We start from the raw sequence: 144,179 nt of genomic DNA on the forward strand, positions 1-144,179 counted from the left end.
CCTGCCCTCTGCTCTACTCTACTCTATCTGCCTCCCTTGCTGCGACTTAATTTCAAAAGTTGTTATTCCACTCAGCGCAGCTGGTCTTTAAGCAGTCGAAAGCACTTATAGTCACGGTCCCCAGGATCTATCTTAAAGCCTGTTGCTCACTTCTATCAATTAAAACGATTTACCCTGCGGGCACAGTTAGTGAATGTTTGAGATATGTATACATATATATATGCATATAATGCCTATTGCCTAGGAAATTAATTTTGCTGTTTGCAATCAAAGAGTTTAACTAGAATATTTAAGCTTAAATTTAGGTTGACGTTTGATTAAACTTTGGCATAAGTTAAGATAGAATTTAAGCACATTTAATATCCATTTACTAATTATGCCTGCCTCACTTCACTTCCTCTCCTTGCCCACATGCAATTGCTTTCAGTGATTAATTCCCTTCGCAGTTGGCCTATTAGACTTAATTCTAATCAAATATAGATTCTCTTTACACCAGCTTCGTCTGTGTTTTCTTAGCTGTGACTATAAAAACGAAAGTGACGCCAACTGAAAGTAATTGCTTTCTCAATTTCCTTCTCTTTCTCGTGCTCTGCCATGCACTCAGTAAGCCCTAATGCAATCTATGGCTGTGGCGCCGAGCATCAATCACACAGCTGCAATGCTATATTACACCTTTAGCAACCTTTCATATATATATATCTATCTCTCTCTATATATATACTCTATACTCTATTTATATCTGCTCCAGTCGTCGCTTCATCTTTTGCTCTCTCGCATCAGTCACTCAAAATGAAAAGCCATCACAGCCAATTTTCGAATCAAGCAATTGCGCTTTTCAGTAAAATATATAACGTGACACTATGTAACCGTCAGCATAGAGCTCTAGCTCCAGCTCCAGCTTCAGCTCCAGCTCCAGCTCCATTTTCTCCTCTCCACCTCCTGCTCTACGGCTATGCTATGCGCTCACAGTCGACTAACCATGGCCATCAGGGCCACCCTCAGCTCATCCGCTGGGCTAAGGTCAAATGACAGTTGTAGTTGCTGTCGCTACGCCAGGTGTAAATTATAACGCGCATTGTGGAGCTGCCAGTTGCCGGACGGGCCGAGCGTGTCCGCCCACCGCCCACAGTTCAGTTGTTTATGTTGCTCCTGGCCAGGTAAAAAGCCATCCCGTTGTCACAAAAAATGACACTTAGCGTGCCGTGATGCTGATTTATGGCTCAAGCAATGAGAATTTATTGACTTGGCGGCGGGGTCAACCACAACATCCGGCTTATAACCAATGCCAGCCAATCTCCAACCTCCCACCTGCAACCTTCCACTCTCACCCCCATCACCCTTGGCCATATTCCATATTCTTAATGGCCAGCCGGCGGCCGATCAGCCGCTTTAACTGTTTGCATTGCCTTAAATTGATTTAAGCCATAAAACTAAAAATACATTTTTTGAGAGCAAACTTTTCTCAGGCACTGCACGAAATGGCAAATTTTGCTATTTATTTTTATTTATGTGAATACTTCCTTCCGGCCTTGCCGCCTCCTGCTGCTCCTGCTCGACGCATAATGCGCCAACGAAATGATTTGCACTCGCTTTGCCCCCCACTCTGCCGCCCACCTTTCTTTTATTCTTCTACCAGAAACGTGACAAAATTAAACCAATAAGGAAAAGCTGAAATAAACAGGACGAGCATAGCAGGGGCGAAAGATTGAAGTCCAGATGCCCTAACTAAAATATTTGAGAGTTCTCTAATGGTAGGCTAGCTGAAATGTGTTGAGATATATATGTGCTCTATAAGCAAAACTCGAGAAAAGAAGTTTGTTGAGCAAACCCCAAAGAGTTTCAGCTAGCTAATGTGCCCGACTCAGCATAGGTCAGCAGAAAAAAACTGTAGCATAGTTTTGTGCGTGGCGTGGAGCTTACCTTTCGCTTTTCTGCTTGGGGGCTTCGGGGGTTGCAATGGCTCGCACGACAGCCTTCGCCTTGGCACACATTTCATGCCAGCCTCCATTGTTTGCCTCCGCCTCGCTCCAACACGCTCTCCCCCTCTTTATGTGTGTGTGTGCTGTGGAAATTAAATACTTTGCCTGAAATGCTACACCCTGATGCGTGTTGACGAGCCGAAGCTGACAGCGCGAAAGTCGGACGAGCCGTCCGATCAGGCGAACTAACAACTTGTTAGCTCATTGTGCTCGTTGCTTTTCACTTTCCTGCCGTCCGCTTTGAGTAATTAGAGGACAAAATGCAGCTGCAGCAATTTGCAATAAGTCAGCTTATTATTTATTTATACACTTGTATCTATTTGATAAATGTATTATAGCAGAGCTACGACAATGTTCGTTTGTGTGCTGCGACATTTTCAATTTCCGTCTCATAGCCGCAAAACATTTCAGCTGAAAATTGAATGTCACTGTTTGAAAAGTGAACTTGCGCAAAACTGTTGAACTCCAGCCACGCCCCTGTCAGAATGGGGTGCCCCATCATAGCCCAGTTGTTGGCTACATTAAATGCGCTGTGCTAGATTTGCGGTTTTTGTGGGTCGCATATTATTTGTAGCTGCATTTCATGCACAGGGCTAGGGCGGGGGAGGGGGGTGGACAGCTCATAAACCAGCCGGCAAATGGAGCGCGAGAAGGACGAAGGTGAGTGCCTCTAACGGGAACAGCAGCTGCCTGCTGCACCTGCACTTCATTACAAGTATGTGGTATCTCACGTTGCGCGCACTTGAACAGAAATGTTTGCCATTTATTTTAAATATATTTACATAAAATATTTGTCAACATGTAATTTAGGCACTTGCCATACAATTTCCCTCTTTTTTCTAATATATATAATATAGAATATTTATATAAAGTTGAAATTGCTGCACATTTAATGAGGCATAAAATGCGCGAACAAAAGTTGGAAACAATTTTAGTAGACGAAAGCATATTAAAGAGCACATACTAAAATTATATTTAAATGTAGTGAAAATAAGAGGAAATTTCCAAGATCTGATACATTTTATATATTAAGCATATATAAAAGGAATTTTACAAATATTAAATAGCTTAAAATATATTAAATATTGATATACATTTTATATAAATGTAATAAAAAATTTAATTAAAATTGAATAGGATTTCTTTTATTATTATTAAAATCATATTTTGGTAAATGTTGGATTTAATAAAATAAAAATAATTTTAATTAAAAAAAAATAAACTAAATAAAAAAAATTATAAAATTATGATAATTAAAAAAAAAAAATAAAAAAATTAAATTAAAAAAAATAAAATAAAAATTCTTAAAATTTGCAGCTTAATATCTGCCTTAATATAATTACTATCCTAGTACATATCTTACTATTTTATATACACAGCTCTCAGGCACATTTGAAGAGTTAATCTGTAAGAAATTTATGCATATACATATATAGGATCTCATAAACAAAATATGCTACAGATCTGAACATTTTCTCAACCCAAGGCCAGACAAGTCAAGACAAGTCAAGTTAAGTAAAGTTAAGCCGAATTTAAAATTGAAACCCTTTGCCGAATTGGAGTGAAAAGTTTGATAAGAATCTTTAGGCGCACGTGCCTAAATAAACTTTAGCAAATATTTTTTTGTTATTTTTGTCTCTCCCTTTTTCTCGGTATTTTTTGTATTTACACATTAATTTTCACGGAGCAAATGGCAAACAGAAGTTCAACTTCAACTTGTTGCGCAGTTTTGGTGTTATTTTTTTTTATATTCGTTTTTTTTTTTTAGTTTATTTTTCTTTGCAAGAGTAATTAATTGTGTCCCTTTTACGCTTTTGGCTTTGGCATATTATTTTGCCTTGCTTTGCGTTTATTAAAACCACAAATTTTATAAAAGAAATTTTGCGTTGAGGATGGCTGCAGAACAACCAGAAATACCTCCGACACCGCCAGCACCACCAGCACCACCAACACCACCAAGCAGGAGAAATATAAACAACACAAATATAATTAAGTATACGCACTGTTGCCTTTTACGGCTTCCTACAGCTTCAGCGCGTTGCCAGACCAACAGACGAAAGTTTTTAGTTGCTTTCATTACTTCTCTTAATTTCTGTCTCTATGTATATGTTTTTATTTTTATTTTTTTTATGTTATATTATTTCATGTTTTAATTTACGCAGCTCCGTGGCAATCAAGCGTAATTGCAACCAGGTTCAGTCGGCAATTTTGCCGCGGCTGACAAGACGTTCAGGTCTCGACGTTGTGCTTTGCGAATGAGATTTATATTTGTTATAAATATATATGTATATATTTTTATAATAATATTTGAAAAGTATATATGTATGAGCACGAAAGACGTCGTGGACAGGCATGGAAAAATGTTGAATAGCAAACAAAGTTTTTAAAAGCAGACCTGTTGCTACTTAAAATGCTAGTGCATAAGTAGCCCTCACACATACACACACACACACACACGCATAGACACCCAGAGGCACACACAGAGAGCGCTGGAATTATGAAGGACACAAGCAAAAGCTTGTTGACTGCTCAAGTGGCACAGTTCCTTTATGAATTACCCAACATTCTATTTGTATTAGTGCATATCTGTGCATGTCTGTGTGTGTGTGCGTGTGAACGTCTCGGCGACTTGCTCTTAAAAGTCTCCTTTTACACTCTTAAGAGTTCATCAATTAGGCAGTCTGGCTCAAACAAATTGTTATCCAAAAATATAAAATCTAACTAGAATTGCTCAAATTCGCTTCCGTTAGAATTCAGAGTTCTCTTAAAAAGTTCACTGCTTAAGAGAGCACAGGTAAGAGCAATGCGAAAGCTCTAAAAGCTTTCGCTCTTTTGTAAGCACGCACTCGCACGCTTTGCATTCAGCAGAGAGCGCACACTTTGTGTGTGGATGCTAACTGTGTTGATAAGGCCAGCTGGAACAGCTGTTTGGGCGAAAGCTCTACGGTCTACTTTTTAAGCAATTTGTTGGTGCGCCCACCTCCCATATCTCGGCGAACCGGCAAACTTTTGATTGACATATGATGTTAATAATGAGCGGGTTTAAGTTTAAGTAATCCAATCTTCTACGCGGCAACAGAGCGAACTCTGTGTGTAAAGTGAAAACATGCTGGGAATGAAAGCTACTTTGTTGTTGTAGTTTAACATTTTCATTTGTTACTTTCAGATTTTTCACTATAAAAATATTAAGCAGTGAACATTAAATAGATTTATAAGGTGATTGATTGTACATATGAATAAAATATAAATATAAAATCTGTCCAAATAACTTAATAATAATATAAAAATAATTAAAGAGAATAAAATCTGAGTAGAATTCTTTGACTAACTTTGACTATGACTAACTACTCTCAGAAGTACCAGGCGAACAGAATTATGTAGCACAGTTAGAAATGTTATTTAACAGTGAGCAGATGTAATACTGTTGCCGTTTTGTTGTATAACATAGGTAAGATATTGTAATGTAACATGGATATGTTAACGATCCATTATTTAACACAAATATGTTAAGGCACTGTAAGTTAACATAGATGTGGTAATATTCAGTTCGGTAACAGTCATATGTTGCCTGTTGCTCTGGCATTTATGGCCCAAAATTTGAATGGGTATTTTCAAAAACACCAATCTAATATTCCTCATTCGTATGAATCGATTGAATGTTATATAGATTTTAACGTTTCCAGTTTTCAATGAGTGCATACAATATGTAACAAGTTTATCAATTGAATCCCCAGAATTCCATTAATTCATATAAGCCAAAGCTCATTTCGGAAAGCTTAATTAATTTTCAATTCTGTCCTCTCTAAATTTGTTTACTGATAATAATTTTTTAATACCATTTGCATATGCATTAGCAAATTGCCAATTTGATTAGAGATAAGTCCTCTATGACGGTCATTATACATACTGCATGCGAGCCATGCACTTATGCAACTGATATCCCTGGCCAGTTGATGTGGCATTTGCTTATTAGATAATCAGCTTAAAATGCACGTGGCATTAATTACAGCCGCTGAGCGTGCGTGTGTGTGTGTGCATTTCAGTGCATGATACGGCACAGGACGAGCCCTGGAATTGAGCAACAATGAAGCAATTGACAGGGGCCAGATATGGCGACTTGTGGTTGCTTATTAATTGAATAACCAAGGAAGCGCAACTTAGACGTCAACTTGCCAACCAATTAAGCACGACTTTAGATGAGCTTACGCATTCACTAAATCGATATGCATTTGTCAGCAGCAAAGATATTAGAAAGGAGCTTAGCTACACAGCTCATAACAATGAAATCCTTGCGCTTTGATTCTAATATAAATAATCCCCTCTAAGCGAATGGGTTTCGCCTCTAATTAGTTAAATTAATCGGGCTGTAAAAGTAATTTATTAGACAGATTCTCCACGTTATGATACTAATAAAAATAACATGTATGAATGTTCTTGTCGAGATCCCCTGAACCCATCGAGGAAATGAGCTACAAAAAATAAAATTAAATTTATTATGAATTCCCAATCATTAAATACATTATTTATTCTGTTTTTACTTATTTTGATCAATTATTTCATTTTTATTTATTTTTTATATATAAATTTAGTGTTTGTATATGTATGTTTTATATTCTGTATCTCACAGAGTTTTAGAATTCAAAATTCATATCTTAATATTGCTAAAATTCACCAAAATGACAAATTACATTTTTCGCTTGGGTCGGAGCTGGACATAAATATTAATTGAATTAGTCAGTGAGGCAAGTTGAGCGTCCACTTACCGACTAAGTGAGTAGAAGTTTGTCTGCGTTTACTTTGCCAAATTGCACATACATCAAATCTACATACATTTGTCACTCGCATAACAAACATCAAAGAAAATAGTTTCAAGTGTCCCTGCTGAAGTTTCTCGGCTTATTTATACCCTGTCCTGAGGCATAACAAATGAAGCAACTGCTGCTACTACTACTATGAACGGCTGAGTGCCCAGTCCGCTGAGAGCCTCCCCTGAATGTGTGCTGGGTATAGCAACTGCAGCATTCATAAGACAAACAGCTGGCAGGCGACACAACTCAAATACAATCAAACAAAAATCAAAAATTAAGAGCAAAAACAACTCAAGAAATAGCCCGAAAGAGTAAGAGATAAACAAAGTGCCAACACAAGCAACAAGAAACCAGCAAAAAACAAGAAGCAGAGCACAGAAACTTTCTAGCTATCCCCTCTGTTCATTTCCTGCTGTTGTTGTTGTTGCTGTGTGCTCGTTGTTGTTATTGTTGTTGTACAGGTGCTTCAAGTGTCTGTCCCATGGGTAGCTGCAAAGCAATTGCTAAAACTTGTCGCACATTGCTTATGTAGGCCTTCGAGTCAGCGCTCTAGCTGCGCCAGCCCTGCAAACTGAGAGAGCAACTGTGGAGCAGCATTCGCTAGAGACCGAAGAATCAATCGGGGAGCTTAAACATGATTTAAAGTCGATATATGTGTGCATAATACAATATTTATATACCAATATATACGAAAGCAATATGCATTACAGCTATAAAGAACAAGCAGCATGCGGCAGATGAATATCTTCAGCTGCAAATGCATATTTACTTTCATGATACATTCATAGATACTAAAGATAATCATTCAAATGCATATGAAATCTTTTAATATGATACAGTTGCATTGAAAAGCAATTATATGGGTATCTCTAATATACCGAGTATATTTGCTATTTTTAGAGATGCGATAATTTTAAGACCCATTCATATATAATTACAAACTACAAACATTTCAATAGCAAATGTATCTATGAGATACAAAAGTATCTGTAAGCCTTAGGTCAGTCTTTTAAAGAAAGAGTTAACAGCTGCTTCAAGACAGTTAGTTACAAAAGATACACAAAAAACCCAATGATATAATTCAATACTACTGAAAAGTCTTCCAGTTAATACAAAGGCTGTAATGTAAGGTTGTTTCGACTTCTAAGCTTGTAGCTTACAAGGATAACAAGGAACTGCATCCACTGTTTGGCAGATCATCTTTAATTAACAGCAACATCTCAACTCTCGCTAACTTCCAGAGTGCAGGTGAGTCAACAATGAAATAAAATGGCTAATAGAATTGATTGAAATTGTTTGCAGCCAAGTCAAACTTGTCCCCAACAAAACTCGTACAAGTCGAATGCTTCATTTAGAATGCATGCGGCTGCCTGTCGCCTCGAGCACATTTGCAGTTTTAAGGGGGGGAAAAAGGAGCTGTCGTGGCAAGCGCTGCTGTTGCAGTCGGTAAAAAGATCTCGAGTCAAATTCAATGTACAGCCGAAGGCAGGAAAATGCAAAAATTGTATTTTACTTTTGACGCTGTCGCCGCACACATACCCAAAAAACAGTCAAATGCAGCCAAAAAACATGTCAGAACACTGCAGGCGAGTCTAACAGGCTAAGCAATGCACTACCCTCAGTTGAATGAAGGTTATTAATAAATCTCTTAATTGAACTGGATGTAGCAGATTATGAAAAAAGAAATAAATATTCAAACCGTATACAACTTCACCAAAACCAATATACCCCATTCAACTGTGTGTACAGCGCATAAAAATGCAAAGTCGTTCCTTTTTTTGTTCGTCTAATGTAAAATGCGAGGCTCTGGGTAATGTGCAGATTTTGAGCTTTATAAATTGAAATGTCAGAAAAAGTTGAGTGCGCCCAGCGCTTGACTGACAAGCAGGCAGCCAAAGCCAAAGCTAAAGCCAAAGCTAAAGTTAAAGCCAAATCCAAGCTGAAAAGTCAAAGCCACAGACCCAGCCAGATACAGAGCCAGCTCTACTTTGGCCAAGTCAAGTGCAAAAGTTGATGAATCTTGAAAATAAAAAAATTTATATTTATAAATAAATAAAAAATATATAAAAAAAAATAAAAATATGAATTACACTGTAACAAGTCTGAGTTTTGACGGACAGGAATAAAAACATGCATAATAAGCATGGGCAAATGAGACAGCGCTCAAAAGTATGCTATGGATTTTTATAATAACATACAAGAGTTGAAGAATATTAAATTGTACAATAATTTCTAAGAGAAAACGTTTATAAATTGAATTAAATGTGTTGTGAACGTGTAAAATGTAAGTACAAATTCTCCATTTGATAATATATAATAATGATAATAAAAAAATAAATTGCTTAAACTGCTTCATAGTCTAGACAATTAATTGAAGCAATTCCTTCTTTTTTCTTTCTATGTTGTAAGAAATTATTTGCTCAAATCTATAGCGATTTCATTTCATAAGGAAGCCATAGGCCTTAGCGACTTCACTTAGAGTAAGTCTCTTTATATGTAGAGCATATGTCAGTCGTTGACACTCTAGTCTCTAGTAAATTGTTTGTAATTGCAATTGTCCTGGGCATTTGGCTCACCGGCTTAAGTCTTAAATCAAAGTAAGCCGAGGCGAGTTCGCCTAACACACACACACACACAAACACACACACACACACGTACACTGGAATTGCAAATTTGCAAATTTCAAATGTGGTTTTTCTTGTATTCAATTACGTGACTACTGCAGACATGAAATTGCCATGTTTGTGCCATAAACTCGATTTCCATTTCAATTTACTTACTCGTAGATTTTACATTTCATTGCCAGTCAAATAATTCATATAGTTTAGTTGTTATATTTATGGTTGTAGTTGTTGTTGTTGTTGTTGTGCTTGTTGTACCTGCAGCTGTTGCCATCAAATTTGTAGTTTTAATTAAACAAATAAAATGCTCTCAGTGTCTGCTCTGCATTGTGGCTTAAAGCACTCGAAAACAGCGAAAGCACGAACACACACGCACACGCACACACGCACACACGCACACACACACACACATAGACATGTTAGATGGCATGTGGATTGCATGATAATAGAAATTAAGTATACGACCGCGAGCGCTGTCTGGGCCTCCTTTTGTTGAGACATATCAAATGCATCCCTTTTGCTACTCGCTCATGTTCTATTGTCGTTTACTATGCCACTGGCAGGATAACAATTCCGGATTATCTCCAAGTATGCCCTGCAAATGTTTAGCAAAGAGAGAGAATAGGAGAGACACTCGACACAGTTTTATGGTAAAGAATTTTATTCAAAAAAGTTACTCGGCTTAACTTTATACAAATTATAATTTACAATGTAAAAAAATCAATAATCAAGGTAATATATATATATTTGTAATTAGTGCTGCGCTTAAATTAGACATAATAATTATCATAATACATATTTTCTTTTGTATTTTTAAATTAATAACGTAATAATATCTGCCAGAATTGGGTTGAAAAATGTGAATGAAAATTAGCGTAAAATACTTTCGGTTACAATTTTGTTGCGCCTTCGTGGAGATTCGAGAATGATCGATAGTTATCGATTATGAATATTAATAAATGAAGTTTTTCGTTTTTCTCTCTGTTAAATGCTTTACTCTGGCTGCTCAAATTGTTTTTGTGTGAAATTTTTATTTATTTTCTTAAACGTTTATCAAAAAGTTGTTCAAAAGAATCTTTCATTTTGTATAAAAAATCGTTCGTAATAATAAATAATAATATATTTTTGTGGGGCTTTTGCTGTTGCATATTTTTCTTGGCTTAAATTACATTTAGCTTAATTGCGAGACATTTATGTAAATAATTGAGATTTTTCAAATATTTTTTTTTTAGGGTTTTCATTTCATAATTTTTGTTATATATTTTTTCTTATTTGTGTTTTGCCTATGTAAATTTAATTTATAATTTTTTTTTTTTAATTATATGCTTGTTTTAGTTTTATGTTGTAAATTTTATTTAGGTGTGTGTGGGACTGTGTATGGATTTAGCTGTGCGTATCTTTTTTTTTTTTAATTATTATATATTTATGTATGTGGAAAAATGTATTTTTTTTTTTTAGTTTTGTATTATTTTTTTTTTTTTTAACACATTCATTACGTTTTGTCTTGTATTTAGCTTAAAGATTTTTGTTTTATTTTTAGTACACACATTCAATGAAGTTTTTGAAAAACCACACTTAAGATTCATATTCTTTGTTTTAAATTATTATTTTATGTTTATGCATTGGGTTTGTTGTGTTTTTTGTTTTTGTTTTGTATTTTGTTGTAGCTCACAATATCTATATTTATTTTTCTTTTTTTTAATGTTGTTGATTTTTGTGTTGCTGTTGTTGTTGCTCTTGTTGTAGCTGCAGTTGTTACAGCCTCACTGGGCATTTGTAGAGTATTTCTATTTCTTGCCATCGCCCTTCTGCACATAGACTATTTCGGCATATTCTGTTGCATTTTTGGCAGCTGCATCTGCGTTGGTTGTTGTTGTTGTCGCTGTAGTTGCTGGTGTTGCTGCTGCTGCTGCTGTTGTTGTTGTCACTGCAGCTGTCGTCTTCTCCTGGGCGGGCTTTAGTACAAGTTCAGCATAGACGAGTTGTTTGTCTTGCTGTGGACAGTAAAAAATTACAATTTTATTAAAATGCAATGTAGAAAAAAAAGAAAATTCAATTTATAAATTAAACATAATTTTTATACATTTAAATTGATTTATTTTTGCTGGAAGGGCAAATTGTGATACCTTTTTTTATTGCTGCTCTACGTGTTATTATTTGCTTTGCTTTTTTTTACTTAAAAGTCCACACGGGTGAAGTGCTCTGCCAAACTATAGCCTTTATATAGCATACATCGATAGATTGTACAGATTATATAGACAGAGTATTTACACAAGTTACACAATGTTTTTTGCATGCGTTATCAACACGACGAAATTACGAAAAAAAAGCAATCAAAATAATATGGCAAAATGTTGTGTAGCAGCCAAAAAGAGAGAGCAAAAGAGAGAGAGAGAGAGAGCAAATAGCAAAAATTTGTGATTATAGAAAAATCATAAATCGATTTATAATTCATATATATTTGGCCTACAAATATTATGCTAAGCTAAATGGTGTAGAAGCACTCACGCACACGCACACAAGCACGCATAGTAAGAGACAACAGAGATAGAGAGAGAGAGAGAAAGAGAGAGAGACTTTTGTGTGGTGGTCTATTCAAGGACTGTGGTTCAGTTTTTGTATACCTTTGGTTCATTGTCATTGCCATCGATTGTTGTTGCTGCTGCCGCTGCTGCTGTTGTTGTATTGTTGTCGTTGTCATTTGCGCCTGACGCCACTGTCAGCGTCTCACCATTGTTATCCTTGGCATCCTTCTTGCCGGCATCCTTCTCATTGAAGCGCTTTAAAATGGCAACGGCAAAGGCTGGCAGCCGCTTGGCCTTCTTGCCGGCCGGCGCCTCCTGGTCGTTGCCATTGTTGCCCACATCCTCGGATCCAATGCCAGCGCCAGCTCCTGCTCCGGCTCCTGTAGTCGTTGCCGTTGTTGTTGCCGTGGCGGTGGAGGTGGAGGTGGCTTTTATGTCGGCGCTTTCGGTGTCGCTGCTGTTTTTGGTTTCAATTGTGGTTAAGGGTTTGCCGTTTCGTTGTTGTTGTAATTATTATTATTATTATTGTGGTTGTTGTTGTTGTTGTGAGTTTTTTTGGGGGCTACTTATTAAATGTGTCAAAAATAATTGTTTGCCGTGCAGCCGGGACATTAGTAAGATTAACAGACAGTACAGTATATAGTATCGTATAGCATAGCAGAGCGCTGGCTGGCCCCAACAAGCGGTATTAGTCGTGGGTTAGATAGAAGGTGTGTTTGTTTGTGTGCGCTTTGGGTTAGAGAGAGAGAGAGAGTATTCGGGTTTTTCCGTCTGGCTCCTTTGGCATTGGGTTAGTTAGTGGCTTCAGCTTGTGCGGCGGTAACTGTAATTTGCTTGGTGGCAGCCGATTAAACCAAAATCTTTAACTACTCAACAAATTTTTTGGGTTTTTTGTCTTGGATTGCAATTAATTGGTCGCTCAAGGAAAAGTTACGAAAAGAGAATGGATTAAGGAATGCGAACTTTGGTTGTCTGTGGAGCGGCATCTCTTAAATAGTTTCGCATGGGTCTACGGGGGCAGAGCTTGAAACGGACTGGGAATTTTATAGAGTTAGAAATCGAATTTAAAGAAATGCCGGCAATAAATCAACTCAATTTGAAATGAATAAAAAATAGATAATTTATTTATCATTTCTACAAATTCATATATATAATATAAATATAAATGTGATAAATATATATGTGATATTTTTTGTAGCTATTGCATATTTTTTGACAGTATGAATTCCATCTATACTCTTGGTTTCTCAACTGATAAGCAAGTAAAGCTTAATGGATTTTCCTTGTTAGTTAATGAACCTTTACTGCAATCCCAATAAGTCTATATATAGATCTATCCAATCAACTAACTCTTAAAGTTGTCCAGACTGGCAAATCGAAGAACTTAAAGTTCTCTAAATGCTAAAGCTGCTTTATCTTTTAAGCACATGCTACTACCCAAAACTCTGAGTGCTGATAATCTGTCTAGAAAACTTTTTGGCTTCAGCTCTACCATTGACCTCTGCTCGACTCGGTTCGCAATTGACCTTCAATGCTGACGCTACTCAGATGCCAGTTAGCTGATAGCTGCTAGTTGGTCGCATAATTTGTTTGCCACACACACACACACACACACACACACACACACACATTAACGCACAGACGTGCAGCACACGTCAAGTGTATCCATATATATTCTATAAATAATTTTTTGGCTCATTTGAATGTCTGGCAGTCGTCTGGCTGCGTGTTTGCTCAGTTGCAAATAGCTATTAAAAACTATTGATGTGTATGTGTGTCTGTGTGTGTGTGTGGGTAGTTAAACTGCGGCACGTGTTCTCTATGCGACCAATCATATTGGAAATGTGAAGCACGCAGCTTCAACAAATCCAATAATATGCAATTTCCATACGAAAACAAATGTTGTACTGTGGTGCTTAGTTGAAAAAAGTTTGAAAAATATTTGAAAAAAAAATAAATAAAAATAAAAATAAATAGTAAAATAGAAAACGAAAAACATAAAATAAGTAGCATTGGAAATACCCCTGAAACCATGGAACACACGCACACACACGCAGGCATTTATTCAGTTTTTGTTAATTTATTAAAAATATATATTATATATATATATATGTATATAAGTTATAAAATAAAGAACAACCTTATTAAAGAACTCAACTAACTACAACTTAATAAATAATTTCATTTCGTCTGCAGCATTAACTACTTGTTCAACTCTTAGACTTATGTTAAATGTTTTAATTACGAAATTACAAAAATTAATACAATTGCAAGTCAAGGAAAATCTGTTTTGGCTCTTAAGGAAGTGAAAAAATTAAAATATTTATAAAGTACAGTGGGCACAGCGTAAGTTGAACACACTACTTAGCTCTGTTCCATATGAATACTTGAGAAAAGTGAAACAAAATATGAAATCGAATCGATTGCATTTTCGCATTGCGCTTTTCGCCTTTCTCTTGGTTTGCTGCTGCTGCTTGAGTGACATAGCATTTAGCTTTTTGACGCTCACACTTGGCCATGCAACTCTCTTGATTACATACATATTCGAAAAATTCTTAATTTCATGTTTAAATTTCATGCTGGTTTTTGTTTTTGTTTGGTTTTTTGGTGAATATTCTTAACTATGTCAAGATTTCGTTTATGTGTAAGAGTGTGTGTGTGTGTGTGTGTGTGTGAATGAAGCTGTCATGAGTTTCGCTTAGCCTGCCGAGTGGCATAGCTCGCTGCTATGTAACGGCATTGTGAACTAAATAAATTAGAAATTCTAGACTTCAATTTTGTCGCATTTCCTGTACCTAAACACATGTTTACACACAGACACACACACATTTAAATTTCCGTTTCCTGTGGCAGCCTTGGTGTCGTCATCATCGCCGTCGTCGTCGCTGTGGTCGTTGTTGTTGCTGCCTGTGGGTGTTTGTTTGGCTTTGGGGGCGTGGCTGGCGGCGCTGCCTTTGCCACCGCCTGACTGCGTCCTGACAGCAGCTTAGCCTGCTTCTCGAGCAGCTCACGCTGATCCTTGGGCAGCCAGCGTGAGAAACGTGACTCGGGTATGCCCAGCTGATTGCCGCGCTGCAACAGATCCGTGTCCGTGTCGCTGTCCGGCGTCGCTGCCTCCGCTGCCTGACCCATTAGCACATTACGCAGCGGCTTTGTGGTGGGATTATAGACGCTGCTCTCCCGATCCGTGCCATACTCAAACGAATCATCCTCGTCGTGAACGCGTCGCTCCACCGAGAAGCGCTCATGGTTCTGCCCATGCCCATTGCCACGCCCATAGCCAGCGCCATTGCCATTGCCATTCGCCTCGCGCGTTTTACTGGCGCCCAGAAGCGTGATGCCGTTGGGCGTCTCCAGCAGCGCCACATTCTGGCCATGATGCGCTGCATTGCCGGAATCGAGCTGCTTCTCGCTGCAAATGGAGTCCGCGAATGTTTGGTGTGGTTGAGTGGTTGTGTGGTTCAGCGGGTTCAATGTTTTTGTTTTTGGGGCAGAGCAACAAATTTTTGACAGTTTTGAATTTATTTGGACAGTTTAGTTTTTGGTGGATGTTATGTTGTTTGTCCATATGAAAGTACATAAAATAAGTACAATGGGAAATGGTGTTGTTGTTGCTGTTCTTGTTGTATTTGAGATGCATTTGCGAAATGGACAATTTCAGTTGTTGATTTTGTTTGCTTTTGGTTTTTTTTTTTTTTTTTTTTTTTTTTTTGGTTTTTTGTTTGGATATGGCTTGGACAGCGACTTGACGTTTTAGTATATGCATATTAAATTGTTGTTGCTGTTGTTTTTTTGCGGAACGGCACAGTGAATAGTGGTAGAAAGAGAGAGAGAGAGAGAGAGGCAGAGCGAGAGAGAGAGGAAGAGATGGACAGACTGCAACTAGTACGACTAGGGAGCATTTTTTGGTGGACGAGGCGAGGCGAGGCGAGGCGAACGAGCGAGCGAGCAGTGTGTGTGTGTGTGGGTGTGGGTGAATGTCTGCGTGTGTGTGTGTGGCAGCGTGAAATTTGTATAGCAAAGTGATTTTGATTTGATTTCAATTTTGAAAATAGACAAGAGACAGCATCACGCTACGAAAATGAGACTAAACACAACTTTTCTTTTTTTTTTTTTTTTGCAATATATTTTTAGTTTGTTGGGTTTTAGTTGTTGTTGTGTATGCATTTTCCACTGACAATCAAAATAATTGCATTTCACATGTTTGAGTTCGAAAATGTTTCTAAACACACAAAATATTACCGTATTTATTTATTTAGTTTTGTTTAGCTTTAGACTAAATATTTACTTAGGCTATATATAAACATAAATTACGCTTTAAATATCTGGTTCAAGAATTGCCAGTGGAAATAATGAATGTATATTATAATATGTATGTGTGTACATGTGTGTATGTGTGTGTGTGTGTGTGTATGCATGTGCTTATGTTAAACGCTGACTAAATTTTGTATATGAACACTAAGAGCTGGCCTAAAGATAATGATAATAATGATGATAATAATGAAGATGACTAATACTACATATGTAGCTACGCTTGTTAATATAAATTGTTAATATGAAAAAAAAATCAAATGAAATATACAAATTAACTAAAATGAGCTGCTCGAATAGCTATAAGAAGAAGCACATGCAACAAGATTCATGCAGAAAGCTGAATGAAAATTGATCTAAGAACAGTGGATGCAAAGTACAGATACCGTTACAATGGGTTAGTTGGATGGATTGTCCAGTTAAGTAGAGTTAGAGTTGATGACTTTATATAGCAATGACCTGGTCCCGTTGCACATTGAACTTGAATTTTGACAGTTGCTTTGAGGATCTGATTGGGGTACTTACGTTTCGTTTGTGGGCGTCTTAATGGATTTACCTGTGGAAATATATGAGAGAAGAAGAATGTATTAAAATATATATCACATTGATAATTTGGAAATTTTAATTGATAGAAATAGAGTTTATGCTGTGTGAATGGGTCAGAAGGAAAGCCCCGCCATCATCAAAAGCTCTAGAGAGAGAGAGACAGAGAGAGAGAGAAGCCAAATGAAGCCAATTTGTTGATTATTTAAATAAAAACACACTTTATTGTTAACTTTAAAAATAAATGTATATAGATGCTTTGTTTTCGTTCGCTTATACAAATTACTACAAACTGCAAATTATGTGTGAGCAAATAATAATTACTATTATTTATGTTTTATGTTTTGTTTGCTTTTGTTTTAGCCAATTTGTTTAGGATTTACAACTATTTATAATTTATGTACGTCTCTACTAATTATTCAAGCCAGGGTTTATTTATAACATATGTATATATATTTTTGTATTATCTAATAAGTGGAGTAAAAAATTTGTGTATTTGAGAAAAAAAAAAATGCAAAATGCTGGCAGGTCGGAGCTTAAAATAAATTAATTGCTGGCAAAAAATTCATATAAAACAATTGTGAGAAATTATGTTACAAAATACAATTTGTGATTTACATATATGTATGTATATATATTACGATAAAGGTGGACAAATGTGTGTGTAAATATATAGATAAGTATATATATCTATATGCTGAGCGCGGACGGGTTTATCAAAGTTGCGAGATTCCTGATCGATTCGAGATTTGTTAATCTTAACTTAAGAATGAGAGAGCGACACAGATTGTGCCGCAGCTTATCAAAATACTTGGCATTAAGTTGATAAGCTGTTCTTCTTCTTCTATTTGCATTTCCATTTTTGTATATGTTGATTTTGAGTTTAGTTTTTGATTTTGTGCGCCTTTGAGATTTCTGAGCGGAATAGAGAGCGTTGATTTGTTGTTTTGTTTAAGGTTTTCGTTTTGTTTGCTTTGAGCAGAGGCTAAACGCGCACAGCTGACCCAGCGATCTCCCACTGGACTCACACGGACGTGTTTGGTGGCTTGGGTGCATCGACGCCGCTCTGTTGGCCGTTTCCGGCCGCAATTACGGCAGCGGCGGTCGCTGCGGCGCTCTTCTTCAGGTCGGCTTTCTTCTGCGCCTCCAGTTTGTCAGTGACTGGGGGCGTGGCTTCCTCTGACTGCTGCGTGGTGTCGATGTGCTCATCGCCATTGTCTTGGCCATCGAGTTCGTCGTCCTGCTGATCGGGATGGATCTGGGCCTCCGAATCGGGACCGAGATCCGTATTGAGTGTGGCGCCTGCAAGAACAACGAACAACAAGAACTAACATTTAGCGACGGGCGAGCTCTGACGGCTTGACACAACCATTTCAACCAGTTTAGTCGGCTGGAGCCAAAGCTAAAAGAACGTGTGCGGGGTTAGTCCATTTACCAAGTAAAGCAACAAAGTAGCGCAAGAAAAAGTTACAGTAAAAAACAGAGTAGAAAACTAAAGTTAAAAGTGAAACAGAGTAAAGCAGAAACCAGAATCGAATTTTCTTATCGTTTTTTTTTTTATCGATAGAAATTGGAAACACATAGAAATTAAAATTAAGAAAACAAATTAAAATAAAACTAAATTTAGAATGGTTGTAATTAATAATTGTGAAGCGTCTCTTATGTTAGCTCTTCTTGTTGTTGTCATTTGTAGACACTTTCTTAAGGCAGAGTATTTGTGTGTTTGCTAAATTATTTATACAGGTTTTTTTTTTTTTGTGGTTTTTTGTTTTGTTTAACAATTGTTGTTTTTGTTGTTATTTGGTTTTGTTTCTTTTTATATGCTAAATACATTTATATAATGAAGAATAAAATGATATTTAAATTTTGTTTGTGGCTTTTGTTTTGTATTTATTGTCAACATGCTGCGGCTCGAGAGAGATATTTCTTATAAGCTGTGTGTGTGTCTGTGTGTGTGTGTGTTGGCCTCGTGTATAAACAGCATTTTTATAGGTATTTAATGGGGGCTTTGTTCACTTTTTATGGCCTAAGCCGATTGATAATGGGCATTTTGGGCGTCTTTTGTTACTGCAATATTTTTGAGAAAACTTTGAAATGGTTGTAAAAGTAAGCTTTCCTACATTTTTATAAGAGATGCATGCATATATACATACATATATATGTACAGATAAATATACACTAGATTCCCGATAGTTAGAAAAGGCACGGAGATCACTTTTTTCAATTTACACAGAAATTCATGTTATCGATAATTATGGGAAACGAATTTCTTTTAAGGGGATCGAGTTTTTTTCCGATATATCGCAATTTATGAGCAAGTTAAGAATCGTTTGAATTATTTCGCAAATTTTTTCTTACATTTTATATTTATTATTGTTATTATTATTATTTTTATTATTATTTTTTGTTAAATAATAATAATTGATATTCTGTTAATAATACATTTTAATGAAATTAATAATATGTATTTGTTTATTGCTGATGAAAATTTGTTAAAACATAGCTTACAAATTTTTATTTTTACATATGAAAATATATTTATATTTTGCCAAAGGCTGAACCCGGAAAATTTAAAGAGTTTATTAGTTTGACTAGAAAATTGAAAGTTATTTCATTTGCGTAAGTCACATAATATAAAATGTATATAAAATGACCTCCACTGGACTCTAGCTCATCTTCAAATAGCTTCAAGTATTATCTTTAGGGAAGAGAACTCATCTAATGCTCATTCTCAAAATCGATTCTCAGCATCTAATTATATTCTCATAATAATAGCTCATCATCTAATACATCATCTGTATCCACATGCCCATCGACTACGAGCGAGCATTGAACACTCGCTTATACTTTTCTTTCTCTTTTTTACAAATTTCCCACTAGTTGCTTGATTGCTTCTCCGAATTTTGTTTTCTTAGCATTTAATATTAATTATGATTTTTTTTTTGTAAGCACTTTATATACATCTAAAGAGTCTGTGACAATCCCTTAATTTCAGCCGGCAGCATTGGCCAACAAATTTAGAAAGTAAAGCACAGAGCAAGCCGCCCAAAAGTCAAGGGGAAAAGAACCAGAAAATGGAAGAATTTAAATATGAAAAGTATGTTTAATTAGATGAGTTTTTAAGGCTGCCAGCTTGCAGCTCGACGCTAATTAAAATTTAAAAGCCGCACAATGAGTTAAAAGTTAGCAACTGGCTGTGGCGATGGCTGCCACGCCCACGCCCATGCCCATGTCCACGCCCACACACATGTGCTGAATGAGATGAGCGATGGCCAAATGGCTTGGGGCTAGGTTTTGTGGGCCAGAAATGATTGTTAGCATAGCTGATGATGATGGCATGATGTCTACAATGATGCGAGTACATGGATGATGATGATGATGATAGGGGGCTGGGGCAAGGGCAACCGCGCACAAATAATATGTGATGAAAGCCCCAAGAAAAGAGAGAGAGAGAGAGGGGGAGACAGAGAGAGAGGTAGAGGAGCCAACCAGCTCTGGTTACTTACCGCCAAAGCACCATCTGCCGGTGGCGCGCGCAAACAGAATGAGCAGCACAATCAGGACTAGAACAGCAACAGCCACCACGATGCCCACAATGGCAGCCACATCCAAGCTGCTGCTGGGCGGCTTGCTCGACGAACTGATGCGCACATGGTAGTCGGTGGTGCCCAGCTCGTTGCTGGCGCGCAGATTGTACGTTTTGGTCGTGTCCTCCAGCGTGAGGCCGGCAATCGCCAGGGTCACATTGTACTCGTCATTGCCCACATACTGCGGCTCATAGGCCGAGTAGCGTCCCTCGGTGCGGCCCTGCGAGACAATGGTGCCATCGATGTTCCACTCAATAGTTGGCGGCGGGCTGGCACGAATCGTAATATTCACAATGGCGGTGTGCTCCAGGTAGAGTCCATAGACCGATGCCTCTGGCTGATGAACGGGCGCATCTGTGTAACGCAACGGGGGAATATTCAGTTTAATCAATTCGTTGATAGAAATAATCAAAAGTTACAGCTGAGTACTGTCCTCTATAAAGGTAGAGCAGAGGGTGCTTGATAGAGCAGAGGGTGCACGACTAGAAATGTTAGTGTAGAGGCAATACACTTTAAGTGTATCAAAAATGATATTCTATAGTATAGATGTAGTGGGTAGTGTTGTACCGTCTATAAAATATATTGTTGTGTTTATGAAATGATATTCTATAGGGGTGTCGTACCGTTCAGAAACATATAGTAAATCTTATTCTAATCTCTATGAAGATAAAATAGAGGGTATTCTAGCCTGATGGAGTGGACTATTCTACTCTCCAAATTAATATAGTAAAGGACATTGTAGCGTGAAAAAATATATAGTAGATGATATACTAGGTATTCTAGTAAAGGCTATTGTCAACAAAGATATAGTAGATGAAAGATATACTAGGTATTCTAGTAAAGGATATTGTCGCCTATAAAAAATACAGTAGACCTTATTTTACCCTCTAAGTTTATATAGAAAAATGTATTATACAACTACAAAAAAGTTAGAGCATTTAAAAAGATAGAACAGAGATATTCCAACGTCTTGAAAAAAATACTTTCCCAAAAGAAACAACAATTTCCTCTCTATTATCTCTACAATTTGTTTAAAAGACTTGAACATAAATTGATATAAATGGATCAACAGATTATTTGTTCCTCAGATAAGACATTTACTCTCTACCCATAAATATCTACAATTTATGGCATCTATGCTATATACCCTGGCAGCTACTCACATCGCACGTTGATGATGTAGGCGGCCTCCTGGGGCGGTACACTCTCGCGATCGGTTTGATGATGTGAACGGCAGACCAATTTGCGATTGCTGTCATCCGCTGTCAGTGGCCACTGGATGTCCTGCACTGAGGTGGACAGCTCGACATTATCGTGGGTGGGCGTGGCCACAACCTGCAGCGGACTGGTGCGCTTGTTGGCGGGCATGTTGTCGATGTACCAGGAAATGTTGGCAGCCGGACGGCCGTCGCGCACACTGCAACGGGCATGGAATTCGGTGTTCTCCGAGAAGAAGCCATCGCGGTTGGGCTTCGAGATGAGCTCAATAATGGGCTGCTGCGGGCGCACTGCAAAGGGAGTCGAACAAAAAATAGACATGAATGAGCTGTGGAACAGGTGAGGTGAACGGGCTAACAATTGGGAATCAATTAGGCCTGAGTGAAAATTGAGAAACATGAAATTGATATGCGGTTGACTTACATGCCACAACCAGATCTATGGTACCGGATAGCTCCTCGCCCTCGACGCCCAGACTGCACTTGACCTGGCCATTGTTGCTGGCCTTAACTCGCTCAATGCTGACGCCGCACTGGCCGGCATTCAGGCCGGAGCCGTAGTAGGTGAATCCGGGCGTCTTGCTCCAGTTGGGCGACAAATTGAGCACCTTCTGCTCGCCGGGTATCTCGATGCGGCAGTAGTTGATGGCGCGTCCATAGCGGCAGAGCAGCTCGGTGCGATCGCCCTCGTTGAGCAGCGCTGTGTTGGGCTCCACGTTCACCTGGCCAAAGCTGAGCGCATCTGAAAGGCGAAATGGAAAAACAAAAACTCGGTTAAATAAATGGCCATTGTTTAGACTGAGTTGTTGCATAACAAAAGTATCTTGTATCTGTTAACTGGTATTTTGTAGATGTACAAATGCATATATAAAATATAATAATAATATAATAAAATATGTATCTTGTATCTAGGCAAACGACTGGCCATATCTCAGCCACGCTCAGGCACTTGCACGTTTTGCATCTTCAAGATACGCAGAGTATCTTCAGTTACAGCAGCTCGGCGTGACTTTGCGCCTCAAATATGCATGTGGCTGCTGCGGTTGCTGTCTCTGCTCATTAAGTTTCAATTACGCCATCTTTTTTCTTGGCAAACAGTTTTCAAATGCCTTCTCCTCCTCTCTCCCTGTCTCTGTCTCTGTGGAAAACTTAACTGCAATGGCATTTGCAAAAGTTCTCTTCGAGTCATTCCTGTTTTTTAACTTTTTGCTGCTGCTGCCAATTAAGATGTTGAAGCGATTTGCCAACTTACAAATTAAATGATTTAGCAACATGAAAAGTTTTCTTTAAACTGTTTCAGCTGTTCCTGAAAACGCATTCTGCTTAATTACATTTCACTCTGCCCCGTGAGTCCAACTTCCAGCAGAGCATATTACGAATATGGCATTCTGTTTATTCCTTGCTTATAGCTCTTTAAGCTCTTCCATTTGTGGCTGTGGCTTCTGTTTATTCTCGGCCCACTCTCAGCCGCAATGCTCTTTGCTATGCCTATCAATTCCAATTCACTTTCCTCAATTCGTTGCCTTTCAACTAGGTATGCTAAACATTTATCCAACTGTTGCCAACAAATTTGACTTGAAATTTTCATTTCTATTTCTTTTTTTCTCCTCCTCTCTCTCTGCTTTTGATCGATTGATTTGTTGTTTCTGCGCTTTTCCGCATAGACTTGATTTTTCACACTGCCACAATGGATAATGCTCCATCCGCTCATGACACCTCCCCTCTCCCTCTCCCTATCTCTCTCTCTCTCTGCCTGGACATGCCACAATGCCAATCTAACTAATTTTGTAAATGAAAGCCGCAAAATTGCAAAATGTGCCATAAACATGAGTCGGCTGCTGTTGCAGCTGTTTGCCGAGATGGCCACAAGGGGAGCGCCGGGCGGGAATGGGGGGAGTGGCGTGAAGGCCAGCCGTGTGCAGCTGGGCATGCATTGATTTCAATTTCGTTGCGCTTTTTGGCTTTTTGACTGACTCTGTCTGGCTGACGTGCGGGCCTGCCAAGACTTTTGTTTGGTCAGCCGCACACACACACGCTCTCCCAGCAGGCGCAGCACGACAGGAAACAACTGCAACAACAACAACAACAACAATGCTTGTTTTGCATGCCGGCTGCCAATGCATCGGACTCGTCTTTGATATTTGCATTTGTTTGGCTTTAAAGCGGGTCAGCCAGCTGGTTGCCCGTTACTCTGGCTGAAATTTAAAACCCAGTTTGTACTACCCCTCTCCCTCCCACCTCTCCACCCCCCGCACACTGCTGTTCACAATTGAGTTGCGAGTGATTTTTGCTCTCGGTCTCATTCAATAACTCTTTGTTATTTTATTTCACACTCTTGCGCTTGCGGCGCAATGAAACCACTTAGAGTTCTGCACATAAGCCAAATCGCTGAATTTTGTATTCAGTTTAAAGCTAGAATTCGAAGCGTCAGCACTTGTCGACAGCTCCCACGCCCCCAGCCAGCTGTGGTTGGGCGCATTCACACACAGCGACACAGCTATGAAAACAAAGATGATGGCGACAATGGCAAACGGATGCGGAATGGATTGGCTACATAGTCAAACGTCCCAACAAAAAGATTCTATTTGGTTGGGCCCTTTGCTGAGTTGAGTATGAGAAGGGTATGATGATTTTGATGTACATGCTGTGCAACGGACTGAGGGCATATAATTATACATATATAACTTGTATATAACTAAATAAGCTCAACTTGGGGTATTCGCTAGTCGGTCATTTAATTAAAATTCTCTTAGTCATGCACGCTTTGTATACCCTGTAACGCATCGTAATATTTATTTATTTAGTTTCCTCTGTTTTTCGAGCTGACTGCATTTTTCAGTGGAATCTTGTCGTCTCTACCCATGTCCTATACACTCCCCACCCCCCGCTTTCTTCCCTTCTCTGTGTGCCTCTCATGCTCAGTCTCACAATATGTGTGCTTTATTTGATGCCAAGTCTGCAGTTTTCGCCTTGCTCCAGCCAGACCCAGCGGCGGCTGCTGCCGGACAGACAGAGGGACGGACGGACGGAGGGACGGAGGGACGGACCTTGTCCAGTTCAGTGGTCATGGCTCAGTTGGAGCTATGGGCAAAAGTTGCTGTGCCGTTTTGTGTATTTTTTCTTTTGCTCTCATGCTGTTCATGTGTATTTGTGTATGTGTGTGTGTGTGTGTGTGGTTACAAAATCATTTCACTTCACTTTCTTTCTATATAAATTGTACAATATATTTAATTTAAAGCGCAATAAAATCAACTTGCCGACCATTGCCGGGCAATCGCGGCCAAGTGGCACGCCCTGCGGCACGCCCCCGTTTGCATGGCTATTGTTTCCATTTGACTTTGGCCACGTTAGCGTCTTTTATGTGAAACGTGATTTTTCCTTAAATATAACGTTCAAGTATTTGATTTTCCGCCCCGCGGGGCAGTCGCATCAACCAATTTTTTTTTTCATTCCTCCGTTCGAGTTACCAGCGAACAGTGGGGCAAGGCTTGAGCCTTGTGAAAGTTGCTGAAGTGCAGTTTTATTTTCTTATTTATTGCCATCACATGGATAAGATGGATTATATGAGCCGAACTCTAGTTGAAGTATGTATGTATATATTACTAAAAATATATTTTATCTCTGCCCATTCGATACCACTGTTGCCTTGCCCATGTTTTATTCATGCTTCGCGCAGATTACACACATCATTATTATCTTCATTTGCTACACAATTTGGCTTGGCCTGGACCCACTGTGCACGCCTCTCTCTCTCTCTCTCTCTCTCTCTCTCTCTCTGTCTGTTGCACAGGTCAAAAGGAATCAGCCAAATCCAGCGCGCAATGTCTGTCTGCCCGGCTGGGTGGCAGGCCACAAGAAGTCGGCATGCAATTTGGGCATAAAGAAAGGAATCAGCCACACATTGCGGCCATAGAGTCATGTTTGTGTCTGTGGCATAGAAAGACATGAGCGAGCACTCGGGCAAATAATGCTGCATTGTTGTGCTCCTTCGTAATTTTCAATTTATCAACGGTGGCTTATCGATATATTGTTGTTGTTGTTGCTGTTGTGGCTTCCACCTGCAGCGCAATACAATGAGCAACAACAACAGCAGCAAAAAATATATTGATGGAAAAAAACTAATAATTATTGTTGATTTATGGCCAAGGAAAGCGCGATTATATCCTAGTCTAGAGCTGATATGTGATATCTGTGTGTGCGCATCTTAAGCCTGACTCTTGGCCACGAATTAAACGAAAAGCGCAAAAACTCGTTGCCATTTCTTTAGTTTTTTGTTATGCGGGCCAGCATGGCGTGTGTGCAATTTCTTTGGCTATTAATAATGATTGGTTGTTACATCAAATTGCCGGGTCGCGGTCTCTGGCTTTCCTTTTATTTATTAATAGCATTATTTATGGCCTGTATGAATCACGCTTTATGTACAAGGTGTCCAAATTTATTAAATATTACTTTTGATTTATGCGCCGGATAATGAAAAGTGTTAAGCGACAAATTATCAAAGCCAGCCTCAAAAGCTTGCAAAAAGACTTTATATTTCTCCCTCTCTCTCACTCTCTGATAGTGAGCTCGAGTGTGTCGGCCATTTGCCACACGTGCCACACACGGGCAACGGTAAAAGTGAGCCGCACCCAGCCCTGTCTGCAGTCTCTTCCTCTCAATCGAAAACAGGCCTCAAGTTTGGCTTGGCTTTCGAATTTGGTAAGGGCAATCGCTGCACCGCAGCGCCATCTATGATTGGGCACTGCATTTCACTAATCGCCGGCTTGGGCCTCTAAGAAAGTGAAAGACGACGCCAAATTGCCAAATTTCCAGCGGTATTCAGTGTAATTTTCATTTGGCCAGGTGAAAGTTGCCCAGGCACTGAGAGTTTAATCAACCCGTGAAGTGTTTCCTGTTGCGCGTAGCAATCGAAGCGATTGAATGCCAATTAGAACGGGTTGAAATCGACGAAATTGGCAGCACTCAAAGAGGGCAAGAGGAGGAAGTCTGTACAGATACAGATATAGATGCAGATACAGATACAGATACAGATACAGATATAGATGCAGATACAGAAACAGATACAGATACAGATACAGATACAGATACAGATACAGATACAGATACAGATACAGATACAGATACAGATACAGATACAGATACAGATACAGATACAGATACAGATACAGATACAGATACAGATACAGATACAGATACAGATACAGATACAGATACAGATACAGATACAGATACAGATACAGATACAGATACAGATACAGATACAGATACAGATACAGATACAGATACAGATACAGATACAGATACAGATACAGATACAGATACAGATACAGATACAGATACAGATACAGATACAGATACAGATACAGATACAGATACAGATACAGATACAGATACAGATACAGATACAGATACAGATACAGATACAGATACAGATACAGATACAGATACAGATACAGATACAGATACAGATACAGATACAGATACACATACAGATACAGATACAGTTAAATCTATCTACTCTGTCTAAGCTTTCTTTTTCTGTAAATATCTTTAATTTCTACTTTGAGTTTAAATAATTCAATTTCGAGAAACTAAACAATTAACAATTGCAATTATGTAAAAGAGCAGGGGAACAGCTTGTTTAACATTTGCACAAAATCTATTTTAATTGCCTTGTTCGTTAACATCCACGCTGGCTGAACTCTTCTCCAAGTTCTTTCTACATTTTTCTCTTCTCTCTGTCATTTCACTGGCAACAATTGTGTGCCTGTGTGTGTGTGTGTGTGTGTGTGTGTTGGGGTTGGTGTGCAGATACAGCTGGCAGCCACTTGAACAGCTTTCAGTTAATTATTATAAAATATGCCAAAAACACAAAGGCAACCGGGCAAAGTCTCTCAGCCAGAGAATCAGAGACTCTGGAGCTGTTGCTGATGTTGCCCGATGTTGTTGTTGTTGTTGTTGCTGTTGTTGTGGCTGCTGTTATGCAGAGTCAACTTCTTGCACTTGGCACTCAAGTTTTCGATGAGCTTATAAGCGTCTTATTGTAATTACCTGACAATGCAGTCAAGTGGCACTACAACAAGAGTAACAACAATAACAAATGCTATGACAACAACTGGAGCTGACTGCAAGTGGCGAGCTGCTTGCATATTTGAATAGCTGCAGCTGGGCCGCTGGGCAGCGGGGCAGAAGGCCAGCCAAAGTGGCCACAGAATGCCAAATGCTTATTAAAGCCCCAAGAATTATTATCATAATTAATGCAATGCATTGGCCACAGCGAGGGGCAGGGGGCAAGGGAGCCAAGCGCCGGCACCGTATTGAACTGACGGCAGAGACGAGGCTAAACCGCAAAGTTTGCCAGCTTTGTTGAGTACGGATATGGACCTCTTGACTCATTATACATACATACACACAGATGTGCAAATATGTATGTGTAAATATATATTATATATACTATATACATATGTATATGTATATAAAAGCGATTTGCCATTCAAAACTCTGTTTGCCGGACATGTGATAAATTTTGCGGTGCATTTTCCTCATAAATTTTACAGCACAACAACTGCAAAACCGATTTATATATATAATACGAGAGTGAAAGAGAGAGACTGCTCTTGTTGTTGCTGTTGCATGCATTTAAATGTATTTTGCCCAATTACGAATATTTCAAATTAATTGCGCTAGTTTTCTGAGCGAGCATTAATATGCGTCAGCTAAGAGACCATTTGACCAAGAGTCCTCTTTGTTGTTGGTGTTGTTGTTGTAACAGCCGTTGCTGAGCACGAAAGTGAGCATAACTTGAAGCAAATTCGGCTTATTATTTATATTAAACACACACCTACACACACACACACACACTTTTGAAGTAGCCTGCTTGAATTTTCCATTATGAAGTTTTGCATTAAGTATGACTAGGTGCGATTGAAGCTTCATGATAAATATATGCAATAGCCCATTATATTCTATTGGGATTTTGAAAGCGTTCTAATCCTGCCCATTCAACTTGAAGTGAACAAGCCTTACACTGAGCCTAGTTTAGGTCTTGGCAGAATCAAACTCGAGTCTCGCAAACTAGTCAGGCATAAGACTAACATAGATATGAATACGCTCATGCAAATGACTTTAGCTCGGAGCTCTTCACAGTTCTTTGAAGTTGAGTTAAAGCATTTAGGGCTTGAAAGTCTTTAAGCCGATTATTTTTGCAAGCATTTGTAGTGGACTGAAATATGTGTTTAATCTTGATATCATATTCTAGGAACAATTTCAATGTAGTTTAACACAATAATCTGTCATAAATTTCGGGGAATTTTATGTATTCGATATTAGCACGTGTGAACTCGTTTCAAACCCTTTTAGAGCAGTTGCTGTTTGCTTTGGTTCAAAGAAATACGGTTGGCCGTGCTATGCGACAGGCAGCAGAAAATTGTTACCCGGTCCCGAGGGCTCATTCCAACTCATTCCCTCGCCCCGTGCTTCCCCTTTAATTTAATAATTTAATGCATGAAGCTCACGCACACGCAAAATGTGACAGGGCGGATGTGTTCACAGGACAGAAGTCAATGCTGTGCACTAGGATACCCTGTAAGGTGTGTAAGCCAAAGCTGACTTAGCATGCTTCTATGGGGAGTTGAAGTAAGTCGTCAAACCAGACAGTTTTCGGTTCTACAGGGTATTCAGATTGATCAATATATAATAAAATATTTATTTATGCAAGCAGACCTAAAAATAGAACTCGAACAGAGTCGGTCTGGGATTATGTAAAGTTGTGCGCGAAGAGCTTTAAGATTATTTGGAGTATTTGAAAGCAGAAAAGTTGTGCGGAATACAATCAGTTCACGAGGTATGCGACTGAAAGCCAACATGGAGCATAGTTTAGCCAGCACACACACACACACACATACACACTGTGCGAGGCAGTGTGTGGCTTATCGAGGCGTTCATTAACATAATTTTTATACACACGCGCCAGCTTGCCGCACCTTAGGCCAGGTGAGGCAGTCCTGTTGCGCCTTCTGCGCCCTGCTCGCCTTATGCAAAAGAGAGCAGCACAGGCAGCGCTCGGCTTGAATTTTATTCAATTCACATACATACATACTTACTTACATACATATATATGTATTTTTTTGCTCTTTAAATATGGCAGACAGAATGTAAAGAATATGAGCTTGAAATGGTTATACGACGCGCACACAGCCTGACAGTTATTAATGCACCTAAGCAGCGACAACATTAAGAATCGAAAGGAACTTATAGAGAGCAAAGAAGCGCTGCCTACTTTCAGGTCGCTTGGCTGGACGCCAAGTGTCGCCTGCTATTTGCAAAACATTTATCAAACCTGCAGACGCAGAGACAAGCAAACGAAGAAAACAAACCAAACAACGAAAAAAAAAAAAAATAAAAATTGTTAGCCAAATCAGCGCCAAAAGGTAAATAAAGTTAATGGCAATCGCTGCGAGGCGGTCGGGGAGGGGTGGGCTGTGCTGAGACGTGGCCCGTAATAGTCCAGACGTAGTCGCCGTCGCCGATGCTCGTAAAATGTGTCTGGGGCTTAGTTTTAATTGTTTTTGCGGCGCAACGTTGACAGAACTGGAGGAGGTGGAGGAAAAATGTCTAGAGCATTTTTCTGGCCACAAAATAAATTGATCTGCGGTTTCTGGTCTCATAATTTATGTGCCAACGCACTGCACAGCCGAGCACAGAATTTTTTTGTTTGACAAATGGCTGGCGCAGCGTCAAGTCACATTTCGAAAGCGAAACTCAAAACGAATCAAATCAATTAATTATCGCTGCAAGTGCGTATTAACAATCAAATGAGAGCCAAATGCCAACATAAAAAGCAGAAATGAAATACTATACATACATACATATATACAGTATATATATGGTATATTGTGCACAATTTGTATTGGCCATTGCCATTTGTCTGGCCGCAGGTTATTGATCCCAACGGGTGTTGACATGCCCTCGGGGGGGCTGGCCCGGAGCCCAGCCTTAACGAGTGGGTGGCGGGGCGAGGCGTGGGCTCTTCGCTTGATGAGCATACAAATTTTAATATTTAATTAAGTATAATTAATAGAATTACAAATTTAAATTACAACTTTTGAATTTTGATAAGGTGAGCTAAATGAAAATTTACATAAATTTATTTCAAGAGTGATTAAATTTATTTTAATAATTTTTTATGAAAATTCTGTTAAACTATAAAAGTTTCAATGCAAAAGTATTTTATATATTGAGCTGATGTTTGAGCTAACTAAATAGATAGAAGGTTCTGCGAAATTCATTAAAATTTAAGTATGAAGCAACAGACAACAGCTTTAAAATGCATTAAATTTTGAGAGTTAATTAAGTCATGAAAAAGTTTGTAATACCAAAGCTTTGCAGGGCAAAGTTTAACTAAAAACTAGACTATTCTATTCAATATCAAATTCCAGCTGTGGCTCCTAAGGAGAATTTCGTTGCACTTGAAAATTTACTTTAATTATTTTCACACTTTAACTAGCCTTAAGTTGACTCATCACAAATCTTCTTAAATATTTCAACGCTCAAATATTATTAATAAATCAGAATATTTCACTCTTGCTGGCTAATGCCTTTGTGGCAACAAGAAATAGCCAAATTTTATTTACTTATGACATTTTTGACGTCACTTGAGCAGAAAAGTGTTAAACGTAATGCGGCATGCATACAAATTAAAGACAAAATTGTTGGCATATTTCTTTTGTAGCACTTGAGTGTGTGTGTGTGTGTGCAGCAGATGCTTGCGGCATTTTAATTGCATAATTAATATGCACAGATACACATGCATATACATATCCACAGCATATGCATGCTTATATGTATTTACATTTTTTTTTCCTTTGCGCAACCTTTAAACGCTGAGCAAAAAGAAATTTTTTGTTCGCATGTGTCATCGTCGTCAACAACGCAAACTATAAGAAATTTCTTTTTATTATGTTTTTGTCTCTTTATTTCATTCATATTTTGTAATCAAGTTTTTTCTTTGCATAGCGCTGCTTACTCAAGCAATACTAACGGTTGTCATGCCAAAAAGTGTCTTTGAACTCCAGCCCAAAACTTTCCAGTTTGCATTCTACTTTACGCTGATCTGCTGAGCCGATTGTAGAGCAGCTGCTTGGCCCACTGACTCATAGAGAGGCTCAGCCTCGACTTGGAATGAGCCGACACCAAACAATTTTAATTAACTGTACATTAAAGCAACACATACATATGTGCCGCACTTTTGTGTGCACATACATAAATGTATGTATAAAAATATATATATTTTTTATTAATAATTTTCCTTCTCAAGAATTTTGTTGTCGGCAGGAAATTTCGGCCACGGTGCAAATTTCATTATGAATGTCATGCAAATGAAATGCGGAAAATACATACATATAATTATTATATTCCTCTCAAGGGTATTTCAAATATGTCATGCAATGAGTAACGCATAAAAAAAGAGAGGGATAGAGAGACAAAAAGAGAGCGAGAGAGAGATAAGACTTGTTATGCTAGATCAACTTGCTGGCTCAGCAGTTGCTAGATTTACTATACCAAATGCTTTACACTATTATTAAAGAGTTTTATGATTATTTTATATTATAATATTTATGATTATGTATATAAAATAACAGTTCTTGACAACCAGAAAGCCAAGAAAAATTGCTTAAATATTTTCCATTTGCAGTTATCAAAATAAAAACTTTTATTATTTCATCAAAGTAAATGTTTGTTCTTCTTCTTCTCCAGCAGCTTTGTTTCATTTGGTTTAATCAAATAAAAGAATAATATGAAATTTATTTGTTAATATCTACTATGCCTCATATATTTACATGGACATTATATTTTTCAATTTAATTCAACATAAATAAATATTAAATATTTTATTTCTTACAAAATAAATCTCCTAGTCACATTCATTAGGGTATTCAATCTTTGCCTCTTCACAATAATTTTTAACCTCTTTTTTTTATCAAGCTCTGCTCTTTCGTCACGACATCTGACAAAGTGCTAAAGAAGTTGGCCAAGTTTTTGCTGCGTTTTGTGTGTCAGCAGCGAATGTAAAGAAAAACTTGAACTTTGACTCGGATGGCAGCAGGCGGGAAGGGGTGGGGCAGTCAGCTCGACGAACTTCAGCAACAGCATTTCATTTTAATTTATGCAATATTTGTCGCTATTTAAATGCTTTCCAGACTGCAACTAAATAGCTGCAGTTTACGAGACGATTGAATATAGTTAGACAGGTTAACGCGCGTCTGTCCATGGCTCACTTTTTCTTCTATATTTTTGTAACTACCTTATTTTATTTTATTTTTCTTTTTTGTTCACTCGCATGCAAATTGCGCAAAGCAAAGTGGGAAACGTGTTTTGTGTTGTGTTTTTATTTTTCTACCATTCACAGCGCTGATTTGTGGGAAAATGAGCTGACGGCTGCTGCTGCTGCTGCTGCTGCTGCTGGCTCAAGGTTTCATTGCAGTTGCAGTTAGACGGGCTGCCTATTGGACAAGCGCCAAGAGCTCAAGGTGAGCCGCTTCTGGTTAGAGCTTAGTGTGCTTAAAATACGAGTTTGTGTATTTTTTTTTTTTTATTTGTATAGAAAGTCAAGAGGCAAATATATAAAGACTACGATTATATAATTGTGATTAGGTCTACAATCTGAGCGTGGGTGGATGGCCTTGAGCTCAGCTTGACAATTGCGCTGCGACCTCTGCCCTCGGTTCAAGTACGCCAAAAGTGTTTTACTTTCCCAGCGCATAATAATATTAAAGTTTCTGTCATTGCTGCTGTCAAAGCTGATTTGCATAATATTTATACATTTTTAATCAGCTGATAGCGTGATAGCATTTTAAATGGCATTGAAATGAACTTTGCTAGTTGTTGTTATCATTAATAATATTATTATTTTACTGTTGCATTTATTTTACTTTTTACATGCTCGCATAATTAAAGTTTATGTGATTTTTTTGCATTTATTTATTTTTTTTATATTAACTGTCCGCCTTAATAATACGAGTATATCGAAATATATTTAGCAGCTCTATTAAATATTTTGTGACATTAATGCGCATTGAAAATGGCTTGTATATACACTCTATAAATTTATTTATACTATATGCAATTCATTATGCATAATTTGATGAGAGACGATGACATAATCGTCAGTTACATGCGTTTGTTGTTGCACATAAACTGTTAATTGGCAAAAGCCGACAATCATAAAAAAAACCGGTTAAATCTGTTCCTGAAAGCGCATTAACTTGAATATTTCATTTAATGCTAGTTAAATGCGATTGCTGACCCTCAATTTCATTGATTTTCCATCACTCAATTGTAGATGTTTCTCACTCAATCATAAGAAATGAGTTGACATTATTGTGGAGAAAGTAGTTGGGGCTTATGTACATTAAATAAATAGATATATATACGTATATGTGGAAGACAGTTTTCAATGCGAATTTGGGGAGCCAAAATATTTAATGATGCATGATGTGGAACATGATATAAGCAAATATTTTTTATTTTTTTCATTTATTCATTTTTTTATGATATTTCTTTTTATAATTAATTCCTTTTTTTATTTGTTAATAATTTTGAATTTTTTTATATATAAGTTGTATTATAAAAATATTTTTTTTTTTTTAAATTTATCTCTTCAAATATACTTATGGTATATTTATGATATTTATCTTTTTTTTATAATTTTTAATTTTTTTTATATATAATAAAAATTAAAATTGTAAGCATAAGTTGTATTAATTTTATTAAAAATATACACTTGTTAATTTTATATTTATTTCTTCGAGTCTAAAATATTCCAAGAGTTATAAGCGCATTTCCCGCATGCTTCACGCTCCACTTTTCATAATATTAGCGGTATTCCCTGAATTAAAATTTGCATTTTCTGGCTGTCGCAATTCGAGGCGCAATTGATTTACGGAACACATGCGATTAGGCGATTAAAGGCGTTCGCCTCAAGTCAAGTACGGTCAGTGAAGTTTCGCCCAGTGTCATTTATCATAAGTGTGGTGTGTGCCAAGTACTCCCGGGTGTGGACTGTCGTTTGTCACTTCAAATAGGTGGGTGGGCGTGGCAGGCGGTGGCGAGGGCAGAGGCGGCATTGTTTTCGGACCTTTGTTGAAAGTCTAATTAAAAGCGAAAGGTGACCGCACCTTAGCTCCACTCATGCTCTCTCTCTCTCTCTCTCTCTCTTACACTCTCTGTATCTCCCTCTTTAGTTGTCTCTATCTGCAGCTCTCGCTGTGTCTACTTAAATTGAAGGTGGCGACAAATGTGTAGCATGCCACGAGGCGCTTTAGTTGACAGCCGCCTGCAGGTTAAATGCGTCTCACTGCGCCCGTTTAACCTGCACACTGTGCCCCTCTGTGTGTGTGTGTGTGTGTAAGTAGGTGTGTACCTGTGTGCACCTGCGTGTGTGTGTGTGTGTATGCGCGCGTTGGCCACGGGCAAACATAATTGAAGTCATAAATAACGAATTATGTTGCGAAAGTTGAGCTCAGAAACTGTTTGTTTAGTCAACTTTGTGTTTTTTTCTCACTTTTCGTGTTTTTTTTTTTCCTCTGCGCTTCACACTTTTGCATAATTATGTTGTGCTGTGCAAGGAGCCGACGGAAGGGGCGATGGGCGGGACTCACTTCCCGTTCGCTCTACGGACAGGGCTAATTATGGAGTAAGCCCGCACGCTTGGCCGCCTCCTCCTGCAGGCCAGGCAGCTCGGCTACCTTTGGGCCGGCGTCAAGATTTATGATGATGGAATAAGTTTTTTGCTCAGCTCCAAACGGGGGCTGTTGTAGGGGTTGCTAGGGCAGCTCTAATTAAAAGCTTCAATGCCTAAAAGGTGGGGGGGCGTCTGAGGTGGGGCCCTAGTTTTAATAAATGTTGCGATTTGTTGGACAGGCGCGAGATCTTAGTTCTTGTTCTTTTGATGCGGATTGAAAAACAGCTTGTCAAATTGAAAAGTTCTGATGACAGCGCGAGAGAGACAGAAAAGACTGTGAGAGAGGGAGAGACAGAGAGACAATGAGATTTATGGAGATGGAAACGTACTTTTAATTAATGAACGTATCGAATCATTCGCACAGCTCGTTGATAGCCTGTGAAACTGCATTAAATTGCAATTATGTTGTATTTCGTGGTGTTAATGTTATCGTTGTTGTTGTTGTTGTTGCTGACAAGTGAAAACACTTTGCAGTCTGCAAATATACATTCGTCAGTCATTTAATATCGCATCTGCTGCAGCACTTTGTGTCGAGCTACTATTAATGCCGTGTTGTTTCAGTTTTAAGCACGCATATTCAATATACGTACATTTATTTTAATTAAGGTCCCAAATACACTTATAAATGTCAAACACTTTTGTACCTTTGACTCCCCCTCTCCCTCTCTCGCTCTCTCTCTCTCTCTACATATCTCTCTCTCTATACATATTTATGTATATATTTATAATTTCGGTTTTTTTTTTTTTTAAGCCCGCCAGTGCATTATAATACATTATAAAGGCCATGCGACTCAATGGAACGTAAAGCTGTGAGCCGCAGAGGCTGAGAAGAAAAAACAATTATCGGAAAAGGGTTCGACAATTGTTTCAATTGACAATGGCAGCCGAGTTAAAAATCGCTCAACGGCAACGTGAAGAAACCGAAATTCATTAAATTTGGATTGCGGCTGCGTTGAAAATGTGCCAGTCATAAAAATTATGTTTTCATCATTTAAAGTGGACTTTAAACGTGTAGCTCGATTCGAGTGCAATTTATTTACCATTAAGCTTTAGATAAGTAATGCTGTACTTGGATATCTGATGCGCAAGACATAGGAAATTGAAATGGGAGAAAGACACGTTTGGAATATCATTAAATATTCAAGATGCGGTTCAGTGGTGAGAAGAATGAGAGATGAATCAGCGAAAGGGAGAAGAGGCAGAGACGAAGAGAGAGAGACAGAGAGAGAGTGAGAGAGAGAGAGAGAGAGAGAGACAGAGAGAGACGCTGTACGTCACTCATCTAAGAATCCTCTTAGCATTGTCAGACATTTTAACTTTATCCATTGTTAGCTAACTTTTACTTATGTTATCTTTAAAATATCTAACAAACCTCTTAGCCTTGCCAGATGTACCTCACTTTTTTTTACCAACTTCTGCCTGTTCAACTTTGAGTTTTTCTTGCATTTGCATGCACACAACTTTGGCTTCATTTTCATTTAAATCGCAGTTTTTCTCAGCTCAGCTTCCCTCCCCTTCTCACTCTCTCTCTCTCTCTCTCTCTACTTTTCTTCTGCTTTCGGTGACAATCAGCGCCAATTACCCAGCTTATCTCTGGCGCACAAAGCAAATGTCATTTTCGGTGATTCAAGTCAACATCAATATGCAACACACATTGCTGAGGGAAACCAAAAATATTCCCTAACACTGCGATAATTAATTGCAGGACATTTTGCTGGATTTTTGCAAGCGACATTTGCTTTTTGCCAAGAAGTTGTTGTCATGTTTTCGTTGCTTCCGCTTCCGTTACGTCAATCCCCGACTCCCCCTCCTCGCTCTTCTGCTGCCAAAGAGTAGCCAACTTCTGCTGGCAGAAGCCGATGCTGAGAAATATTTTCATTTAGCAAGCGAATGTCGGGCGGAGTTAGGGAAGAGTTTTGGTCTACCTGCCATAGACCCGCAGCCGCTTTACCCCTAGATGGTCTTCCTGCTAACCACGATGATGATGGTGATGGTGATGATGATGATGATGATGGTGCTGTCGGTGATAATTACGAGGGCTGCTCATTTGCGTTGATTTCAAGCGGAAAACGTTTGTCGCAAAATTTCATTTCGATTCGATTGACATTAATTAATGATTGTTTCAATTCACACACACACACACACTGGCACACTCATTGGTTATAGTAAATATGTGTATTGCATTGATTTACGTCGTCAACGATTCCCTGGTTACATTATTATGCTGGCACAGCAACAATTCCTGCAGCTCAGCCAGAACTTTAACAACAGCAGCAGCAGCCCACATGCCAGAGAGTTTCATTTCCCTAACCCAATCCCTGGCTGCCTAGTTGCTAAGTAACGACAATTGTCGTTGGGTGTTAATGATGATGAGCTGTCCTTGTCGATACGGCTCTCTCCAGTTCCCTTTCCCTGCCTCTCTTCCCCGTCCCTCCTGTCCCTCATTCCCTGTCAAGTTGGCTGCCCGCCTTGCGGTTTGCCTGGACTTTGCTCGGGTCCGAGCAGTTTCCAATTCCGCTCGAGCACTGAATTTCACTAATTGTTCAAGACAGTTCGGCCAGAGCTGAAATATTTAATTATGCTTTTCGGATGGCCTTTGGCCACACTTGAATCTCTCCCAGCCCATTGCGAGCAATTCAAACTGTTCGATAATACACTCAGAGAAAATGAGTGGTACTAAAAGTGAAGGCTTAGCTTAAGGCGAATGTCTGGAATGACTGAAAAGTAGTTCTATGTGAACTAAGTATAAATTAAACCATGAAAGCATAATGTTAAAAATGGTTTAAGATCATTTTCTTAATCTTTGGTATGAAGTAATTTGAGAAAAATTAAGTATATTTGAGTTGGACTTAACTTTTATCAAATCTTAATCATTAACCTAGTATTAAATAACCCCAAACCTATTTCCTTTTCCAATATTAATATCAATATCAATTTATTTCTGACTAGAGACCTCAGACCTTTGGCTGACCGCATTAAATATGCATTGAACCTATTAACATTCAGTGAATGAAAACAATCAGCAAAGAGCTCAAACTACAAAATGAAAGCTCTGATCCCATTAAAAATTGAAGCTTCATTTCTGATTTGTCACTACAGGGACATAAGCACCCACACACACACACTCACACTCATTGAATACACGTGTGTGCTTCGATTAGCTAATAAAAATCAGAGCAAATAGCTTGAATTTTTCATGAACTAAGTATCTGTGACTATTGAATATTTCACCCGAACTCCCGTTGATTTGGCACCGTTCGAAGTCCTTCAAGTGCCACAAAAGCACAAAATTCCCGCACTGACGACACTGGAGAAATCAACGCGAAAATTTTTAGCGCTGCAAAGCTTTTAGCTTAAGCATTGAGAGAATATCGCTGCTAAATCCTTGAGGATTTCAGCAGTTGCTGACTTGCATTTTTTATGGTGCGCCAAGGCGCCAAGGCGAAGTGCGGATGAATAGAGCGAGAGAGAGAGCGAGCAATTGTTGTTCGCCTCGGGGTCTTTGCGACTAGTAATAAATGCTAGGTGCACCCTCTGAATATACCCTGTAGATGAGTGTGGGTGGGGCTGACAGGAGAGAGATCTTAAATGGAAACAGATTTCTATGTAATGAAATTCTGGGGTCAAATTTCTATGTGAACTGAAAGAATATTGGGTATATGAAAAAATATATGATACATATCATTTTTCATATATACATATATAAATATCAAGTAAATGCTCATATTAATTAAAAGTCTCCAGAGAATGAAGAAATAACAGAACGAAAGACTTAATATAAAATATTCACACATAAACCTTTTGACTGCTTGGCCCTAGAAGATCATTGAAAATATACAGGGTATTTTAAGTGCATGCTTCACACTTGGCACTTGCCACATAATGGCTGCTAGCTGTTGTCTCCCTTTCCTTTATTCTTGATTATTGTATTTTTTTGATTCTTGCATTTTGTGATTTTCATGAAGTTTCTCGCTCGTCGCTTAATGCGTGAAAATGCAGCGAGCTCAATGAAAAATTTGCATAATTTGATATTAAAAAGCAAAAGTTTTCATTTAACAATTGTAATGCTTTACATTTGATTGGGTTTTCCACGACTGCCAGCTGTGCACACAAGCGAGGGGTGTGGCTCTGCATTAAGAGGGTAGCTCACAGCGCTCACCCTAATTATGTCATTGAGCGGAGTGAGTGTGTGTGTGCGTGCGTGTGTGTGTGTAAAAAGTCAGGGTGCCTGTATGAGCCGGGGCACTCGGGCGAAATTCGACCAGGAATTATGTCATAGAAAGTGGATATAACAAAAGCATCCCAACTGTCAGTCGAGATGTAATTAGGCTTGCTCAATTCGAAATTGAGACATCAAGAGCGTGGCTTAAGGCATGTATATATGTCATACTATATACGTGCAGCTCGACTTTTGCTAGTTGTGTGAGCCAAATGCAAACAGGTGTTGGCCAGCTGTAATGTGAATACAATTTATTTTTCGCCAAGCGGCTACAGTTTCAATTAGTCAACAATGCGGACGCATCTAGCTGCTGCTAGCCCAGGAAGTTGTCAATGGTAACTGGAAACCAAATACTTGGCCTGGTCAGCCGCACTTACATTAGTCTCTCTCTCTCCATCTCTCTCTCTCTCTCTATATACATATATACATAAATAATATATATATCTATTTATGCTGTAAGCCGATCTGCTTCTTGTGAGCAAATGCAAAATTCAAAATTTAATTAATTAATAAGGTCATCGAGCAGTGTTTGGTGTGGCCTGTGGGTGTGTTCCCATGTGTATGTGTATGTGTGTGTGTGTGTGTGTGTGTTTTATGGCTAATACATTTTCTCTACATAATTAGTGGCTAAAACATGAATGAACAAAGGCAATGTTGAATATTTCATGTTTATTATTCGCAAACATTTTGGCTATTAAGTCTCCAAGTCTTTTGTTCAAGCAAATATTATTAATGTTTTAATAATTTAATTGAAACAAATTCAAAATGCATTAATTCCTTGAAGAGATTATAGGATAATAAAAAATGCTGCAATATTGGGAATTTATTTTAGCATATAGGAATTTGTGTTTAATTAGCAATAATAAAGAAAATAAAATCATACAAAGTATGGAATTTTATGGAGGTGCTAAAATAGTTTTAATCAGCATAAATTATTATAAAAATACTGAATAGAAAATAAAATATAAATCATACATGTATAATTAATTAATAAAAGAATGTATTGTTGATATTTATATGTTTATGTTATATTTATATATGTATATATATCCATATCCATATATCATTTGAAAATATCCTTTTTTTTTAGCATTTTTTAGCTAAGCTTCTAAAATATTTATCGCCTTTGAAAAATATTGATTAAATATGCCGACATATTTTATAATTTTTAGACAATTTATAAAATATTTGAATATAATACTATACAAATTGCTATGTTCTCAATTAAAGCCTCGCTATATATACTATAACTTATATTTTTTATTTTTATTTTTATTTTTTTATATGTATATATACTATATATTTTTATATCTTAATATCTATTCACAATTGCATTCTGTAGAACCTAAAAACAAAACTTGACAGGCATATTGCCAGCTCAATTGAATCGCTGATAAGCCCTGCATAAATCTCTCAATATGTGCTCACTCAGTCGATCCCAGCGATTTCCAGGTGACCTCATCCGTTGGCTGAGCTGTCAATTAGCTGCCCCTAGACGCCAGCTGATTGCGATCCATTGAAGCGTTCGCTGCGGACTGCAGTCAAGCAGCCTCGGCTAATCTCGCTCGCTCACTCGCTCACTCACTCAGTCGTTGTCTCTTTCTGGCTGCAGACAATGGCAAATGGCTGCAGTTGCTGCAGAGCAGCAGCTTAAGCCGCATTAGACAAACGCACTGGATGGGTCTTACGCCTTATAGAGCACATGCCCATTGCTACCTAAGTCCAAAAATCGGACCTTATTAGCCGATTGGCAAATACGAGCCAGGGCCAGGCAGCACGATTTCTGTCTGCTTGTGAATGAGACGTGGCCTGGACGTGGCCTGGACGTGGCCTTTGTTGTCCTGTACAGTGAAACATATGTAATGGCGTCTGCATTCTAACGGCTCTTCCTGCTTTTGCATAGATGAATATGTTGTAATAGCTATTGTTATTGTTGTTGCCGTACTTGATTTATTATGAAATCCGTACATGGTTATTAGTTTTTCAAATGCTTTCGGCACAGGCAATAATTTTCCAAAAACCAGCCCTTGCCAAAAAAAAAAAAAATAATGCAGAAAGAAAATAAAGCAAATGAAAGGCAAAGGAAACCCCTGCCGTGAGCTGTGCTCGTCCGCACACGCAACCCGTGGGCAAACAAAGGTTCCGGATGCCAGGACTTCGGCGTCCCTCTCGCTGCCCTCTGCTCGTGTCCCGCTCTTTCATTAAACCCTCGCACTCCTTTTGCCATTTCAGCGCTAAATTTGATTTATATACATTTTATTATATTTGCCCCTTGCCATCCCCTGTGCAAACCAACTCGCTCTGTCTGTCTTTCGCCTTTCAGCCATATTTGCCAATAGCCCCTGGTTGTTGTTGCTGTTGTTGTTGTTATTTCGTGTGGCGCTAATGAATTCAAATGTGTGCGTAATTGAGTTATTAAAATTTCAGTGAACAGCGAACAGAACTCCGAGAGCAACTGCTCAGGAGTCCCAGTGCAGCCGGAGAGGGGATGCCGAGCCGGGCATTGCTCAATTCTTAAGAGGCGTTCAAGCGAATATTTCTGTTAGATTTACAACAACAGTAAAAGATTGAAACGCAAATAAAAAATGAACGGAAAATTATATATATATTTAATTTATGGCCAAGTGCAGTGCAATTTATCTTCGGGCCGAGCAGGCTGCAAGTGCAAATGGGTTGAACGAAAGGGCAAAGTGTACGAAAACGAATGAGAGCGCCGAACGAGTGTAATTCGTACCGCAATGCAGACGGGATTACAGATGCTGAAGCTATAGCATTAGATTGTAGCTATAAAACAATCTGAGAAGTGATTACTTGAAGCAGCGATTCAGAAGAAGAAGAAGCTGAGTAATACTGCTGTTAAATTTAACATGCATGTTAAACTAAAGTGAAAAACTGTTGGACACTTAGACATGTGATATTAGTATATACACCTAGCTAGTCTACTGGATATATGCACCTCGCTAGTCCACTAGATAAGTTTGTAATATAAGGTAAAATTGGTTAAATAGAGGAAAACTTGTTCATCTTTTAACCTTGTATAAAACTTTAAATAGTTTTCAAGAACTAAATGTGTATGTGTTAATAATTATGTATTATCTTATTGATATACAACATTAGACATCGTTTTCGACTTGAATAGACTTTATATTTGATATAAAAAGGAATCAATGATGTTGACTAAAATTCAGCTGTACATACTAATTGATAAGTTCCTTCAGCTACTTCAGATTCAGTTAATAGATCTGCATTAATTAATCATATTTTAGATAAATTGATCATATTTTAGATTTAGCATATAATGAAGTGACTAAACTATTCTACAAAAGCAAGTGTATGTATTTATGGCTTTTATACAGTCCAATCTCGATCATTTGTTTCTCGCAAAATCGAAAAATTCGTTATCGATAATTATCGATAATTTTAATTTCCTTGTAAATCTAAAAAAGAAACTGATCCCCACACCATTTCGAATTATCGGGAGTCAACAGCATAATACTGCACATATATATCTATTATATGCACATAGATCTATTACATGTGAAAGTATTTCACTTCTGTGAGCTAGTATATTTAAGCACAGTCTATGCTCTTTAAGTTCAACCTAGCCAAGCATATTCGGATGAACAAGCTGGGCTTACAAATGTATAAAAATATACATATCTACAGCCAGAACACGAAACAGACATTTCGGCTCTTTACTCTCTCCGTACACCCAAAAATATTAACATTTATGATAAAGCACATGCATAATAGCATTTGGCTGAAAAACAAAGTGTTCATGTTAAATATTTGTTAGCTGGCAGTTTGACATGCATGTTGAAATTACACGCGGCTAAAACTAAGCAAACACGTTCTATTTGCGGGCGCGTGTTATGTTTTGGAATGCTCACACGCACACACAAACACACGCACACACACATACACATGCCTGCCTATGTAGAGTATAATTTGTTTATATTATTTTATAATTAGCATGCTTATGCGAGCCGTGCTTTAATTATGTCAATTAAAATGTGAAAAAATGTGCTGTTTCAATATTTGACTAGTTGATGTCGATGAAATTGTATATAAATATATATTTTTGTTTTCTATGCAACAGCGAATGCTTTAAATTATGAACAACTATCTGTGATTTATGGCGCTTGCCTGCCTGCCCATCAGCAGGGAACTAAATAACTAACGAGAGGAATTGGCCAAATACCCAATATGCAGCAACAAAAATGCATCCATTTACAGGAAATCAACAAACACAAACACACACACCAACGCCCTATGGCAGACCGCCCACTCACACCGCAGGCGAATTTTACAGTCAATAATTCCGCTTAAATACATCGCTTAAATTATGCAGCACTTGGCTGGCCCCAACTGCCGGAGCCCCAAACAGCAAATAACAATAAAACTAACTAACCAAAAAAAAAACAGGAGGAAAATTTCCACGTTCATGCTCCACCCTCGATGCCTGTGAAAATGACTTTTCATTTTTCTTTTTTCCATATTTGCCAAATTTTCAATTTTATATCTATTTCTTTTTTATTTTTACATATATTTTTTTTGCTTTGCTTATGACTCTCGTAGGACTCGAAGCTGAAATGTTTAAAGAGCGCCATGGGAATGCTACAGAGAGTTCTGGGCCAATTGGGGGGACGGAAAAAAAACTACTCTATGTGAAAATTGTGTTGATCTGTGAGTGAGTGGGTCGAGCAAATATTACCCTTGCATTTTTCATATATAATTCGAAGCGGCGCCTTTTTTTATTTTTTTTTTTTGCTTTTTTGTTCGCCCGAGCAAACATTTTGCAATCAAACAAACTGCGAGGGAGTGGGGGGGCTCGGGCTGCAAATCTATATAATAATTTCGCGTGCGCTTGATTTTCACGGCACTTGAAACACTCAAGTGCAGCCAAAGTCGAGGGGTTTCGCAGGCAGACGGCATTTCATGCGCCTCGTATATTAAAACCCATAATTTGGCTTAATAGTTTTTGCAATTACCCGAAGGGTTGTGCGTACAGCGACAACCCTAACCCTTTTTTATATGTTTGCCCGAACGAAGCAGGAAGCGCAGCAATTTGCAAAGCAGCAGCAGCAGCAGGAGCAGCGACAGCCGTGGCAGGAAGTTGGCCGGGCGATGGCTGGAGGATGTGGAAGTGCGGCCTGTTTATGCGTGAAATGCGCCGCCTCGCAGCATTTGTCATGTGTGTGCGGGGTGGGCGAGGGGAGCTCAAGGGGTACTGAAGGGCGTTGTCAATTATGAATTTATTAGAGACTACAATTGTGCCTAGTTATGCACGGGTGTGTGTGTGTGTGTGTGTGTGTGTGAGTTTTAGACTGGGTAATTATGGGTTGAGAATCAGTAACAGCTGGCATCAAATATAGATATCAAAATTTCTGGCAGCTGAGCATAATCCCAGACAAAGAGAAGTTAAGTGAGATAATTGACGGAAGAGATTTTAAATCGTGAATATTAAAAATATTAAATCTTTAATATTTAGGCAGCTTTAATAAAGTTAAGATTAAAATTGTATATTAATTCTGAAGAATCTACAGGATTATCCATATTCGAAGCACGCATCTGGCAACCCTAGATCTTTTGACAGAGACATCAGATCGAACAACCCTGTATTTACTTTGATTTGAGTTACATTTAAAATTTTAAATATATTTATTTTATCCCTAGCCCATACTCCAGGTCCCCAAGAAAATCTCCAACTTTTATATTTACTCTAAATATTCAACTAAAAATCACTTCAGTCCATTTGTTAACTTTATTTCCATTTCTAATGCACTTCAAAAAATTAATCTGCTCACAAAGTTTTGCTAAACGCAAGCACATGCTTGTAAGTATTATTGAAGCTGCGTTACTTGGCAACAAATCGAATTCGCTTTTTTTTCGTTTTTTACATTTTAAATAACCGTAAAGTGGAATTTATCAATATGGATATGTAGCCATGGTTTTATCATTGTCTCTTATTTAATCGCTTTGTCTGCTTGCGCTCTATACGATGTTGAGACAGAGAGAGAGAGAGAGAGAGAGAGAGAGAGAGAGGGAGGGAAATATTTGAAGCTAGTATAAATAACATTTTAGTTATCCACTCAAACTTTACCTACCACTCGAACAGCTTAAATATTTAATTTAAGAGCTGTTGAAATAATTGAATCATTTTCTGTTTCTTGTTCTCTCGCCCTCTCTCTCGCTCTCTCTCGTTCTCTCTCTGAACAGAGCATTGGCTAGTCGCGTTGCACTTTGACTGCACAGCTTTATGCTTTTGCTAACCTTTTCCACAGAATTTGCCAGAGTTCCGTTTCCGTCATTTTCCGCACAAGCTCTGCACACATATTTAGTTTGAACTTTATTCATTTTTTTTTTTATGGTCATAGAATTTGATTTTTATTTTGCTGACTCTCGCTTGTCGCTTGTCTCTCGTCTCTTATCACTGCTCTCTCTCTCTGTGTGTGTGTGTGTGTGTGTGTGTGTGTTGCCTCGTTTTTTTTTGTAAATTGTTTGAAGTGCCTCTCGAATGCGAAACGATTGGGCTCCCCTACCACTAAACCTCTTGCTGCCTTCGCTCTCCCTCTCTCCTCTACTCCCTCTCTCTTTCCCCATCTCCCTCTCCATCTCTACCTCACTCTGTGTGTGTGCCTGCAATTGCCCGTCCATGCTTCAATTTATGTTGATTTTAAGTGGCAAATTGTATTTGCATTTTAACTTTTATGAAGGAGCCAACCACAAGTAGCCCTTTGTGCTTGACTGGCTGAAGTTGAGGCACGACAGGGGGTAAGTGATTTGCTTGTCGTGTCACGAGCCGCTCGCTCACAAACACTAAACAGGAGCCGCAACGGCGGCCACCAAGTCTTTGATGGATTTTTAATTCAATAGAACCTCATTTTCTATACACAAATATACATACATATATACATATATATGTGTAACGTTAATAATTGTTGTCGTCTGTTCTTCACTGTTGAATGCGCGACTAATTGGGGGCGTGGCCAAACACTTGCAATTTAGTGTGCTGTGGCCTCCAGCTATGCGTTATTGTCAATTGAACGAATTGTAAATTACCTGAAAGTAAAAGATAATAAAATTCAATTAGTTCAGTTTGCATAAAAAAGTTTACAAATATTAAAAAATATTTTTTATAGCCATAAAACTTGTTCTAGGCTGTAAATTATGCTGAAGGCTAATTAACATTGTTTAGCTTTTTAGTGCTAAAAACAGGTCGAGAACTTTAAAAACTATATTGTTACAACAATTTATGCAGAGTCAAGTCGAGTTAGCATTCAGTTGACATTAGGTTAATTTGTGTGCCATTATTAACACTAAGTTAGGTTTACTTCAGGCTTAAGCAACTCGGAAACTTTTACAATTTGCTTGCAAATCAGCTATGTAAATTGAGCGCAAGTTAACATAAATAACATTAACATTATGTTAATATAGCTGCTATACCATAAGTGCTATCTCTGATGAGAGCCCTCAGAGAATTCAATTGAAATAAGTTTTCATGTGAACTTATCTCTGGCCAACTCATATAGACACAAGCCCAATTAAAGTACAATTTAGCTTCTTTTTTGGTAGCTAAAAACTAATTGAGAATTAGAAGAAAAAAGTTATTGGCAAATCCGCTTTTGTGTGTGATTTTATTATGAATTTTGTGGCATTTGGCTGGGCAACAAGTTTCTTAAATTTCTCCCATAAATGCAGAGCGCATTTAGCACTGCACAAAAAAGATGATATATGATTCGGAGTTTGCAAGTTATCTCTGACCGAATCACATATCTGCAAAATACCACACAAAGGGAAGAAGAAGAAGATGATGTAGAAGGGAGCAATGAGAAATAAAAGTTTTGCAAGGCATTTTGGTTCAATTCCGTTTGGATTCTGGCTTTTTTGGCTCGCACACAAAATGGCTGCATAGAGACTGATGCAAAGGATTTAGTTTGCCCACAGTTTCACACACACACACGCACACACAGGCACATTAAGTGCTGCATATGTGCGCATGTATGTGTGTGTGTGTGTGTACATTGAGGCTTATTACACTAATTACTGTGGGTCACATTCCATGCAGCCATTCAGCCAGTGAGCCAGTGAGCCAGTGCTTCGTAATATCCCTATCCCTATCCCTCTCGCTCTTCCTCTTGCTCGCCATATCTCTACCCTATCCCTATGCCTGCAAGCGTAAACTTTTTGCGGCCGCTCGCCATGGCCAGCACGAGGGTGCGGCGTTCGGAAGGGACTCTGTTTCGCTTTTTTGGCATGGCTTATTATAGCCGCCAACTGTTGTCTGCATACAGAGATATTTGCGAATGTTGTATGCATGATATGTTATGTACTAGTATATGGGCAATTATGCACTCAGAGAAATTGGCTGGCGATTTAATGCATAAGCTGCTTGTACAAGAATCTTAAGTGATTCGCAAAGCTGATTAAGCCTTAAGCCTAAATATGTAACTGTTAAATAGCAGCTCGCATTTGTGATTTATGAATATTTAATGCACAAGCTTAAATTTAAATAAATTATATTTAATACATAAAGCTATTTTGAAATCTGAAATATTTTTAAATAAGATAAATTTGTACAATTAAATAAAAAATATTTTGATTATTTTTTATTTATTTTTCCAAATATCAATTTAATGATATATAAATATATATAGATATTTTAATTATATTTTTTAAAAATTATGGTGATTTCCTTAGCAGAATCTAGCTAACATTAATTTTAGTTTATTTTTCATTCTCATATAATATTCACAACTGTACTAATTCCTCTACAAACTACTTCCTGATTTCTTCAAATATATACATATATGTATTTGTTGCCATACGGTCTATGGATGTCTGTATATGGTTTATGGGAACTGCCCAGTTGAGTTAGTGAGTTACGGTCCAGAGCCTCTGTTACAGTTGCTGTTGCTGTTGCTGTGGCTGTTATTGCTGCTGCTGTCTCTGTTAATGGCTTTCATGGGAATCGCGTGCAGTAATACGATTTAGCACCGAGCTGAGAGTACAGTTGCTGCTCTCACTCTCTGTGCTGCAGTTGGACTGCGAGTTTGTATGTAAATAATGGCATAAATATAAATAAATATAAATAAAAAAACATTCACTCACTCACACACACTCACTTCAGTGTGTGGATGTGTGTGTGCTGGTGCCAAATTCTGTGCATTTCATTTCATTTTATTGCATTTCACTTTTAGCAGCTCCGCGCGTGTGCGACATTGCATGGCCGCAAATACGCGCCGCAAATTCACACAAACAAACACAAAGTGTTCTCTGCGTGTGTGTGTGTGTGTGTGTGTCAGCAGAGCTAATACCATTGTGGAATTTTTATTGCCCTTCGCCGCTGTCAGCGAGCACAAACTGTGCATCCACCTTACCAGCAAGGCTTCAGTGTGAGCCAGCCAGCATGAAATATTTCATAAAAGAGGCGCAGGACAAATGTATTAAGCAAGAGCTTTAAAGGAGTTGCACTCTTACCCTGTGAGATATATTGAATATATGTATATTCCCTCACCTGGTGGATTTCAGAGGACAACTTTGTGGTAGACTTAAGGCCTTACTTGATCAGCCTTGAGTTGAATTTTATTGAAACTTGGCAGATTTGGCATCAAAATTAATATCTCATAAAAGTTTAAAGTTTTTCAAGCCAAAACAGCTATAAATATTATTTAATTAAATTCAGCTGACAAAAGCCTTCAAATAACATCTATTTTATATATAAATATACACATATATTTTTGTCACATTTTGCATCCCCATCTGCCCATCACAATACTCCCCGCTTCATGCATTACGTATGCCAGGGTATTGCAAGAGTCAAAGGAATTTTTACAATTCTGCAAGCATTGCATAAATCCATTAGTGGGTGTGTGTGTGTGACTGTGAATGCCTGAGTGAGTGACTGTGTGTGCATGTGTGCGTGTCTGTGTGTGTGTTTGAGCATGCAGAAACAACTTTTATCTGTGTATCTGTGTGTGTGTGTTTTGAAGTCGGCTTTCATTACGAATTACGTTATTTGCGCTTTAATGCCAAAAGTAAAACAAAAAGAATGACTCGAAAATATTTCATATGTGCGCCTTTCGTTTTTTACACCTTTGCTGTTGCTGTTGCTGTCGTTGTTGTCGTTGTTGTTGTTGTTGCTGTCAACTATGCACGAGTTTTACCTGCAACGTTTGCGGTTTAACAGCTCCTCACTCACACTCGCACTTAGTTGCGGCTACAAAAACAGCCAAAAACAGCTAACAACAATCAAACTAATGAACTTGCCTCATGCATTTTTCACTGCTCTATCTGTGTGAGTGTGTGTGTGTGTCTGTGTGTGGGCGTGGCATTGAAATATTTAACTACAATTTTCAATAGATTTTCTCACCTGTCACCAACAGCTCACACACACACACACACACACACGCACACTATCTAGATTTATTTTTGCTAGCTCCTCTATGCGCTGCGATTTTGGATATGGAATTTTAAATAGCGATTGAATAGATGTTGACAGCTCCAGAGCGGAGTGCAAAGTGGGCGTGGATGTGCTGTGGCTCTGTGTGCGTGTGGCATGTGCGGCGTCTGTGGCCACAATTGGAATTTTGGATTGAATTTGCGAGTTGATTTTTATAGTCGATCAAACTCTGCATAATGGTTAAATTTAGCTATACATTTAGTAGAAGAGCCCATCGAGATTTCGCTCTAATCCAGCGGAAGGCGGCTCTTAACTAATGGGCGTGCGGCTAGTTTGTATGCAATCTGGCAGTTAGTCTCTATGTGGCCCGGCAATGGCTAGAATTTTATTTAATAGCTAGATGTGGTTGCAGCTATGCCAACAAATTCCATATGACCAAAAAGCAAAGAAAGGAAAACTGAACAATTCTAGCTCACGTTCTAATGGCCGCAGCGCACATAAATTTCCATTTTCTATGCGGCATAAATCAAAAATGGCGATGCAAATGCTACACGCAACGAAATATGCCAAACATTTAGCCGAAAAATGTGTGTGCGGCTTTATTTATTTGATTTTATCCCCGCCGACAAATAAAAAGCGAAGCAACCCTTGGCCCTTATACGAAAAAAAAAAAAAAAACGAAATCAGCAAAAATGGAAGCTGTGAAATTTTCAAAATTTGTGGTGTGCCGTGACAACCCTGACAACATGTTGGGGTTGTCTTCACATGCTGTTGTTGTTAGTGTTGTTGTTAGTGTTTCTTTGCCAGGCGTTTTACTTCTGAGCTTCCTCATGCCCTCTCTCTCACTCTCACTCTCACTCTCTCCCTCTCACTCTCTGGCTTGCTCGCTTTCTCGGTTTGTTGGTTTATTAAATTTGCCAGCTGTAATGCAATTTTCGCGTGCCAAATTGGTTTAGGCTTGCTTTGGCTAGCGCTGCGGCTGCAGGGTTGTTCCACGCAGCATCATCAACAAACAACATCATCATCATCATCGTCGTCATCGTTGGCGTTGTCGTTGCCGTTATGAACATCATTAGCTGCAGCGGCGTCAAAGCCATCAATTTTGTTTATTTTACTTTTTTTTTTTGGATATTATCTGTAGGCTTTGCAGCCATTGGCTGTTTGCCAGCAGTCGCAGTCGATTGCAACCCTAAGCAAATGTTTGCTAAGCCTCGCTCATATGTTGCGCCGGCAGTCTGCATTGGCAGCATGTTGCCGCAACATCTGCGTGCAACATTTGCTAGTTGCATTCGGGCGAGTTTTATGCGCTTCAAACGGGCTGCTTGGCTGTGTGATGAAATGTGAAACGCATGCAAACAGCAGTAGGTTTTATGATTTATAAGCCATATATTATCTGCATATATATATGTATATAGTATTCCTGTGCAGTCTAAGTAGATATGCTTGTATGCACCTGGTTTTTTATGCATTTTAAAACATTTATTATGTATTATTTATCATTTAAGAGCTATCATATGAAGTTTAACTTTCTTTTTGAAACATATTCAGGCATCATTTGCTCTATATAATATTGCTGCCATAGCAAAAAACGAATGATTATAGAGTTATTAGCGGAAAACTCTTAGATGTGATTGCTTTACAGGACTCTTTGGCTACTTTAACTAAACTTATTGCATTTATGTCTCAGAACTTGGTTTAAAAATGTTTTTGCTAAACCTGACACGTTAGCTCGTTCATTACAACTCAACCAAACTCTATCACAAACCCCTCTCCCATCAGTCATGCCTACTAAAACACTTGCCTGGCAGAGTCTAACTTGTTCGGCATATCGAGTATCGCTGCTCCTTTTTTTGTTCGCTGCTTGGGGAATTTAATTCACTTAAAATGCATCTGAGTACATAAATTCACACGTCTTTTAAGCGCAGCATAACAACACAACTCACACACACACACACACGCACTCACCCATGTGCCTTTGCCGCTCTGGAGACACATAAATCGCCAGCTAGCATAAAGTGCTGCTGCTGCTGCTGCTGCTGCTGCTGCTGCTGCTGCTGCTGCTGCTGCTGCTGCTGCTGCTGCTGCTGCTGCTCAGTCTCCACTCTACTTCACTCGCTTACAGCTCCAGTCAACTTTAGTAATTATTCAAATGTTTCGTCGCTCGCCAGCCCTCTCAGCTACCTCCGCAGCCAGGTGCTGGGCGTGGCAGCCGCAGCTGGCAGTTTAGTATGTTAAGTTTTTAGTTGGGCTCTCGCAAATTTAATAATAGCCAAAAAACTTTGTTGTTGTTGTTGTTGTTTTTTATTCTTAACACCAAATTGACTGCACGTGCTGCAGCTGCCCAACTTCCCCCGCGCCCGTAGTCAGCTGTCGCATTCTGTAAGATTTTACCTTGGCTTAGCTACATCTCTTCGGCTGTTGTCAGCTTTCAGTTTTGTTGACAGTTTCCCTGCCTCAGGTTTTTATCGCAATTTGTTGCTGGCATTTTCTTGGCATTTTCTCCAAATTTAATTTTTATTATTTTCACCACCTTCCTCCTCGTTTCTTCTGGCAACTTTGACAAGTCTCTAGTTGCAGTTGGGCTAAGTGAATTAGAGCATCTGGCTAGCAACTAAAAACTTGCAGCTAAATTGTTTTTCGAAATGCCCGCGAGCAATTGCACATTGCACATTGCACACGGAATGTTCTTTGATATTTGCTTAAACTTTGTGGCACATCAATTAGCCAAATGCCGAGCAGAGAAGGGCAAACAACGGCACGCCGCCTCGTGCGGCTGCCTCTGTGTTATTGTTGCTGATTAAATAGAGCTAACTTTAATGTAATTAAATTGTTGTTGCTCTTAATATAAGTTTCCACTGCTTGGGCCACATCTTTCAGGGCTTTGCCAAATTAAACACACGCTGTTTGCACACACACACACACACATACACTTAATGAATGTCTCTTATTTAATTGTCGATTTTCCAGGAACTACAACTAAGTGGCTGCTGTCGAATGGAAAATCCTTGTACTCACATTTACAGTTGTAAATGTGAATGGAAATTGAAACACATTAATAATAAATTAAGCAAAACCAATTTAATTTCTAGCCATGTGGCTTGAGCAATAAATTAAAGAGCACAAAGTAGCAGCATTTAATAAAGATACAATTAATATTTAAGTCTGCGAAAGGCATTTAATAGGCATAGAAGCGAAGCAGAAGCTGACTGGATATGCCAGTCTAATAATTAATTTGATTACTTTTGAGCATTTACTGTCTGTATTTATTTAAAAAAAATATTGATATTTAAATAAAAATGTTATTATTATAATTCTTAAAATAATTATTATAATGTAAATTACTGCAATTATATTTTATATATTTTTTTAGTAAATTAATTTAAAAAAAAAAATTTTATTTAAATTAAAATGTTAATATTAAAATTTTTAAAATAATTATTATCATGTAACTTACTCCAGCTATATTATAAATATTTTTTTTTTTTTTTTTAATAAAATAATTTTTTTTTTTTTTTATTTTATCAGTGTTAGTTCTTATAAAAAATGTCCCAGCTCATCACTCTAATTTAATTTTTTATATTCCAATGCCTATTTAAATACTTTCCTCTCAACTCTTTTATAATTTTCACTGCATTTTCATCATTAGAGCATTTTTATAAGTACTTACAAAAAACATTTTAAAGCATTTTCAATATATTTCATTTTCACTCCAAGTCTCACATTTCGTCTGCATAGAAATCAATCAAATGCCCCAGCTTAATATCGAATTCAATAAATCATACGCCGTAAATTGCTCAAAATGTAATTTAAAACAAATGCAACTTCCATGGCTATATTAAGTACTAATTAGCCGTTTCGATATTGTTAATTAATATGGCCATAATGCAGACAGTTTCGGAAGTGAACTTCATTTTCGTGCATGAACCTGTCAAAACTGAATCAAGGTTCATTTGTAACTCGAGCACGCGCACGTCGACTGAGTGTGGGTGTGCTAAAAGTATCTGTAAGACAGCCAGTCAAGTATCTGTCAGATACAACAAAAATAAAACTCAACAACAACAACAACAACAACATTTTCATATACATACATATATTTTCAAGCATAACTGTTGTGCATAGCAGCACACACGTAATTAAAATTTTACTTAAAATGTTTGCCTGAATTTAATTTAATTTAATTTTACACACACACACACGCACGCACACACGCACGCATGCACGCACGCATGCACGCACATGGAATGCGTAAAGTCATGCGAGACTTAAAGATAAGTCAAAGACAGTCGTAAATGATTATGAACTTCGTCATCTATGCAAATTGAGTGAGTTAAACACACATTTGCATATGAATAGGCCAATAAAACTGTAAAGTAATTTAATTTACAACACACACACATACACACAGTCACCCATAACAATTGTCTAATTGTTTCGCATATTTTGCGGTCAAATTGTAAATTTCCAAATTTCAGCATGCGATTAACATGAATTGCAATTGTTAAATGTGAATTTTAATTAAAATGTTGTTATATTATTATCTGAATCCCGGTATGCAATCAATGATGATGATGAGCCTTCTCCATTCGCAAGCGATAATTATTGCAAATATCAATTTCAAATTGGTCGCCAAAAATACAATACAAATAAACTTCAAATTAAATTGTTATAAACGCGTTCGACTATCACACGGATTAATCACGTTTTTTTCCTTCACGTTTTTCCCCCTTTTTTTTATGTTTTTTTTTTGTATTTTAATATGGACCATTTTCAGGGTTTTACTGTTTGTCATTTTTTAACGGCAATTTTTCCGCCCAGCGCATCGCTACTCAATTCATTTTTTGCTCGCCTTAATGAAAATGTTGAAAAAAATGAAATTTATATATAACTTTTACTGCCTTATAAACGGACCTGGTTATGGTTTTTCTCTCTCTTTTTTTGTGTTCTCTTCCTATCCGAGTTAAAAGCCATTGACTTTATTGCGTGAAAATTTATATATATCCCATATATAACGCACACATACACACATACTATATGCGATTGCACGTATGTATGTATATGTTGTGTAATTCAGTTGCGTAGTTGGTAGTAAATTGTTAAGTGTTCTGAATGCAATTGAAATGAGAAGTCAACAGGAGCAGCAGCAGCAAAGCCTTTGATACCCTATAAGGTTGTTGGTAATGTGTGCATATGTGTATATATATATATGTGTCTGTGTGTTTGTGTATGTGTGCATAATATTCCTTTTAATGTAAGCAAATTTCAAGCAGCTCTTTATGCCTGCATTTGGTTTGCTTTGCAGAAATATTTTTAAATGTGAAATAAACCCATTAAAATATATTGTACATGAGCTTTGGCTAGATATATTATTTGTGAGCATAATATTTGTATGTAAGAGTGTTTGCATAAGTAAAAGCAATTCAAGTATTGAATTGATGTGAGAGGGGTATTTAGTGCATATGGAATATAAACGGGCTTTGGCAGCTCAACTGAAGCAAAGAAAATATTAAATTATTGGAAATATATTCACTTATTATTGTATTAAAGACGAAGGTTAAATTATTAATGTAGACTAACGTAAAAAAATTTATATTTTAATTTTGCTTTAATATTTGTAATAATAATTTTTTCACAGGTAAAAGAATTATAAAAAAAATATATTTTTTGTCATTTAATTTAATAATACATATAATCGTTTAAAAGCTTATCCTCAAAAAATATTGTTTTTTGTGATTTTTGTATATGTAAATTATTTATACAAAAAACAATAATATACAAAACAATAAATTAATTATTAATGTAAATGATACATTAATCGCTTTAAAATTTTTGATAAAATATATATAGTGTTAAATAAGTAAAAATTCATTATACTAATTTTTTTTTTTTTTTTTTTTTTTTTTTTTTTTTTTTTTTTTTGTATATGTAAATGGTTTATATAAAAATTAATAATTTTTCATTCAATATTTTTAATAATTAATTATTTATTTAAAAATGGCAATGGACGTTCTTGAAAATTGAAGATAAAATAAAAATAAAAATATTTAATACTTTTTTTAGTCGGTATTATATATATATATATACATATGTATATAAATATATAAATAATTTGCAGTAAAAAATTCTACAACCAAATATATATACTTATAAAAGCGAACACATTTAAATCCTTGTTTATATTAATTTGAACCACTCATCAATCAAACTAAATAACTAACTAAAATAAACAAGAATTTCTCTCATGTTTCATCTGCTTGTTATTGGTAGGGTATTTGGCGAAAGTTGTGTGCGGCAGCGATTTAAACAATGCCTGTTCCGAGTGAGTGTTTCTGCTGGCTGTAGTCGTACGACTGCATGGTCATTTCATGGATTTCGATGGGGGCTTTGCATGTGTAAGGGGCCAAGTTAACAGCATTTTCGCGTTGTAATTCTTAAAAAACATGGCCGCAAAATTGTATTTAACTTGGCCAGCAGAGGGCGCAGCGTGGCCACGCTTTAAGTTGCCTCTTAAAGATATTGTTGCTGTTGCAGTGCGTGCTGAGGCAGCAGCAACAGCAGCAGCAGCAGCAACTACAGCAACAGCAGCAACAACAGTAAACAGCAAAAGCAATAACAAGACTCAATTTGCATATTGGAGCATTGAACTCCGGCAAATGAGAACTGCGAACTGAGAACTGAGAACTGGGTTGGTAATCGTAATCGCTGTGGTTGAAGTTGAGCTCGTTGACGTGTCGGGGCGGGGTATACACGTTTCAAATGACGTTCGTTTCAATTGAAATGAGTGGCAGGCAGTCAGCCAGGCAGTCAACGGTGAGGGGGAGGGGGGATAGGTGCGGGTCTAGCCATGGCTCATGACTTGGGCCAGTTTGTTTGCCCAGCTGATGGACAAGTGTCATGGACGCGACTCAAAAGGGCTTGGCTATCTCCCTGTCTCCCCCCTGTATCTCTCTCTCTCTCTGACTGACTGACTGACAACTATCCAACTGTCTGCTGACTATGTGACGGCGCTGTTGGTTTCGGGGCGCGTCGCACTAAATTTGATTAATTCAGCTAGCATGCATACATCAAATTTAATAAGAGCTAGAGGGAGAGAGAGACAGAGAGAGAGTTGTACGCATAACAAGTAAACTATGCCACGACCGACTTTCCGCGACGGCTAATGAAAAAGCTCTAGCTGCAGCCAAATCAGATTCAGCAGCAGCAGCAGCAGCAGCTGTAGATGAATTGATTTTAAATCAATATTGACAGATGACATTGGCAGCGCTGTGAATGGACCCGCTGAGAAAATGCGCTGAAGCGCCCAAGCGTAAAAGAGAAGAAGAAACAAATGAGAATGTGGGCAAACAAAGCAAGACATTTGCAACATGTCGCGAATGTGATGCAAATGCTAAACGCAACGTCATAAAAATTGCGAGGGCAGCTGTACTTCCACACTCCCTCTCTCTCTCTCTCTCTCTCTCTCTCACACTCTATCATCCATCTCTCTCTTGCCGCGTCAAGTGCGAAATTAGAGAAGCGACAGTGGAAAGCTAAATTGTCAATAGAAGCATTTTAAAGACAGATGGATCGTTAGATAGTTAGATGGCTGTGAGGCATGGCAATGGAATTAGGGATAGATGAAAGCTGAAATGCTGGCATAGAATGCGCTCGAAATGATTCACTGCGCTGACAACATATCGAATTAAGCTGGGAGCTGCTGCTGCTGCTGCTGCTGCTGCTGCTGCTGCTGCTCCTGCTGCTGCTGCTGCTGCTCCTGCTGCTGCTGCTGCTGCTCCTGCTGCTGCTGCTGCTGCTGCTGCTTCTCCTGTTGACCCAAATAGTGAATAACAACTGACAAGAGAGAGAGACGAAAATATTTTAAATGGAATTTCTCATTTGTTAATGCCTCAAAGGTGATTGATTGCGAGCTTCAACTGCAGCAAGCAATTTTTGTGGTTGACAAATAATAAAAGAAAGAAAATATGAAATACAAACTGCGCCGATTTTCGTATTTCTTATAATTTCTATAAGTTTTCAGGAATACAATAAGTTGAAAAACACTTTAAATATGATATGCTCTTGTGTCAGAAGTCGCTTAAAAAATGTGAGCTGCGTAAGCCCTTGCAGTCGTCTGAAACTATGCGCCCAACGCTCTCGTATCGCTGGCATCTTTGAATTGCCAAATCTAAACTCAACCCTAAGCCCGCTCTGCATCGCGTTCTGTCTTCATTTATCTTCACGTAGTCGCATTTCAGTTATTCAGTTATTCTGGTCACAGAGCCCGCATAAGCATCGAACAATTGGCCGGGCCAGAAGTGTTCGCTTAATGGAAAGGACTTTGTATAGAATGAGAGGGAGAGGGTGATGGAGTGGGAGAGAAAGAAGATGATGGAAAAGGAACAAGAATTGTGAGTTAATAAATGTCAAAAGTGACATTTTGCTGACTACTGGGCGAACGTTAATTGAATGACTTTCTAACCTTATCTGACTGTGAGTCAGCCAACAGGCAACAGCCAAGGGCCATCAGGCATTCGCTTCCAGTATCTTTGGCTGTATATCTTTTTGCGTTTTAATGGGCCTTTCAACTGTCAACAGTGGATTAAAACTAAACCCAATTGCCTGTCTGCCTGTCTGCCTGTCCGTCTGTCCGTCTGTCTGCCTGTCTGACTTTAGGCCCAAATCCTGATCCTGTGTTGTTGTGGCTAGCCGATGGAAGCGCCTCGATAAGACAGCATCATGAATGGCAATTATGTTTAACTCTTGCTAGCACTCTCTTGCCCTCTCTCTCGCTCTCTCTCTCTCTCTCTCTCTCTTTGTCTCTTTGAACTGGGCCAAGGCTGTTGTTGGCCTAAGCATTGGCTTTACAGCAGTTGAGTGTAATTTTGCAATTGCATAATTTCAATGGCTGGCAACTTTCTGTCATTTTCCCAGCACCTGCGGCGCCGACTTGTTTCCAGTTAACAGTTTTCATGGCTTTTCACAGTTTTCCGCATTTGGTTTTCCGAGTTTTCTTTTGTTTTTTTGCGTGTGTGTGTGCGAGTTAAGCAAGCGCACAAAATGCCGTGAGAGTATCTCAGCAATTTGAAAATTGTATCTGACAGATACTTTTGCTTTTGCTTGCAGTTTGCGCTGTGCTGCTGCAATTGCTTTCGGTGTCTTTATGCCCCTCATCCTCCTGCCTGACTTCTGTGGCCATCGTAATGAACTGTTATTGTTATTGTTGCTGGCGTTGCTGCTGCTGCTGCTGTTGCTGTCATCGCTTCCGTGTGACTGCGCCACGCCTTGCCCTCCCACTTGCCCCCTTGCCCACTGCCTGAGGGCCTGTTGTCAGCTGGCATCGCATAATCACAATAGACAGCGCCCGCCAGGCAATCTGCTCGCAAAATCATTTGTGGCACAAACACTTCTGTCGACTGATTGCGCTGCGCTGCGCTGCACTGCTCTGCGTGGCAGTTGTCCAAAAGGCTGCTCAACCGCAATCCTTACAAACGCCCCGCAATCAACAAACGGGGCCAAGTCAAGCGGCGGCAGGATTCTGCTCAATATAAATTGCATTAAATTAACAAGACGCATTGCAGCGCATTTTAAAGCGCATTTCACATTTACAACTGCATTCGATTCCATTTTTTATGCACCCGCCCACCCACACGGGCGCTGCATTTTCACGCTTTTCCCTCTTTTGCTCACTTCTCTGTGAGCTGCACTCAATAAAGATGTGTAAAAAATTTGAACAAATGAATGCAACACGCGGCATACAAATTATCGATGCTGATCTGATGCTGCTGCTGCTGCTGCTGCTGTGGGCGAGACTCTGAAAATAAAACCCTATTATTATATTCCCTTAGTCTATTTTCTTTTTCTCTTTTTATTATTTATTAATTTTTTGTTTTTATTTTATTCTTCAAGCTGGTTTTTGTTGAATATTGGAGAACATTCTAATTATGTTTCATATTTTACTGAGCATTTAAATATCATTTCCGTCGGTCTGCCTCTCCAAATGAATTGCCAGTCATTTCGTCTCTCTAGAGACTTGAAATTCGGCACATATACTCGTGTATACCCTTGCTTTATAAAGTGCCCATAGAGAGCGTGGCGAATTGGAATAAACTATATTTTGTCAATATTTTTGAAGTAGAGACACAAAATTTAAGAATTACATTTTTTTTATGTTATTCTCTCTTAGTTGATATATTGCAAGGGGGCGTGGCAAAGAATAATAAGATAATATGGTAGCAGTATCCTGCAGTCGTTTCCTTTTTTATATTTTTATTTTTTATTTTTTCTTTTCATATTAATCTAATATTCTTTATTTTCAGTTAAAATCTTAAGTTTATTATACTTTCGATAAACTTAATTTATTACAGGGTATCCATATAACAATATTCTTTCTTTGGCCTATTTTCACTTAACAACATGGCACATGTAAAACTGATAACTGACAATAGTAAATTTTTGCAGCCCTGAGCTCATTTGTGTCAAGTCCTTCATATTTCCCATATATGTATATAGATAAATATACATAAATATAAATATAAATATAAATATAAATATAAATATAAATATAAATATAAATATAAATATAAATATAAATATAAATATAAATATAAATATAAATATAAATATAAATATAAATATAAATATAAATATAAATATAAATATAAATATAAATATAAATATAAATATAAATATAAATATAAATATAAATATAAATATAAACACACATATATATCTATGAATTGTCATAAAAAAATGCAACTGCAATTATTTACATTTATTTGCAGCGCTCTATTCGCAATTGGATTCAATTTGTTTGCTATTTATTTGCATGAAACATTTTCGATGTTGTAAATGTATTCTTTTTTTTTTGGCTTTTCAGTTGTTTTTGTTGTTGCCATGGCAACCATTGAATGCTTTCAATTTAATTAACTTTTTCGCTGAATATTTGCCTAAAGGTATTTTTTTTTTTTTTTCGTTACGTTTGGGAAAGTTTGTAAAGATTTTTTTTTTTGTAACGTCAGATATTGGTGCAAGCGTTGCTAAACTTATTAAAGTTTTTAACCTGGTCGCATCGTCAGTTTTTTACCATGACACAATCAATCAAATTAAACCTGATGGATGCTCTTTTTTTGTACCTATTGTTTATAAGGTTTAAAAGCCGAATTAACATTTAAAATACAGTTTGAAAGGGGCTTGACATGCGAACACGATTATAAGTGAAGTCAATTGCTGTTGGACAGTCGGATCGAATGAAAACAGGAAGTTTTTATATGCAAATAACTGTAGATAGTTAGGGCTTGGTCTTAAATCTGTGGTGTATGCTTAAAGCTGTTTTATGTCGTATTGAATAACGAAGGAATGTGATATTTGGCAGAGTTGAATAGATTGGTAAGGATTATAGGACTTTTAATGTAAACGACGCCTAGCTGATGCTTGATAGCATATTATATCTGATATTTAGAATGAAACTTAAGTCAACGGATGTTTCATCTAATTCTACATTAATATACACAATTTATAGTTTGGGTAGAGTCAGGAAAGAAATTTCATCAACTACTGCTACAAGTCCATAATATATTCTCAAATTTAATGATCTGTCCATTACGAGCTTTGAGCTAATAATTCGCAGTCATTACAGGAACCACTTAGCCATCACTCGATGAACTCCCTTTAGAATTGTTAGCCTAACTAGATGCTTAACTGCATATCAAGTCAAACCCTTAAAACCTCTGGCAACAGCGATTAATTTCAAATCCAATTACAGGCGACAGCTGGCCAAAAACCCATTCGGCGAGTCGTAATCCTCCACATGCCAGAATAGTATCTCTCAGATAGATGCATATCAAATGTCGTTCGTCATTTGCATTCGCTACGGTTTTTCCTACCGCTCAAGCGTTGATAATGATGCGACGCTCGTTGTGTATAGACAATTTGGTTGAGCATGTTATTAGAGATCAACTGAAGCGCAGGGCATTCATGCATCAGGCAACTGGGCAATCTGCTGCTCGAGGGCATTAGCATATGTTCAAATGAGCTGACATGCAAGCGAACTGGTTCCGTTTTCGGGCACTTTTGCGCCGATGTTTGTGCAAAGTATTTAGTGCAACAATTGAGCCGGAAATATACGAAAACAATAGAAGAGATAAAATAAAAAAAATAAAAAACAACATGGCTCAGGGAAAAGGGCAAAACTGCTTCAAGCCGAAGCCCGCTCCGCCCGCATTCTTCCCGTACCCTGTGAGAGCATTAATTTTACGGCAGAGCGCACGGCGGTTTGTAAAAACAATAGCGAAATGTGGAAAGAGTTAATGCGGAGGCTGCTCGACTGGCAGTTACCCTATGTTCAACTTGATAACAGTGGAGATAGCTGCTTATCGATAACGATTGTTATCGAACTGATTGATGACAAATCATTTCATTCAACAAGTCAAGGTTTATAGGGAAGATAGAACTGAGAGTAACGATAACAAAAAGTCTTAGAGATACAGTTATAAATGTGGAAAGTATACGAATCCTGAGGTTTACCTGGTATAAATCGATCTAATTTTAGCTTAACTAAGCCTGCTCAAAACCCTTATACCCCAATCACCCTAAGCCGTATTAAATACAGGGTATGATGAGCGAAATGCGAAAACAAAAACTTCAAAAAAACGCAGCGATTCCAATAAATTGTTTACCAAGTTTGAGTCCAGCATTCAGTGGGTAACATAGCGCTAGGGTAGAAAGAGAGAGAGAGCGAGCGAACAAAGTGTGAGGGCAATTAAAATTGGATTCAAATGCGTGTTTGATTTCGGGATGCCGGGCACCCAGGGGTATTGCGAGTCAATTAAAAATGCTTGACAGTTGGGCAACAAGATGTCCTAGCAGCGAATAATTGCCAAAGACACGAAAGGGCTTCAAATGGGGTTTACTGGGCCATCTACTTTTTATTTGGCTGTTGTTGTCCTGGCAAATAAATAAATTGTTGCCGAAAAACTTTGTCTATTCGAAGATGTCCGAGCTTAGGGCCAAGGCCAACGTACGACGAGTAGGGGCACAGCTGGGCACTGACCGTGCCTAAAGTTTGGTACGCTAAGCCACCCATAATTAAAATTTCTTGCCGCATTGTAAGCCTCGGGCAGATTATAGCCCCAACTAGAACAACAACAACAACAACAACAACAGGAGCAACCCGCTCAAGTTTTGTACTGAAAACTCTGGCTCTGGCTCTATACGATTCTGGCTTTATTCTCGCCCAGCCTTGATTGATGGCAAACAAGAGACCAAAACTTTTGAGTAATAGCCAAAGAGAGTTGACGTGCTTTTTTTTTTATCTCTCTTGTTTTATTATTTTTGGTAAATTCAATTGGCAACGCTTTAAGGCCAATGCCAGAGTTCAGTTCAGTTCGCACTAATCGAATTTATTTGGCACAAATTTCAACAAATTTTTGCATGTTTTTTTCGTTCCACTGCAATTTTTGCGAGTTGAATTTCATTTCAATAAAACTCGCATTAATTTCATTTAATTGCTTTAGCTGTTGTTTTTTCATCTGGTTTTTCCACCTGTCACGCATTATTCAGCTGTTCATTTGTCGCTCCCTCGCACTCTCTCTCTCTCTCTCTCTCTCTGTATGTGTTCTCGTCCATTTCAATTAACTCTCAAGGATTATTTTATTATGTCAATCAATTTCCGTAACTAAAAAGGCAGCAATAAACGCAGCCAAGCGTCGAATTCATTTAACTCTCATTCTCTTTTATTTATTTATTTTTTTTTTTTTTTTAGTACATATGTATGTATGTGTTTTAGGTAGGGGCATTCGTTCTTCTAAACGCTTTTGTAATTTTGCCGCTTTGCCTGCAGCTAGAAAGGATTTTAATTAAATTAAAATTGCTATCGATTCTATGATAATTAGTTAGCTATACGAAATGGATAGTGAAAAGTATTTTAAGAGTAATGCATATTTCAACTCATTCCATTTGCATTATTAAATGCAACGAGCAATTCCTTTAGTGCTCTAAAATACTTTAAAACTATTTGCAATTTTTTTCTACATCTGGCAAAGTTTATATTAATTCTTGAAATTCTATGAATTCTCCGCCTGCTATGCTTATGGAATGGCCCAATCGCCCGCATACAGGTGGTCAGCTGTAGGGCTCGCAATACTCTAGTAATTGCCAGTTTATGGCTCACAGATTTTAGCCAACAATTTTTCAGCAGCAAATGCAAAATGCAGGCGGCAATAAAATCAAAACGGCCATGAATCATTGAACACATTGAAAACACTCGGCCAATTATAATAGTTGGTTGGGTAGACGTGGGCGTGGCTACATATGTATATTGATCTATGGGCTGAACGTACGTATGTATGCTAAAAAAGGGAAACAGCAACAAACAATGCTTAGGGCTGCAATAAATGAGTGGGAAAGCCAATTAAAGATAACAAGAGGCAAGCAGCAAAAACTTAAAGTCGAAAAGGCATTAGCATAACCAAACACAGAGAGAGACGCCCACAGCAGCGAGGGTAGCTGCACACACACACATATACACACGCGTATGATTGTGTGTGTTCAGCTGAAAAAAGCCTATGAGTAACCGCCTAACTGGAAATAAATAAAGAACAAACAATTGTTGACTGCAATCAATCAGCAGAGTTAAACGTTTACCCACACTGCGAAGCAGTGCTCACAACATGAACGCAGCCCGCCAGCCAGTTCAAGGCAGGCAGGAAGGAAGTGCTCTGAGCCCCGGACTTAACTTCTGGCTGACTCTGGCAACGCTGGGCACAACTTCAAGACATGAAATGGGCCGAGCAAATGCAGTAAAGCAAAGGGGAGCATAGCGAAGCAACAGGGGCGCACGGGTGGGCGAGGGCGACAAGCGAAAGGCATTTGAAATGAAGTGCATGTTGTGCGGGCATTGTATGAAATGCCATAAGAAGCAGACGTAGCAGAAGCAGAAGCCGAAGAAGAAGTAGAAGAGGTGTGTGTGTGCGCACTAAGCCGACAAGACTGACTGCGCCAAGGCAGAGGCAGAGGCAGAGCCGAAGAAGAGAGTGAGAGAGAGAGAGAGGGCAGAGTGAGCGCGGTTAGCCCAGGGAACGCCTGCAGGAAGCAAGAGTTGTAGCTTGGCATTGAAAAATCATTGCAACGGTAAAGACGAGAGGGAGTAAACGACAGCGAGAGGGAGCGACAGCAGCAGCAGCAGGGCAAACAAAGCGGCAATAAATGCAAAAATGCCAAGTGCATAAATATGATAGAGGGTTTGTTGATGCCAGAGCGGGCGTGCGGAGGGGGGCGTGGTGCAGGCTAGTGCAGGTGGTGAGTGGTGGCAAAAGGCTTTAGAGCTTTAATCGAGCGTAACAAAAAATGTGGCTCAAAGCAATGCAAAGAGCCTCAAGCAGTGCACTGAGCTATAAAAAGGCAATTAATGTCATCTGTGAATAGATTTTTAATAATGTTAATAATTATTAATAAATAATAAGGAAACTATTCGACACTTGCTTATAAATATCTTCAAGACAAATTCACTTTGCTGCCTTAAACTTTTGTCGCGCAGTGTACTCAAAAAGAGGAACAAAACAATAACTGTAAACGTTCATAGTAATTGTGAAAGGAGCATAAATACTGAGAAGCTTAGAAGGCAGCTGCTGTGCGAACGAGACGGCATAGGAGAGAGAGAGCGAGACTGACCTGGGCTTGGGCTGGGCATTCGTTCTTGGAAACTGAATTAACGGCAGAGATAGAGAAGAGAGACAAGAAGAGAGAGATCAAGTGATAATAGATGAGCGCATAATATTTATGCAAGCTACCGTCTACAGCAAGAGCAACAACAACAACAACAGCAACAAAGCTACTGGCAGTGACTATGACAAAAGCAAAACGTAAATGCAAAAGAAAGAAAACACAAATAAGTAAAGAAAGCAATAGAATGGAGTAAAATGAACTATTGTAGAGCTGACTGAGTGAGTGACTAGTTCAGTGGAACCATTGAGGGCCGTTGTTCACATTGTTAAATTATTCTTTTATTTTCGAGTGCTTCATCTGGATGTATGAATAGTATTCGTAGATGCTATGAAAATGAATTTTCGTTTGTTTGTTTGTTTGTTTATTATGCCGTATTCATGGCCAATGCACTTGAATATGCCAGAGAACAAAAAATAAGGAGTTTTGGACTAGATTTCGAGTAGCTGATTGTGGCTTAAGTGGACGAAGGTACATGTAGATACAGGAATGCAGTATATACATACATATATGTACATATGTATGTGTGTTTAGGGAACCCTTTTGCGCCTTTGAGGGCAAATCAACTATTGTATTTGGGCCCCATAAACAGATCGTTAAACGTTCGAGCAAATTGCTGGCACACGCAAACCACGCCCAGAAACCGGTTCAAAGGCAACTGGTTGCCACAATGCCACAGATACATCAAGATGCAAGCGACCACAGCAAAGCAACAGAAGAGACGAAGAAGATGAAGAAGAAGAAGCAGCAGAGCAATATGATGCTGACGATGATGCTAATGCTATGGCAGCAGGCAAGACAAAAGATGAGGTTACTGCTGTTGGCTGTTGCAGCAGCTATTGCGTGCCACGCCCCCTAATGACCCGGCCATAAAAAGCTCATCAACGTCGTGGAGCAGCTGGCGCAACAACAGCCACAACAACAACAGCAACAAAAATTTGATAAAAATTGCTGCAGTCAAGGTAAGGCATTCACTCCCCTCACACACACACACACGCATACCCACACACGCAACAATTTGAGGCAACGATTATTTAAAGTGCACTCAGGCAACAAATGATAATGCAATGACAACAACAATGGCCAACAAGCTGCCCTAAAGCCGAATGGCAACTGTCATGAAGCCAAATTTCATAAGATTGCATAGATATATAGTTTTATTTTTATTTTTTATGCATATAAAAATGGCAACAATGCAAAAAAAAGTGAAAAGAAACTCACACACACACAAACCGTTGTTGTTGCTGTCGGTCGTTGTCTTTTGTCGTTGTCCTGCAAAACGTTTCCGGCAACAGCTTTAACTATAAACGGCGTATACCCTGTAGATAATGTGTGGTTAGAGTATGCACTCATAAATAATTAAAATTTTCTGCATTATTTGAGGAATTATCCAATAATGCTCTGTGTATTTTATAATTACAAAAAAAATAAATAAAAAAAATAAATAAAAAAAAATAAATAAATAAATAAAATAAAAATTATGAAAAGTATAAATTCAGCAAAGATTTTTTTTTACAATATTTAAAAACAAATTTGCTAAAAGCTAACAATTTGACTCTTCTCTGAACTGCCTCAAAAGCTAAAGGCAATGACTATCTCAGCTGCCGCTAGAGGTCGCCATTCAATTGAATGCAGTTTATAGTATTATACAGGGTATCTGCGAGCTGTGCCCAGTGCTCTCTGTAAATTTCACTTCCGTATTTATTCATTTATTTTGCAAGGTTTTTGACAATGCTATCGATAATTGTTCAACAATTTTTTTTTGCTGTTGTCACGCATTTATTTTATTAATTTATTTAATTTCTTGTATAATATTTTTATCGGAGGCAATCAGGCATTTCAGCAGCTGTCACTGTGGCTGTTGGCACGGGCCTAAATCAAATGTTGCATGCGGCATGTGGCCGAAGCTACCCAGCTAATTAAGAGTCATAAATCTGAATAGAAGTCAAGTGCATAGATCAATATTTTATATATAGTGGGAGATAGGGAGGGGGAGAGGTTGAGGCAGCGAGATGAATGGCTCGAAATCAAAGCGCGAAAAATTTCACTCTGGCTATAAAAGGCGCGTCCACGGGCCAAGTTGACCCAGATTTTTGGGGTCAACAGAGGATGAGCTGACAGGCGAGACTTTTACGCTATGGAGCTGCTGTTGGCTTATCGTTATGGTTGAGCGACACGACATGACTCCACAAGCGAGACTCCGAGGGGCAGCTGGCAGCATTTGCATGTTGCATGTTGTATGTTGCATGTTGAGTTTACTTGACTTGACTGCAGCCGCATTGAAAGTCATGGCCCGATTGCATATGGTATCGTTTTTTTTATTTGTTGCTGTTGTTATTTTAATTCGTTTTGTTATGTAGCTTTTCTTTATAATATTATAAACAAAGTGTGTGTGTGTGTGTGTGTGTATGTTAAATTTGAAAGTCTTTCGAAAGGCCATTTAGCACTTGGAGCTGCATTCGTCGCGGGAAATGTGAATGCGCTTTGGTCAGCTGCTTGGGCTTTGGCCACGATTCGTGCCTGTTTTTCATTTTCTTTTCTTCAGTTTTATTAATGTTAAGTTTGGTTTTTTTTTTATGTTTATTATTAATTTATGTGTTCGTTGCTAAAGACATCATTAAAGTGAAAGTCAATTTGTTTCATCTGTCGCTTTTGCTCTTTGTTTTTCCCACACACTTTGCATTTTGCTTCAGCTTCCCGTTGGCAGACAAATTTATAGCTAATCATTTGTCTTCTTGTATATTATTATTATTCTTTTTTACAATTTTTCCTCCTTTTAGGTTTATTTTTCTTGGCGTTGGCGACTTTTATTAATGACTGTAACATTGCTTGCATTAGGTTTGGGGTTAAATTAATATTTTGATTGTGTAATTTGTCAGCTAGCTTTAGGCTTGCTCTTAAGCCAAGATTTGATTTGGTTGAGATGCATGCAACGGAAATTGCTTTGGGTATTGCTTTAAGAAATTTGCAAGATGAAGCAACATTTTATATTAATTTAAGGGAAAAATAGATAGACGGATCAAGCATGCATGTATATTTATAAGTATAAGTTCAGAAAATTATGTTTAAGCTTAATCACTACGAATTATTTGTTAATAATCCAGCATTCTGTTAGCTTTAACAGGCTCAGCTTTGACATGAGCAGAAATTCTGTTAGATCTCAGAGCGCTTTTATTAACAGAAGGCTGTAGATATACTGAGCTGTCATGTTAGTTTCAGTGAGTCTCTCTTAACAGACAGCTTAATGCTTCAATTCAACCTCTACAGAGCTCTGTTATATGTACTTAACATGCCTATGTTAAGCGGCGCTGATTGCAAATATGTGCGTTGCCAGTCAATTTAAAGAACATAATGCAATAATGTTAAGTTTAACGTCTATGTAAAATATTAATGCACTAACATAATCCAGACAAATATAGCTCTGTTAAGCCACTCTGCACCTTACTATCAACAGTAATTAAGTAAAGCCTGTAAATAGTTTGTGCACAAATAAAGTCTTCATATTTTCTATATCCCTTGCATAATATAAAATTATCTTTCAACGTTTGACACCAGTTTAGTATGTACAAACTAATTTGCTGTTCATTAGCAGCCGCAGTGGAAATTCCAGCCATTTCGTGCACAAAGAAAATCAAAATCGATGCCATGAAAAATGTTGGCAACGCTTTTGGTGGGGGCGGCAAAACCAAGCCAAAGTTTAATTACGCTAAAGGACTATTTGGTGTTTTTCGAGCCAGTCGTCGCATCGATGATGGCTCGCTTAATGCCAACAAAGGGTTGCGACAGTGTCAAATGCCCCACAGACCGCAGCCACGCCCACGCCCATGCGCCCACCCGCTAGGCGGGCGCAAATGTTTAGCTGTTGCGTAGTGCTTCCGCTAAACTTGGCTAGAACAAAAGCAGTTAGGGTTTTCCGAGTGCTTTTCATTAAAGCCATGAGCCAAAGCGCGAGACCGCAGAGATGTTAAAATATTTAGCAAATAGTTGCAAAAACACACAGAGAGAGCCAAAAATAAACGAAGCAACACTGGCGACAGTTGAGAGAGTTTTGAGGCCCGCTGAATGGAATCCAATAAACTGCAGTCAGTTGGCCTCTGTATATGTGTGTGTGTGTGTGTGTGTTGGGAAAGTGGCTTCGAGCTGCTTGGCTAAGTGGTCAGGCGGGAATAGAACCAAAGACCGACAGAGCAACAGACCAAGCGAGACCGAGACCAAACAGCAGCGACTGCCAGTTAACTTGGTCAAGTGTAGCGCCGGAATGTGAAAGCTATAACTATAGACCATTGTACATATGTATGTACATACAAAGACTCTGTCTCTCGCTGTGCGTGTGTGTGTGTGTGTTTGTTTGCACAGTCATGACCAGCTATAGCGACCCGCTGACTCTCGAATGGTCGCACGTTTCTGGGCCGCGATTGCAGCTGCAGCACGGCTTGGCTTAATACGGTCAAGTGGAGTGGAGCAATCGAAGGTGTGTCCGTGTCCGTGTCCGTGTGTCTGTGTGTGTGTGTTTTTTTTTCTAATTTCATTTGCAGACACCTGAACTTACAAGGCAGCAGCAATAGCCAGCCCGTATTTAGTTGGCTTTGGCTTACATTGTTCAGGCATTCGTTGGCCCCATTTTAATTGCAAACTGTTTGGCCTGCACTTTGTATGCAGCTCTCGGACTCTGGGCCATTCTCTCAGTGCGCTTCCATTTTGATGCCACATTCAGTTGTGCGCTTCATTCGTAATTCGCTTAGCGCCGCTAGATGGCGCTGCTGCGCCGGCTGCGGCTGCGGCTGCTGCTGCTACCGTTATGGCCCTCTTGACCCAATTGCCGGCAGACAAACGCCCTTCAGGCTCATAAAGTGCCGACCGCTCCAGCTGGCGAATGTCTAATATTTTTAGTTTTATTCACGCTCAACTTTTTTATGTGGGGGATTTGAGTGTGAAGTGTGAAAGTGGAGCTTGAAAATTTGTGCAGCTCACGTTGAATATTTCTATGAGGCTGGGCGCTTGAATACCCTTCGTTCCATTAATTTTAAAAGGTGTTTAGTTACAATGGCTATTTAAGTATTCTATTAAGTATTCCTATAAATAATTCGTGTAAGTCATTAATTTGTTATTCTAATATCTCTCTCTCTCACTCTCTGTCCCTTTCTCTCATTCTCATTCTCATTTTTTTAAGTTACAAGTCTAACGTTTCTTGTCTTTCTTACAGGTCTTTTCTGGAGCTCGAGTTGTTTTTACAAAGCTCTTTTTCTGGAGTTTGCCCCAGTTTAGTCGGAGTTTCTTAGTGCCACACATAATTTTTTATCAAATTTATGTTATCAGATTTATGCTACTTAGATATACGAAATTTACCTGTGCTCTCGAGTTAAAATAATCAAAATGTTCAGATTACATACCTGGAAATAAAAGAAGGTTAAACAAAAATTAGTATATTTTGTATTCAAAGGGATGAATTCATACTTAAATTTGACTATTAATCGAAAACGATAAATATATCGATCTCTAAACTTTGTATCGTTCATTCCCATAACAATTTCAATTATTTTCAATTTATAAAATCACATACATATATATACATATATTTCTTTTTAATATTGCACATAAAAAACTATGAAAATTAAAAATAAAATAATTCCATAATTCCATTGAAAATTTCTCATTTAAAATATTCAATGCATAATTATATTGTCTATTCCCGTCTCCATTATTGCAATTTTTTGCCCCATCAACTGCTGCTCGTCTTCAGCTTTTCACTGTCAATTGAGTTCATTTTGTTTGCCTCATTGTGTCTATTATCTATACTTATGCGACCGACCATAAAGGATGTTCGTTTTTGCCTCATGTCTTATTCATTTCATTGTTCTATCTATGCAAATGCAGTCATCCAGCCAGCGCCCAACTGCGAAAGAAGAAGCCAAGTGAATATGAAAAATGACTAAAGAAAAACCTGTGGAAAGTGACTTTCTTTTTTCTTTTTTTTGAAGTTCTGCAATGCCAAAAGCTTCACATGTCAAAGCAACTTATTTTTCAGTGCAAATTTCACGGGGTTTGGCTTCCCAGAGAATGGCACTGAGGGGTGCGTTTATTTACTTGAATATTATATAGTCTAACGCACATATGCCCCATTAGGTAACTGCACACATGCACACGCACACTCACACACTGTAGACACATAATAAACACGCTTTGTTGTTGTTGTTGTTGTTTGCCATTTTTTGCGCGCGTTTTTTCTGCGTGAATTCGCCAAGTGGGGAGATAAAAAAAAAAAGAAAAAAAAAAAAACAAAAAAGTGCCACAGGTGGTTAATATAGAAACTTTTACACTTAACATCATAGCTGCTTGCCCTCTCTGTTCTATTGTCTCTGCCTCTCTCGCTCTCTCTCTCTCTCTCTATCTTTTGTGTGTATATTATGGTATAATTTACATACATTCTGCATGTTCTGCTCAGGTACATTGAACCTTCAACGATTGCAAACAAACAAAGCGAAAAAAACAAAAAATAGTCCAAAAGCCGCGAGCAAAAAACTAACGCGCTCTGCTGATAAGGTGGGGTACATACATATACATATATACATTATATGGGGGGTGGTTGGGCCTTACAAATAAAGTTCTGGCAGCAGGCATGACAGCAACAACAACGACAACGATAACAGCAACGACAACAACAACTGTTGCTAGTTTCCGGTTTCCTGCAGCGTTGACAAATTCTCTGCTAGCCAGTATTTTGTACAAGCTTTTTATTTGCAATACCCTATACAACAAATTCGGATAGCAGGTGTATAAAATAACAGAGGCTTAACATTTGTAACTGCCCCTGTGTCAATATTTATTCGCATTTCAGTTAACAGCAATATTTGTATCTTTAATATTGCTCAATAACATTTCGTTAACATAGCTCTAACAGTTAATAAGCTCAGTGACTTCGTTATAGGGTATCTCGCTGTCGCTCAACTCTGAGATCTCACACTTTTACAGACTTTGATCGGATTTGAGCTGTGTGTGCTGCAGCCGATGCTTGGTTTGAGTTTTGGTCGTGTTTCTGATTCTGCTTCTGGTTCTGCTTCTGGTTCTGTCGTCTGTCGCCATATTTCGTCATGCATTCGATTTACATGCATATTTTTTCAGTTTGTCTCGCTCTCTATGGCAAATGCAATGTTATGAAGTTTAATAATGCACCGTGACAATTGTGTGCTGCTAGGGTATTGTGCATGTTTACGAGGAAATGCAAAAAAGTAGAAAAAACATGAAACAAAACTGTTAATAAATATGCTATCGGGTTTTGCATTGATGGACTTCAGGAAGCTGTGTGGAATTCGATTTGCAGCTGTGCTTGAAATGTGCAGAAACATTTCAAGTTGATGTCTGGTCAGATAACACTAAATGGGAGTCTGTAACTATATAGTGCGGGCAGTACTAACAGCATTAGCAGAGATTACAGAAAGAGCAGACCTTAGGCGAGATTTTAATAACTGTAGAGATGCCAGTAAACACAAAGATAGCATCAGAGCTTAGGTAGATTAACAGTTGATTAACAGTCCATTTTCGTTACAGCAGTAACAGCAGCTTAACATTAGGAATAACATCAGCAGATTATGTTTCCTTATTATTTATTCTTAAAGGAGTTTAAGCAACTTTTACAGCATTTGTTGGGCCAATTTCATGCAGTTTACCAACACTAAGCTGACAGATTCGAATAAATGCCACTGCCTGAAACTTCAACAAGCACAAACTTGATCTCTTTCATATCCTTCTTTTGTCGCTTTTGCATTTAACCAATTCAGTTTGCCACTCGAGGCGGCTCGAACCGTCTCCAGGGCATACAAATTATTTAGGCAATTTCCATTTGGGTTTTTCACTCTCGCCTGGCACAATGCACAGCTCAATTTGGGCTGCACATATCCTGCCTGCCGCCCGACTTCTAAGTACTTTAAATAATGAAGCTATTTTCGCGCTCAATTCCCATACGCAGGCAATCACTTCAGAGCTCAGACTTTCGACTTTTTGTCCTAAGAGAGACAGAGAGATAGAGAGAGAGAGAGAGAGAGGGGCCACGACATTCCGTTTGGCGAACAATGCCAAAACGGGTTGCAGTTTCATCTTCTTTTTTTCTTTTTTGCTTGCTTTTAGCTCGAGTCGAGGACTTTACTCGAAATCAATAGGAAAATGGAGAGATGTAGCCAAAGGGAGAAAAAATGTAAGGGAACTCCTTTGGCAGTTCGATGCGCGGGCGTTCTATCTGCATCTCTGGCATCTGCAGCTATCTTCATAATCGCCATCATCATCCGTTTGGCATGACCATAACGTGTCCTGAACACGTACCGCGCATCCCCAGCGAACGGATGGAACGGGCTGCAAACGCGTTATCAACATGCTTCGCATTCATAAGATCTCTAAACCGAATCGTTTCACGGTATCTCGGGATATAGCCTCAGCGCTGAGCTACTTAAGACGCGCGACAGAGCCCAGAACCTGGCTACCAGCTGTGCGGAGTGGGACTAGCAGGGCTGGGCACACGGTGCTAGCATCGCTGCAGACACAATAGAGCGAAGGCAATCGCGTGGTCCGTGCTGCATTGTGTCAGCATTCAAGCGGCAACGCCGATGCTGATGCCGATGCCGATGCCGACAACCTGCTCAGGCGAGCAACCAAATATGCTCAGCGTACATACAATACCTGTCTTTTGTGTGTGCCATTCCTGTAGCCACTCCACTCCTTCACACCGTCGTCCACCCCCAGCACCGGGCCACCCCCTTCCGGCCTACCACAATGCCAGCCACTTGCTTTTGGCACGACAAAGTTTTCAATAAACTCCCTGAAGCGTGTGCATTAAGTGCAGCGAAGGAAGTCAACTCAATGTATTGCGAATGTCTCTATGGGTGTGTGCATTGGTGTGTGTGTGTGTGTGTGGGCATGTGAATGTGTGAGTATTTACAGTGGGATTAGAAAAACAAAGTGGAAGAACATATATAATTACATTCCATCTCATCTTTGATATGATTATTTATGATGACACATCGAAATGATTCGATAAATATCGATAATTATGTAATATGAATCGATGACAGAGATATTCCCTTGGTGATAAATTTATTTAATTGAAGAAAATATTCACATTAAACAGACATAAACAAATGTTATGTACATCTAATCGATAAACATGGATATTATCGGAATCGATTAAATAAAAAATGGGTGTGTAATGAAATACCACTCAATAAAATCGAGCCGTGGAAATACAAATTCATTAAATTATCTATCGACAATAAAATTATAATAATGTAAATTCAATAAACACATTTATCGATAGAAAAAATTATAAGAATGTAAAGTCAAAACATGTATTTATCGAATCGAATTATAAGAATGTCAAGTCAATACATGTATTTATCGATAATCGAATTATAATGATGTAAATTCAATAAATATATTTATCGATAACATATTCATTTGAATCGATCACAGCTTGATCCTTAACGCATATATGGAAGTATTGTATATATATTAGTGAAAATTACAACTGAAAAACATAAACAAGCTTGTGAGCAACTCAATAAATATTATATAATCGATAATATATCGATGTATATAGATATTCGGAATTAATCTCTTATTTTTATGATAAAGGATATATATAATTTAATAATCAATTGTGTAGATAATCGATTATGCAAATCTTTGTCTATTTGATATGTATGTGAAAGATGTATCGATCAATCGACTATCAGCATAGTCGATTACATCAATTTATGTAAATTAAATATATAATAAAACATGTATCGTTAGCACATCGCTTATTCATTTGCATTACAAACATAAATTTGAAATTGACAAACATAAATTGAAAAAGAATCCCAATGACAACCATCGTACGTGATTGTAGCTCATCATTGGCCTCATTGTGGCCATGTTGGCGTCTTGTTTGTTTCGTTCCTTACAATTTTATACTTTTATATATATGTATATACTTTTTTTTTTGTGGTTGGTTCTGTGTTTTCCATCGGCAGCGAGCGGACTCCCTGTGCCGCACAGCAATTTGCATGGCTCGAGATTCGAATTCGAAATGGAAAAGTAAATCGTGTAATGCGCCTGCAAGAAATTGCCTAATGCGTCGACGCTCGGTAGCGATCCGAGGGATTGAGTTGAGTGGAACGGGGAACTGGCGCTGGCACTGGGCGTCAGCTCTGTTATAGTTATGCGAAATGGGACTGGCAACCGCAAAAGTGCGCCGCGGGATAATCTAACAATAAGCAATGGCTATGGGGCATATGGGAGCTCCAAGCAGCTATGACCGTGAGCAGGGCCAGGGGCAAAGTGCTAGCTCATAACGAGCTGTACGTGCCACCTGTTGTTGTTGTTGTTGTTGTCGCTGTTGTTGTTGTGGCATGTGCACAACAGCAGGTGGCGTGGCATGCCTGGACGCAGTCTGTGCAACTTGATTGCATTGAGCTTTCGGTAGTTTGTCGCTGCGTGTTGATGCAAAAGTTAGATAAATAAACTTCAAGTATCTGCACAAAGCAAAAATATATAAAAGAAGAGCAAAGCAAAAGCGGGCAAAACTCGAGGGGGTAAGAAAAAGAAAGAAAAAAGAACGCACTGTGGCTTCGTGGGAGCGTGGGAGCGTAATCTCTGGTCCGAGTTGTTATGCGTTGTTGTTCGGCTGCATTTTGCCTTCTTCTGCCTGATTAAATGCACATTTTTGTGCACAGTTTTTAACACGTAGCAAGTCGGCATGGTGGGTGGTGGGTGGTGGCTGGGGGCGGGTTGAGTGCGGGGTTTTGCCCAATGGGCACGAACAAAAGCACGCGCACAACAATGAAGCAAGCGGCCAACCTGGCGGGCCATGGCCGTGGCCATAAAAATAGAGCTGAGCTGAGTCCGAGTGCGATTGCGATTGCGAGTCCAGTCTTGTGTCCTGCGCCTTCATTGTTCTGCCTGCCGCCCCCACACTGTACCATGCTCCCTCCCCCCCTTCTCCCTGCCTCTCTTTCATTGCTCTGTGACCATGTGACGATTGTCAATGTGTAAGCCATAATTTAAGCTTTAAGCCAAATGTCCACGAACAGCAGCAAAATGTAATCGGCCCCTGGGCCACCCTCTCTCTGTCTTTCTCTCTCTCTCTCCCTCTCCCGCTCGCTGGCAAAAAACAGAGCCAAACTGAGACAAAAACTCAATTGCATTGCATAAAATTACAACCTGCCCCAGATATCAGCCGCACATTTCGGACTTCAAACTGGGCGAAAATCCACTCCCAGTTGTTGTTGTCGTTGTCGTTGTCATTCTCGTTGTTGTTGTTGTTTATTGTTTTTAGTTCTTTTTGTGTACATTGTGCATACGTCACGTTGGCTTTGCTTTGCAGTTTTTCTTATTTTTTTTGGCTTTCTTTTGCTTTTGTTTGCTGGCCCGCTTTTTTTTGGGCGTATTGTTTCGTGCTCAGCGACAGCCTCAAGCAAAAATTATACGCATGAGCGCGCCGGAAATGGCAAACTTTACAGCAACAACAACAACAGCGATTGCAAAAACGGAAGCAACTGCAAAGGCAGCCAAATTGAAAGCCACACCAAAAAGTGTTGCCAGGCCGTGTTGCCTTTGGTATGAAAAACAGCGAATAAAAGAGTGAGAGCGAGAGAGAGAGAGAGTGAGAGAGAGAGGGGAAGGGAGGTAGGTAGATAGAGCTCTGCAGGAGTTGCAGCAGGAGCAGCATTTGGCTGACGTGCCAGCGTGGCACAACAAAAGGTAGCCACTTCTCCACCTGTGCCACGCCCAGCCTCGATTTACAGCTGCCGCAGCACCAGCAGCAGCAGCAGCAGCAGCGCCACCTGGCGTGTTGGCTTTGCAATTTGAATTGCATTTTCGTAGCGAGCTTTATGGGCTTCTCATGCCGCTTGGCGCTGCACAGGATGTTCGAATAGACGAAAAGAAAACCAGAAAAAGTAAACAAAAGGAATACAAAATAAAAACGAAAGACAACTACTAAAATCTAGTCAGATTTGAGATAGAGAGTGCAGCAAAAAGCTCGGAAATGGCTAACGATTTTAGGATTTACAATATAAATGCCTAAATGGTTTTTATCACATTCGTAGATAACAAATAGTTGCCAAGGTTTAATGGGAATGGAACATAAATTCTGTTTGTGTGGAAGAGAAGCTTTAAGTATTCCGATTGGCCAAGAGAGGCATAAGCCGAGTCTTTTAAAAGATAAAGTTTAAAATCTAAGAATGTCATTTGAAATTGTGAAATATAATCAATAAATATTTTCGAATTTCTCTGTTAAGATATTCAGAAATATTATGATTTAATATATGAGATAAATCCTCCAATTGCAATATGGAATGGAACTTAATGGAATGAAATTCTGTTTATTCCAGAATGGAAAATGGGAAAAAAGTTTTACCAATTTTTAGAACCGTGGATTGAAGCTCTACGGAGCATTTGATATATTATCGCTGGATATAACGAAGAATCTCTTAAAAATCAGTCTTTGTGACACTTTGGAATGGAACTAAAAAGAATAAAAACTATGGGGAAAAATTACTCAAAATTTCAGGGAAAAGAAAAGAATATTTATAAAATTCAGTCTCCTAGAAACAATGGAATGAAACATATTTTGCATTGCAGTGCAGTATTTTAAAGTAATATTTCGCATTACTTCTCATTGTCGCCTATCAAAAATTCCTTAACAAAGCTTTCGCATACCTTGCCCTTAGAGCATTTCGAATTCGGTGAGCACTACAAGGGCTTAGGCCCTGCGCCAGCTCGGTTAGCTGTTTATGTTTTTGCAGCTTCGATCAAAATTGCAGAGGATTAGACAGCAATAGCAAAACATTCAAAACGTTTTCCATCAAGGTAGATGACCAGGGGGCTGTCGAAGGTAGGCAAGGGGTAGGGGGACGTAGGGGGGCGCTACAACGTGTAATAGGTTAACACAAATAAACAAACAAATGCAAAAGCGAACACCAAACTGTGGTGCGAGTGTATGCATGTGTGTGTGTGTGGGTGTGTGTAGGTGTGGCTGTGCCTGTTCATAGTGCTGTACATTGCCCATTGGCTAGCGGCCAGCCAAAAGCCCTTTCACTTTGATGTGCCAGCCGAGCTCTGGTCACTGCTGCCAAACTGCTGGACGGGATTAGCATGGCTTACAGCTGCACAAATGCAGTTGCAATTGCAGTTAGTTAGTTAGTCAGTTAGCCAAGCAGCCAGCAGCCCTCTCGCCACACTCTGCAGCATGGTTGCGGGCATCATCATAAAAATGAAAAGCAAAGCAACTAAAGGCCATAAAAGTGACTGAGACCAGAAACGACAGCTCCAGCAGGCTTAGCAGACTTCAGATACGAATTCAAATGCTGGCTTATCTATGGCCAGATGTGAAAGCTGAGCTGCGGCTGAGCTCATAAATTAATTGCCAAAGCCAAGCAGCAGTCGCGGCCAATGAATGGCCAATGGCCCCCGAGTCGAGTCGAGTCCGGACGGATCTCGGAGGCTTTTTAAGGCAACTCTTGCAGCAGCTGGCTTAATTGATGTGGGCTTTCCATTTTAGTTGACAGCCGCCAGTTGAATGCACTCGCACAGCAGACGCAATGCGACCCAATAACATGAATGCCACACACTCGCCGCTGGCCACTGGCCATAATAGCGCGACAGCCGCCAGTGGGCGTGGCTGGCTAATTGGAGTGTGTGCGCCGGTTAGTTGCTTGGCAAAGTTTTCATTTTCATTTCGTTGGTTTTTCTCTGCTGCACCTCCAAGGCGCCATTGACAGTAATTAGATTGATTGCCGCAGCGCCATCTAGCGGCTGTCAGCTGCTCGAACATGCAAATTGCAGTTGCCCAGTTTCATTCTGCATATTATCGGAGCGAAAGTAATTTTCGCTTTTTTTTTTTCTTTGTATTATTATATTTTCCAGCGTAGACATTCGCAGCTGCTTCTTCTTCTCTGCGTAATAATAATTTCATATTTAATTTTAATTATTGGCCAAGCCTTTGTGGCTCATGTCAAGGCGCCTCTTGTGAAAGTTTTATAAACTCTCCTCCTCGAACGAGCTGCCAGCCTGACAGCATTGACAGGTTTATAGAGTTGACTTTTTTCTGTTTTAGAGGCAACGTTTAATTAGCTTTTAATAATTGCATTTTGTTATTGTAGTCGTTGTTTGTTTTTTAGTGCTGTTATCCCGAGGTCATTTCGCCTGGCCATGAAATTGTGAGGCACGTTTGTTTTCATTTCTATAAAAATCAATTAATTACCAATAATAATAATGAGCTGCTTTGACACTCGGCTATTCGATAAATATTGTAAATTACAAAACTATTTTTGTTCAATTAAAAATGTTGCTAGCGCGCTTACATTTCGTGAAACGTTTTTTATTGCCTGTTAATGAACATGATGATGTTAATGTTTGTATTCAATTTTAATTGGCTGTTAGTGCGTCTGATAATGTTAATATTTATGTTAAAGTGTTTTCTTACATTATGGTATTTTCTTTTAAATTATATACCAGCTGTGCCTGATTATGCGAGATGTGAGAAAAGCCAAAAGCTTTCATAGAGCTACGATTATTGCCAGTGCTAGGAGTCTTCATTTGTATCTTGCTCCACTGTAAATCAGTTAACATTTATGTTACATGTTATGTTAACTTTTCTGATTTCACAACTTTCTAGGTAAATTTGAGCTGCTCAGCTAATATTGACGTAGCTCCACTTTATTTACAGTTCTTATTTTCTATTAATTAGTCTCTCAGTCTACATCAAGTTTTTATAACTGACATATCTGGAACTGCAACTGACTGTTTAGCTATTTCTTGTCTAAGATCTGTGCTCAAGTCTGCCTAAGATCTCACACTTGCTCAACAACTATAAAATATTCAGTCTCTGTCTCATATACACCCAACACTATCCACACGAAACACTTATTCTATCATATGTAGCTTTCAATATTAATCTATGACTTCCTGGCGCTGTCCGAAATTCCTATCAGTGTTTGTGCCGTAAATTCACAGCGGAAATTGTACGAAATTCATCAATTGCAGGCCAGAGACCGTGCCTTGGCAATTGTGGCCTGAGTTGTGGCCAGTGGGCAGGCGAGTGGGTAGGGGGCGTGGCTTATTAGCCACAACAATCAACTCAAACACCGCAGAAATCAAATGCGAAATCAGATTCGAGGTTTAGTTATGATTTTGACCAGGCCAATACCAATTGGTAGCTCTAATTACAGGCCAACAGCTGTCGGTCAGCTGGTGGCTGCAGGCGTTGCATGCAACAAATTGCCAACACACACACACAGACACAGACAGAGACAAACTCATGAATATGTAGTTGGTCTGTGTATGCATGCATTTATCGTTTGTGCTTAATGTAAAGCACAGCTCGACTAATAAATCGCGCTGATCGGCCGACGCTGGCCGATGACAACGTCAACATGCCAAATCGAGTGTCTGCCGTAGCCCAAACCGGGCCAACGGCTACGGCTGCGGCTGCGGCTCCGGCTCTGTCTTGGGCTTTGGCCTTAGGCTGTCGAGCGACATGCATAAGCAAAGATAGACATCAGGCAAGGCGGGCGCATTAATGACTCACTGAACAGACAGCGTGCCACGAGGAGGAGGAGGCGGTGGAGGAGGAGGAGGTGAGCTAGAGTTAGAGGGGGCGGCTGCCTCACAATTGTTGTGGCTCTGCATTTGTGGCGCAATTTATATGCAGCGATTGCAATTGCAATGCGTGGTGCACAAAATGCATACAAATGTAATTTGTGCACAGCGCTCCGAATGCAAACAGCGGCAAGAGGAGCGAGTGGTCGAGAGAGAGAGAGGGAGAGTGGGGTCTGGGAGTGTGAGAGAATGAGCAAAGGGACGGGGAGTGATGGAGGCGTAGATGTTGGCATTGCTGCGGACAAGGCGCATATGAAATCACTTGCAAACATATAAATGCATACAGAGACATGCACACACATGCACACACATGCACATTACATGGCGGCTCATTTCGGTGAATAATTGAGACAATTACGCATACGCCATGTGAAGCGTGCGGCAGTCGTTGATGAGGAATGAAGACTGCTTAAGCGAGGAAGCGAGACAGAGAGAGAGAGAGAGAGAGAGAGAGAGAGAGAGAGAGAGAGAGAGAGAGTTGAGTGCGCTGAAAACAAAGCGTGCTGCACACTTAAAGCATTAAGATAGACAGATAAACGATCTGAGTGAATGAGAGATAGAGAGAGAGAGTGAGAGAGAAGGAAAGACTTCGAACAGCAGTAGCCCACTGACAATAAGGTAAATGAATTTATGAGCTCGACATAAAGATAAGAGCTGGATAAGAAGTGAAAGAGAGAGTTGTATAACATCTGAAAAGGTATTTATGAGCGCTTAATCTGCATATGAACAGCGTGATATAAAGGTGTTCCCTGAGAAACTGGAACTGCAACTTTTATAAAACAAACACACAAACTTATAAGCCCAATGATCTATGATGCGTGCTGGTATAGGTTATATTCAGTTAAATATTGATGTGCATATATAATGATATGCTAAGGAGTATATTCTTCGTATTTACCACTACTAAAATTAGTACTTCTACTACTACTATTACTACTATCTTTTATCCAAATGCTCAGTCTGCATCTACTACTATATATATTATCTGCTTATATTCCTACTATTATATCAGGTATTTTTACATCTAACTCTACTTCTATCACAATTTCACATTATTTTGATTTTATTTTTATTATTACTACTATTACCACTACCATTTCCAGTATTTCTATTTCTACTTTTACTACTATTATATATTATTTCTACTTTTATTACTACTACTACTTAATTTTTTCCTACTTCTACAGAAGTGTCACTACAATAGATAATACTTCTGTTTCTATTCCAACTATTTCCATTATTTGTATTTCTACGTCATCCACTTCTACTTAATTATTTACTATTATTTACAGCATTTTCATTACAATTTCACATACTTCTTCTTCTATGAATACTACTATTTCCTACTACTATTTTTATTTCTACTTCTATTACTACTACTACTATATCTAACATTTCTATTACTACTACTACTAATACTCAAATTTTTCATCCTACTTCCAGAAATTTCAGTACAATTTTTCATACTACTACTTCTTCTACTGCTATTACATATAATTTAATTTTACCTCTACTGCTACTACTACTTCTTTAACTAAGTATACTAGTTTTGCTTATCATTCCATTTTTCCTGCTACTCTTACTATTCTTGCTACTTATACTACTACTCGTTGTACTTCTCCCACAGCCACAATTACTGTGACTATTATACTACTCTAGCTACCTATTACTTACTACCGTTAACTATAATAATCCTAGCACTAGGCCTACAACTACTTGTCCCATATTTAACTCTCATAGCATTACGAATAATACTTAATCCAATAGCTCAACTAGTTATACGTTTTTATAGCAAATTGGGCTTCTAATTATTTCCTCTACGTATCTGAAGTACCTCTAATCTGATCTCCATAATGCCATGAGTTCATTTCACATCGGCCCATTCAATACTGCGCGATTACTCATAGCATTTACTCGTGTAGCGCCCCCAAGCTGACCCTGCCCAGCTAATGGGCAGCAAAACATATTCAGTGCGTAAGCAATTTGGAGCTTTATGCAGATTAATTTATAGCTGCGGCCAGTCATTGAGGGGTTCAAGTGGCCAGTTCCCCTTTAAGTAGCCTGCGCCTGAACTCTACCAATTGAGCGTTGAAATTGTGTTCACTTTTTATTCGTTTCATTCGAGTGTTTTATTTTTTTTTCGTTTTCTACTCTTTTGTAGTTGAACTCGAGTTGGAGCCAAAATTGGCTGGGGCTGCGGCTTTGTTTTTATTAATTATTATTATTAACTCGATGTGCAATCAGAGTTCCAGCAGAGCCGACAATCCACTTGAATTGAGTTTATGTAGTCATTGCATGTGTTGCATGTGATGGGGTATATTGGTTGGCGTAAGAGAAGATAATATGCATATGCATAATCGTTCGATTAATATCGTAACCTTTTGTGACTCTCATCGCATCGCATATCTACAGTTGCTTAGGGAACAATTCTTTGTGTGTGTAGAGCATCGGCTAGTCTGATACTCCTCGCTGGTTGTTTCTCTTCTTTTTTCACTCTTCTCTACTTCTATATATGCAAAAGAGCAGCAACAACTTAATCATTAAAAACGAGTCTAGAGCAAAGGCATTTTAAGTGACTTAATTGCTGGCAACAGCAAGAACAACAACAACAACAACAGTAGCAGCAGCAAAATTCTACAAACGGGGCCATAGGTTATGCCATTTTGTGTTGGCATGCGGCTAACGTCGCCTCCCACGCGCCCCTCCCTCTGGCTACTCCCTTGAGAGGGCGTAAAATACAAATGGAAACAACTAAAAGAGAAAAAAAAACAAACTGGAAAATGTTGTTAATTACGTTTTCATACACAACAAGAACAACAATAGCTAAAGTTGCAACAGCAATTTGATAACTTACGGCCAGCAAGCAACAGTCGGTGCAAAAAGTGTGCGCACGCTTGCCCAGTTTTAAAAAATGTGCGAAATGTTGAAAATGCACCAAAATAGCTAAACTGAAAAAGAAAGCAAATGCAAAAATTTGCGGCTCATTTGTTGTTGTAACTGTTGCTGCTGTTGTGGACAGCTACAACAACAAGTTGCCATTCATTGTGCATACAACGAGCAGCAAACACGAATGAAACACGCATTGCCATTTAACAGCATTTTTTTTTTGCCGTGTTGCCACTGCCTTTTGTCTTCCGTGTTCACATCTGTATCTGCATCTGTATCTACATCTGTAAATGTATCTGGCTGGCAGGAGTCGGGCAGGGTGAGAGCTGCGTGTGGCTGCTGCAGTTGCCGTTGCACCAAAACACTTGCCCCCGGGCGCCCACAGCTTAACAGCATCGCCGGCGGGGCCATGTCCAATATGTGCCACAAAATTTTGCAACTAATTGCAGTTTATCCTCTGCTACTTTTTTTCGTTTTTCCCCCATTTTTTTGAGCAGTGTAAATGAAACAGATACCCAAAAGGCTGCTAGAATACCAAAATGCTTTACTCAGCTATTTTATGCACTGTGGCATGTTGCTTATTTTTACTTGATGCAGGCTTGGCTCTGCTTTGAGAGATGCAAAGATAATGCGGGTAGTTAGATAGAGCTCAGAATGTAGACAATTTTTTTTTAATTATATGAAAGAAAATGAAACAAAATATATAAAATGCAAAATGTAAAATGAAAGACTAAATGTTCTTAAATTTTACATTTTCTGCCAACATAATGTATTCTTAACATTAACATGCCTAACGACTCGTTTCTGTTAAACATACATTATGTTACATGCTGATGTTGATGGGAACACTTTCAATCAACTATTAACAGACACCTAACAGCTTATGTTAAAGACTAGATAATTGCTGTTTACATTGTGCTTACATTTAATTACAACAGCTTAAAGCACATTTAGCCATTTTCCAGCTAAACTTCTGCTGCTCGTCTAACTTTTATTTAATGCATTTTATTTGAATTTCATTTTTGATGCATCAATTATGATATTTAAAACTTAAACCCAATTTATGCAGAACCCTTGACTTTGGCACCCCAAAAGTTTTCAAAAATAGCACACACACACACACACACACACACACACAGGCACATACCACTCCCCGCACCACACTTTGTGCGCACACAGAAACTTTAGTTTTGTTTGCATTGTTTCTAAAGTTGCCATTTTCAAGCAATTCATTTCTAATTGCTTGTAATTGTCTTCGTCTGCCTCTGCCACAGCGAGCCCCAGTATCCCCATGACCCCGCCCCGTGCTCGGTTTGCTCTCATGCTTCGCTTTCGCAATGCGCAGCAGCTGCGAGACCCAGAGACCTACAAAACTAAACAACAACAGCAACAACAACAAGTTGCGTGTTATAGCAAATTATGTTGCAATTACAAAAGCAACACAAAAGCAAATGCGAACAGCCAGCAAAAATGAGAAAACAAACCAAAAACAGAAAAAAATTGCTATAAATTGCTTTTTTTCTCTCCCTCTCTCTCTTTCTCTCTCTCTTCACATGAGAATCGCGCACATGGCCCAAGTTTCCTGTGCCGCCCCGCCCCCTGTTGGCCAACCTCTCGCACGCTGCCTCCACACTCCAGTTAAATTCTAATTGTTTTGTCGTATTTACAACACAAAATTTAGCCAGCCAAACAAACTAGAGAAATATATGGCATATTAGCTGGAAAAAGCAGCGCTTCACGCTTCGGCTTGATTTGTCAAGTGCGACGAAAGCTGAGCAACAGCAAATTACAGGAAATTGTTTAAAGACTCGCAGCCGAAGAGGCGGACGGTTCCACCTTGAAGACGAGTTTAATAGGTGAGAGCTCAGTCAGCGAGCTCTGAGACATGTGAGACGCCTACACAGCCAAATTCAACGATTGACAAACAATTTAATTCAAGCCAATTTAAAGAGTTTAGCTGCTAGCAATTTCAAATTGTGAGAATAATTGAAAGAAGATAAATAATTTGATGTCGCGCTGCATTGACAGAGCTGGAAATTGCAAATGTCTGCATATTTAGGTTATAGTCATCAGTCAGTGAATCAATCAATCAGGCAAATAACCAATCAACCAATCAGTCTATGAGCCATCATTCAATCGATCAGTCAATCAATCCGTATATAAGTCTTTCAATCAAAGACTTTGACAGTCCCTATTATTGACACATTCACTCTTCCACTGCATCATTCAATCAGCCAGTTAATGAATCACAAGCACATTCCATCAATCAGCTACACAGGCATTCAATCAGTCAGCCAATCGATTCAATCAGTTACGCTTGCAGTCAATCATTTTATTGAAAATTATCCGCTATGCAGCATCCACACAATCAATCGGTCAGTCAATTGGTCAATCAACTCCTCAGTCAGCCAGTATATCAATCAATTTTTCTGGCGTTCAATTCGGTAGGCAGTCAATTCAATAAGTTATCAACTCAGCTAATAATGCTTAGTGAACTAGTCACACAATAAGAAAGTCAGTTACTCCATCAGTCAATCAAGCTGTCTGAGATTCTCGCAATCAGCTACCTACGCAATCAATCACTCACTCAGTCAACTGTCTCTAATCCAGAAGCAACTTAATCGCCCAATTATTGTCGTAATGTTTGTTTGACATTCAGTCTGTCAATCAATCAATCTCCAATCAAATCAAATCAGTTGCATACAGATTCGTTTACCATATGCTACAAATCAGAAATAAATACAGAAACCTAATTATATACATATTTAATTTATGTAAATACATATTGTATGGACGCAGAAGCTTCGCTTAGTTCCATCTATTTATAGCATAATCGATATCTAAATGAACTTTTCGGCCACAAGTTAGGGCAACGCCACACAGTGGGTGAAAGACACATGTGTCTCGAGTCCCAATCAAACTGTCACGTTCCCATTGCCCTTCAGCGACAATTTAAGCCATACAAAAGAGGAATAGGAATACGACAACAATAGAGAGAGAGAGAGAGAGAGAGAGAAGCAGAGTGGAAGAGCGAGTGAGTGGGTGTGTCAACTTTTGGCAGCTGCTAATTGCGACTTGATTAATGCCAATGAAAACTGTAAACTTTTGGTTGGCACTGTTTGAGGAAAAAAAAAATGCTGAATTTAGATGCGGTTTCTGTGCTTTAGAAATATTTCTCAAAGAAACCCATACAGATGCTTTCTGTTTGCGCTCTATCTTCATTTCTTCTCATGCTTGCTCAATTACAAAGAAAGGGGTATATTGGTTTTGTGGCATGAATCTGATCTGTGTATATGCAAGGCAGGTACTGAAAAATTTTGGAATATGGGCGTGGTACAGCTGTGGCTGTACTCTTCCTCTTTATCTCTTATACATTTAGAGACAGGATAATTCAGAGAGCTCTGTGTTTCAGGCTAGTACGGGTATTACGAAGTCAATTCCACCCGATTGTAACTTTTTTTTTTTTTTTTGTATTCATTCTTTTTCATTTGATATTTTTCTGCACATTCCGTGTGTTTTGTTTGGTTTTTTTTTGCTCTTCTTCATAATTAATTCAACTTTTTAGTTACTTTTATGTTTTCCCATAATTATTATGCAGCGCATTTTACCTTTTTGTTTTGCTTTATTATTGTTTTTTGCGCAATTGCTGTTCGTTGTTGCTGTTGCTGTTGTTGTTTCCCAAACAATTAACTTTGTTTTTCCGCCCAAGTTGTTGCTGCATTACCCCTGTCTAGTTTGAACTTTGTATGTTTCATATTATTTTGTTTGGTTTTTTAATATTGTTTCGAATTTTTGAAAAAATATTGAAAGAAAATGTCTTAATTATGAACTCAAGCAAATAAAGCAAATGAACACAATTACGTTTTCTGTTTGGCTTGTCTTTCTCTTTTTTTTTTTGTTGGGAAAGCGTTAATAAAGAACTCGAACTCATTTGACCGGAATTTGTGGTTTGGCTTAACTGTACTTTTTTTTAAGAAGAAAAAAAAACCTGACAAGGCATATTTTTCTCTGCTTCTTCTATTCTTAAGAATCGTTTCTGGGTTGGGCAAAGAATTTGATTAGTCATCTAGCGTGGTATTTCTTTATTGGGCTTCTTTGATTTAGTTTTAAGAATTGGTAATGACTCTGATTGGAGTAATTCGGGCTTAAAATAATTGGTTCAAGTGGATTGTGTATGGTTTTACAAAGAATTGTTAAATTAGTTTGATTCATTTTTAATTTAATATAAAAGTCAATGAAAATATTTATGATATAGAATAATTGATGTGTTATATTATAAAAATTTTATTATCACTTTTAGTTATTTCATAGTACATATAATTCTAAGAAGAAAATATTAGTCTGGAAATATACCTCAAAAAAATTCCATTTATGAAGCCACAGATTTATTCTTTCGACACCTCCATCTATACATAAGATTAGCGCTTTAATATTCGAAAATCAAACTAAGTGCTCTGAAATATTTTGACATAAAAACTAATCCATATATGATAGATTCTCTCTATCAACACTATCAGCTATATCTAATATTCGAGTAGAGAAATTGGTTTTCCGATTCTTGAAAAATTTCATTTTTTTTAAGAGTTTTAATTTTTCAAAATTGTTGCTGCTTCGTTTAACACTTGCCCAAAGTCCCTACCTATATCATTCACAGTCCGCTGCTTCGTTGCCTTGAAACAAGTTTTGTTGATTGAGCGCAGGAAATTCAATTGATTTCTGAATAATGCAGAGCGGACTAATGAATCTTGTTAACCCATTTCAATCAGCGAGTCGTCAAATCAAAACGGATATATTTTATAAACATATTCATAAAAATCAAATAAGAGAAGAGGAATGAAACGATATTAAACTGAAGAGAGCCGGTCACAGAAGTAAACAGGAATGAATGTTAAGGCAAATTAAATTGAGCTGGCAGCTGAGTTACCACAACGCCAACAACAACAACAGCAACAACAATGCCCGAGAACAAAAACAATCACAACTGGATGCTCGTTTGTTGTGGGCGTCGTCGCATGTTTCTTGTCAGCTCTCATTGATGGGTAAACAAAGCGAACGAAACTATGCAACGACAGACGACAAAGATGCATAAACAGAATGCAACAAAAAGTACAAATACAACAGCAAAAGAAGCTGAAGCAGCAGCCGCAGCAGCGGCCGCACTTGAAGCCACTTGTGAAGCAAATGAAACATACCAGAGCACCCACCGATGCAGACTGCGTGCGTGTGAGGGAGAGAGAGAGAGAGAGAGAGAGAGGGTGATAGAGGGTAGCTTGAGTACTATGAGAATCCAGAGCATACAGCATACAGCCGGTGCCCCCGCTGTGCCTGTGTCTGTGTCTGTCTATCGAAGCAACAATTCCGGCAGTTCCAGAGCGGAACTGTTAACGGAGACTGACGTTGAGGCTGACGTTGTTGGCAGCGTCTGATAAGAGGCGGCAGACGGCAGAGATCCAGATGCAGCTAGAGAGACAACACATAGATGCTTTATACAATTGTCACTCGTACGCCCCCACCAGCCCAGCCCAGTCCAGTCCCTCCCAGCTAGATGACTAATTAGGGTATAATAAATAGTTTGGCAGTAGCTAGTCAGCTTGTTGCAACGGCCAAGTGGCATGCCTCTCGAATGTGTAACAAAGCGTTCGATCAATAAATATATACAACGCTTGGAGCAGCCCTTCCTGTTGAACTTAGTGGGTGCGAAGCAGAAGAAGAAGAAGAGAGCAAAAAGAAAATAATGAAAAACACAATCAAAATACAAATAATGAAGAATAATGAACACAAAGGGCCAACAAATTGGTTGCAAGCACCGCCAAATGGAGGCCGCCGCCTGCGGAGCAACTGGAGCCATGGAGTACGGCATGTTTATACTTGAAAGCTTTACGGCTGGCAAATGCTACGGCTTAAGATGCTTTTGATTTCGTTGCGGAGGATGGGCACAATCCATTGTATTTTTAGCCACGACAGTCTGGCAACATACTGAAGGGATTATCAATGGCCCACCAAGAGGCGCTGATCAATGAAAATAAAGCAGGCAATGCGCAATGTTTAATCAAGAGGGCCTGCCTCTAGGAATTTCCAGCTATCGCATGATGATATGCAGCTGCATTCAGGCAATGGGTGGAGTGGAGAACTTGCAGTGAAAGGAACTGAGATGCTGAGTTGTAGTTGAAGAAGGCAAGCAACAGAGCGAGGCAAGCGATAGCTAGGCATTTATCCATGATCTTTAGGATTGATGAGAGATAAGCTATTAGGGATCTTTAATCTTAAATATATCTATGCTAGCTAGCTGACGATCCTTTATTTCTTAGGTTTGATCATGCAGTTTACATGAGTTACTCTATTATACTCTCACATACTCTACCTGATTTGATATGACATTATTACTAGAGATATTTGATCTTGTATATTCTTTGCTTATTTGTGGATAGCTTGTTAAATGTCTTGAGTATTTGCTATTTTAGACTGAAGCTTCTATGATATGCTCAAAGTAAGTCAACCTTTCATATACCCAAATCTTACTTATCGGGCATTATAGCAAGAGATCTTTGGTCTTGAATAGTCTATGCTTACTTGTTGATTATTTCTTAAACGAAAAGTCTTGGGTATTGAATACTTTATATTTAAACTTATTTTAAAAGCAGGTCAAGCTATTATATACTGAACTCTATCTGAGATTAACAGAGATCTTTGATCTTCCATATGTCTATGCCAATGAAATATTTCGGTATCATCTCTTATACTTAAGGTTAAAATTTCATTTATATCCTCAACCCCAACATACGCCATACCCTTCCTCACACAACGTCAACATTTCAGAGCTAATTACATTAATGCATTACAATACTCATAGCATTCATAGCTCTGTATTTAAATTACCAATCTAATGCAACTAGCTTATGCATGGCAACAGCTGCAATTCGTATCCTTGATCCTAATAACCTAACCACACACACACACATACACTTATTTACCACATTCGCCAGCAAATACCTTTGAAAAGCAACTACAAAACCCAATGACACTCTAGCTAAAAACTAGCAAATGAATTTATAACACATATGTATATACATATAACTAATCAATTGTGGGCAATATTTACCAGATACCAAAGCCACAAATGCAGACAACAGCAACAAGGACGACACTCGTTGTTGCATTTGATATTAATTGGAAATCACATATATCAATTAAAGCAACAACAGCAGACCGCAAATCGAATTTAGTGCTGTGTAGGTGGAGTGCGGCTTATTGAGGGATTTATCCGAAAAATTGCGAATCTAGAATCAATTTCCATGCCTGACATATTTCCATTTGTTGTTGTTGTTGCGAGTATTTGTGTTAGATTTTTATGTGATTTTAATAGGAAATAAAAATGAAATCATGTGTGCAACAGATTGTGGCTTGGCTCTGACCGAACCAGCTGGACAACCGACAACAACAGACAGCACACAATGGTAACACCAACAGCAACAACAATAACAATGGTAATTCTAAGTGCATGTTGCTCGTATCATACCCTGTTACCAATTAGAAATGTGGCTAAAAATTTAGCCGTGTAAATTTTTGAAGACCGAGCAGGAGACTTAAAATGACTCAAGAGGAGACTTAAACAAAAATGCAAAATAAAATTTGAGATATACTTTGTGAATGATAGATCTATAGATCTATGGCTCCATCTGCTTTCTTGCTTACAAAATTTAATGCCTGCAACTGTAAGACTAAGTATCCACAGCTAAGTATTTATAGTTATCAAATTGTTGCAGAATAAATATATCCGAGATTCCCCATTGCTGACCCTGCTCTCCTTCTCTATAAGCCACATAAATATAAAAAATGTCTCTAAATAAAGCAAATATAGAAATATAGAGCCCATCAAAAATATTCAACTTCCCATATCAACTTTTCACTTATTCTAGGATATCTCCTAGTCTGTCACTCTCCTCCGCCGCACACACTTGTTGGCGCGCATTGTTGTCATTGGTTTCATGTTGTTATGCCAGTGTCACATACAAAAACAACAACAAAATAACAGTAAACTAAAAAAAAACAACAACAACAACAATGTAAACAATATATTTTGTGGATTTGATTCAAGCCACAAAACATTTGATTTCAATTGGTGCTCTCTCGTTGCAAGTCAATTGATTTCACTGGGCAACAACTCCTGCCCCTGCCCCTGCTCCTACCACCACCCCCACTCCCACCCCTGTTACTGTCACAAATATTCAATTAGCTGACTTTTGATAGATTTATTTAGTCTTTAAGCTCTTCGCTGGCAAATTGAATGGAACTTTTTGGCCAGACGCAAAGTAGACCAGAAAAGGAAATCAAAGTGGAATGCAGTTGGGTGCCACGCCCACACATTGCTATGGCAATTCGAGGCTCACACACTTAAGCCGAAAAAAAAAGAAAAAAATCGCATTTGCCATATCAAAGCAAAACTCAAAAACCGCAAACAGAAAACCGAAAAAAAAAACTTCAAAAAAAAATGAAGAAAAACAAACCAAGTGAAAAACAAAAGCCGGAAAACAATTTGACGGCTCGACAAGGGCGGGCAGCCGCATCGCAGCGCACGGCAACGCCCCCAAACACACACACGCACACCAGTTCAAGTGAGGCCATTGACATTTGCGTGTGTGTGTGTGTGTGTGTCTGTTGCACTTGTTATTGCGTTTTTTTGTTGCCATTGATTGCAGTTGATTGTAATCGAATTGCAATTGGGCTCTCTGTGAAGTGAATGCTCGCCGTAAATCCCATTGAATGGCATTTCGTTTAGTTGAAACTATTTCTGGATTCTTTCAGCACTGGGCCAGACGCGTGTTAATTGCCCGCACACCGTTTCCTGTTAATGAACAACAATTTCAAGGTGTTTACTGTGCAAGTTGCTCTCGCTTTGAAGACACCCGTGATTCGATTTTTATGGCGTTAACCTTACCGCCCCTCCCTCCCCCTTTCCTCTTCCCGTTTTAACACCCGCCACAGTTTATGCGTTTGTTTTGCTTTAATTATGGGGCGTGCAATTGTTTTTGTTGTTCTTTAACCAAGCACACACACACACAAACACACACACACACACACCCCCACACATTGTACATCGCTTGCCCCACCTATTGTCGTACGCATTGTTTACGTTGCACGTTGCCTGAGCATGTTGCATGCGCTGCAGCATAAACAAATGCTGTGGCACGCATGTAGCGTGCGCGTGTTCCATTGCCAAACGTTCCCAGTGTGCGCCCGCAGCAACACCAACAGCTGTCAACAGGCCGAGCATTTGAGCCTGTCAACGCCATCAACTTAAACAACAATCAAAAAAAAAAAAAAAAAAAAAAGATTACGTACAAAATTATTCAAAAATCATGAAAGCGTAAACTTTTCTTCAAATCTCTCATTTTTCCCATTCTCTTTTGTTTACGAATTTGCTTCCGTTTTGACGCGCAAGTGTCAACAAAAAAAAAAAAAAATTTGTTTTGTTTACACATTCTTTTTCTTTCTTTCTCGGGCGACTTTCTTTTTTTTTTCTGGTGGGATTTCGAGTGCGTGGCATCTTCTAATTGCGGCACATTCAGACGAGCCTTGGCACACGACGCCTACTTCGTCTGCTTCTCTCTCTCTCACTCTCTCTCTCTCTCTCCCTCCTTAGCGCACACCAGGTGATAATTCTTTTTTAATAGTTTTCCGGTAGCGCACCAACAAGTGACATTTATTGGCTGGCAGTGCGAGGCGTGCCTCGCATCCAAATTCCCTGCAGCCATCAGAAAAGATTTGTGGGCTCTTCGCGGGCATTGGACAACTTTCGCTTCACTGGGTTCACGTGGGTTCAAATAAATAAATTGTTTGGCGTATTTCTAGAGAGTTTTAACGCTTTGCTAGATTGAAATGAGATCGCCCTGACTTACGTGAGCCTTCAAAGTTCATTTCGTTGTATGACACAATTTTAGGTTATTTACCTGGAAAGACATAGAGAGAGAGAGAGAGAGAGAGAGAGAGAGAGAGAGGGGATTAGTATTAGTTGAAGTGTAGGCTTACATAGACTATAAATGTATAATACTTAGTATATATATGTATATACACTTTTTTTATGCTTATATATATAATGCAATTTTTTTCTACATTTTTTTTTAAATAAAAAATATATATACATATTTTATCAATGAGACTTGCATAAAGAAAAATATAAGTAGCAAAATTTTTTATACGAACTATTATTTTTTCATTTAATTTTAATTTAAAAAAAAAAAAAAATATATATATATATATATATATATATATATATATATATTTTTTTTTTTTTTTTTTAAATTTTTCTTTATTTTTATTTATTTTTTTTTTAGTTTTTTAATATTATTTGTTTTATTTTTTATTTATAATTTTCGTTTTTTCGATTTTTTTTATTATTTTTAAACACTTTTAGAATCCTCCATACATACAAAAACAATTCTTTTACTGCCTCTCTTTCTTCTCCCTATTTCCATTCATATCCTTAACTGCCTTCAAGTAATTGCCTGCAGCTGAAAACTAGTTTTCGCACTTCACTTTGTCGTCCCATTCTCAACTACTTACAATGATTAGCTTACAGTCAATTTCCTGCTAATTAAATGTTCTATAAATGGAAACCTTTCTCGTCTCTCTCACGCTCTCTCTCTCTCTCTCTCCCTCTATATTTCCTTGCCTCATCCTTAATCGCATGCAATTAATGGTTTTCCCTCATTCTCTATATCGTTGACAACGAGTCTTCTCACACTTTTCGGATATGCCACAAATTAGCTGTTAATCACATACCTTTGGCAATCATAACAAACAAGTCTCACCTCTTCAATTGCATGGATTCATTATGTCACCAACACACATGCAAAAATTGTCCAGCAAATAGCCAAAACTCACACACATGCACACTGAAAGGTTATTTATGGCCAAAGCAGTTCGGCTTAAGCGTACCACAAATTTTATGCAGCACTGTGAGCCCAAAGGCAACGTCATCGGCAGAAACACTTTCATAACGACTCATTTGAATATTCAGCTTAATTAGAGACATTTGCTAGAGTAGGAGAGCAAAGGAGAGAGAGAGAGAGAGACAGAGTGAGAGCGAGAGGGCGGCAGAGCTGGGGCACCCACTGAATCATGTTCAATTAGTGCAATTGAGCCGCAACCCCGTAGCCGGGACCTCACGTATTCATGAATACATTGTTCGACTCGAGCGATGAGTGTTTACTCGGTGAATCATACGACACATATACATATATTTCATTCATAAATATGATTCGACAATTTCAATGTCAGCGAAAAGCGCATGGAAGTGGAAATTCGTTCGATTTTGTGGCTTTGATATTTTGAATGGCCAAGTGGATTGCGCAATTTGCATGCAGTGGCAATTAGAGTGGAGTTCTCTCCTACTCGCTCCCGATTTCATGGTTCGACTAAACTCCACTAATGCCAGAGATGAGAAGCCAAAAACTGACTGCCAGACGAGCAAGCGAGACACACAAAAGGCAAAGCCGAAATATCCAAAAAGAAGAGAGAGAGAGAGTGAGAGGGAGAGGGAGAGAAATACTTAATGGCGTTGACCCAAACTAACGACCGCAATATTTATGCATTTTTATGGCCAGCGCCGTGTTGTAACTATGAGAATGAGAACTGCCAAAATGGGCGTGGCACGGCATAGGCAACAGCCAAAGAGTCGAGTCACGTAAAAGTGCCGCCATGAGGCGCCGCGAGTGCTGCGACTAAAAGTTGCCCTAGAGATATACATATTTATGTGAATGGATGTTAATTTATGGAAATCAAAATAATGATGGCCAAAAAATAAAATAGTAGACAAAATTTAATAATAAATATAGACTTAGATATTTTAATGAAGTGAACTATGTATATACAAATTTATGAAGATTTATTTAAAAATAATATTTAAATTAAAAATATTTTCCTAAATTTAAAAGGCTAATAAACAAAAAAAATAATAAAGTAAAATTTGTATTCACAAAGAAATATACATTTAAATAATTGTCTTCAGCTTTGTTAAATTTTTTTTTTAATTTCTTTGCACATAAAAATTTTAATTTTTCATAAATTTGCAAAGAATGTTTTTTTTTTTTTTTTTTTAATTATAACATAAGCTGAAGACAATTTTTCTTCCTTTTGTTGATTTGAAAATAAAAAAAATTTGGACATTCCATTGTTATAAATAGTTTGCTAAGCATATAAATAATGACAGGTCTATGACCGTTATTGAAGTGTTATCTCTGAGTACGCCCCATTTTTGATAAAGCAATAATCAATCTAACAGCTTTATATTAGAAAAGAAAAAACATTTATAAATTTCATGTCAAATGTTTTAAAATGCAAAAGTCTATAAGAGAAGCTTCTATATATACACAGATACTACTTCACAGCTACAACAGCCTATTGGCTTCTATACGCCTCGTCTGAAGCGCTCGCAATGCCCATAGGGTATGCAAAGCCAGAAACGCAAGGAAAACCAAGAAAACCGCCAAAAAGCCACTTGGAGAACTCGTTGGCAGAAGTCGCGCGTTCGGGCCTCAAGTAAGTCGCTTTATGGGCAATGGCAACCGTTTAATTGGACTTGGTTGCCGTGGTTGCTGTTGCTGCTCGCTCTTGTTGTTGTTGTTGTTGCTGCAACTGCTGTAGCTGTAGCTGTAGCTGGCGCATTTTTTATCGCTGACAAAAAGGTTTTACTTGACCCACTCAAGTGGGCTGGCTGGCTGGCTGACTGACTGAGCGGCCAAAGTGGGTCGGCAGTTACAGTTGTCTTTGTTGTTGTTGTTGCTGTTGTCGCTTTAACTTTAAGCGCCGCACTGCAGCGCGCTTAAGTGCAGCCAAATCGAATTTAGATACTTAGTACCATTCGCTGAGGGCTGTCCGTGTACAAGGCACACGCCCCCCGCCCTGCTCGTCGGCGTCGCCGTTTTTTTTTTTTAGCCAAACAGTCGAGTCACCTCTCACTTTATTCGATTTTAAGTTAGTTAAGCGGAAAAGTTGTAAACCATTTGCGAGTCGCTGTTGAATGTTTGTTTGTTGTTGTTTCTTGTTCTTGTTGTTGTTGCTATTCAAGTTGTTGACTTGACAGCGCCCCAACTGTGTGTGTGTGTGTGTGCGTGCAACTTGTGGAGTGCATATATTTTGCAACACTAATAGCACGAGCTGCCACAGCGCGCATTAGGGCACTCAGTAGGAAAACAGCAACGAGAGTTGCTCAAGGGATTTGCTATAAATTATCTTGTTTTCAATTTAAGTTTATTATTTGAATTAGTTGATAAGCTTTTAAGAAAGTTTTCGCATTACAAATAAAGCTGATAATATTTTAAATATATGCTGATATATAATAAAATGAATATTAATGAATATTTGTATATAAATATTATAAGCGAATAAAGATAATTTAATAAATGTTTAATAAAAAATAATAATTATAAGAATACATAGTAAAATATAGGTATATAATATATATATATTGTTAATTTAATTTGCAGCATATTTTCGTGTTTTAGATAAATAATTTAGATAATTTTTTAAAATTATTTTTATCATAATATTCTTTTTTTTTAATTCTAAATATTTTTTTTTTTTTTATTTTTAGAGTTTTATAGCAAAGCAATAATATAATTTTTTTTTTTAATTCTCAATATTTTTTTGGTGTTTTTATAGAGTTTCATAGCAAAGCAAAAAAAAAAAAAAAAAAAAATAATATACAAAATTCCTTTAAAAATGTATTTAAATTGAATCAAATAATTCTGTTTAATTTATTCAGTTTTCTCTTAAAGAGAGTTAAGGGCTAACATACGATAGTAAAGTCCGCAATGGACCACAGCATATTCAATAAATAAATCACTGCATTCGTCTCAATTTAGCGCCCAATTTTCATGCACAATTAAAATTATTGGCCAATTGTGCATTGCGCATATTTTGGCCAAATATTTTTGACCAAAGCTCTATTTGGGGCCTAATTAAGTCGGGCCACATTTGCATTCCGCATTTGCATTGCGCTGCATTGGACAATTATATTATTAATCAAATTTGCAATCTATTCACGAATTTCATTTGCCTCGCATTGTAGTAATGACAATATATAACAATCTATATATATTTAGTTATACATATTTATATTGTGCAGAAATATGTATTGAATAATTTTCATAATTTGATTATGAAATCATTTTTCAATTATTTGTTTATTGGCATTTTATTATTGCATTATTACAAACGCATTTGATAGGCATAATTACGAAACAAAAACAAAAATAGAAAATAATTTAATTTAAAATAGTAAACAAACTGCAATTAATCTAAATAATAATTCTTAATGAAAAGACAATTCAAATTGGGTAACGAACATTAAATGTTCGCCATATGTTGACTTCTGCAATAAATTTTAAAGAGACCGCCGGGCATATGCAAATAAATAAAACAAAAAAAATAAAAACAAAGGAAAATCGCTTTAGCTGCACTTAATTTGCATTTAATGTATTTAATTTGTAAACATTTTAATTACTTTTATTTGCACCGCCCTCATTGTCTGCTCGGCGAAATTGTTGTAAATGTTGATTCAGTTTGTTTGTTTGCTTTGCTGAATGTTCGCTTTTGCAGTTGCCAACAGATTGTCGCATTGCTGTTTACTCGCTCTTATTATTTAATATTTTTATGTAATTTTCACAATTCAAACCCAAACCCAAAAGTCCATCTTTGGCTCCATCTACAGCTGTTTCTCTGATGTTTCTGAGGCGAGGTGAAAGTTTTGCTGTGTTTTATACATATATTTTTCAGAAAGCTTTTTATGCTTTGGCTGCCTCGTTTTTTGTTGCTGTTGCATGTTAATTTTGTACGTTGAATTACTTAATTAAATGTGGAAATTAGTTGGACGATAAACCGTAGCGCTTTGAGCTGCCGAAATATGAGAACTCATTGTGAGTGCGATTCTATGAAGTGAAAGTGCTTGAAGGGCAAACGCTATATAAATGAAATGAAAATGAAAACGAAATTCAAGTCTCGAATTCATATTAAGGCAATTAAATTGTCTAAGCTGTTGGGCGTTGAGCTTTCAAGTGGAAATGCCGAAGCAATTGAAAAACTCTGGGATCAACAAAGTTAGGTGTGAAGAGCGAAACACAAGCGAATGTCTTGGGGCAGCTAAAATTTAACTAAGCCAGGCCAATAGTTTTTGAGACTGCAAAAGGGTTCGATTTACTGTTATTTTTCGATTCTTTGTGAAAACTTTGATGTGGAAAAAGTGCTCAAAAATTAACTTAATTAAAACTTGAAGAGGGTAGGCATCCCTTTTGGATGAGGCAAAGCAGCTAAGACTTGTATAAAAAAGATAATGAAAATAATGAAAATATATATGAAAAGTAAATTCTATATATCTATATCTTTATGAAATTTCGATAGGTCTACAGTGACGTTAAAATACGTCAGCTGAATGTTATTTTTTACCCCAAGTCATTATCAGCTCTACTATAAATATAATTATCTAGCTCGGAATTACATAATTTGTACATTGCAGGCTTAATTAGTTATATTTTATCTGCGGCCACGCCCAGGCCACGCCAATTAATCAGCGAGTGCGCTTAAATAGTTTTCACCAGCAAATTTTTGCGCTCATTTTTGTTTATTTGCAGGTTGGTAACAAAGCTGAATGATTAAGTCGCGGACCGGCCAACACTATCAGCAAATAACAAATGCTTGTCTGGCCTTAAAAGTATACACACACACACACACACACATATTATATAAAATAAGTAAGCGATAAGTTAAGAGCGGCATTCCGGGGAGCTAGAAAACTTTCAGCTGTTTGCTGTCAGGCTTACAATAAAGCAAAATAAACATAAAACACAACGCCATAAAGCTAAAAAACTTTCTTGCCTGACTCACGCACTCGCTCACTTAGAAAGTAATTACATAAAAAATACAACAGGCCACCCCACCCTCCCCCCACACCTTGTTCGTAGAATACAAAATCGTATGTCTATGTCAGGAAAAATCTCACCCGTTCCCTCTCCCGCTGTCACTCCCTCTCTCGCTCTCGCTCTCGCTCTCGCACACTCGACGTGCGTGCCTCGTGAAATTTATTTAAATTTAATTTTAATTCTATGTACTTTATACGTTTTTCTTCGAAAGTTTACTCTACTGCCGCTCGTTTAGGCCGTAATGCTTTGTATTTAGAGGGAGGCAGGGTAAGAAACTCTTTAATTTTTCTCCTTTTTATTTCATTTTACGACCACGGGGCTGGTCAGTTTTAGCATTTGCATTCGGAATGTATTGGACTAGTCACGCACAGACGGTTTTCTGATTGGATTGGGCCTTACGCTTGTTGACGTCGTGCCCCTGTTCTGTGGTCCAGATAGGGTTGAGAAGGGCTTTACTAATGCACACTTTGCGTATTTTGACAAGGGAAAAGAAACCGAACTGAAGTGTGTTGAGTGCGCTGATAGAAATCTTCACGGATTTCCAAAGCAAACGCACAATTTTTCACCGCATTGTTTTGCAAGGTTTCAATATATTCGTGTTCCATTCCAGTTGTTTACTAAACGCCGATATACAACCTTTTAGTGGTGAAGCTTTCAACATGTTCCATACCCAGTTTGTTCCACTCTTTAATCATTTATCATTTTGGCTTTTCTTAAGTTTTCTATTTCAACTGTTTCATTCCTCTACATGATCTCCCATGTTCCATCTCAATTTCTTCCCTTGTTAGCAATTCAAATTCTCTTCACTTGCTCTCGAAATTCCACTCTTTGTCTATTTGCTGTCTTTTCTAATTGACTTCATTAGCCTGGTGCAACTGCCGTCGCCCTGGCATTCCATTAGCCAAGCCAGTTTCCACCTCATTTCGTTTATTTTGCACAATTTTCCAAACACTTCAAAACTGCATGCAAAGTGTCAGGCACGTTAATATGGCCACATCAATCCTAATCTGAATGAGCGGCACATTGACGAGCAACTTGAGTGGAGCGAGCGAGGCAGCGGTGCTGTAGAAGCAAAAGTCGTTCGCTCGCTCAGTCAGCCAGACATTTTGCTAATGAACAACTGGGCTCATTGTCTGGCCAATAAATGAGTAAGTGGAAGAGGCAGTAGCCGTGGTCCCCCTGGCTGCGGCTGCAACAGTGGCAGTGGTAGAGGCGCTGGTAGAGGCGCTGGTAGTGCCAGTAGCAACACGCCAGCTGACAACTGTTTTCTCGCACGAACCTGGCACATTTATCAAATTAAACATTGGCCCAGTCTCGGCTCGAAGGCGCTGAGATTGCAGTGATTGCAGCGGCCGGACAAGCTCAGTTTTTGTTGCACAGTTGCGGACACAGAGCGAGAGCACAGAAGGCAGCCCTTAAACCCCTTTGTCTCCGTTCCCTCTCCACCAAGCACTCGACACATTGTCCAAGCTGGTGCTAAATTGTCAATTTTTGTGTGTGTCTGTCTCTCTTTCTCTGTCTCTGTGTCTCTGTGTCTCTCTGTGTGTGTGTGTGTGCCACAAGCGAGAGTTAACGAGCTGCTGTCATGTCATAGCAAAATTGTCACCGTCCCCTTAATTGCAGGACAAACAGCGATCCCAACAATTTAGACATTAGCTGTTGAGTCCAAAGCCGCAGCTCAAGTGCCAGTTACAAAGGTTTTAATTATGTCGATGTATTTTAGTTGTCTCCGTGTCTCTCTCGCTCTCTCACTTGCTCGCTTTCTGTATCTCTGTGTGTGTGTGAAAGAGAAGCAAGCGAGCACAATAACTGGATAAATAACCAACAATAAAAATGTCTGTGTGTCGGTCAGAGTCGGGTCATGGTTGGAAAATGGGTTACAGCATACTGTACACATATATCTAAATATATATAAAATAATAATGGGAACCTGGAGCACTACAGACGGTCGTAATAGACTGTATAATGCGCTGTTAATAGCTGAAATCGAAGTGAAGCTAGGCAAGGATAGAGTTTTGAGCTTATAGAGTAACTATGGATGGCTATTATATTATTCTTCTACTTGAGGGATCATTAGAAAAGATCAAACAGACTTCAATTTGTTTAGTAAAAGATATTAATATTGAAAATAATGTCTAGAAGAAGACGAACGAATTCAGATACCTATTTCAGGCACTCTCAGCTTTTTCTGTCTGTCTCCAAATCTCTGCAACAAATATGCCCCATTTCGGCTCAATTTACAGTGCATGAAACACAAGTGTGTATGCGGCTGTCCAAACTGTCGAAAGTTTGAAATTGACTCCCTGATGGTTTGGGTTTTCTCTTTTTTTTCGGGTCTCTTTTTTCGTACCAGAAGTCACATAGAAAACAAAAAGTCGAAACAGAACAGAAAAAAACAACAACAACAACAACAACAGCAGCAGCAGCGAAAAAGTTGTACAAATACAACGTGCAAGCAATACAAACACAAATAATTAACTTTTAACAATTTCAAGCGCTCTCGCACTCGCCCTCTCTCGCTCACTCTTTATAAACGGACGGCCAACACCCATAGAACAAATAGAGTGAGTTGCATAGAGCTCGAAAAAAAAGTATGTATGGAAAAATAACAAAACATAATGGACAGTAATAATAATAAGTGCAGCAACAATACAGAGCAATAACAGTTAAAATGATTAACACTTACACACACACACACACACAAGCAGATGTCTGGTGTGGCAATCATTGCGCATGTGTGCGTGCTTCTGCTACGCTTTTCACGCTTCAGAGCGAACAGCAGAAAACAAACGAAATATAGGTCTAATAACATTTTGTGGCAAATTAAAAATAAAACAAAAAAACCAAACTTAAACTGAAAATGGAAAAAAAAAATCAAGAAACCACAACTGAAAATAGCTTTGGAAATGTTAAGAAATAACGAGATGAAGAAGAGGAAGAGGAGAAGCGCGCAGAAGAAACACAAGAAGTTGTAGAAAGAGAACAAGCGCCAAGTTATAATGAACAAAAATGGAAACTAGTCGAGCAGAATCGAGGAACCGGTTCGTGAGCAACAACTTGGCAACTGTTTGACTCAGTATACAAGTTGCTCCACGTATGTGAGCGTGTGCGTGTGTGTGTGTGTACCTATGAGCTACACAAAAGTTTAGCATTTAGATATGAAAGATAGCAGCTGCCTCTAGCGGGTGTGCGGCGGGAAGGGAAGGGAAGCTACGCAGAAGCTTTGTTCGCGTACAAGTTGTAAACATGTGCTTGGGTGAGGCTGAACAGAGAAATAAAATATAATAAAATATACTAAAGACGAACATGCCATAACTCTTGAAGGGCGAGAGTGAGAGCACCAGAAATACAGAGAGAGAGCGAGAGAAGGAGAGGGAGCTAGCGAGAGTCTTTGAACTTTGAACAGGGCGATCCAAGCTGCGGTTGCATACCTAGCAACAGCTGAAGAAGGTGTGATATGATATATATATGTATGTACATACATACATAGATACATAATCTGTATGTGGAAAAGTGTTGCAAAGCTCGAGAACACGTTTTACTGAAGCGTATTCTCTCTTCTTTAGAAAAGAAAATGGTATTGGGCAACGGCTATTTGACATTTTAGCTTTAACTTCAATTAGAAATTTTACTGCATTTTACAGTAACTGCTTTGTGTAGTTCTCATGGTTTAAGCTTATTGTTTTTGACTAGATAAGTATGATAGTAATAATTTTTGTAGAATGCATTTAATTGTATTTCTAATTGTTTTTATTATTTATTTAATACTTCATTTATTATCGATAGCTCTATAGCTCTACTAATTCTCATTACTTATTATCATAGCTCATTGCTCATTACTCATTAATCATTACGCATTACGCATTACACGTTACTTTCTACTTATTACATATTATCATATCTCATTACTCTTTACTCATTACTCATTATTCGTTATTCATTACTCACTACTTATTACTTATTGATTATTATTCATTACTCATTACTCATTATTCATTATTCATTATTCATTACTCATTACTCATTACTCATTATTCATTATTCATTATTCATTACTCATTACTCATTACTCATTACTCATTACTCATTACTCATTACTCATTACTCATTACTCATTACTCATTATTCATTACTCATTACTCATTACTCATTACTCATTACTCATTACTCATTACTCATTACTTACATCACTCGGGACTCAAGACGTTTTAGATTCTATTCAATAAATATTACTCATTACATGATACACTGCCCATTGTCTATCATTCTTTACTTAGCATTCAACATTTATTACCATGTCTATTATAAGCATATTTATGCTCACTTGAAGTTATTTCAATAAATTTCATTCATATTGTTAATAGGTCAGCTATGTAGCTATATGGGCACTTCCTGTTATATTCAATAATTAAATTAATTACTAGGAATTATAGAGAGCTTCCCAAACCATTGCATGCTATTTTTTTCTTCCTCTGTGCACCTACATATGTATATATTTATTTGTATATATGTATATATTTATTCATAATATTATTAATATTTATTTTAAGTTGTGCTCGGTTATTTGCACAGTTGTTCTATTTATTATCTCTGCCATTCATTGTTTGGACAAAAGCATTTTGTTTTGAAATAATTATTAATTATAATTCACAGCATTGCACTTGCATTATTTTCAATTATTTCGCATTCTGGCAGAAAGGTAAACAGGGTAGCTCCATGGGTAGCCGAGAGAGGGGGGCGTGGTTGGGCGTGGCAGCGGGGCTCTAATGCGTATATGCTCATTTGGGCATGTAAATTTAATTAAAATTGCACATCTAATTATGTTATAATATGCCAAAAATGCATTCGAAATGCTACATGCCGCATGCTGCATGTCACTGCCACAAGCCATGCCCACACTGTGAAATAACAATTATGTGGACCGCCCCACACTCCCACACTCGGTCCGAATGATTCATTTAGCAAGTCATGTCACAGAATAGATGGAAAAATAATAAAATTGTCTATATTGATTAAAATTTAATCAGTTTGACATTTGCACAATAGCATCAAGTGGCATGTGGCAAGCGGTATGTGGCATGCGGCATGTGGCTACTATATTGTGGGCTTTTATTAAAATTTAATTACATTTTTAAGCAGCTCGGCCAATTCGAATGTGCCATAACTCTGGTTGAGCAATGAGATTTTGGCCAGCCAATGTGATATTATTTAAACTAACTAATTAGCATTAGCAAGAGAGAGAGGGAGAGGGGGAGAGCTGCAGCACACCGTTCGATTAGATGAAGACAAGTTGAAACTCTGGCGCACAAAGCAAATTGCATTGGCCACATGTGAATTATGCCACACATATGCCCAGAGATCTACGCATATATATGGCACAATAAACTGCCCTTATCTGCACACAAAGTGTGTGTGTGTGTGCATGTGTGTGTGCGTGTGTTACACAGAATGTTGATATTGATAAGAGCTCCACTGGCAGAAAGCTTATCTAATCGCATTTACCCAATGCGACCACAACAAAATCAATGTACACAAATATGTCAAATGTATGCGTGTGTGCGTCTGTGTGTGTGTGTGTGTGTGTGTGTGCATGTGTGTCTGCCCCAAAAACGAGAAGCGTCCAATAATAATGGAAATTACAAATTGTTGTTGCACAGGTGCATTGTGTTATCAGGTAAACGTGGCCTAAATCAAAGCCAACACACGCACACACACATACACGAAATAGCACAAACAAATACAATCAATTGTGTTCGATTGTGAATGGCATTTGTGAATGCATTCAAACTGAAAACACAGACCGTATCCATGACTAACAACAGTTTTTTTTTTTCTCTGTTCTTAATATGCCGTTTGCCAAATGAAATACTTTTAGCCAATAACTTGCAATAGCTAACTGGACAAGAGACAGAGAGACATAGATAGATAAATAGAGAGAGAGAGAAAACTGTTTTCTCTCTGCGTGACTAATTACGAGCGGCGATTCGACTTGAATCGTGAATCGAATATGAGCTTATGAATCATTGATAGACTCATACTATTTTTTATATTATACGCACATATACAATATATAAGTCTATATATAGGTCGAGCTTAGCTACAATTATTGTTGTTATCAAGTGCATAAAGGAATAGAACGTATTTCGTGGAAAATATAAATACGTGAGACTGAACTAGGTCGTCATGTATGAGAATTTTATATAGTATAAGCAGCAATTGCGGAAGCTGATTCAGATCGTCATGAATTGTGTCTAGCTTACATGGAGAAATTTAAATAAACTTTAAGTAAACTGGGCAGTATTTTAGAATAGCTTAGATAGAATTTTAAGCAAGAGCAGACAAAATCTAAAGTGAACAATGCGAAGAAGAAGAAGAAGAAGAAAAAGAATGAGCATGAGAGACTGTAGCTAGCATAACATAGACGATCTCAACAGATGTAGAACAACTGAGTAATCCGTGAGGGACTAAGAGTACTCAACTACTAGATATGTGAGTATTACGAGTATTAAGAGAGTTAAGTTTTCAGTACTTCACGATTAGATAAAAGAGTTTTGTGATTATCAGTGACTGTTGAGTATTGTGAATTAGAGTAAACAGCAATGAGAGAGTAATAATAGAGTACTTTATCAGAAGCTAAAAATAATCTCATAGTAAACTATTTACTGCTGTGAAAAGTTGAGGTGGTAAGGGCAAATGACTTCGACTAGAACAAAGAATATATATTTTTATTATACACATGAAATAACTGATATATGAAAGAGAGAAAAAGGCGGCTATTAAAACTAACTAAAGTAGGTAAATAACTTCAATAGACAGTTAGTCATAAGTTTATATAAATTTATTATGGGATTATACAGATTGTTTATGGTAAAGTTTACATAGATTGATTACGGGATTCACTCATAATACTAAATATATTAAGTATAAGAATTGTGAACTTCATCTACTCGCAACTGCCTGTACCCAATGCACTACCAATAAGAGAGTTGTTACATATATATGTTTTGCTTACAGTTCGAACTGTAAGTCAGGTCTTGTATTTCTCTCATCATCTGATGTACTTACAGAAAAGTTTTCTCTTTTATTCAGCTCTTAGTGCAAATGCTCCTGTACGTGCTCATATAGACAATGCGTACAAATCGATCAAAAGTTTGTCTCACTGTAAGCCGTCAACTGTAAACTGTGCTCTACTTAAGGAAGTACAAGCTAACACACACACACACACACACACAGAGACACGCGGAGACACATGCACACGCATACACACACCCTTGACAAACTTCCAACTTTTCTTTATTGTCTCGCAAATGTTTCATTGTTTGTTACATATATACATGCATACATATATACATATATGTATGTATGTAAGGGGGGAGCTTGTGTCTGCTATTATATTTAATTTGCCTGGCATACGCTTTGTCAATATCGCACCACATAGCTCTCCTGTTCCCTTCCTCTCCCCCTCTCTCTTTCTTTCTCTCTCACACACATTCTCACTTGCTCGCTTCTAGCCGTTACCCAACGATCCGTATGTGCCTTTTGCCCAAAAAATTTCAACATGGCTCAAACCATGGCCAACTTCCTGTGCCACACACACACACACACACACACACACACACACACACACACACATCGACACAGTGACATATAAAGCGTTACACAAAGCTGCATTTTATACATGTTAAAAAAGTTGTCGTTCGGAATTGCCGTTGTTCTTGTTGTTGTCGTCGTTGTTGCTGCTGATGCTGATGATGCTGACATTGTTCCGTCATTTTTCAGCAAATTAGTCATGAATTTGTTTATTTTATTTGCCACAAATACTCCGCTTGCCGCTAATGCGCTCAAAATGGCAGGGGAATATGCCCGAAAAGGAAAAACGACACCAATTTGTGCCACATAATCCGCAATTTGTGTGAGTGAATTCGAAAGAGAAAATCAATAGCCAGAGCTATTGCTGCGCTGCCAATCTGACCGAAGGCATCCAAAGCAGAACCAAAGCAACCGACCAAATGAGCTGCAAATTTAAAGGCGTCAAGAAAAAATGTGAAAAAAAAATGAGAAAAAAATGGGCGACAAGCAATTAAAAAGCGGAAATTGAATAAAGCAAAAGCAAAAGCAAAAGCAGTAGAAGCAACAGCAGCGGCAGCAGTAGATGAAAGGGAAAGACAACAAAAAAAAGTTAAGAACAAGTAACTGGGCAAACTCTGCTCGCTGCGTGGCTGGAGGCGCGCCTAAGCCTTTGTCTTAAGCCCATTCACCTGCGAATTGCTTTGGGCCAACAGCATTTGCTCAACTCGCCCAGTTTCAGTTTCAGTTACAAAAATTTTGTTTTCTAAGCTCGATAAAAAAATATATATACATACATATATACAACAAAAAAAGGTGGAATGTTGAGTCCAAGTCCAAGCACGGGCACAAAGCAAGGCAAAAACTCGAACGAAACGAGGATGTTATGAATATGAATGAGAGTTCTGTCTGTGCTGCTTCTTATATGCAGCATGTACGTGCAATTACCATACGATGAAATGCTAAGAGCAGAATATGCCCTCTAAACTACAGAGACTACATAAATACGCTATCATATATAGAGCGCAAGATATATCTATTTATAGAGGAACTATGTATATACATATGTATGTATGTATTAATATTAAATTAATTTATGAAAATAAGATGTTTTGAAAAGAGTATTATTTAATATATATATATATATATATATATATATATATATATATATATATATATATATATATATATATATATATATATATATATATATATATATATGAATATTAATATGAATTGTTTTTTTTGGATATTTATAATATTATTTATAATAAAAAAAAGAGCTGTTATAGATTTTACTCTCAAATTATTAATATTTGTATTATTATATTTGTATATTACTTTCTAATAATTTGTTGGGCTTACGACAAGCACTCAATTTTTTTTTCAAATTTTTTTTTTTTCTTTTTTAAAGATACATATATTAAGAGATGTTTCATAATATTCATTTAATAATTTTAATATTTTTAAATTTATTTATTTATTTATTTTTCAAAATTTCTTTTTACAAAAAAAGCAAATCTAACTTTTTAATGATTAATTTAATTTGTTTCTATATATTAAAAAAAATAAAAATAAATATATAAATATTTAACAAAAAAATAATTAAATATATTTGCTATTTATTTTTAATTTTTATTTATGTTTTTATATTAATAAAAAAAGTTCGATTTAACTCAAAATCATGAAAGATTTTTACTTTTTTTTTTAAGTTTTCTCTTTTCTTAAAGCTTACAAAAACTTTTCCTATAAAAATCCATATATACATACATATATGGTTTTTATTATAATTTTTTTCAGCTTTTTTCCTCTGTCAGTTTCAATTACATGCAAAGTTCAACAAAGTTGATGTTTTTGCCTGGCATATCATATCGATAACAGCTTTTCGATATCGATACACACATATGCACAGACTGGATGCGATATCACTTAGCAAGTAATGCAACAGTCTTGCAAAAAAGAGTAGCTGAACAAATGCAGCCGTTTTGCATTGCCAAACCAACAAATATCAAGTATTTATTTCTATGCATGCTGAGAGAGACAGAGAGAGAGAGAGAGAGAGAGAGCGGGCATGCCTCAATTTGCGGCCATTAAAATGCACAAGTTGCAAGCAAAGTTGTCTTTTGCATTTGACATTTGGTTATTTTGTGCCATAACTAATACGCCGCGTATGCAGCAAGTTTTTCTAAAGAAAAGATGGGCCTAAAAAATTACAGTCTGAACACACACTCTCCCACTCAGACTCACTACTGCCCTCTCTCTCTCTCGTTCTCTATAGAGCGACGTCCAGCAGCCCATTAAACATTTATAATTACAAGATGCCAGCTCTGATGTGTGTTTGGCCATAAAAAAAAAATACTAAACGAAGCGAAAGCAACACCAAACAATGTTAAAGTATTCAGTGTAAAGTGCCAGAGAAAGAGCCAAAGAGCAGCGGCTGCATTGCGTTAAGCTGCATCAGCTTGCAGCAGCAGCAGCAGCAGCAGCAACAGCAGAGGCAGCAGAAGCAGCGGCTGCAACTGAAACCGAATCAGAATGTGAATCAGAAGCTTTAGCTGTTGCATTTTTTGGCTTGTTTTACGGCGGATTTTTGTTGCTTTGCATACAATTTGCAAGGCAACGGACTAAAGGGATTGGGGCCTGGGCGTTGGAGGCGGCAGGAGTTGTCAGCTTTCGACACACGCTGGGCGCCATTTGAAAGGTTTTGCCTGCGGCAGAGGCTAAGCACAACGTGAACAAAAAGTGTCTGTCTTAAAGTCACGTCATGTTCGTGTGTTTCATGGGGTTTTGTGCCTTGAGCGAGTGCAGAGTTGGGCTGTGGTTGGGGGATGCGATGGAATGGCATGGGGGCTAACTGTAATGAGACAGCTGCTGCTGCCGCCCGACTCTGTTAATGTTGTTAGGCAGCAGCAGCAGCAGCAGCATAAATAGCATCAACAGCAGCATCAACAGCAGCAGCAGCATCTTTTCAGCTAATGAGAATGGAAGCCGCCATGTGCGGCCCTCGCTGCATGGGCTCACAAAATTTTGTGTGGCGTAATAAGAAGCAAACCGAGAAAAAACAAGTAAGAAGACTCTAGTCGAGACTGCTCGACTAGGAGATACCCTGAACCCTTCAAGCTGATATTCCTATCATTCTGCACTTCTTTTATGCACACACACATACATTTACATGCATCCACCCCCACGCGCCCGCGCTCCGCTAACTGCGCAGTAAGCAGCGACTGCGCTTGGGCTGCGCTGCAGTGTGGACAATAGTATGAGAATTTACTTGGTGAATAACTTCTTTTGTAAACATACGATCTTAATGAAACTTTCTGGGCGTAATTATATGTTCAAAATGTGTGTACATTCTAAAGCACAAGTCTCTAGTACTTGAAATACGTTTTTTACAAATTGGGGGCGAAGGGGGCGTGGTATCCGAAATCTGTTGATTACAAAATGTTTGTATTCATCATATATATATACACAGTAAATCTGAAGTCTCCACGTCTAATAGTACTCCAATGAGGCTCAAAAAACAAAATCAATTTTTCGATTATTCTCGATAAAAAAGTTATCGGATGAGTTATCGAAAAAATAAAGCAAACTCGTACTGCGTATGGTATACACGAGTATGCACAAAAAATTTCAGCTCTCTAGCTCTTATATCTTCTGAGATCTCGGCGTTCATACGGACGGACGGACGGACGGACGGACGGACGGACGGACGGACGGACGGACGGACGGACGGACGGACGGACGGACGGACGGACGGACAGACGGACAGGGCTATATCGACTCAGCTCGTCGTGCTGATCAAGAATATATATACTTTATGGGGTCTACGATGATTCCTTCTGCCTGTTACATACTTTTACACAAAAACATTATACCCTGATTTCCCATTTTCAATGGGTTCAGGGTATAAAAATGAAAGAAAAAACTGAAAAACATTGAAGGATTTTAATTAAATAGGCTGCTAGGCGCTGGCAAGTTGTAAATTTAAACCAGCCAACAGTAGTAGATGGAGCCCTTAAAGGCACACACTCCCACAGATACCCACATACCCACACACACACACAAGAGAATTGCGAGTCAAGAGAGAGAAGGAGACTTTCGTCTTTTTAATGCTAGGATGTATCATGAGCACCTTTATTGTACACATAACTCTTTGAGCCTTTCATTACGAGCAGAATATTGAAGATTGTGGAATGCCTAAGAGCCAAGCATGCAAGCTACTCAGCAGAAGAGGAAGGAGAAGAGAAGAAGAGGAAGAGGAAGAGGAAGAAAAAAACCAGAAAAGTAAATTGCAGCTTAGGTGATTTATGTGGGAACAGAACATATTTTTTGAAGACCCGCATAATTAGAAATTAAGAAATTTCACTTGATGACAAAAATTTAAAAATTCAAGAATTTCTTGAAAAGAATTTAAGAAAAACCAAATTAATTTAAATTTCTTAAAAAGAAACTCAAATTGAATTTGAATTTTATGATCTATAAAGAGAGAGTTAAGTAACCATGACATAATTTTAGAGTTTTGTTCTTTAGAAGAAACTGAGAGGCAAGAAGAGCGCATAAAATTTGAATTTGAATTTTATGGTGTATTCGGAATATATTATCCTCCACTTAAAGATGTCTAGAAAGTGATTCTATAATATAAACTATTCCCAAAAATAAAAATTGTTTAAAAATGTATTTTAATTAAGTTTTAATCTAACAAAAATCTTTAATAGATTTAATTTCCAACTAATTAATCCAATATCAGAAAACTTTTCAAAATCTTCCAAGCCTGATGTTGCTTTCATTAATTATTGCCGAAGAGCCAAACAAGCAGACAACTCGCAGCACAATGGCTTCATTAAAAGCCGAGTTACTTGGGCACATTTGACCTTTCCCGGCTTAAAAGCGAAGCATGCGATGACGAAGCTCAAGCTGTTGCCCACACAAAGGTCACAGAGCATTCGCCTGACGGTTCGTTGGTCTCAGCCGAAGTCTTTCGGCTGTGGAGCCTACGAGCATGCGCAGTACGGCAAGGTATCCAAAATAATCTGTATAAACGGGTCACTCAGCAGGCGGAAAAAACCGCCAAATTGTAAAAAAAAACAAACTCACGCGTGACACGGGACACTAAACGATATGGTCAGCTTTTTCTAAGAGTTTTTAGCACGACAATGTTAATCAATCATATTTGAAATATTTTTACAATGAACCACTTCAACTAGATATTTTATATAGAAATTACTAGCGAGCAGGTTTTCTATGAAAAAATGTGACACACACACACACACCTACACATGCACATGCATACTGAACAGAAAAAGTCGTGTGTGTGTGTGTGTGTGTGTGTGTGTGTGTGTGTGTGTGTGTGTGTGTGTGTGTGTGTGTGTGTGTGTGTGTGTGTGTGTGTGTGTTTCAATCAGTGCTTATAAATAAACGTCTCACTGCCTCGTGATATCATCTCGAGCTTCGCGCGCGCTCTTAACTTTTGTGAGTTTGGCTTACCTGCTAAGATGGCTGCCAGAAATACAAAAACGATCCGTGACATTCTGTTGTTGTTGTAGATTCTTCTTGTGCTTCTTCTTCTTCCTGTAATCCTTATGTGTGCACTTTTATAAGTATTTTATGTGACTTTTGCCCTGGCAAGGCGTTTCTTTTTTTATTATTATTATGATTTTATGTTTGAGGTTTTTTGTTGTTGTTGTTGTTTTTTGCCTTTTGCTTTTTTTCACTCTCGCGTATTTGGCAAAGAGCTTAGTGATTTTTGCCGTTGCTACTGTTGTTGTTGCTGTTGTTGTTGTTGTGCTTTAGCTTTTCAAGCATTAAATGTGTCGCTTTAGCTGAGCTGAAGCAGAGCACTGAACACTTTATGGCCGCTGCAGCCTTTGTATGTATATATATATATATATGTGTGTGTGTGTATGGATGTGTATGTGTGTATATTTTATATGTGTTTACTTTTAGCGCGCACTGTTGACAGCTCAAAAATTTGATGACGAAATTTTTGCGGGTTTCTCGCTTTTTTTTAACTAAAAATTCTGGCACAAAAAATATATATTTTATATGTATGTATATTATATATTTATATATTTATGTATGTATTTGATTTTTGTATGCAACTGCCAATTGGCACAGCTAACGCGGCAGAACGCAAGTCCGGCTGACTAGTTGGCCAAGACGCCGAGACGGGCACAGACACAGATACAACGATTGCGATTGCGACTGCGACTGCGACAGCAACAGCTCCTCTACAGATACACACGCACAGCGCACGCTACCAAAACGAAATGACGTTATGAATTTGATGACGTTGAGCGTGGAACGTTAAGTATTCGGCTTTACCGGTAAAATATATATACACGCACACGCACTAACACATCAATGCGCGCGTATCTGTTCTCTGTATAAATGTGTGTGTGGGTGAGAAACGACGAAATCGAACGAACCGACTGCCCGCCGAGTCAAGCCAAACAAAATAAACGAGCGTGCGAAACGAAACACGAACACGAGTCGCACAGCGCACACGAACGAAATGGCGTTGTCGAATATTAAAATGGGAATTCGGCTGGAGAGCGAACGAAGCGTTGAATGCAACAGTTACCAACAGACTGAGTGTATCTGTTTCGATGAAGTTGCCAAACGGCTACGCAGCGGCAGCAGCAGCAACAGCACACACACACACACACACACACATACAGCGACGCCGCGTTCATTGCACACACATATGCAGCGCTCATACACACACGCATATGCAGGCAGCGCAGCACACCCTAGCAACATATTTCATGTGCGCTTGGCAACATGCGCACCAAGCTAGCAACATTTGCTGATGTTGCTAAGGCCATGGCTTGTTGTTGCTGCGTGCCGTGTTCCACTTTAGCTGCGGCATCGGCTGTGGCATCGACTGTGGCATCGACTGTGGCATCTTTTGTCCGTTTGATTTGAATTTGTTTGTCCCTTGTACATGCTGCAGCTGTTGTTGTTGTTTGTTTGTTTGCAGCCGCATTTCTATCTACATGTCGCATGATAATCTGTGCTTTTTGTTTGCTGCCACCCGCTGTGTGCGTTCGGTCCACTGGCAAAACAAATCGCGAACTGACCTACATGATTAGCTGCATCACAAATCGGGCACACACACACACACACGCACACACATGCAGCTAAATCAATTATGAACAGCAATCGAAATATGCATATTGTATGACGAGTTCTCTGCGGGCATCTCTGGCGCCATCGAGTTATTTATTGTGGCACATAACATATTCATTTTGCTCAGCGCCACCGCCAACCGCCACCGTCATCCAGCAGCGTGCAGCACACGTGGCCAATAGCATTAGCAACCTTTTAAATTTAATCGAACCTTCTATTTTTTCAACAAAACTCGCGCGCGCTTTGAATGCCCTTTGGCCATATTTTTGCATACGCTTAACCAAAACCAAAGCATTGGCTAAAATACATGTATACCCTGTAGCGCTGGCAGTGAGAGAATGCTGTATGCAACTTCTCTGAGTCTTTTCAGTTGATTTAAAAGTGAGTTTATAATGTTTCACGAGCATTTTATTTAGTTAATAATTGAATGGAGAGCAAAGAACAGCTCGAATTGATTGCTTTTTACAGGGTATTTCAGTGTTACTTGCTTGATATCTCGTTATTTACTAAAATTTGTATATTTTGTGCATTTCTTCTGTTTAGAATTTAAGAATTTTCTTTTTTCTTTTTCATTAGTTTACCGAGTAATTATTAATTGGATTATTTAATTATTGCTTCATGCTCTCATCCGAAAAATCAGACGTATTTCCGTAATTTTACTCATAGTTTGAAGTATTATACTTTGCGTTGCATCTGAAAATGTATTTAAAAAGGCTGAAAAATATTAAAATATATATAAGATTGAGAAATTGAAAGAAGAGAAAATTTATATTGAATATTGAATGTCACATGCATTAAAATTATAAACATTAGTTCTTTCTGTTTTTAAATAATATGTAAAAAATTTATAATTATAATAAAAGTTTATATGTAAAGATTATCAGTAAACTTGTTAAAAAAAAATTAAAATACATTTTAGTGATCTTTTTTATTTTATTTTCTTTTTTTTTTTTTGTGTACCTGTTAATATTTTTTATGTACTTTAATGATATAATATAAATATATATTTTTTGGAATTATTTAAGTAATTTTGATGAACAAATAATTTAATAAAGACTTACATATCCAAGAGATTACTCATCCCTCTACCTCTCTCTATCTCTCTCTCTCTCTCTCTCTCTCTCTCTCTCTCTCTCTCTCTCTCTCTCTCTCTCTCTCTCTCTCTCACTCTCTCTTTCTCTCTGTCTATCTCTCAGCAGATGTATAGGGCATCACTGAGTCGCTCAATTGAATTTTCTACTAGTTTTTGTTGCTGTTCTTGTTGTTGTTGTCGATGGTTGTGCATTTTGCATGCAATAAAAATATCGCATGCTGTAAAGAATGTGAGCAGTGTGCAGTGCACTGGAAATTGTAAATTCATGTTATGGCCAGGCGACGGCACTATGGAAATAAGCGAGCAGCGTAGAGAGAGGGATGAAGCGAGCGAGAGTAAGGGAGAGAGGGATGGTGAGGGAGCGGGAGATTGAGGGCGAAGGGTTGAGAGTGATGGCGAAGGCTGCCTAGGATATGTTGTTGTAGGGGCTTCGTCACTTGGGCGAAGGCGTCGCTGCAAAATATAGTCCAGTTACTTGGTGCAATTGAGAGGGTCGAGAGAGTGAGAGAGAGGGAGAGAGAGGTAGAGAAAGCTAGTTGCGAACAGGCAGCATGTGTTTATTGCCAGCCAGAAAATGATGATTACACGTAATGTGTAAATGAAGGGGGCTGATGCCGACTGGCTGACTGGCTGACTGGCTGGCTGACTAGAAAGCGAAGGGCTCGAAGGGTCTACGCTGAGGCGTGTAAAGCCCCGGAAAAGCAGCCGGAAAAAGCAAAAGCAAAAACTAACAGACGTTGGCGTTGCCAATGGACAACTGCAGCGCCAGTGCCATATGCGTGTGTGGTTGCAGCAGGAGTAGCAGCAGGAGTAGCAGGAGTAGCTGAAGAACAAGTTGATGAAGAAGCAGCAACAGCCACAAGGCAGCCCGCCTGGCGACACGAACGAGCATCAGACGGAGCTAAATATATAAATATATATATATATATATATATATATATATATATATATATATAGACAAACAATGTCGGCTGGCTGAATGAAGGCGGCGAAACAAGCAACGGGCCAAGGCAAAGGATACAAAGCAGGAGTCGGCCACGTTGTAGTTATTGTAATTGCAAGTGTTTTGCTGCTTTGCCAACGAATTCACAGGAATTCCAGCTACAGCTGGAAACCAACTTCAAAATAAAATAGAAATAAAATAAAATAATGCCAGCTAAATAAGCCAGAGCATTCTTTGAGAGAGTGTTCAACCTTTATCTGTTACAAACAAATATCATTTTACTTAATTACACTCTGCTTATATACCTTTCTCTCTCTCTCTCTCTCTCTCTCTCCCTGTCCCTCTCCCGCTCTCTGCCAGTTTTAAATTAATTACGCTAGCGATTTTCAGCTGTAAGCAAGCTAAGATAAAAATGTTGGCTAGCAGATCTCTATGGCATCTGGCTTTCGTGTTTATCTACGAATTTCTCTCTCAAAAACTGTCAAAGCTAACATTTTTTATACACTTCTCTTTCTACTGGAAGGGCATAATGCGTTTTTGCTAATTTATTTAGCGTGCAGCAGGAGGCGGGCTGGAGCACAGTTGATTAAGACTATTATCTGTAAGTTCGTCATCGTGTGCATCTCAGGACCTACAATATAAGAGCGACAAAGTCCCTCAGAGCAAGTTTGTTTAAAATTAAATCGATATCTAATCCTAACCTATAAGGGATAGGTTATGAGATCTTACCAGAAATAAGTAAGTACTAAAAGTATATCTCATTCATCTCTACAGTGTACAAATTCATATATATGTGTATATATATAAATATATAAGTTACAACCTTATTACTTTTTCCTGGCCCTAAATGCACAAACTTCCCCCCAAATTGATGTACTCAAATCTTGTTTGATGGCTGAATTACGCTCTGCTTTGCTGCAATCAATAAGTTCCTCTGCCCCTGCTTACTTGAACTGTTGTTTTTCAGTCTCATAACTTGGCTAAGCTCAAAGCAAACCAATTCCCAGTTTCCATTTGAAGTTCTGGATCTATTTCTAGTTCAAATGCTGTCTCTATCTATGCAAACTGTTCATTATGTGCCATGATATACAAGCATATGTAAGAGCTGTTCTGTATGCATTTTATGCTAAGCCAAATATGGTATCCAATCATGTCACGCCCCTTGCGGCAATGTCAACGCCCACCCGAAAAAGCCCAAGTGAAACTCATTATAATTTCATTGCAAGTCATTTCCATAGTGTTTTTCGATAGCTAGAGAGGGAGAGAGAGAGAGTGGGAGTATGTTTCCGTGTGTGTGTGTGAAAGAGATGGCATATAAAAACAATAAACTGCAACATAATGAAATGAAAATCGCCTAGGAAGCAGGCAAGTAAGTACTCTATATATGTATGTATATACAATATAAAGTTACCAAAACATGCAAATTTAGCCAAACTGAGGGGGTTGAGGGGTGGCAGGGGCGTGACTCGTGGGCGAGCGCATTAAGTTGTCAGGCAGCTGGAATGTGAATGCGAATGTGAATGGAGATGCGAGTGGATGCGAGAGGAAGACCTTGCATTACAATTGAGTTACAGTTCAGTTTTTAGTTTTTGCGATTATTACGGCTAGCCGAAGGGTAGCCGGGGGAAGGCGTGGCAGGCGCTAGCACTAGAAAGGCCAAGCTGAAGCTGAGCTTGTACCGCGCTCATATTGTGCAAAACAATGAATTTACATGGATTTTTTTTTTTTCTTTTTGCAAAAACATATTTTTTGTTCGCCTTCCATTTTTTTTTTTTTTTTTTATCCCTGCTCGTTTTACATAAACAAGAACAAAATGCGAGCAAGGGGAGTTGCACACACACACACATACGTACATCTCTATATATGTGTGTATTTGACTGCACTTGGTCTCACTGCCACGCCCCCAATGTGGCTGGTTACAGCTGCAATGACTTTTAGGCCGTGGGCGCTGCGTTGGCAGCAGATTAAACTTCGCTTGTAATGAGAATTTTTCCAACTGTTGTTGTTGTTGTTGTAGTTGTTGCTGCTGCTGTGTGGGTGGCTGCTGCAGGCGACTCTTGTTGCAGTCGCTCTTGCTGCAATTGTTGCAGCTAGAAATGTAACCAGCAACGTCAGCACGTGCAACGCATCAGCGAAGGTTTTTTATTTCTTTTCTTTTCTCTTCTCTTTTTTTGTTGTTATATTTCATGTGTGTGTGTGTGTGTGTTTCGCCCAAGGGCGGCATAGATGGGCGTGGCACGCGTTTATCACAACCCAAAACGTCATTAGTAAGCGGCACATGAAAAACAAAACTTTTATGAGCGCATTTGAAAGTCAATTGAAGGCGAGCTGGGCTGGTCACCCACATACCCTGGAAAGAGCAAGAGCAACAGGTGTCTGCGCGACTATGGGCTAATTTGTCAATATATCAATTGCTATCGATAATTATAAGATGTTATAAACGATAACATAATAATATATACATTCTAATTGAAATCGTGGCGAGTACGCCACTTCAAGATACTCTGAGTTTCTAGATCTAATCGAGTCAACATATCGATTATTTCCGATCAATTAAAGATGATATTATCGATGACACAAGAATATATAGCAGATTAAAATTCAATTTTATTTCATAAGATCGCTGCAGTTCATTGTTGGGTATTCTCTCTCGACTGTGTGTGTGCTAGTGGGGAGTACACGACAGCGATTAGCAGCGATATTGAATATTATCCACAATTCTAAGTTTGAGCTATTTACTGTCTATGACAAGAATATATAGATTCAAATACGAATCCACTTCAGCTCAGGGCTGGGTATCTGCAAGCCGAAGATACTCGACTACAGCACTCTTCATCTTTTTCCATTACCTAAGCGCAAATCTTAGTTAAATACTATTGTCATTAGGCAGAGTGACAGTCTCTAGTTTTGATTGTGATTGATATTATTTAATTGAATAAATTCCACTTTGATTCACCTAATGGAACTCGCTCGATCGATAAACTTCTCTAGGGAACAGCTACAATTTTATATTGCGTAAATTCAAATTATTTGTGAATCACAATTGAAAGCAATGAACGATTGTTATACTTTGAATGCAAATGGAAATGGAGTTTTGTTGGTTCTAAGCAAATCTATGCAATAGCTAGGAGAAGGCATGGTAGAGCCCATAAAGATGATATATATATTCCTGTTTGGCACGATGAGCTGCCATGTCAATTGTGTTCTCATTCTCATAATGAACACTTCTTTATGCCATATTTAGTTTAAATGTATTATGTTTATCGCTTATCGATATAAATCGATACTTAGAGCTAATCGTTAAATGTAAAATAAGTACTGTCCGAGCTAAAGATTTGTAATTTACAGCAATTACTGCTTGGGAATGTCAGTGTACAGGGTATTTCTTGGTCTGGTATGAACATATCATATATACACATATATTTAACAATAAAAATTATTGAAGATTTGGGCTAGAAAGTCTTAATCTTATAAAAAATTTAAAAAAATATAAAAATAAAAATATATAAAAATACTTCTGACTAAGTAAGACGCCTTACCCTGTCAAACTTACGAGTTCTATAAATAATATCCCCAATTTCTTACAAGTCTAGCAAATCTAACTCATATGATGGACGTTTTCACAGCTGCGCTAGTCTACCCCATATCCACATTTCGAATACAGGGTATATTTTTGCCTGTCTCGGCTTTTGGGCATTGTTAACGTTGATGACGCTGAAGCTGACTGAAGCAGCCGCGTGCAACGTGCAGCGCGCAACGTGCAACATGTTGCGGTTGGGTGGCTCCAATTGGGACTCGAGTGAGCATAAATTCAAATGTGCTGCACGCCAAGCTGAGGGACTCGCAAGTGAATATGTGTGTGAGTGTGCGTGTGTGTGTGTGCCTCACTGTGTGTGACTCATGCGAGTAGATGGCGCAGTATCCGCAAAACTATTCGCACTCGGAGCGTGGCAACAAATTGAGATTTATGTGCGAAAGGTTTGTGTAAAAAGTTGCGCAACCTCAGCCAATTGTGTGCGTGTGTGCGAGTGTGTGTGTGTGTGGCCTGGTGACCGTTGCGGTATGGGGAAATATGGCAAATGGCAAAAATGGCTCTCACTGCGGAAAGAGCTGAAACAACAGCAAACTGGCAAAAGTTCGCAAAGTTGTCGCCGCTGCAACATTAGCTTGGGTCCTGCAGGGCGCAACAATCTCGGCCCCGCGCTGACATATGTTGGTAGAAAGTTTCCTTCAGTCGTCGTCTGCCAAAGGTTAAGGGCGTTGGGGATTTAGTTGGCTACATACTTCGGCTTATTTACTTCACGGCACTTGCACAGTTTTTGGCAGTTAACAAGCAACTAAAATGCGCAAAGTAATGCAAATGTTTTCCTCAAGCAGATGATTGCCAAAGTTGCCAAAGTTGCCAGAGTTGCCTAAATAAATTACACTTAGCACGGGGCAACAAGTTGCGAGTGCTTAATTGAGCAGCATGTTCTAAGACTGAAGTAAAGAACAAACACAACATCATCTAGCTGGGAGGCAACTGAAGAAAACAATGCAAGTTGCAGAAAGGAAATTCAATTTGCGTGGCTCAACATGTTGCCGTAAGAAAGTTTTTGAATAAACATAGTTGTTTGCTCAACATGTTGCTGCAGATCATTACGCGCAACATGTTAGACTGAACTCAACATGCTGCTCTGTGGGTATGCATGTAGCTAGATCAGCACTGTTGCTGCTTACATGTTGCTGGAAAATTTCCATTTATACAAAGATGCTGCTCTGTAAACAGCAGCTATTCAGCATGTTGCTGTAAGAAAGTTCTTGGAGATCAGCATGTTAACATGTTAACTAAGCTAGCTGCTGCTGACTGCTGCTAAGCGGCTCTTAGCAACAGAACTCATAGCAGCTTTGCTTGAAATTGAATCAGCTTGTATTTGATCAGCATGTTGCATTGTATTATAAAAGTGTTGCTATGCAACTTCATATATTCCATAAGCAACTTCTAAATTGTTGCTCAGCATATATATTTATTTATTTGACGTTAGAGTATACATACTTATGTATATAAAAATGCATGTATGAATATGTATCAGTAAATTAATGTAATGTAATGTTTACTCAGTTTGCCCATAGCCATAAGCAACATTTTAACGTTAGTCAACATGCTGGTCTCACGCTCGATCACTGCTCTAGGCAACATATAAGCTGCTAATTTCCTCTCCTTCTCTCGCACACACATTTTACCAATACGTCATGCGCTCACCTACTCAACAACTAGCGCTGCTGTTTCATTTTCAAACGTTGCGCTGCCACATTCTCTCCCTTCACTGTTAAAAGACACAGACTGAACCTCAATCTTGCTCTCTCTCTCGTCTCTCTGACTGTTAGCTAACAGTTGCCAATTGTTAGCACTTAACAGCGCACTGTTAGGGCACAGCTTTGTGCTGCTGTTAATGTTGAGCCATTTGTGGACTGTACCTTTTGTACCTGTTGTTTCTGTTTAGTTGGCTTTTTGAATGCTCTTTGCGCGCGCTTTTAATACACCCAGCGAGACAGACAAACACACACACACACACACACAAACACACTGAGATGTCTGTGTGCTCGTGCAGAACTGTATTTATTTGTATCTTTTACATCTGTAGATGTTGCTGTTGCTGTTGCTTTTCTGGCTTTTGTTTTTATTTGCTTGTTTGCTGGCTGCGCCTCACGTTTTTCTTTCAGCTTCTTCTTTTGAAAAACGGTCAATGCTCAAGCTAAGTAAAAAAAACAAAAACAAAACTAAAGCGAGCTGAAACAAATTTCCACTGTACATCCGTCTCTCGGTTTTATTTATTTACTGCGTTTACTCTCCTTTTCTGTTTACTGCCGCTGCCGCTGCTGCTGTGGCTGCCACTGCTACGTGCATCTTTTAGCTACCAAACGCCTCCCCCACCCCCCGTCCACTCTTCAGCATCTACACCATGTGCCACTGTCGAGTGGCTGCCACAGAGAACGCGACGTTTGTTGGCCGTTTGTTGGCTGGCTCCACGCTAGATTAGATACAGATACACAAATTCGAATTCAATTGCTTTGCTTTGCTTTGCTTTGCTTGGCTTGGTTTCAGTTTTTGGCTCTGGCTCTGGCTTTGGCTTTGACTTTGCCAATTGCCATTTGCCAGCTTTTACTGTATTTTTACTTATACGCTGCCCCAGGGCATTTCCATTTTGTTGGTAATTGCATAACAGAGCTGAGCGAATCACGGCGTAAGCTCTAATGAAATATAGAGTTTATACATTGGTAAATATTTGGCTATTATCTAGCTATTTATATGAAAGTGTTTGTTATTCGTTTGTTATTAGCTGAATAACATTTGGATAACATATGTAATTCATTAATTAAAATCAGCAATCTACGATTTATTATTTAATGTTCCTCACTGTATCTCATGAGCTTGATTATTTCGAAGATTCCCTATATTCTAGAGCTGAGAGGCTTTAAAATTTGCCTTCATGTGATTCAAATATAGAAATTTTGAAATTTTTTATGACAATTTTAATGAATTTCATATAAGTTTAAGTGTGTTTTCAATGTATTATATATATATCATATAGTGACTATATATTATAATATAACTGATATCGTTTTCAATGTATTATATATATATCATTGCCATATAGTGACTATATATAATAATATAACTGATAACGTAAATCTTCCACACAAAACTTCGGTTCGTTGGAGAACATTTATATTCCTATCATTGATAAGTCAAGGCTTTATAAATATTTAGTTCATATAGTATTAGTTATCCAAGAAATTTAGCTCATGGAGAAAATCACAACAGTTTCAAATAACTTTTCGCATACCAATAGTCGTACCTATACCTATACGTATACATAAAGCTATATCTTTAGCAAAACAATGATTTATACTCATGCCTACAACCTAACCTTATATTTCCATATGTTACCATATCCTTATACCTATATCCATACCCATATTTATTCCAATACCCAGCTATACATACATATATATCACATATGTACCTATACCTATAAATAAAGCTATATTTAGACATAAATACACCTATACCTATACCTATATCGTATACCTATACCTATATCATATACTTATGCCCACACCAAGAGTATCTAAAGTTCGTAGTGCCACAGCGCAGTCTCTGCATTCGGTTCATTTCTTTTCATGTGCGCTGACAACGTTTTCGGGCCGAGAGTGTGCTACAGCTCTGCTTTATTTTGGTTTGTTTTGCTTTTGCTTTTGCTTTTGATTTGGTGGCGAATAAAAAGGTCAAATCATTTTTATAGCCGCAGGGGCTAAAGCTGCTGCTGCTGCTGCTGCTGCTCCTGCTGCTGCTGCCTGTCATTGTTTTTAGCTTTGTTTGATGTGCTGCGTGAGCCGGGTCGGAGCAGCAGTCGTTGCAGGAGTCGGGGGCCACTGCCAATTGGGCATTGGGCATTGGGCATGCCAATAAGAATGCCTGACTGGATAAAACGCATTTTAATTCAGCTAAACAAAAGTGACTTCAGCAGAAGTAACAAGCCAGCCAGCCAGCTAGCTAGCCGCTGGCTAAAAAAGCAGGGCCAGGCTCGGCTCGTTCAAGGCTAAGGACAGGCCTGAAGCCCTGAAGTCTAGTCCAAACTACTTAACCTTTAGCTGAAGCTTAAGGATCACACACATACACAGAACAACAACAACAACGTGTCCTGACATGGCCTAGCCGCAGCTCAGCTCTGGCATTAACCCGCCAAGCAACAAGAGAGTCTGCCACAGACTCCCACATTGCCTGCCACAACAGACGTGCGTCAACGCCCACCAACCAGTTGAGGCATTCGCCTCTCCTGCATGCTGAAATTTAAAATGTATCATATTGCAGTGTTGCCACACCCACACGGACAGGCGGAGCGACAGGCAGCGAGGCAGGCGAGCAGACGGACAGACACCACCCACAAAAAAGCCCACACCCACACACATGGAGCCGCTGCATGCAGGCATGCTGCATGCTGCATGCCACACATGCCAACCAGTTGCAACATTTGCGCCTTAAGGCAAATGCTCCTGCTGCTGCTGCTCCTGCTCCTGCTCTTGCACCCACTCCTGCTACAGCTCCCGCTTCTGCCCTGACTGTTGCTGCCACTCGCTTCTGTCCCGACTCCTGCTCCCGCTGCTGCTCCCGCTGCTGCTCCCACTGTTGCTCCTGCTCCTCCTCCTCCTCCTCCTCCTAAGCGCATCCTTACGTTCGCCTGCGTTTTTATCATCATGCATTTTAATGCGCCTTTGAAATGTGAAGTGCAACTGGAGAAGAAGTGGAAAATAACTAAAGTGTCGCCTCGACTATGCAGTCTAACTGTCTATCTGTGTGTGTGTGAGTGTAAGTGTGTGTGTGTCTGTCTTTTGTCTCTAAAATATTATAAAACATAACAATAAGTAGACGGCAAATGTGAAGTTTACTTTAGCAGTCGACGTCGCAGTCACAGTCGCCGTCGACGTCGCAGCTCCCTATAGACATGCAGAGCAGAGCCCCAACTCCTTCAGCCAGTCAGCCAGTGAGCCAGTTGGCAAGCTGCAAAGCCGGTTTGTGTCGTCACTAAAAAAGTCTGGCTAAGACTTCAATTCGTGTCGCTTTTGTTACTTTTGTTGCTGTTGCTGTTTGTGTTTCAGCCATGGTCATCATCACGCATTGAGGCAAACAGGTTTGCTACGTTGCGTCTACTGTTGCAAGACGCACCCAGTTTGGCTGCAACAGTCGCTTGTTCGCTTCGCCTCCTCTTACCCCCACTTGCCCGTTTGCCCTTAGGCCCGCCTTGGCACCCGCATCTCGTGCATTCAAGTCTTCGCTTTCAATGCTTTTGGCCTGCTTCGGTTTCTCGCCGCTTTTGCTCTTGGCCACATACATACATATTGTGCGCTCTGGCTTAGCACTCTATTCTATTTGGTAAACCTCTTTTAACCAACTGCCCAGCCCCACCCTGCCCCTCGCCTCTCCCCATGTTCGTCTGCCCGTGCCTTTGTAATTGCTTTGCTGTCTCATTTAGCTGGCAGCGTCTGTTGGCACCCTCGCACATCTCAACATTGTGCCGCAACATGTTGCTGGCGCGCCAAAATGTTGCTGCAGCTTTACTTAATTGCATCGACTCCAAGCAATCTGCTGGCCAAGGCAAACAGTTCACAAATTAAACAGCTTCGTGTAACAATTCTGTAGTCGTTGCTGTTTGCTGTTGCTGTTGTTGTTGCTGCTGCAGCATTTGCGGTACGTGACTTAGCTATGTGGCTGCTGTTAATGTTGCTGCTGTTGCTGGTGCTTCTGCTGCTTCTTCTTCTTGGCATCGTTGTCAGTTGGCATTACGTTTCGTTGACAACAGCATTACAGTTCTCAATTTCACATATCGCATGCCCAACTATCACTACACACACACACACACACACACACACACACACACACACATAGCACACATACAACACTGAGGTGCGCTTACACATCTTTGCTTTTGCCTGCTCCATGTAGGAAAACAGCAGACAGCGGACAATTGACTTTCCAGCATCGAATTCTTGAATACTCTGTGTCAGCTACCTCTTTGTCAATTACATGAACTTTTGAAATGAACTTAAATTTGTATAGCTGAATATATAACAAAATGTTTGGGCTTCCAGGCATTCCTCATACAAAACATAGAAATTTTGACATGCTTATTTAAGCAATATTTTTAATAACAATAAGAACTCAATAATAATTAAAAACTTAATAAAAATGTTAATATTGTAAATTTTATTTTTATATACAAAATTGTTCATTATTGTTATTTAAAATACAAAATATAATATTAAATTGAAATTTTATGAAAATTTTTTATTTTGTCTACATTTTCTTTTCTTTATTTTAAAATTTTTGTTTTATATTTTACATTATTAAAATACAATTTTAAAATCATATTTGAAATTATTATTTTGTATATAATTTTAACTTTATTTAATTTTTTTTTAAATATTTTATTTTTTTTACTATTTCTTTTACATATCTATTTATTTAAATAGTAATATTTATTTAATTCATAAAATTTAAATTAAATAAAAACAGGAATATTTAATTTTTTATATATTAAAATATAATGAAATATTTATTTAATATTTAATTGACTTTTTGTTTGATTAAAGTTTTCTGTATTTTATTTTTGTTTTTACTGTATTATACTTGATTTTATATATATTATTTTAATAATTTATTACACTGCAAAAACAAGTTTAAGCTATATTTAACATTTAATTTAAATTTAATTTTATATATTAAAAATGTACTAAAAAAATACAACAATATTTTCGAAGTATTTTATTTAAAGTTCAGACTTTACGAAGCATCACCCAGCTGAATTGATGATATGATTGGAGGTTTGCAGTAGATATGCAGAAAATATTGAAATAGGTTGAAATTTCAGCTTTCTGGCATTTGAATTCACATCTACGAGTGCAGTGCATGCAAATGGAGATGCATGTCTGGTTAGTCCAAAGGCTGAAATGCCAATAAGGACTCTCTGTTCATAGGCCTCTGATCATCCTCATGGATTCATCTAGTCATTGCCTTGAGCAAAGCGTTACATATCCCAGCGCAAAATGCAAATACACCTTGTGTCAGTGTATGGCCAATGGGAGTCGCTTCCACTTTGCTACCTGAAACGTAGCCAGCACCACTAGCACCACCACTGGCACCACTTGCCAGCCAGACATACCATCTGTTAATGTGTCGAAAATGTTACAAGCAGAAACTTGCGGCTTGTAAGCTGCCTGCTAAAGAAAAGCAAACCGAAACGAAAGCAAACCAAACCAAACCCAACCCAACCCAACCAAAGCGAGCCAAAACCAAGCTGAACCCAACGGACTAGAGGCAATGGCAGTAACATCGGGCAGCCGGTAACCGCAGAGTCTTGAGCTGGAAAAAGCTTTGCTGGGCAACTTTTGATGTTCTCAAGACATAATTCTAAGAAATTTTGACACTTTTGACATTTAGTAGTTTTGTCTATGCGACGTACGAAACGATGCACAGCTGCAGCAACTTTTGCTGCCTCAGCGCCCATTCGTGCCTCCCTTTCTCTCATTTTCCGTCTCCCTCTCTCTCTCTGCATCATGTCTGTGCCATGTTTGGCCATTGTATTGGCCATGGCTAGCCAGCCAGAGTATGATGTTTAACCTCGCTCTAGCCCTGCTCCTGCTCCTGCTTCTGCTTCTCTTCCTGCTCCTGCTACTACTGCAGCTACTGCAAATCCGTGGCTGCAATTAAAAGTTGCTGCTCTCTGCGAGGGTCCATGTCATGTGCAGCAATATTGGAAATTCAATGGCCACTGGCAGTGGTCGATGCGTCAGCTCTTCAGCGTGCATCCAACCCATCGACCCAGTGAGCCAGCGAGCCAGCGACCAGCCCCAGTCAAGCTTTGCCAGCCAGTTTTAGCTTTAAGCAAACAGAAATCTACTTAAAAGTAGCAAGTGAAAAAGGCCCTCAGCCATTTGGCGTGTTGCAAAACTTGAAAGGTTTTTCAAAGAAAATCTGCATATAATTAGGCGCCTGCTGACTTTTAAGCTTTAGCTGCAGAATGAAAAAAATATGGAAAACGCTCAAGTATAGTTGAGGGAAAAATAAACGTGATTGAAACTCATAAAATATACACTGGGTTTTTATGGAGGGAAAAAATCAATTGAAGTATTGAAAAACATGTTTACTAATTTGCTGTAATTATATAGAGGGCTATCCGTATTCGACGGACCCATCTGGAAACTCTATATTTTTTGACACATACGCACACACGGACTATTTGAGAGATATCGTTTTCAGAAAGTGATGTCAGCAAAATAACTTGCATACAAATATATTATTATCGTCAATATAAACAAAATTGCTTTGATTAAAAATGCTGAAAAAAAAAAAAAAAAAAAAAAAATATATATATATATATATATATAATATATATATATATATATATATATTTATTTATATCTATTTATATATATATTTATATATATTTATATATAAAATAATAATAACTGAATTGTGATTTTCTTTGATTAAAAGGGGAACAAAAAATATATATGTTTATAAAAAAAAAAAAAATAAATAAAAAAAAGATAGGCCAAAGGGCAAGCTTGTAGATTCATAAAATATTAGACAGTAGGCACAAATGAAAAATAAATAAATAAATCATAAACCAACAATTAAATAAATAAATCTAGAAAGTACCAATTAATTACTGCTCTACTCAATATTGCCTTTTATATGAGCAAAATTATTATTTTGGAGTGAATGGTGTGGAGATGCATTCAAACACAAATATAATTCAAAATTATGAGCTTGAATACTACTAGTATGTACTTCATTTAGTAACTCTTGAGTAACCGTTGAACCAAGCTAAAATATAAACTTTAAGCAACGCCAAGCTCGCTCTATTAATATGTTGACTAAGTTTTTAACGTACGTAAGGAACACAATCACAGCTTCAGTCTTTTATGAGTTGTGTATATATATGAATTTATACATATACAAATTTTAGTTTCAGCAAATTTTATTAAGCTCGACGCTAATTAATGATTGGGGTACGACACCTCCTTGAATTTTTTCAGTTTAGGAAATCGGTTTAAAGTGAATCGTTGAATCAGAATCGGATTTGTTGAATTTTTTGCAAGATTTTGTTTAATTCCGTCATTTAATGATTTCGATTATTAATTAATATGTAAATTCTTCATGATGTCTCCCATTTATACTATTTACAAATATGTGAGTATGGTATATGTACATACACATGCTCCTATTCCCAATTCCTATTTATTCATATTCCTAGTTCATTCTTCACTTCTACAATCGTCCCACATTACATAATGTACTTTAAAACTAAATCACGATAAAAACCATTTAATCTAATCTGAAAACGTGTCATTTTCCCATTTTCCACCCACAATCAATTAACTAGAGAAAGCAAAGCAAAGCGAGAGAATACAACAACAAAAAAATACAATTAGAATTGATTTTCTTCTATTATTTGTTGTGGCACGCTTATCAGATGAATTTCAATTAACTGAAACTTTTGTGGGTTTACGACGGCGCCATCGCCAGCCACTGGCCAATTGCAATTAACTCGCTGCGAAAGCCATAGAAACCACACATGAATCGAGAGCGACAGTTGTGGCTCCGAGATAGTCAAGGATTCGGTCATTAGTTGGCTCATATTGGAAATGTTTACACGCGATTTAACCGAATCGTGACGATTTACATCTGCTGCAATCAATGGAGTCGAGTGCCTCTTGCCGCTTATAGATTACAGTTATGTGCGCCTGGATAATAATAATAAGGATAAGGATAGTAATAAGGACCATAACAAATGCGACAACTGCGCCCCCGACGCTGACAGCATCGACGATAATCTATTGCAATTTATTAGACGAACGAAACCAGCAAATGTCTTCAGATGCCAGAAGCCCCAAAAAACGGATTTAACACCACAGACACGCCCAGCCACCACCCTCACAGTCGGGTGTGTGTGTGTGTGTGTGTGGGTGATAAGTGTTGATCTATTTGGCAACTGTTGCTGATTATTTATTTGCGCTTTTAGCTGAACCTTTTCTTGCGATAAAATGCTTCAATGCCGGCAATTCCGAGTTGCCCCGAAAAAGCATAAGTGAAACTGCACGAAATGAGACTGTGCGACTAGCTGATACCCTGTAGCTATACATGGAATCATCTTACAGGGAATCATCGCAATTTGCTGCACGTCAAAAGGGATTGGAGGGATTTTTTTTTTAAGAGACGGTGCGATACCCTAGAGTTTTCATGGAACTACCATAACTGCTTCAAGTTGAAGAAGAATTTCAAATATTTTTTCATGAGACGGTACGATACCGTGTAGTTTTATTGGAGCTATATGGAACTATCATAATTGCTTGAAATTGAAAAAGAATTCAAACTATTTTTTTATGAGACGGTGCTACTAGATGATAACCTGTTGTTATACTCTTACATGGCAGCAGCTAAGGCTGAAGAACTTTACTAGAAGAGAATTTTTAAGTATTTTCTGGTTTCTTCAGTTTAATTATTCTTAAAACGTAGTTTTCTGATCAGAATAGTATTAGTAGATCCATGATTAGTAGTTTCTTAGACAGAATAGTATAAGTAGACCCATTTTTATTCGAGCATAGCTGCTCGATACTTGTATTCCATCTTCTTTTTTTTTTATGAATTTTAAATACTAGTTTTAGTTTACATTAATCATACATAAATTAGTTTTTTAGTCATTCTATTTACTTTATATAATCTTACATTAAAATATATATGCAAATGTATATTTGTTATAGATGATACGAGATCAGTTTCTACCTCTTTTCAGGTCTATTACGATTAGGGCTTTCAGTGAGATTCGCCTTTTGCTGCTCTTAAATTCTATAACTGTCTCTCATAATAATTGTATATCAAAATATATGCCCCATCAGCTATGCAGCAACAGGGTATAAATGCAAGGCAAGCACTGGAAGAAGTCCAAGTCAGAGACCAAGTCCAGTTGTTAGTCCGACTTTGACAAGGGTGGACAATGGCGATTAGCGCACGGCACTAATGGGACACCCAACCAACCACACACAGACAGCCACACGCACGCACACACACACAGACATTCTTCAGCCATGTGTTTGCTGAAAGGCTTTGGCTGGCAGCACAAGTGCAGCAGCAGCAGGAGCAGCAGCAGGAGCAGGAGTAGTAGCCGCAGCATGAGCAGCAGCAAAGTGAAAGATGTGGCAGAGATTGGACTAAAGCTGGAAATGGACCTTGGAACTATGCTGGGGCAATGAAATCTGAAGCTGAAGCTGAAGCTGAAGCTGAAGCTGAAGCTGAAGCTGTACTGAGCTCGGCTATTGGGAGCTGGGGCAATTGCTTCTGACTTGCCACTTGTCTTTATTAGTTTTTGCACTCGCTCCATATCTCGCAGGCCGCTGTCACAGGCAGTGCTTAGTCGCGGGTGGCTTGACTGTGAGCGGAGAGAGGGTGCCGACAGGGTAGTGCAGGGTAGAGCAGAGTTTGTTTGCTTGCCCGCTTATGTTATTAGCCAATGCCATGTTTGCTTTGCGCGCAAAGTGTGAAAATCGTATGAGTGTGTGTGTGTGTGTGTATAGTTTTTGTCTGATGATGAGGCAAAAACAAAGTCAAAGCTGTGGCCGCAACTTGTTGATGCATGCAACGCGCCAACTGCCAACACTTGTGGATTATCAGTTCAGCTAGTTGTTTGTCATAGTTAAAGAGAGAGACAACGAGAGAGAGAGGGAGAGAACAAATGAGGGAAACAGTCATATAAAAGAGAGAGAGAGAGAGAGAAATATGTTCTACGAGGGTTCAGTGAACCACGTCAGCTGGGCTTATCCCCAGCATACATACATATACAATATATAGCAAAAGATTTCCATAAATCCATACAAATTAAACGACATCATGTTTAATGGGACTGCCTGCAGCTCACGCTTATGTGCCGCATTCAAGTAGCCATAAATTTGGATATATCATATCACAGAATCTCTAGCTGCATTTAGACGCGCTTTGTATGCTGCCCGAACCCCCGCCCAGCCCTGCCATGACGGCGGCCAGTCAATGAACCCAATTGCAAGATCTTGGTCAAGAGCAGCGCAACAATACAATTGAAAATGGGGATTGAGATTAGAGCACTAAGTATATGTAGTGCCGAATGTTGAATACCCTTGATAATAGGAAGGAGGTGGAATCGTATCAGGGCTTTGTTTCATTTGATCATAATAGATTTAAGTTGCTTACTAATGCTAATTGATTTTGTATTTAACGATTATTTATATACAAGTTGAATGAAATGAAATTTTTGAACATAATTTATGGTATATAAATAATAAACTTAAAAATTTATTAATTTTTGACTTAAAGGATTCAATAATTTAATGATTTAAACCAATACTCAGTAAAAAATTATTATTTAATAATTGTATCTCTGTAAATAATATTTAAAACTTTTTAATATATTTAAAAATAATATATTATAATAATACACTAAATTTTAAATGTAAAAATCATATAAAAAAAAAAAAAAATAAAATAAACAAATAAAAACGGAACGATTTAAATATATATTTTATATGTATCTTATGTCTCTAATACAAATAAAAATATATTTATATTTTAATCACTTATCAATCAACTCACTTTTCACTCACTTTTCCCCTATTCAAAGTCAGTTTTAAACGTTCCTTTAGTAAAGAGTATCATGACAATGCGATGTGACCTATGGGCGTTAGCTTCTCTCTCTCTCTCTCTCTCTCTGTCTGTCTCCCTCTCTCTTCCTTTCGCTCAGGTAATCAAAACAAGTCGACCTTTTGGTCCAATGGACCCGAGACATTGGTCCCAGGTTGGAAAATGTCGTTTGTTGTCACGCTTCAAAAACTAAAATTGGTTTTTTGTTTTCTTGATGCTGTTTATATTTATTTCTTGCATGTGTGTGTGTGAGAGTGTGTGTGTGTGTTTCCAAAGTTGACTGCAACAAGAGCAGCCGCCAGAGCTCTTGGCCAGGTTATTGACATTGATTTTATTTTTTGGGTTTTGATTTGAGCAAACCCTCGAGATGCAGCACAAACTACATGTGTGTGTGTGTGTGTGTTTGTGTGTGTCGGCCCCCATAGAATTCTAGTAAAAGGCATAAATTAAAATTCAATAAAAATGTCACAGCATACAAACAAATTGAGTGTATTTCTGCCTGCTTGATGGCCCAAGCCAAAGGCAAACGGCAAAGGCAATTGCAGCATTTTGATTTAAGCTGCGGTCAGAGAGGCTCTTGCACAACACATTTATATAAGAGAGACAGAGAGAGACAGAGAGAGAGAGATGGGGTCAGAGTAGTAAACTAAAATCTTTATTGATAATAAATTCAGAGTAAAACTATATGAAAATTTGGTTCTTATATTTATTTAGAGCTGAGCTGAATCGACTAGAGTTGAGCTTAGCCAAGCGACTGCAGCACTGGACTTTAAATGACTTTAGCAGTAAAAATTCTGTTTGAAATCAAAAATGTTTATATTAAGAGTTTTTTTTTCTACGTTTGATGTCTGAGTGAAAATGAAAATGTTTCATAAAGTAAATCAATTGGAAAATTTATGGAATTTATATATTGCTTAAAAGCTTTAAAAATGTTCTCTGGCTTAACGAAAAAATTATTTTCGTGTTGTCAGTCTATGTTTTAATTTTTTTTTAATATTCCCTTTTTTCTGATTTTTTGTAAAAAAAAGTTTTAAAAATATTTTGATCTGTCTAAATTTTATATAAAGAATATTATTTTCTACATGTGGGTTTTTCTTAAAGTAAAAAATACTTTATTTTTTTTCTCAATTTTATATTTATTTTTATAAGAATATAGAATATTTTATTTCCTTTAAAATATTCCTCATTCGATATGTTTATTCCACTCCTTAAAACACTGGCGTTAAAGCAACTCTATCTCTATCTCCATCTCTTTTTCTATCCATCTTTAAGTATTGTTTATCCTTAGCTCCTTCTGCTTTGATTACACTTGTTATATTAGTTTTGTTATTTTGAGCTATACTAAAGCTTATGTTGGCTTTAAGAGAGATTTGACGGGAGGGCTGGCAATATGCTAATGCTGGAGTTTAGCATTCAGTTAAGCCTATCGTCTGTTCTAATTAGGATACATTTCAATTACGAAACTTTCTTTTTTGTGTGCTGTTAACCCAAAGATTTCGATTCGATTGTCTTTTACCCAAAAAAGTTGCTGACTCATGGCTGACCATTACCCAGACCCAGACCCAGAGCCAGGAGTCAGATCCAGCCCCAGGACTTGGACATGAACATTTGAACACCCTGCAAATTGAGTTGTCTTTCGGCTAGGGGGATGCTGGATGGACCAGCACACTAGACAATTAGCCAACTTTTGCAGCCATGCATTAACTCGACAGCTACAACAACAACAACAATAACAACAACAATATGTGAAATGAAAATGAAAAGTGTCCCAAACAAAAAAACCTACACACACACACACACACCACAATTTAAATGAGCAGCCTGTGGGTGGGCGTAGTGTGTGTGCGAGGTGGGCGTGGCTGAGTAGCTGAGGCCAGCTGAAGTAACAATAAATTAATTAAAACTTTTTAGCCAATTCAATTTGTGTCCGTTGTCTGCGTCGTTTGTTTTCTGTTGCTGCTGTTTTGCTTTATCCTCTCCCCTCTCTCTCTCTCTCTCTCTCTCTCTCTTTTTGTTCGTGTTTGCACTTCTCTGTCTGTTTTTGTCCCTTTCAATTATAAATGCACATAAATTGTTGCGCGCACTAGCCAGAGCACTCTGGCTGCCCATATGGCCGGCCATGCCCACAGCAACTCGACTTAATGACACTTGCATTTCAAATAATCTGCAGCAGTTAACGCTGGCTCAGGGTTAGCAGCAGACAATGCGCAATAGAACTTTAGCTGACAGACCGAATAGTAAATACACTAGCAAAGGGATTGACAGTGCACCATATGCAGTGGATCACAGATTTGTTCCACCTAGCAGCTGATAGAAACTTTGAGTATCTGTCAAATCTAAACTAAAAAAAGATGTCTAAAAACTAAAAAAATGAACATAAAATAGTTTCACAGCTGAGTAAGGGTAACTGTTGTTATAGCTCAATTTTAGTTTTGCTTAGTTTAGTTTAGTTAGTTTCCTTTTCTATGCTTTAGTCATTGTTTCCGCAGTGTAATCAAATAAATAACTGTTGAATTTTGTGTACCGACTCCTGCTGAAAACGGAAGGAAACCAAATGAGAACGCGCTCAGCTATTTAGCATCAGAGCTAGCTATATAGAGGATTGCCACTGCCATTGGAAGATTGGTGAGCTGGTAAAACGAAGATGATTAAAAGCATCATTTATTTAATTTTTAATTCATTTATTTTAATTTTATTTATTTTTTTTTTTTTGTGGAAATAATTTTAAATATAAGATAACATAATTTTATAAATTAATTTTCTTTTTTTTAAATTATAATCTGTGCTCTTAAGTTATATAAAAGTAGGGCTAAGATTTCATATACATCAAATGCTAAGCTAACATTAAAATTAAAATTTATCAAAATCATTTTAGAACTAAAATAAATAATATTAAATTTCTTTGTTATTTAAGTTATATTAAAATCCTTTACAATAAAAAAAATATATATACATATATTTTGATAAAAAAAAAACGGGGTTTGTTTGTATATATTATTAAAAAAATAACAAACTAAACTTATTTAATAAAAATAAATAAATAAATAAGAAAAAGACGCCACATACAAACTAAGATCTCAAACAGACATTTTCCTATTGTTAGTGTAGAGCAAAGTTTTAAACAAATCTGTTTTATTTTATCAATTTTCAATTCGATTGCTGATTGCTTTAATTCCAAGTGTGAGACATGTCGAAAGTTATCTTCCACAATGCCTTATACCCTATGCGCTGTTCTAACTGCAATACCCCAAGCAACAGCATTCCATAGACAACAGCAGAAAAACGAAAGTTTGTCTAGCTAGATTTCTTCTATTTTCGTTGTTGTTGTTGCTTTGTTTGAAAACTTTGATTTTGCGTTAACCGAATTGTCGCAGTTGGCTTCAAGCAAGGATTGTTATGCGAATTTCGCATAAATATTTCAGCAATTACACATGGCGACACGTTGCAGACATTTGCATTTGGTATTCCTCAATTTAAGAGCTTCTAACTGAGCTCAGCAGCCGCAGCCAAATCATTTCGATTCCCAACCCAATTTTCATTTGAGAAAAGAATTTGAAAACTGCTGCATCAGCAGACCAAATGTTCAAGTCTATCTCAATGAAGGAAACATAACAATCAATTATGGAACCCAAATAAATATCAAAGTTCACACCTGACTTCCCTCTCTCAAAGAGAGAGAGAGAGAAAGAGAGATAGGGAGATGAAGAGAGAGGGAAACAAACAAAAGCACATCTCATGAAATTTAATGAAATTAAGCATTTCCCAAACAGCAGACAGATCCAAAGTTTTTCCAAAGCACTGAAAAACTGAATGACTATTTCACATTTCTTCTTCTCAGCTATTTTTTTTTTTTTTTGCTGTGCATTCAATTAGAAATATATTTCTGGACAACGTCTGCGCTGGCAAAATGATGTGGGAAAGAAAATGGGAGCAAGTGGCGGCTGCTGCTGCTGCTGCTCGTGCAAACAAATCAAAGAAAACTCGGGCACTCTTCGCACAGAATACCTTATCCACTTGCCTTCAACTATTTTAATATGGAAATTGATATGGAATATATGTGGACTGCCTCCCGTTGTCGCTCATCAGTGCGGTGTTACGGGGGAGCGAGCATACGCTTATTTATGCATGAAGATGACTTTACATTCCGTTCCAAAGGCAACGCACAGCGGACAACGGGCAACAGGCAACACTTTTACGGTTGTCAGTCGAACCAGCGGCTATTCGTATATTGTCTCTCTATTTGGTTACGGACCGCTGGACCTGGGCCCCATAAGAGCGACATGTGCCTGGGAAAAGACCAATATTTGAGTGTAGCTGAGGGACTGTTGAAATTAAGATACCCTCAATTGAGTTGCTATAAAATAGCTTACATAATTATAGAGGGGTACTTCCCCGACGGCGATGAACGTAGCAGAAAATGTTTATAGAAATTTAATAGAACTCTTATAATTATAAAAATTATAAATACTATGCTATATTATGCACTTATATTACTCCGATTCTATAGCTTTTAAAATATGTATCGTCTACTGTAAACACAAGTATCTGTACCAAGTTTCAACTGTCTAGCCATGCCTAGAGCTGAGTTCGCATAGATAATTGGTCTTACTGATGGATACATACATTAATAATTACATCATCTAATAAACTCTAGCTTTCTCCATATTCCCTCAGTTAACATACTTCATAATTAAAACTAACCACCCCTGTACTTAGCTATAGGGTATATCTTTCACGCACTCGTTAGCCATCTCTCTGTGTCTGTTTGAAAGCGTCTTGACCTTTTTGTGGTCAAAGTGCATACAAGCATGAATCCAACTGTAGATATGCCTTTGCCTTTGCCTTTGCCGTTGCATTCGCCTTTGCGTTTACCTTTAGCCATGCCCCTCTGCTGGCTCTACCTGTTTCTCTATTACTGGCTGGCATTGTTTGCCCTGCACTTGGCTCACATAACAGGTTTCCTCTCAATTCGGGTCTGCTCAATTTGTGCTGTTCGTCTGGCCGTCACTTGATAGATGACTTCGGTTTTGTGTTATTATGCCCGAAGCTGCCATAAATATTGATTAATATATAGTCTTACATTCAACTGAAAATTGTAGGGCATCGCTGAGAGGGCGAAGAGCACAGTTCTGTCAGCTCTGTCAGTCTCTGGCAGCTGTCGGTGGCAGCATCAAAACAACTTCATTGCTCAATTGACTTCGATGACTGCATGGGTATATGCGTAATATCCTTTTACCCAACTGGGCCTAGTCAAGTGGGGTTGTTCAACTATTTACAGGTGTTATACGGTTCACACGCTTATGCCCTAGAGGGTCTTCCTAGCGAGCGAGCTATTTATTACGCTTCAGCTAGGGGCTGCCTCTCTAGAGCACAGAAGTCTGATCTCTGAATTCATTGACCTTTCCTTTCTTTCGTGATCATTGAGCTCTATTTATGAGATGGAGCTCTTTATTAGGCCACTTTCTTGCTGCATTTTTGTGGGTTTTCATTTCTTACAATTTTCCAAAATTTATTATTTCTCATTTTTTTTTTTGGCTTCCTAATCGTCGAGAGAGTCGCCTGCGGTGGTCTAAGGAAAGTTTGCCGGCTTATGTTTGCTCGAATTGTTGAAAATGTGGCTTTCATTGTTGCAAGAGTTTTAAGAGTTTTCCTAAACTAGAAAGTTATGAAGTTGCCCACTTCAATTAGTAATATGCATTAACTTCAAATATTTGATAAATATCCTCAGGAAAAGAGATTATAAATTAATTTAGTTATTTGCCATCATTATTTAATTTATTTATTGATTCATTTTTCAGTTTTTTATTATCGAAGTAAGTTTTTTATTGTAAATGTTTACGATTTTCATGTTGAAAAAACAAAATAACTTTAAAAAAAAACTTAAATATTTAGAGTTAGGAGCATGCAAAATTAAAGGGGCTTCTCGGAACTTGATGAAATTTGTTTTGTAGATATCATAAATCAGTGAATACAAATAGCTACTTAAATCGACGTCTCAATAGGCTTCCATGAAGTTATCCTATTTAAGAATAGGTTAAAAAATTTTCCATTTATATATTCACATAAGTTATCAAATTTGAGTGTACAAAAATGTTTTCAGCTTTCACTGAGCATAACTGGAGAATTTTCTTAGAATTCAAAGAACTTGGCTTTAATAGGGAGGGAGGGAGTGAAGATGCAGCCATCGCATACGATGTCTGCTGATGATAGATTCTATTCGCTACTGAAATTGCTAAACAAACAAATCTGCTCTCATTTTAATCCATGCCATGCGAGTCAATAAACTCATACACCTCAAGGATGCGAAATGGATAGCACAGAAATATAGAAAACAATTACAGAAAATTCATTTTTATTTTAGTCAAATTAATTAGATTTCCTTCTTTATTTATATATAATTTTTTCATATTTAAATTTAATTTTCTTTTATTTTATTTTTTTTTTATTTATTTATTTTTTTTTTTTTTTTTAAGATATTTACTGATATAATTTTATTTTCTTCACATTACATTTTCTGAAAAGTTTCAACGAATTCTATAAAAAACTATCGCAAATATAGTTAGCTTTTTATAAAAATAAATATTGTAATTGTTACATTTAATTGCAATAGTCATAGTCGATATTGAAAATTTAATTACATTTTATGAAAAGTTTTAAGTCCATAAAAATATCAAAAATATCAAATAGACTAAAAGCCTTGACATTTTCAATTACAGTTGAAATAAGAGGTATAGTCGTAGTCTTCCTCATAGACTCTCTGTCATTGCTTTATCATTTACTTAGCTGTCATTTGCCAGCCCTGGCCCGTGGCTCGCTGTCACACAGGCCGTCTTGACCCCTGGACCCTTGCAGGCATTTGTAGCTGGCAATTATTTGAGTTTCGATTGCTATTTGAACTGTTAATTTCAAATAGCTGGCATATAATTAGACAGAGCAATGGCCATTATGCAAGCATCCGCCCCCATCCACCCACACAACCACGCCCACCTGACGGCTGATAAACGAGCACGGGCTGCGTTCGGCTGGCTGGCAGCTGCAATCCGCCAAAATACCAGAGCAGCCGCCACAATGCAACTCAATTAAATTCGACGGCATTGGCAGCGATGTGCCACACACACACACACACACATACATACATATACATACATACATACATATATGTACATATATATACATATACAATAAACTATGTAAGTGAATATATATGTATACTCCTGCATAATTTCAGAAGGCATACACGCACACTCACACACACACACACACACACACACACACACACACACACACACACTCCTACTAGCAGAAGTCAGCGTTTTATAAAATATATTACGCCAGGCATAATAATTCACGCTGTTCACTAGGAACTGGCGCCTGGGGCTCTTGAACCGTTGCAAAAAGTAATTAAAATGGAATGCCCACTGCCAATTAATGCGGCGGAGACGGTGCTGGGTGTAGCCAGCTGGCTGTTTGAGTCCTGTGGCATAAGCGCCACGCCCACATATGCCACGCATACTACACACTACATAAGTATATGAAACGCTGATAATAAATAGTCGTGTGCGTGTGTGTGTGTGTGTGTGTGTGTGTGTGTGTGCAGCATGTGCGTTACACCTGAGCCATTGGCTTTCGGCTTCTGCTGCTGGCTAATTTACATGGCTGCCTAATTAAAGCGGCCAAAGAAGCTTTATGACTTTTGTGGCGTAGTTGGCCAAAAACCGTTTTGTATTTCAATAGTTTGCACAATTTGGCCAGATCCACTGGGTATTACGTCTAGTTGCAGTTGTTGTCGTTGTTGTTGCCAACTCTAATTAATTGTCAGCTCACCGACGCAGACTGCACTGAGCGTGAGGCAGACAGAGAGAGAGAGATAGAGAGCGAGAGCGAGAGGGAGAGGGAGTTAGAGAGAAATGTGTAGGCTTGCTCTGATATGTAACTAGAGATATCCGTTTGGAGACAAACACATAAACAAACGACACACACACACACACACAGCTCACACACTTACACTCCCCCCTACACCCACACACCTACACACTAACACACCCACACAGTGACCCTAATTACGTGTAACGAGTTCATAAATGCGAACCACACGCACCTGTGTAGGTCTATAGCTGGATGGGGCATGGCTTAATCTCTGCGTTCCATTCCATTCCATTCCGTTCCATTTCTCAGTGTGACAGAAATTAAATATTTTAAACACTCCGGCTGGATGCGCATTGCGTTTTTGTCGCTTGCGGTGAAACAAAATTAGAAAGGTCAACGGCTAATTGTCAAGCCAAGGAGTAAATGAGGTGCTCGACTAACAAATACCCTGTAGAGCGCATAAATAGGTTATATAGTCGCTGTGAGTTCAAAGTTCTCTTTGCACTTGTATATAGTCGACTTTGGGTGATGCAAAAAATGAGTGATCGACTGGGAGATACCCTTTAAAAACTTTGAAACTTGAAATTTGCCTGCTTTTAAATAAAACCCTAAAGCTAATAGCTGTACAAGCATACATCTAATACGAATACATACAAGTACAAATAAAACATATCCGACTAAAGCATACCCTTGATTGTCAACAGTAAGTGCTTAGCTTTTAATGCTATGCGTTGTTCAGTGGAGTCCAGGGCTAGCTCTTAGGCAAGTAAATGTTGGCATGTCAATACCAGTATATACCCTGTAAATGTGATGCATTCATATGCGCTACATTAGGCTAAAGGTTAGCCGGCCTATACTGAACTCAATATTTTCATAGACTGCAATTGACTTTTTACAGAGTATATTCCCTTACAGCTGACAGCCGTAATAACCACTGTTATGCCAACTCTGTGACATTTTGCTGGATAATGTGATTTGTCCCGCTCACCCGTCCTTTTCTACTTTATATACATATGTATGTATGTATATATATTTGTTCGTTTTTGTTTTTTGGTGAGGTCTCTGTCTCTGTGTGCTAATTAATCATGCCGCTTGTCCGCTTGTCTGACGCTTTACAGTCCGGGATTACTTTTTACGATGTTGTTGTTGCTGTTTAATAGCAGTTGACGTCATATGCGGTTCGCACCCTTCACTGACATCATTTCGATTGTCCGCATTCCGCATTCAGCAAACAACTGAAAGGACTAAATAAAATACTAACTGAAGAGCTAACAATTCACATGTGAAAGCGCAGCCGGAGGCAAATTGAAAAGGTTGGGAAAGTAATAAAGGGATTCATTTTTATGAAGTCTTTCCCTAGTCACATTTGTTTTTCCTTTTTTTGGGCTTGGCTTTGCTTTTTATTAAATAGTCTGGCTTTTGTCATATGAAATATTAATTTTGTTATAAACTTTTAAAAACTGAAAGTTTGTGTGGAGAGCTTCTGTTTATGTTGTATAATAGAGGTGGACAGTTGTGACCCTGTCTAGGACGATCTTTGAGTAATCTCAGTTCATTAAAACAGTTTTCTAATTGATTTATATTAAATGAAGAAATATATTGAGTCTAATACTATTTTTAATTTCTTTCCTTTAATTAATTCGCATTTTTATGTTAACGAAATGTTAGATATAATTTCAATCACTTTTCTAGCTAAAATGTTAGGTTAAGACCGATGGTTATCTCAGTTATATTCTCCCAAGTTGAAGTCCCTAACTCTTATGACTTTTCAGATCGTGGCTATCCCACAGATGGTCGAACGGGCAGACAGACAGACGAACATGGCTACCTCCACTCAGCTGACCAAGGATATAAGCTTTATGGGCTGTGGCATGACTCCTTCTGTCTGTTACATATACTTGAACAAAATCATAATTCCCTGATTTCCCATTTTCAATGGGTTCATGATACAAAAGAAAAATAATATCGCTAACTTTTCCATTTCATTGCTGTTGCTGCTCTCCACAACAATCTGGCAGCAAATCTGTAGCGCACACACACATACACACACACACATACTAACACTGTGTGTTGCAGGTGCCAAAGCATAAAACTTCATCATTGTCACCTTGGCTCAAGGGTTGCCATGTGTTGTTGTTGATGATGATGATGCTGTTGCTGTTGCTGCTGTTGCTGTTGATGATGGCAATAGAAGCGTTGCGCAGCAGCAATGATGCCACAAAAAAATAGAAGCAGCAGCAGCAGCAGCAGCAACAAAAGCAATATATCATGAGTCCAGCTTTTAGCCAGCTTTTCATAATCAGTGATGCATTGCCAACAGCTCGCAGCTGACAATGTCGACAGCAACGATGCAGGAACAGCGCGAGAAATGGCTGCAATGCTCCAAGCATGACACTGCTGTTGTTGTCCAATGGTGTTGCTGCTGCTGTTGCTGCTGTTGCTGTTGACATAAATCCATATTTTGTTCAGCAAATTTCACGATTGGCCACAACAACAATAGCAGCAGAAGTTCGTTCAACACGTGGAAAGCCAGCAAATTGCTAAAATTTTCCAATTAACTTTCAAGTTCAAGAAGCAGCAGGAGTTGCAGCAGCAGGAGAAGCAACAGCAGCAGCATCAGGTAGTAGCTGCTGTCACCTTTTGCGAGTTGCTATAGACAAAACTTGCATAAATCCCATTTGCAGCGGCTCACGTTGAAGATGACAAAATATTCAACGTCATATGGTTATAGCTAGTGCAGCTAGCTGTGGATAACAGTGGGTGGACATGTGTGTGCGTGTGTGTGTGGGGTTGTGGATGATATGTGTTTGTGCTTGGCTGGTCCATCATTCTTCATTTACTGACCCGACACCAACAGCGTTGTCAGCAGCTGGCGATGGCAGCACAAGCAAACAACATCATCATCATCATCAGCATCGCGATTATCATCATCGATGTGAATATGGATGCGTTTGTTATTGTTGTTGTTGTTGCTTTGGTTACTGCGACCGCCCCCATAACCCCCCCCCCCCCCCCCCCCGGGTTGCTCATGATGAGCGTGCAAAGATAACCATGACGCATTAACTTGCCTTAACGTGGCAACGCATGCGAATGACAAACAAAGCGCGACAGGCGAGCAAACAAACAAAATGACAGCAAGACAACGACAGCCAGAATGGGGGACAGTCAGAGTGTCAGACAATCAGACAGTCAGATAGACAGCAGGACAGCGGGACAGACATGAGCCATGGATAAGTCAACAATTTCAGCGTTTGCCTGGGGTCAGGACATTGCACCGCATGCAACATTTGGTCGCAGTCC

At 38.4% G+C, this 144,179-nt stretch overlaps 1 protein-coding gene and 2 long non-coding RNA genes across 8 annotated transcripts; 1 reads left to right on the forward strand and 2 right to left on the reverse strand.

Annotated features, from left to right (window-relative positions):
- Nucleotides 1-10,434: 10,434 nt before the first annotated feature.
- Nucleotides 10,435-114,238, reverse strand: Fas3 (fasciclin 3). 6 transcript variants are annotated; one of them, XM_030383741.2, is made up of 7 exons: nucleotides 113,124-114,237; nucleotides 22,016-22,333; nucleotides 21,538-21,882; nucleotides 20,294-20,728; nucleotides 16,770-16,800; nucleotides 12,033-12,387; nucleotides 10,435-11,402 (listed from the first exon to the last, which is right to left on the reverse strand). In XM_030383741.2, the coding sequence occupies exons 1-7, from the start codon at nucleotides 113,164-113,166 to the stop codon at nucleotides 11,196-11,198; spliced, it is 1,734 nt and encodes a 577-aa protein (XP_030239601.2). In that variant the 5' UTR covers nucleotides 113,167-114,237; the 3' UTR covers nucleotides 10,435-11,195. The 6 variants fall into 6 exon arrangements, with proteins under 6 accessions (XP_030239601.2, XP_030239600.2, XP_030239603.1 ...); XM_030383740.2 differs by having other exon boundaries at nucleotides 12,033-12,390; XM_089258466.1 differs by having other exon boundaries at nucleotides 11,322-11,625; nucleotides 12,033-12,390.
- Nucleotides 15,418-16,001, forward strand: LOC149091645 (uncharacterized). Its single transcript, XR_016196573.1, has 2 exons — nucleotides 15,418-15,841; nucleotides 15,875-16,001. It is a non-coding gene; the product is annotated as an uncharacterized LOC149091645 (long non-coding RNA).
- LOC149091646 (uncharacterized) lies at nucleotides 49,761-53,145 on the reverse strand. Its single transcript, XR_016196560.1, has 2 exons — nucleotides 52,056-53,145; nucleotides 49,761-52,007 (listed from the first exon to the last, which is right to left on the reverse strand). It is a non-coding gene; the product is annotated as an uncharacterized LOC149091646 (long non-coding RNA).
- Nucleotides 114,239-144,179: the final 29,941 nt, after the last annotated feature.

This window comes from Drosophila navojoa, chromosome 3 (genome assembly GCF_054131105.1).
Source record: "Drosophila navojoa isolate 15081-1374.11 chromosome 3, UAZ_NAV_1.0, whole genome shotgun sequence".
NCBI classification, from domain to species: Eukaryota; Metazoa; Arthropoda; class Insecta; order Diptera; family Drosophilidae; genus Drosophila; species Drosophila navojoa.

What these genes read in the sequence shown, in the direction of transcription:
- Fas3 (XM_089258465.1), bottom strand. Translation starts at nt 113,166, where the DNA reads ATGTCACGGATCGTTTTTGTATTTCTGGCAGCCATCTTAGCAG. An exon ending in TCTGGCAGCCATCTTAGCAG is followed by an intron (nt 22,334 to 113,123) that starts GTAAGCCAAACT and finishes TTCGCCTTTCAG; the next exon opens with ATGCGCTCAGCTTTGGCCAG. An exon ending in CGGCAGATGGTGCTTTGGCG is followed by an intron (nt 16,801 to 20,293) that starts GTAAGTAACCAG and finishes ATATTTCCACAG; the next exon opens with GTAAATCCATTAAGACGCCC.